The sequence below is a fragment of the Megalobrama amblycephala genome, linkage group LG6 (genome assembly GCF_018812025.1).
Source record: "Megalobrama amblycephala isolate DHTTF-2021 linkage group LG6, ASM1881202v1, whole genome shotgun sequence".
Classification (NCBI taxonomy): domain Eukaryota; kingdom Metazoa; phylum Chordata; class Actinopteri; order Cypriniformes; family Xenocyprididae; genus Megalobrama; species Megalobrama amblycephala.
Genome location: NC_063049.1, coordinates 39,615,124 through 39,759,302, shown reverse-complemented (window position 1 = coordinate 39,759,302; position 144,179 = coordinate 39,615,124). Strand labels below are relative to the sequence as shown.

General features: G+C 37.6%; 2 long non-coding RNA genes across 4 annotated transcripts; one reads left to right on the top strand and one right to left on the bottom strand.

Annotated features, from left to right (window-relative positions):
* Positions 1 to 44,927: 44,927 nt before the first annotated feature.
* Positions 44,928 to 100,742, bottom strand: LOC125270704. Of its 3 annotated transcripts, XR_007185426.1 has the most exons (6): positions 97,635 to 100,742; positions 84,386 to 84,601; positions 69,943 to 70,044; positions 55,293 to 55,404; positions 53,866 to 54,714; positions 44,928 to 45,565 (listed from the first exon to the last, which is right to left on the bottom strand). It is a non-coding gene; the product is annotated as an uncharacterized LOC125270704 (long non-coding RNA). The 3 variants fall into 3 exon arrangements; XR_007185424.1 differs by lacking the exon at positions 44,928 to 45,565 and having other exon boundaries at positions 52,799 to 54,714; XR_007185425.1 differs by lacking the exons at positions 44,928 to 45,565; positions 84,386 to 84,601 and having other exon boundaries at positions 52,799 to 54,714.
* A 344-nt stretch (positions 100,743 to 101,086) lies between these two features.
* LOC125270703 lies at positions 101,087 to 107,925 on the top strand. The gene is made up of 3 exons (XR_007185423.1): positions 101,087 to 101,543; positions 102,439 to 102,500; positions 102,575 to 107,925. It is a non-coding gene; the product is annotated as an uncharacterized LOC125270703 (long non-coding RNA).
* The last annotated feature ends 36,254 nt before the right edge of the window (positions 107,926 to 144,179 follow it).

Genomic DNA, 144,179 nt, shown 5'->3' with positions numbered 1-144,179 from the left:
TGTGCACCTCTTGAGGCCAGGGGAGTGAGGTTTATTTGCACAACTCTTACTAGATAGCCTCTGCAATCAAAAGTCAGAGAAGGATCTCAATACAAACTCAGTATACTTACCATAAAAGTTTTCTAAACCCAAATGATCTGAGCTATGCTATCCACATTACCTTTATATCCATATATTCAACAAGTGTCTCATTTATGTCAGTTTTTTAAGGAATTCGAAGGCAGGATTTCTAACTGAGAACCCAAAGTTCCCTGTGGTCAACATGGAATATGAAAAGAGCATAAATAGTATGGCAAATCTTATGTGGCTAAACAGAGAGAAAAGCAAAGGAGAAAAACTCTGTACAGATTGTGCTTTGACTGTATGTTGCCAACTTTGTCTTCTAAATTTTTCGCTTGAGTTGTCACAGGATTGAGGAGCTCAGGAGGTGCTTATTTGCACTAATTAGTCTTCGGTGGTAGCAGCCTCTCATCTGCCTGCCAGCAAAGCCCCAGCCCAGCCTGTCCAGGCGGATTTGCCTGACAGATGGTAAAATAGTCCCCATCTTCCAGGATATTAACTCATTTTGGCTGAGTATCCTGACAAAGGTGGAGCACCTAAGTGGCGTTCTTTGGCGCTCCTCTGAAGCACTGAATGGTGACCGGGTTAATCCCAACACTTCATCTCACGGCCTGCAACAAGTTGTCAGATCCCAGTCCCGGAGCGACAATGTCCTGTTAATGTATTTGCGGATTGGTGTTCTCTTTCCACTGAACGGCAGTGCTGGATTCCTAGGAAGAACACATCATAGAAGCACCTCGTTTCAAAAGCTGGCTTGGTGCAGTTGCTAGCGGTTTCTGTTGAATCACAGTAGCGGCTTAATTGTATAGCAGATCTGGACTGTGGAATATCACACCTAAATGAATGGAACATCATTCATCAGATGCATGCAGGGTCATGCTGAACGAAAGGAGTTTATGTTTACAATGTTCATAACATGCTGACCTTTACCAGACTCAGTGTGCAGATGGTACTGTCTGGGTGGGTGTGGGAGCCAGTTTTTCTTTTTCTTTCTTTCTTCCAACTACAGGAAAGTTTTAATCCAGGAGGAACTTTCTGAAAAGAGACAGGAAGGAATGTTAGTGATCCCATTGGACACTCTGTGCATATAATATTTGCATGCATGTATACAATTGCTGTGGCCGTTTCTGCTAGTAGATGCTGCAACTACACCATTATGCAGTCCAAGAGCCCCTTTCTCCTGCCTGCATTTCTGGTATATTAAAGAAAAAATGACCCTGAATGTTATTATTTATTTATTTATTGGTATAAAATAGGTAGTGTACTGATTGTTTTGATGATGACTGGTGGGTGACGTCATAAGAATGCACAAAAACTTGACTAATGACAATTCAGAGCTGTAATCTTAGAAAATATTTCATGCTTTTACTAAGCGTGAAATAAATAAATAAGCAACTGGCTAAACATCTGTACAGAGCCGTGCACATGCCATACAGAAAAAAAAGTATATTATAGCCACAAATAAAGAATTTGTTCCTGCGACTTACTAATAAGCCAGCACATCTTACTAATTTGTTCCCTAGTTTTACTAAATTGTGGCCACGTTGTAATAATTCATACCCTTGCTTTAGTTAAATCAAAATGAAGGAACAAATTAGTAGAACATGGCTATGATTTACGAAGATGAGGTAAGTAATTAACACGTCATGAGAATGAATTCTTAATTTGTGGCCACAGTTTAACTAAATATAGTGTCTGCTATATCGGTCTACTACATACTACAGTTGCAAGAAAAAGTATGTGAACCACTTGCAGAATCTGTGAAAATGTGCAAAATTTGAACAAAAGTAGAGAGATCATACAAAATGCATGTTATTTTTTATTTAGTACTGTCCTGAGTAAGATATTTTACATAAAAGATGTTTACATATAATCCATAAGACAAAAAAATAGCTGAATTTATTAAAATGACCCAGTTCAAAAGTTTGTGAACCATTGATTCTCAATACTGTGTGTGGTTACCTGATGATCCACGACTGTTTTTTTTTTTTTTTGTTTTGTGATGGTTGTTCATTAGTCTCTTGTTTATTCTGAGCAGTTAAAATGAGCTCTGTTCTTCAGAAAAATCCTCCAGGTCCCAAAAATTCTTCAGTTTTCCAGCATCTTTTGCATATTTGAACCTTTTACAACAGTGACTGAATGATTTTGAGATCCATCTTTTCACATGGAGGACAACTGAGGGACTCAAACACAACTATTAAAAAGGTTCAAACATTTACTGATGCTTCAGAAGGAAACACGATGCATTAAGAGTTGGGGGGTGAAAACTTTTGAACAGGATGAAGAATTTTTTGTCACAATTTTTCTTATTTCGCTTATTTCTTGAATTTTTATTTATTTATTTATTTATTTATTTTTTCATTTAGTACTGCCCTTCGGAAGCAACAGAAGATACTTGCATGTTTCCTGGACGACAAATTAAATACAATTTACCTTGATCTTCAAATTCCAAATGTTTTCACCCCGCATCTATTAATGCATCATGTTTTTTTTCTGGAGCATCAGTGAATGTTTGAACCTTTTCTAAAAGTTGTGTTTGAGTCCCTCAGTTGTCCTCAGTATGAAAAGACGGATCTCAAAATCATTCAGTCACTGCTGGAAAGGGTTCAAATATGCAAAAAAATGCTGGAAAACTGATGAATCTGCAGGACCTGGAGGATTTTTCTAAAGAGCAGAGCTCAGTTTAACTGCTCAGAATAAACAAGAGAGTCATGAACAACCATCACAAAACAAAAGAAAAAAACATTTGTAGATCATCCAGGTAACCACACACAGCATTGAGAATCAGTGTTTCACATACTTATGAATGGGGTTATTTTAATAAATTCAGCAATTTTTTTTTTGTCTTGTGGATTATATGTAAACATCTTTGATGTAAAATATCTTACTTAGGACAGTACTAAATAAAAAATAATATGCATTTTGTATTATCTCCCTTATTTTGTTAAAACTATTAACATTTTCACAGATTCTGCAAGTGTTTCACATACTTTTTCTTGCAACTATGAGTTACACTTTATTCTGATGGTCCACTTTAGACATTCTACTAACTATGAGTATCTTTGCAACTACATGTCAACTAACTCTCGGAGTATTAGTAGACTGTAGTAGACTGTTAATAGATTGTTAAGTTAGTGTTAGATTTTATGGTTAGGGTTAGTAGAATAAATTGACATGTAGTTGCAAAGTTACTTGTAGATAGTCTGTTGGGGGAGTATCAAAATAAAGTGTTAGCAGATATTAAACAGACAGTCTACTAATACTTAATGAGAGTTAGTTGGCATGTAGTTGCAAAGGTATTTATAGTTAGTAGAATGTCTAAAGTGGACCATCGAAATAAAGTGGCCCAACATGTTCTCCAACCAATACACCCATATAGGTCGTGGGTTCGATCCCAGGGAACACATATGCTCATAAAGTGTATATGCAATATAAACCAGTAAGGGTAGGTTTAGGGTTGGGGTAGGTGTAGTTGTTAATAAAAAAATGAGTTTTGCTAAATAGAAATAGGAGAAATGGTGGGTAAGGAACATTGTAAAAAGTCCATACATTGCATTTAAATAAACACGGATTTTGATTGGTAACAACAGTCATACGTCTTTTCATGACGACAGACGAAACGCGACTTTGTCATTATTTTTACACCAACTAGAGGGCGCATGACATTAAAACGTAAATATAGGTCGTAATAGGTGCTTGAAAAAAACGACCCTATAGGTTTGAAGGACAGTCTGCTATGGCCCTGTTTACACCAGTTATTAAGATGCATTTTGGTCGATCGGATCACAAGTGGATGAGAGAGACACATTCACGTTTACACCTGGTGTTTTAATCTCTTTTCTCCACTTTCAACCACTTCTGTCCTGATTTCTTTGAGGGGAATTTATTATTATTATTATGATTATTATTATTATTATTTAAGATCTTTCGATCTAATGGACAAAAAAAGCTTTTGCAATTTACATATGAACGCAACTGGAGACGATGGAAAAAGATATGGAGAGCAGCAGCTTTTGTTTCTGCTCCTACAGCTGCAATACCACGCTGAACGCTGTGAGTGTGTGTTAGAAATCAGGAATGGTGAGAAAACATTGTGCTTGGTAAGTTTTTCATCTTCAAACCAAACTTTGGTCTTCAGCCGACAAAGTTTAAACCCCGTCTGGCTAGTGCGCTTCTAATGCTTACGCATTAGTTCAGTAGGAGGAGCGTAGGTGGTCTTTTCAAACTGTTTGAATACATTCGACCGCATGAGCATTTCCACTACGAAAGCAATACGGTTGAATGCATTTTCGACTACCTCTGGAAGTGGTTGAAAGTGGATAAGTTCAAAGTGTTTAAGACCCCGTTTACACCAGTATACAGAGTCATCCACTTGTGATCCGTTTGACCAAAATACATCTTAATACCAGGTGTAAACAGGGCCTATGTGCTATTGTGTACTCTAAAAGTTGACAAAATCACTTAGCATTTATACACATTTAAAATTTATAGGCTTTTCTTTTTCTAAGAAAACCAGGGGGAAAAAGATGTCTCATCATGCACTAGATAGGTCTTTATCCATCAAAAGCCGTCTAGAACACAAATGTCCCAACCTTCTAAACTAAAGGGATATTTGGAAAAAAAGGGCAGTCTCATCCAGACTTCCAATAGAAAATATCAATACAGGAGAGAAAACAGGGTCTTAAAAAACGATAGTTTCAAAAACAAAATCACACATTTTTTTGCCATTCCAAGTCTAACTTTGATCTTTAGACAGACTCCCCATCTATCATCATCACAAACAGAACCATAAAACACAGTGTTCAGACTGAAGCAATGTCAGGATTCCAATATTGCTTTGGAAAAGACAACATGGGTTGTGAAATGTGCAAGCATAATGTGTTAATGGAATAAAAAAAGTTACTTTCTAAAAATAATCACACCCCAAAACACTTAAGTTCCCAACACATGACCGGCCTGCGCAAAGTTTGACCGCAATTACACAAAATTACTCTATTTTCTCTCTGTCCTCATAATTTCCAGTGAAGTTGTAATTCATCAGTTTGTGTCAGCATCAAACAGGTCGGCAGGAAAGAGGGTAACGCCTCGTTCTATTTTAAGAACAAAGTATTCCAGGTACACTTCCAAACTTTGCGGCAAACGTTTACCAAAAGTCCCGGCAGTGGACATCCGAGATCAAGTCACGGCAACTTCTGGGCTGAAGTCAAGCAGACGCTTCAGGGTAGATGCAGAAACTCTATAATCAAATTCAGCTTGAACAAAGGTGAATAGAGATTGGAATGTGAAGGGATAAAAATAAAGTTATATGTCCTTCCAACATTAATAATGTCATTGGATAGTGATTACTAAAATAAAAAATAAATTACCTGCTAGACGTGTAATAAGGTCACTAAACTGCCGAGCAAACATGACTCACCCAGCTGCGTGTGGGGTCTCCGTTTCTGGGATTCCATATGAACACTCGTTTACTTGTTCAAAGGATCCATTTTTACATCGTCCTAATGGCTGCTGAGAGGTCCGACTTGGAACCCATGCATTTTTTTTTTCTTCCAGCCCTTTTTTTTTTTTTTTTTTTTTGCTCTCTCCTTTGACACAGCTACAAAAATGACTTTAGCAAAATAAGTGTGCATGGAAGAAAACAATTATGATGCATAACTTCTCATTCAAACTATAACAAAAAACAAATCTCAAAAGAAGGAGCAACAAGCGATGGTACACATGCTTGTATTTCATGCCACAAAGAACAGCAACATTCCAATTCTGGCCATGGTTTTTCTAAAATAATGATATAAATCTCGGAGTACAGCTGCAGAGGAAGGAGGCAGGCAGTGATGGATGATGCTGGGGCAGTTTTACAGTTGAGGCTGGTTTCACACAAAAACAGAGCAAGGTTTTTCTCTATGGCAAACATCACTATTAATATTGCTCATGATCTGAAAAAAAAAAGTGTGCAATTTGTCATGCACTGTTTGTGTTACAGACATGAGTGATTCCTCAAATCAAGCGCTTGCTGTGGAGAGGTGTGCTGTTATTTTTCTAAGAGATCAGACTTATGATTTTCATCTGACGGACAATAAATTAGGTGAAAAACATCCCTTAGACTTGAAGTACATTAAATGTGGGGCCTCATATCTGGAGACCAAAATATATTTTTTTTCAGCAAGGACACATTAAATTGATCAAAAGTGACAGTAAAGACATTTTTTGTAATGTTACAAGATTTCTGTTTTCAAATAAGCTGCACAACTGTTTTCAACATTGATAATAATAAGAAATGCGTCTTGAGAACCAAATCAACACATTAGAATGATTTCTGAAAAACACTTAAGACTGGAGTAATGATGCTGAAAATTCAGCTTTGTCATCACAGGAATAAATTACATTTTAAAATATATTCAAATAGAAAACAATTAAAATTGTAATAATATTTCACAATTCTACTGTTTTTACAGTATTTTTTAATCAAATAAATGCACACTCCAAAAAATGCTGGGTTAAAAACAACCCAAGTTGGGTTGAAAATGGACAAACCCAGTGGTTGGGTTAAATGTTTGCCCAACCTGCTGGGTAGTTTTTGATTATTATTGTTGCCTCTAGTAATTTTGTGTCCGATTTTTAATTTCCAACCTATTTTTGGTTCTTTTTATACCAGCCATATAGTCATTTTTAAACAATAGTTGGGTAAATAAAACCCAACCACTGGGTTAAAACAACCCAATTGCTGGGTTTGTCCATTTTTAACCCAACTTGGGTTATCTTTAACTCAGCATTTTTTAAAGTGCAGCCTTTCTTTCAAAAATATTAAATGTAAACACTTTTTCTTTTCTTACATATACACAGTTTGTTAACGCTGCAATTATATTATCTCTTTTATTTGAAAGCAATATACAGTTCCAATTCACTAAACTTAAACTTACTGCAATAAACATCAAGGTGTTATTTTGCCTTGTCATGTCCAAATGAATTGACCTGCAATGCTTTCCCCCTGCTGCTCAAGGAACTGGAACTTCATTTAAAGCTGCCATTTGATTGGACTTGGTGCACGTGTTGCCAGCTCTGCTGCCACATCTCTCAGCCAGCTTTGGGAAATTTTGTCTTAGTCCAGCACAGGTGGTTCACATTTAGAAGTGAGGCTATATATAGCATGCGAAAACACAATCCAGGTGGTTTTTCCAGTGAACAAAGCAGCTAATGCAGAGCCATGCGGCTGCCCCCTCCTAGGGTTTGTTTAATGAACAGGATCTCTGGAGTATAGAGGAAAGATACAGAGCTGCCAGCTGGGCACAGACCGCTGATAATTCAAGTCTATTGGTCAGAAGCACAGAGGGCAGTAAATGACACCAATCAAGGCTTTTGGTTTCACTGTTGGGGAAGCTATTTTGAAACCGTACTTTCCCAAGCTACAAACCACTCATAATTTAAACTAGTTAAATTACAGTCATGTTGCCCTTTTAAAACAGTAGCTAGAATGAAGCTATTTAATGGGAACTATTAGATGACTATTTATTTCGCAATAAAAGCAGCATTTATCTAGCACAAAATAATGAGGCTCTCAAAAGGAGTGCCACCATTAAACATCATTTCAATAAATACCAAGTTCTGTCATGAAATTCTATATGGCACAGGCTGATGGGTCCTTAATGCAACTGATGATGGGTCCTTAACGAACTGATGTTATGGCACAAGATGATTAGTTCATGTCGCATTTGCAGCCAATGAGCTTGCTGCTCAACATTTAAATAGCTGGTTACATTGACAGTGCGCTGCAAACTGCTATAGTGAGAGTTCCTCTGAAACCTCCACCTTCCCCAGCTCCACCTGTATAGATATGCTATTTGTGCTGAAGCAGTATGTCTTACATGCTCACAGCAGCGTATCAATGTTCATATTGGCAGTAGCAAGTCTCTGTATCTGCTCTGCAGCAGCAGCAATAATCTACAAAAACAGCAATAATCAACACCAGCAGCAGATCTATTCCACCAAGACCAAATACATTAACAATATCATATCCATTACCATGCTAAAAAGTCTTCACAGGGTTGTCATGATAGAAATATATTGACACAAAACAGAACCAATAAAAGTATAGAGAACAGCGATTTAGATAACTGATTTTAGAGATGGACAGAAGCATTTAGCTAAATATTTTGCAACAAAAAAAAAGCCTAACTAAAAACAAAAAAAATAACTATAACGATAAAAATATAGTTCTAAAAATTGTTCTAGAGTCCACACCACAACTATAACGATAATGGCGCAGAAGAAATTTTTTTTCAGCTGATGAACGATAAAAACATTGTCAACCAATCAGAATCCATCGAGCTTTATAGAGCTTAATCATTTAAAGTGACAGATGACAAATCTGCAGAGTGCGCTTACAATAAACAGAATGCGCTGGAGTGGACGTTAATCGTTACAGTTATCTTTATCCACAAGTTTCCTATGCCCCATGAGGCCTTGCGTCAAAAGTGGGAGTGTCTTCAGGTTTGAAGTAAACAAGTGGGACGTGACACTCATTCATTCAACAGTTGACAGTCATTCAGGATTTACAATAAAACAATAAAGTTTTAACATGTTTTACAATAAAAAAATGTTTCAGTAACAGTAATTTATTAATTTGTGTCAGGAGTGCACATCAATCATGCTGAATCGAACTGATATTTATATTCACATAAAAAGAGAACACATACCTAATCAGTTGCACCTGCTTCCATTTATTTACGATCACAAGAATGCACAAAACAACTCCATTAAGGCTTACACATTTAGAAATATACTGATAAAATAGCATGTTTACGTCACTTTTCTGAGCATTTCTATTAATTTTCCTCATGCGATGATGGCGATCTGAGGAGGTTTGAACGATCTCTCTATCTCTCTATACTGTTATCATTTCAACCAGAGCAACAGAGGGAGCTCATGAGAAGAAAACAGCAGTTATGAGTTATACGAGTTAATCAGAGTGTGTGAATCTGTGAAAGATATGCATATGCATTTGTCCGGTAAAGGCACAGGAAGAGACAGATAAAACATTAAAGGTGCCATCAAACGTTTTTTTACAAGATGTAATATAAGTCTAAGGTGTCCCCTGAATGTGTCTGTGAAGTTTCAGCTCAAAATACCCCATAGATTTTTTTAAATTCATTTTTTTAACTGCCTATTTTGGGGCATAATTAGAAATGCGCCGATTCATGCTGCTGCCCCTTTAAATGCTCGCGCTCTCCGCCCCCCGGAGCTCGCGCTTGCCTTAAACATTGCATAAACAAAGTTTACACAGCTAATATAACCCTCAAATGGATCTTTACAAGATGTTCGTCATGCATACTGCATGTATGCGTCGGATCATGTGAGTATGGTATTTATTTGGATGTTTACATTTGATTCTGAATGAGTTTGAGGTTTTGCTCCGTGGCTAAAGCTAACATTACACACTGCTGGAGAGATTTATAAAGAATGAAGTTGTGTTTGTGAATTATACAGACTGCAAGTGTTTAAAAATGAAAATAACGATGGCTCTTGTCTCCGTGAATACAGTAAGAAACGATGGTAACTTTAACCACATTTAACAGTACATTAGCAACATGCTAACGAAACATTTAGAAAGAGAATTTACAAACATCACTAAAAATATCATGATATCATGGATCATGTCAGTTATTATCGCTCCATCTGCCATTTTTCGCTATTGTTCTTGCTTGCTCACCTAGTCTGATGATTCAGCTGTGCACAGATCCAGATGTTAATACTGGCTGCCCTTGTGTAATGCCTTGAACATGAGCTGGCATATGCAAATATTGGGGGCGTACATATTAATGATCCAGATTGTTACGTAACAGCCGGTGTTATGTTGAGATTCGCCTGTTCTTCGGAGGTCTTTTAAACAAATGAGATTTATATAAGGAGGAGGAAACAATGGAGTTTGAGACTCACTGTATGTCATTTCCATGTACTGAACTCTTGTTATTTAACTATGCCAATATAAATTTAATTTTTAATTCTAGGGCACCTTTAAACCAAATAAATACACGCTGTAACAAAATCTTTCATCTTTACAAAGTAAATAATGATCCAAAAAACAATAAGCCTCTTCGTTAATTAGCACACAAAATACAATTGGTATACTATTTACTATTGGTATACTTACATTTTTTTTTTTACAGTAGCGCCCCCCGGAAACAGGTGGATAGGTAACATTCTTGATGTGAACGGGCCTTAATGCTGAGTCTGTATATGTCTACTTCCATAGTATTCGAAAAACAGTATGTGAGCTGAGTTGTATGTCCGGATTCATAGTAAAACAGTAGGTGAAAAGAACCAGGAAGACCCACTACTTCCGGCAAGTGTATTTTTAACCGGTTGATATACAAGAATGAACTGACTAAAATAAATCCTCAACTGCTCCTCAATGCTTATTATGCATGCTGGTTGTTAGTTGGTTAAAAGTGAAAAGTATCAATAAAATACCAAGCCATACCAAAAGTATCATAAGAAACAATTTTACTTGGCCAATTTGAACTGGGCAACATTCTTAACTGCTGATGTTCTGGTGCTTATTGTTTTTTTGCTGAAATGCATATCTCATAGGGAATTACAATGTGAGTTATTGAGGCATGGCTCTTTTATGACATGCTCACAAAACAAGCCCAGGAATGCATTAATTTCTCTAGATTTACAAGTCAGGTGTCTTCAAGGTTATTGCGACATGCATATCTCTACAGCATCGACATCCCTCAAATATTTGAATAGTTCTGTTATTCCTGGGAACTGCAGCATGAGACAAACGCTCCCAGTGAAACATGTTTTGGATAATTTAGCCGGCTGCTGCCTTTGGTCTGAGGAGACATTTCGGCAATGCCACAGTGGCCACAGAGGCCGTTCTGTTGGCTGCTCACGAAGGAAGAGTCTTTGTGCCAGGCCACTCTGCCCACTTCCACCCTCCACCTCGTTCTTAAAACTAATCCTGCAGGCGGGCAGACGGATCTTTCTCCATCACAGTCTGCTGCGATCCTTCCCCCCACATTTCTAGGCTGGGCTAGTCTGACAGACACAGGGGTCTCTGAAAGGCACAAAGGAACTTTTTAGGAATCTCCTTTTTTTTTTTTTCTAGAGAATCTATGTCAGGATTTGATTTTATTGCAGGGTGCAGCCTTCCCCGTGCTGTCGTCTGGATTTCATGTCAACCACATGCCTGATCCACATCCAGACGTCTGAAAATACATCTCACATTTAGGGCACTGTTATTTTCCCTAAGCACTGTCCATGAAGGACAGATAGATTCTGGTTGAATTGCAGTTTTGCTAAATTATTGTCTTCATTCTGTGTACCTTTCCACCCTCTGTTTTACCTCTTAATATCATTCAGGTGTGCAGAAGTCTCAGATATTTACGGAAGAGGATTAGGGCCAAGCAATAATAAAAAAATAAAACCATCTAGAGATTAAAGTTGTGAAATTTCGAGAAAAAAGTCGAAATAAAATGTTGAGAATAAAGTCATTAAATTATGAGAAAAAAGTTGTTAAATTTCAAGAAAAAAGTCGAGATAAAATATTGAGAATAAAGTCATTAAATTTTGAGAAAAAACATGTTAAATTTCGAGAAAAAAGTCGAAATAAAATGTTGAGAATAAACTCATTAAATTACGAGAAAAAAACTCGTTAAATTTCAAGAAAAAAGTCGAGATAAAATATTGAGAATAAAGTCATTAAATTATGAGAAAAAAGTTGTTAAATTTCAAGAAAAAAGTCGAGATAAAATATTGAGAATAAAGTCATTACATTTTGAGAAAAAACATGTTAAATTTCGAGAAAAAAGTCGAAATAAAATGTTGAGAATAAAGTCATTAAGTTACAAGAAAAAAGTCATTAGATTATGAGAACAAATTCGTTAAATTATGAGAAAAAAAGTTGTTAAATTTTGAGAAAAAAAGTCGAGATAAAATGTTGAGAATAAAGTTATTAAATTACGAGAAAAAAGTCTTTAAATTATGAGAACAAATTCGTAATTTAACGAGTTTATTCTCAACATTTTATCTCAACTTTTTTCTTGAAATTTAACGGCATTTTTCTCCTAATTTAACGAATTTGTTCTCCTAATTTAACAACTTTTTTCTCATAATTTAACGAATTTGTTCTCCTAATTTAACAACTTTTTTCTCGTAATTTAAAGGTCCCGTTCTTCGTGAGTCGCCTATGGCCAGTTTGGACTACATCCCTCTACTTCCTTCTTTAATGACGTCCCTAAAACAGTTTTTTGACTAACCTCCGCCGACAGGAATTTGTCGCCATGTCATCGAAACGCTGTTATTTTCATCCTGCAGTCCAATCACCGGGTCTGATTCCGGCTCAAATTGATAGGGTAAAATTAAAGACATGTTTACAATAACACTGAGCGCATGCATCTCCACGTTATGGTAAGAGGCGTGACCTTTCCGGGCAAGGAGCGCTAAGCTGCTGTCGAATCACAACACAGGAACCGCTGGCACAATCAGAACTCGTTACGTATTTCTGAAGGAGGGACTTCATAGAACAAGGAAGTCATCAGCCCGTTTTTATGACAGTGGAAACAGCGGTATACAGATAAGTAAATTATGTGAAAAATACTGTGTTTTTTTACACGCGAAACATGAACACATGTTATATTGCACACTATAAACACAATCAAAGCTTCAAAAAACCACGAAAAACGGGACCTTTAAATTAGTTTATTCTCAACATTTTATCTCAACCTTTTTCTCGAAATTTAACAAGTTTATTCTCAACATTTTATTTCGACTTTTTTCTCGAAATTTAACGAGTTTTTTCTCGAAATTTAACAACTTTAATCTCGAGATGGTTTTATTTTTTTATTATTGCTTGGCCCTAATACTCTTCCGTAGATATTAAAGGAGCAGTTCACCCCAAAATTTAAATTCTGTCATTATTTACCCACCCTCATGTTGCAAATCTGTATGCTGTTATCTTTCTCTGTAGAATTTTTAAATAATCTTCAGATTGACAAATAGGACTAAAAAGCATGGTAAAAAACAAACAAACAAACAAACAAACAAACAAAAAAACATAAAAGCAGTCTATACAACTTGTGTGTACTACATTCCAAGCCTTCTGAAGGGCAGCCTAGACACTGGACAGTACAACCCAACAGGTTTAAAACATCCCAAGTTGGGTTGATAATGGACAAACAGCGTTTGGGTTAAATGTTTGCTGGGCAGTTTTATTTAACTTTTTATCCAACCTATTTTGGGTTCATTGTAATCCAGCCATTTAATAATTTTTAAACAATAGCAGAGTTAAATAAAACTGATCAGCAGGTTGGTCAAACATTTAACCCAACCGCTGGGTCAAAACTAGTGATCGACCGATGTATCGGTTTACCGATATTTTTCCCGATATTTAAGCATTTTTCCATAATCGGGTATCGGTTTTGTAATATCGGATTCGCCGATTTATGGCGCCATCTTGTGGCCGTTTTGAGAATTCCGCCATTGCATCCCGGGCGTCTGAGGAGATCAGTCAACAACTCAGTGCAAAGGTAAAGTATATGTTCTACTTGGTTTGCTTTAATTAATCAACTTTATTTAACATAACAGACATGCACAAATGAGATCTGAGACATTAATTCCTGATATAGTTAATTTATGCAGCTTGTTTCTAAACAGTTGAGACGAACTCATTGAGTCACATAGTGTAATTCGTCAGGTCCTGCCCCAATAAAGACGTAACTTTACATGAATTAAATAAAACAGACATGAATGAGTGCATGTTGAAAATAAAAGCGCTGAATTTAATTCTCTATCTGTTGTATTTGCTCACCATTAGTCTAGAACATGCAACGTCAACTGGCGGCCCGCGGGCCAAATCCGGCCCGCCAGAGATTTCCATCCGGCCCCCAGAATAATACTGAATTCAGGAATAGCCTTGTAAGAGGAAAAAGTTTAGGGCTGGTCCGAATACCATTTTTTGATGAACATCGACTATTCGAAGCTTCGGAGAGAGGGGCTGAACATATTTTTCTCTCTAATAAAGGCAGGAATCTGTGTCTGTATATCCGTTTGCATTTTTATTATTTTGAGAACCGTTCATCCAATCGACTTCACAGGGGAGTGCAGTGTCGCATTTGGTGCAATATAGATGGACACGCGAGACGCGACACATTCAGATTTAATAAACTTTTAGTAAACTACAGTTAGAGCAGCGCGAGCGGGAAGCGGCGCACCTCACGCGGGCAGGGCTTATGCTCCGAGAACGGACACTGCACTAGTGATATAAAACGCACACACACAGGTCTGTTAAATTAAGCAATACTTTTAAGGTAGTCTAATAATTTTCTGACTAACAATTTGACACAGAAATTTAAACAAAGAAAAACGAAATTAAGTTAAATTAAAACGAGATTAATTTAGATTGATAATAACGGGTAAAAATGCTAATACATTTTGTCTATTATTCTATTTTCCACAATGTCAAAGCAACAAAACACAAGCTCAGACATGCACAAACTCCGCTGTTCTGCGCTCTAGCCAGAGAACACTCCCGTTGCTGGAACACGCGTCGGTTCTATTTCTAGCATGCACGCGTTTTCTGCGTGGCTCGAGCGCGCCTGAGACGCGTGTCTCAGTGTGCAAACTCCAACCTGTTAAATATGGGAGCCGAAATAAAAACGGACACGCCACGCAGCTGAGTCGCTCACGCAGCCAGTGTGTCGCCGGCCTTATTCAAGGGGGAATGAGAACCGTTTTTTATTTTTAATCTAACGAAACAAAAAGCCTTCTGAAAAGTAGCTTGTGCCATAGCCTGCCTTCAGTCAAGAATGACGATAAACGCGTTCTCTCATTGAACATCTTTTATTGTTTCACGTGCTCATTTTTTCACAAATGTCAAAATTTTCCTTGCCTGGGATTTGCGCACAATTGCGTGACAGTGATGGACAGCTTGAAAGCCTCACAAATATGAAGCCTAAAATATCGCTATCGCCCCCTGGTGGCTTGCTGCAGTACAGGTAATATGTAAAAAATAACATAAATTTGGAATTAGAATTAGTATATCAAATAATAACATACAGTATTAGGATACAATTCGAATTTTATTTTATATTACGAGTATCTGGCCCTTACAGAGTCTGCAGTGAAAAATTCTGGCCCTTGGACAAATATAGTTGATGACCCCTGGTCTAGAAGAAAAAGTTCGTTCATATTGCTTAGCAACTGACGGATGATCAGGAGGCTTAAGCACGGCCACTGAATGAAACTTTTGACAAGATTATCTTGTTTAAACACCCTAGATTATATTATCATTTACTACATAACAATTATTTCGCTAATACACATATAAATATAGCCTACCGCTTTGTGGAAATTAATTATTTATTATCTCCATGCGCGATCGCAGTTGATAAAGTTATAGTCAAACAGCACTTTGTCAGTTGGCATTTCATGATTTAACGTTAGATTAAATTTAGATCATAAAATGCCAACTGACAAGTAAGGAGGGAGTGATTTGTTATAAATAAAATGGTTTGTTCAGCTCATTTGTGTTGTAATAATTGTCAAAAACAGAAGTATAACAGTAAATAAATATCGGTTCTGCATATCGGTTATCGGGTAAATAAACATGCAAATAATCGGTATCGGTTATAAAAAATCAATATCGGTCGATCACTAGTCAAAACAACCCAAACACAAGCATTTTTTTTTTTAGAGAGTGTGTATATATATATATATATATATATATATATATATATATATATATATATATATATATATATATATATATATATATATATATAATTGTAATTGTGTGTGTGTGTGTGTGTGTGTGTTGGCAATGAGTTTCATGTGAAAGCATTACTTATCCACACTCTCTTTCTCCCTCATAACCGTTCTGCAGGTGCCAGATGTTCAGGGTCGGAAGGCTAAGCTAGTCAGGCCTGGTTGGGATGAAAAGTAGCGAATGAAATACAGGTGGACACCTTAAGCTCTGTTAGTCATGCACAGCGAGACTGTTAAGCACTTCTTTTAAGTCATATTGCTTCTAAAACGAAAGTCCTGCTGGCTAGGTGATGATCAATGTGGATCTGTCAAAGTTGTGCCCATTCAATCACTGAATAGTTTTTCAGCTGTCTGTCAACTTATATGATCCAGTTCTAAAACAAGGTGTGCATTTTAAAGGCATCATAGATCCTCATTCCTGTTTGTGGTTTAGGCAGACAAAGAGCCCTCAAATGGATGAGTATGTGGACTGATGCAGTTTTTTTTAAAAGCTTCTTACTAATTTGCCACAATTAAAGTACACTAAAGTGTCTGTCACCTTCCTTTCAGAGACAGCAAACGTCCAGACAGCCAGAACAGCCAGACTCTTTTGTGATTCGCCCCACAGATTAAAATAACTGGGTGTTCACAACTTTACTGGAAACAAATAATTCAAGTATCCATGAACAATGCCAAAGCTTTAATTGGAACACATTGTCCGCAGTTGAGAACTTTGTAACAAAGGAGCTGTCTGCATTTCTGAGTCTGATGCTTTGCAGGATGAATCTCATGAATTTCACTTCGACAAAGGCACAAAAAGACAATATTACAAAACATTTGACAGTTAGACGCTTCTATGGTGCGTCTTTCCATTCTCAATGTTCTACATGACCTAGATTTCTGGAAAACTGAAACAAAAGTAGGGAAATGTTGTCAGATCTTGTAGAAATCACGGCACTTTTTGCAGTTAACGATTAAAAGGAAACTACTTGGATCTGACAAATCAATAAGGTAAGTTTTTGTTTTACTCTCAGAGTATGTCTGTTGTCAAATGTTTCCTGTCTTCAGTGGTTTTCAGCTTAGATTCAGTCAGTCGTTAACTGACAACTCAATCTCTTGTGAGATGATTCTTGTAAGACAAGGATGAGGAATGAGAGGACATGACAGACCATTTGCATTAAATTATCCTTTTGCACCAAAATGGATTCAATGCTTGGCCAGAGGATCTGCAAACTTAAAGCAATATGAAACACTATAAAGTCAATCAAAAAAATCACAGCCAATCAGAAGAGCGTATGGACGGGATCTCTCTTCAAGCCACTGCCTTCGCAATGAAATAGATATGTAAATAATGTAATTATTACATACTGGATAACTTTAACATTATTAATAACTTTAACATTATTTAAAATGATAAAACTGCAAGCACAATAAACCTCACAAAAATCGAAAATGGGCTACTTTATCATAGACTGGACAGTTCACGCAGAGCGCATGTGAACCGGCCATCTTTTCCACTTTACTATTTCCCACACGAAATAAACATGAATGAACATCTGAAGGTATGTTGAAAGATACAGTTCAACTTACCGAAATCTGTATCATGTCACATGTAATTGATAAAACCGCGGAAAGGCATCAATAAAACAGCTTGTAAAAATGTCACATTTACCGTCACATTTACCTCAGAACGTTCAATGACCAAAGTTGCCAACAAAATGAACTTGAAGAGTGGAGCATTTTGCTAAATATATGCACTAGGCTGTATAAGCTGTTGCATATTCATTGTATTTGTAGGCTACCAAAGACTATAAATATAGACTTTGGCTACTTTTCCTTCTTTGAGGAAATTTGCCATGTACTGTACCTGATAGGCCCCAAATTAATTAATATTGAATCTAAGGTGATCAAATCGAAATCAAATCCAATTGTGAAATTTGTATCAATTTGTATCTGTTCCAGACAGACAGATTTGTTTGGAAGATATTGAAATATATCATGAAGCATTATCTGCCGCACTGCATGATATCCGAGTCCAAAACAGTTTTTATTAAATAAATCATTAAGTATTAGAAAAATAAATTTCCACATGACTTCACTAAAATTGAATATGCATTTGTATTTGCTTGTCATAAAAAAATATGTTTACATTATATAGGGCCAGATTTACCAACAGTTTGCACTAGCACAAACCCTCTTTTGGCGTTAAAATAACTACTGTCTGGGTTTACTATAGACACGCAGTGCAAAAATAGCAGTGAAAAGGCATGGACTGAGTTGTTTTTGCGGCTGACCTTATTGCATATGCGTTTGTAGGAGTTTCCCTTTCAGACGCAAAATTTGTGGGAGGAGAGTATTTAAATGAATCACGCAATGCGATTTCCTAATGTTTGCATCGATCAATTTACTGGTATTTGTGCCAATGTTTAATGCCCCCAAAAAAGCATGTCTTAAAGGGATAGTTCACCCAAAAATGAAAATTTGATGTTTATCTGTTTACCCCCAGTGCATCCAAGATGTAGGTTACTTTTATTCTTCAGTAGAATACAAATGATGATTTTTAACTCTAACCGCTGCCGTCTGTCAGTCAAATAATGGGAGTGAATGGGAACTTGGATCAATAAGAGTCGAAAAACCTTGCATAGACAAATCCAAATTAAACCCTGCGGCTCGTGACGACACATTGATGTCCTAAGACATGAAATGATCGGTTTGTGCGAGAAACCGAACAGTATTTATATCATTTTTTACCTCTAAAACACCTCTATGTCCAACTGCGTTCAGCACTCGCTTAGTGAGGTCTGATCGCGCTCTGACAACGGCAGTGATGTCTCGCGCATATACTTCAATGAGTGCTAGACATCACTGCTGCTGTCAGAGCGCAATCAGACCTCACTAAGTGAGTGCTGAACGCAGTTGGACATAGTGGTGTTTTAGAGGTAAAAAATGATATAAATACTGTTCGGTTTCTCGCACAAACCGATCATTTCGTGTCTTAGGACATCAATGTGTTGTCACGAGCCGCAGGGTTTAATTTGGATTTGTCTATGCAAGGTTTTTCGACTCTTACTGATCCAAGTTTCCATTCACTCCCATTATTTGACTGACAGACGGCAGCGGTTAGAGTTAAAAATCATAAATTGTGTTCTACTGAAGAAACAAAGTTCTCATCCAAACATCTTGGATGTCCTGGGGGTAAGCAGATAAACATCAAATTTTCATTTTTGGGTGAACTATCTCTTTAACCCATTTTGCGATATGGCTGCAAATGTTGCTGCTAGGAGGAGACAATATTTTCCAATTGTATTAATTTCTTTGGAATGCCAGAGGAAGACATTATCCGTATATGAAATGTAACAAGTGTTGACCCACACCTGATGAGCATCAGCTCTGCTTATTTGCGACCCAACACTAATTTGCACTGCTCTTGGTAGATTGCATTGATCATAATGTAAATGATTTGACTGCTTTAATTTGCACGTCAGCAGTAGATCACGCGCAAAACTTGCCACTCCCATCTGTGCATTTGTGAAATTGCGCTCTCACGCTAATTTGCTTAATCTTTGAGAGCAAGTTGGCCCCCTGGTGTTTCAGAGGCCCTACGCACAAGTGATGGGAAGTTCGGATCATTTTACTGACTCGGAACTTTAAGTCTCGTTCAGCAAAGTGAACAAATCTTTTTTCAAGTCATTTTTTTTCATTTAGTTCATTTCAGCAGAATATAATTGAAATGTTACATGTTAATAGCCAAATTTCCTAACACATCAACTTACGCAAACGTTGATCACAGAAAAAAAATAAAATAAAAAAAATAATGCAGCCAATGCCAAATTATAACAAACAGAAATTATTAATTATTTTCTTAGCTGGGTCTTCAGGCTATGCACTCTGTTGCGTAGTTTGCTTATAGGTAGGACTGGCTCTGCCACATGCACTGTCTCTGGGATATGTGAACAAATCGAGGATGTCACAGGAACATGACCTTTTGTTAGTCCTGTTTATTGGACATCTGTTCCCCCAGCAGGACAGAGGGAGACAACCTAAGGAGATCTGTTCCACCTGGAGAAAGCTATCTGTCAGCATTCCCATTCATCACAATAGCAGTTGTCATCTTTGATGGAGGATGTCATGACAATACTGCTGACCAAAAGCCTTCAAATAATCCCGAGCTGTGATGTGAAGGGCAGAAGGTAAGAGCAAATATAAATCCACTGCATGCATTTAATGACATTAAATGAAATCAAAATGTAAAGTTTTCTGACTTATAATCCATTTCTACCAGAAAGACTCAGAGGGCAAGTGAACATTTGCTTGGTATTTATTTTATAATGAATTAAAGGTGCCGAAGAACATGTTTTTAAAAGATGTAATATAACTCTAAGGTGTCCCCTGAATGCGTCTGTGAAGTTTCAGCTCAAAATACCCCATCATTTTTTTAATTAATTTTTTTAACTGCCTATTTTGGGGCATCATTATAAATGCACCGATTCAGGGTGTGCGGCCCCTTTAAATCTCATGCTCCACGCCCCAAGAGCTCATGCTTGCCTTAAACAACATAAAAAAAAGTTCGCACAGCTAATATAACCCTCAAAATGGATCTTCGTCATGCAACATGTTTAATCGCGTAAGTATGGTATTTATTTAGATGTTTTCATTTGATTCTGAATGAGTTTGAGGCTTACACCCCAACTGTTACGTAACAGTCGGTGTTATGTTGAGATTCGCCTGTTCTTCTGAGGTCTTTTAAACAAATGAGATTTATATTAGAAGGAGGAAACAATGGAGTTTGAGACTCACTGTATGTCATTTCCATGTACTGAACTCTTGTTATTTAACTATATCAAGGTAAATTACATTTTTGAATCTAGGGCACCTTTAACAGATGGTAGTGAGCAACAATGATTCATATTTAGTTGTTTAAGTGTTTTGGCGTAGGCCCAGTCATTTTTCAGAATCCTGGGGGAATGCAGATTCGGCTAATCCTGCCTGAAGTTGAAGGCGGGGGCGGAGCCTAGACCCGATGGATGGACAGGGCCAACCTGGTGGTGGTGGGGAGGATGGAGGGGAACGTCAGGGTCATCAACTGCGAATGTGAAACAGAGAGTTCAGTGCTTATATACTCCAGGTGTAAGGCAGTGATTGGCCAGACCAGCATCTATGAGTATGAATAAATGACGTGGCATTGGAGTCTTCCTGGTAGAACCTACGCTAAGCTTTCATGTCTGTTTGCTTATGCATGATTGTGTACTTCTAGACATTGACAAATTTCAGTTTCAGCACATTTACACATCTAAAATATATACTCTTTCTCTTCAGAGAAAATTAACCAAACTTATTTAGTGTCCCAAGATATTGATGAACGGATACTACAAAAGATGTTCAAAACAAATATATTTCATTCTCTTCATGTCATGATCTTACTATCAAAATTACTTTGAGTTCATCTAAAGAATGAACAGTCTTGTTCTCAGGCACAACTGACTCCACGACAGCCAGCTTAAGAAAAGGTGAAGGTCTACATCAGTGATCCAGAGAGAGAAAAAGGCAAATCTGGTAAGCCATTGCAGAGCGGCTCATAAGAACCCCAGGCATTTATTGCATCTGACAGTAATGATGTTGACACTGTCAGTGCCTGGTGGCATGGCACCAACAAGAGCCAGCCCTTAGGGTGGTTTGGCTGGTCACCTTGCAAGTAGTCCAAAACCCTCTACTGTGTTTACATCCATTTCACTGCGCAGCATGTGTGGCCTTTGCGAAGCTTTGAGCCCACTACTCCACAATGAGCCACAGTCCTGCTGGAAATTAACGCGTCAGTCTGAAAATACCCAGCCCCGGTCGCCAACCTTTAATAAGGCTCTAACAGGTCTCACTCAGTGTGTCCTGGCCCAGCAGTGCTCTCTGACTGTGGCCGCTGCCTACGCTTTGCGGTGGATGGGCTGTCTGTATTTGGGATGAATCCTACGGCTCATTATCGGCTCTCACTTCATGCAGGTGAAGCTTTGCACAGAGCCAACCAACACTAACCAACAGCAAAAAGTCATTTGCCTGTCCACACCAAAAGCAAAAATGGGGAACTATGCAACACAGCCAATTAGAACATATACTATATACACACACTACTGTTCAAAAGTTGAATGATGGGGGGTTGGTATGATTTTTTAAATATTTTTTCGAAAGTCTCTTATGCTCACATATTTGTTTGATCAAAAATACAGTAAAATATTTTATAATATATAGAAAAATTGCTAGTTTAATGGTAACACTTTACAATAAGGTTCATTTGTTAACTACATTAGTTAACATCAACTAATAATGAACTGCATTTCTACAGCATTTATTAATCTTTGTTAATGTTAATTTCAACATTTACTAATACATTATTAAAATCTTGTTATCATTAGTTAATGCACTGTGAACTAACATGAACAAATACTGAACTGTATTTTCATTAACTAATGTTAATGAAGATTTGTAAATACATTGTTCATGGTTAGTTCGTGTTAGTTAATACAATAACTAATGTTTAACTAATGAACCTTATTGTAAAGTGTTACCGGTTCATTTGTTAACATTAGTTAATGTATTAACTAACATGAACTAACCATGAGCAATACATTTGTTACTGTATTTGTTACTCTTTGTTAATATTAGTTAATTAAAATACAGCAGTTCGTTGTTTGTTCATATTAGTTCACAGTGCATTAACTAATGTTAACAAATACTCTTGATTTTAATAATGTATTAAATGTTGAAATTAACATTAAGAAAGATTAATTAATGCTGTAGAAGTGCAGTTCATTATTAGTTCATGTTAACTAATGTTGTTAACTAATGAATCTTATTGTAAAGTGTTACCAGTTTAATATATTTTAAAATGTAATTTATTCCTGTGATGGCAACTCCAGATTTCTTAAGTCTTCAATGTCACATGATCCTTCAGAAATCATTTTAATATGCTGATTTGTTGATCAATAAACATTTTCGCTTCATAACATTAAGGTTCAACCACTGTAGTCACTTTGACTATTGTATCGATGCCTTTAATACCTTTCTGGACCTCAAAAGGTGCAATGAAGTTGCTACAAAGGTGTGGTTCAGATACCCTCGGATTTCATCAAAAATATCTTAATTTGTGTTCTGTTTGGGACAACATGAGGGTGAGTAGTTACTGAGAGAAATTTCATTTTTGGGTGAACTAACCCTTTAAGTTTCTTAGGTCTTGATATGTCTTGGACACTTTCTAGTGGTCAAACTTTGTGGAAAATGTTTATCGTTCATTTATTCTGCTGAACACGTGTGTGAACTTGAGGGATTTCATACATCCATGAAAAAATGATCTCAAGAACAATTTGTTAAAAATAATTGAACACTCTATGGGACGAATTATGAAATCACAGTTAGAAAAAAAATAATGACTTTATATTTTACATATATTTAAGGCTAAAACCATTTTCCAAAATAAATTTTCTACATCTGACCTTTGACCTTTTTTGTAGGGTTTCGTCATTTATAACTGACATTGTTCTATTAGGGTAAATATTTTTTTGACAAATCTGGCAATACTGCACACACATTCAAATGCATTTTCACTATCTGAAAAGTAGTGAAAAGGTCTTAGTGTGTCAAAAAAGCATTAAAAAGCTTTCTTAACATTCCATTTCAGCTTGTGCTAATATATTTCATATGGAACGCACATGTGCAAATGTCAAAAACACAAATTCAGATGCAACTTCACTGCCAGGAAAATAGTGAAACCATGTCTTAGTGTTTAAAAAAAACCAAACAAAACTTTAAAACAATCTTTAACATTGTTTCTTTCTTGGAATTCCAAATCAATGATTGTAGCACAAGAGAAAAGCTTTTTCAGTGTAGCCCACACTTTCCATACGTAACTCGATCTTGACCTGTTTATTCATCATTTTTGGAGTATCCCTGGTTGTCAGTGTAGTGAGGCCAACAGGCAGTGGCATCTTTCCTGATTGCTGGTTGAAGTATGGATCACATCTTGCATAGGATAATGTATCCAAATACCACAATCTATGACTTCAATTCTTCATCTCTGCCATCACTACCACTGCTTCCAGGGCCATCCCAAGCATAGGGCGGGGCCCAGTGCGAGGTAGCGGAAGTGGGCCCCCCGCAGTCCGTTCGCGATCGCATTCCGGAGGGGGATCCCTACTCAGTCCGTTCGCTATGGGGGCCCCCTCAAGCACAGGGCCCCGGTGCAATCGTACCGGTTGCACCGCCCTAAGGACGGCCCTGACTGCTTCTATCCTCGATCTTCATCTTCTTCCTTTCTTACTATGACCTTATTTTCTGATGCACTGCCGTCACTATCATCAATACTTTCTGAAAAAGGTTCAGCTTTCCCCCTCTTCTATAAAATGTATTAGCATAAACCTAAAACACAGGCAAAAAGGATATTATACTGTCTGCCAATAATGAACAATAGTGCAGCTATACAGAAAAAAAATCTATCCCCTAGTAGGACTTTTTCATTTATGCATAACACACAGATTTTTTTGGTATCCGAGTTATTGAATTTACAAAATGTGCATTAAAAAATGGCCAAAAACTTTAGAAAATACATTTGGGTGTACAAAGAATTAATTTATATGTATTTCCTAGTCTAAAATGAACTCACAATGGAGCCTTGACAGCATGTGACCGAACATGTGCTCATGTCTCCTTCAGGTCCTTGTTGCCAAAAATGTCAAGCACATGGCACATAGATTTGAGTTTTTTTGGGTTGAAGGGGATGTCATATGATAATACTAAAATGTAATTTTTTTTTTTTTTTCCGGTTGAATATCATTATTGTATTTTAAACACAATTTTCTCTGCGTCATTTATAAATGACAAGGCACCATAGAGGGTTAAATAGTTTTTCAGTATCTAATTCAGTGAAATGGCATATGTCCTGGTCCATTTCCCTGCTCTCTCCTTGTACTTTCCTGACAATTCCCCACTGTCAAATATTCTTGATCATTTTAATAAGTTCATACTTTTTAGATTTTTTTTTGTTGTTGCTATGAATATGCAGGTCTGAGTTTACCAGATTTCCTCTATGTCCTTGTGACAACTCATTCCCACATAAAGTGCGTAGGCATCCTTGAAGAGAACTTTTTGAACTTTTCGGGCCACCAATTGAAAGACATATATGTTGCTATAAAACAAGCCAAAATGTACAGAGGCAACGTGAACAAATCCTTCTAGACTTTTCATAGCCCTTTTAACTTTCAAATTCTTTCTTTTGCTTGTCTGATACACACCAGTCTCTCCTAGTCATACCACAATTGGACAATGGAATGCCTCACAAGTAGAGATACAAGGCTTGCTTTTCTGATCTGCACAAAACACACACGATCAAGTATTTAACCTTTGAGTTTAATTACTGGAGCCAAATTCTGCTGACTTAGGCAATCTGGGCTTTAACTACCGACGTCATTCGCTAACTGCCCCGGGCTGCAATACTCTATATTTAACAAGTGTCATAGAGGCCAACGCTCAGAGAGAGTGAGATATAGGAACATGTAGCGTCATGCAGAGGCACATTGTGGCTAGATGCTTATTGCACGTCTTTAGGACCGAGTTCTTTTGCCTCACAAACTTGCTGACTGAGCTCAAATCCCGGGAACTTTCGGGAGGTTTTTCAGGATCTCACTTTCAGGCGCATTGCATTCAGTGGTCTAAAAAATGATCATCTTAGGTGTTACAATTAATTTAGCAGACATATATTTTAAATGAGCAGGCAGGAAACATTTGCATAATAAATGAGATCGATTACACAGCCGTGACGCAGTCAGCTCGGTCCAGTTCCCGCTGTGAAATCGACCGTGTCCGGATCATCGAGCGTCTAGCCACGTGAATGGAGGGAAACGAGTTTGAGGCCACCTCCATTTCTCATGCCTCATGTTCAGATCCTTCTAAAGGTCTATTTGCTGAGCTGTTCAGCTTCCAGTAACTCTGCTAGTGTTGCTGGAGCTCCCAGAAGCGATACCTCATCGCGAGCCAACATGATTAATCGCAGCCTAATGAAGAGGCAGAGACTTCAGACGTAAACTGTAGGACGCCCCACTGGCAGTGCTCATTAAACCAGAGATGCTGATCAATGTGCCGGGGTGACTTTGTCTTGGCAGGGATGAATCTGAGTCACTGCTAAGTCGCTTTGCAGCGCAGCATGGGCGGAAGTGGTAGCGACGCGCTGATGTTTCTGATGGAGCCTTCTCAATTTTCCCTATGCTTTTCAAGTGCGCTTGACAGAACGTCTAGGCAACTGCTGTTTTCTTTAAGATAACAACTGTCAGAAGGGACTAATTAGTTTCCCTGCGTGCTGGTTTGGAAAAAAAGAATGAGCGTGGCTCTTTTGCTCCCTGAACTCTGAGCTTGTTTCCTGCTGAGCATTTCTCTATCACCACACCCGACTTGCTCCATCTCTGTTTCAAGGAGCAGTTCACCCACTAATGAAAATTCTTTCATCATTTACTCACCCTCATGTCATTCCAGCCCTCTATTATTTTCTTTTTTAACCATGCAATGCAAAAAGAAAAAGACAGACAAACACTGGGGTCAATTATTGCATTGGTTTAAGCCACAGTATTAAAATCATTTAGTGAGAGAAATCGCACCAAAATTTAATACGTTTGTTTTGACACACACCAAAACTTATTAATACTTAAAAATTAAAAAAAAAAAAAAAAAATCTTGCAGTGCAGCAAGACAAAATACACTTGATTTAAAAATAAAAATTTAAAATCTAAAAATGTCTTATGCAGCTTTGCTTCTTAAGTACATTTATCTTGTTGTAAGATTTTTGCTGGAAAATTAGACAAAAATTAGGAAAATTATGCAACAGCCAAAGGTGTCCATCTGAAAAATAAATATATCTTGGTTTATGTGCATTTCTTGATTATATCTGCTTTTATTTAAAGGGGTGTTTGATTATGATTTCACTTTTTTAACTTTAGTTAGTGTGTAATGTTGCTGTTAGAGCATAAACAACATCTACAACGCTCAAAGTTCAAAGAGGGAGATATTTTCTTTGCATTTAAAGGGACACACAAACAAAAACTGAGCGTTTTTGCTCACCCTCAATAAGTGACAAATTTAACATGCTATAAAAAAATTGATCTGTGGGGTATTTTGAGCTAAAACTTCACATACACACTCTGGGGACATCAGAGACTTATTTAACATTTTGTAAAAGTGGCATTATAAGCTTCCTCTTTTTTTCAGCACACATAAAAACTACAACTGCCCAAGTGTGTGTTTAATCAAGGTCTTTTTGTTTACCACTAGCACATGTTGATGACATTTTATTATTCTATAGAAACTTGCATCATAAGCCCTATTCGGACGGGATTAGTTTTACATGGGGATGTGGAGTAATGCAATTTTACGTCAGGATGTCTGTAATATTAATTGGCCAATTCGCACAGGACAAGACATCTCAGTAAAACTAGCAGAAGTGGGAGGGGTAACTCGATTTACGCACCGCCGTCACCTCCCTGAAGTCATGTGGGTATATGTAGCTTTCTCATACCATGTGCGCAAACCTGGTGCAAACACATATAATCTAAATATATAAACTATATATAACAGTTAGGTCCAGTCAAATGACTTATTAATTAAATTCTGATTGGATTGTGATGGTAATAGACACTTGGCTAAAGAAAGTTTTCTGTCACTGACAAGTGCTTTCGATCTTCTTTTTGCTCTGAATGGTATATAGAAAATACTTGAGGTTTGCCACAGACATGTCCCACCACCTACAACACAAATGAATGTTTCTTCAAGTGCTTCCATGCTTGAAAAATGCGCAGAAAACTACTTTTAAACAGGAAATGACGGAATTTTACCGTACATACTTACAGCGGGTCTATTCGGACGGGATTAGTATTACCTGAGGTAATTTTTCCAGACCTTTTTCCAGAAGGTAAAAGTCGCCGTAATCTTTGCTGACATTGTCCGTAATGATTACCGAGATGGCACATTCGGACGGGACTAAAATCACTGAGAAGCTCTGATAATAATTACTTTACCCCCACCTCCCCATGTAAAACTAATCCCGTCCGAATAGGGCTATAGACTACGATTCAATTGGTGTCATCGTACAGTCTACATGCTTGTCGTACCCAAGTTTATAAGATCCATGTCGTGCAGTGTGATTTGTAATGATCTTATAGCATTGCTAAAATCGTGCAATGTATCCCGGGCTCCAGTAAACACATCCAGAGGTCCTCAAAGTCAGTCCAGTAGTCTTTCTTGCATTTGATGTGGTCAATATTACATATTATATATGTACATACAGTGTGTACAGAAAGTACCCCCTTAAATTTTTCACTCTTTGTTATAATGCAGCCATTTGCTAAAATCATTTAAGTTCATTTTTTTTCCTCATTAATGTACACACAGCACCCCATATTGACAGAAAAACACAGAATTGTTGACATTTTTGCAGATTTATTAAAAAAGAAAAACTGAAATATCACATGGTCCTAAGTATTCAGACCCTTTGCTCAGTATTTAGTAGAAGCACCCTTTTGATCTAATACAGCCATGAGTCTTTTTGGGAAAGATGCAACAAGTTTTTCACACCTGGATTTGGGGATCCTCTGCCATTCCTCCTTGCAGATCCTCTCCAGTTCTGTCAGGTTGGATGGTAAACGTTGGTGATTCTCATTTGCTCTGACATGCACTGTGAGCTGTAAGGTCTTATATAGACAGGTGTGTGGCTTTCCTAATCAAGTCCAATCGGTATAATCAAACACAGCTGGACTCAAATGAAGGTGTAGAACCATCTCAAGGATGATCAGAAGAAATGAACAGCATCTGAGTTAAATATATGAGTGTCACAGCAAAGGGTCTGAATACTTAGGAACATGTGATATTTCAGTTTTTCTTTTTTAATAAATCTGCAAAAATGTCAACAATTCTGTGTTTTTCTGTCAATATGGGGTGCTGTGTGTACATTAACGAGGAAAAAAAAAAGAACTTAAATGATTTTAGCAAATGGCTGCAATATAACAAAGAGTGAAAAATGTAAGGGGGTCTGAATACTTTCCATATATATATATATATATATATATATATATATATATATATATATATATATATATATATATATATATATATATATATATATATATATATATATATATATATATATATATATATATATATATATATATATATATATATATATATATATATTAATGTTAATTTTCAATACACTACCATTTAAAAGAGTCAGTAAGATTTCTTTATTGTTTTGAAAGAAATCTCTTATGCTCACCAAGACTAAAAATAGAGTAAAATCTCGAAGAAATCACTGATGTGGTGCTCAAGAAACATTTATTATTATTATCAATGTTGCAAACAGCTTAATACTTTTATGGAAAGCATTATACAGTTTTTTTTTTTTTTTTCAGGATACTTTGATAAGTACAATGTTCAAAAGGAAAAAAAATGAATGGTAGTGTACAATAAACATTTGGGCCTGGTTTCACAGACAGGCATATTAATACAGGATTAGGTTCAAATGGGACATTTAAGTAACTTTTATAAATGTTCCTTAACAAAACAAACAAAAAAATATTACTGGTGTGCATCTTGAGACAAAACAAGTGAACGTTGCTATCAGTTAAAACAGCTCAAACATGCATTTTAGACTGGGACTATAGGCTTAAGCCTTGTCTGCGAAACTGGGGGTTGGAGTGTATAACTATAAATTAATTTTAGTCAATGTCTTATTATATATATATATATATATATATATATATATATATATATATATATATATATATATATATATATATATATATATATATATATATATATATATATATATATATATATATATAATTAACATTAACCTAGATAAATAAATTGTGTAAAAAGCATGTTGTGATTTATTTTTTAGTTACATCACACAGCTCTAGCTCACATAGACCATGAGAAAGCGTCTCAAAACGATCTGCAGCTCAGCATGGAGGAATCAGTGTGAATCTCCCACGCAGTCTGAATATTTGTCTTGACTGACTTGTTTAAAAAGAAGACTGCATGCGGATAAGCGGATGGCAGATGTCCACTCTCTGCATGATGGGAATGTAAAAACCACACCACTCCTTCACTCCAGTTCATCTCATCAGTGAGACAAGAGAACAGTAGCTTTGGTCACCGGTTATCACACAAGTCAAAACAGATAACCTCTAGCATAGAAGTTTATCAGCAATACACCTCTTGAAATGACAGAACATGACCTAATGTTGATTCAAACGCACAACAAAATAATCAGTCCTGACGACAGTGTCAACAAAACAACTCCTTCGCGCTGTTTATTTAGAGTTACCACCCTGATAATGGCCTGTCAGAGTCGTTATGCAAAATATGAGCATTGAAAGTATTTTAGAAATTAAACACAAGCTGCAGTATGTAGCGCTGAGAAGTCCGAGGCATGACTGTCTGTGTTTAATGACTGGGTTTTAGTGTGGTATTTGTGGGAATTATTAATCACAGTAACGAGAGGAAGGAATGTTAAGTGAAGTGAGGGTGGAGACAGATTAATCTCTTGTGGTTAATTGTGTTGACTTTTCTAAACACTTGCTGAAGTTTGACATGCAACCTGCACTTCCAAAAATGTAGCGCTCGCTCCAGCAAACTGTTTCCGAGTGAAAAATGAGGGGGTATTAGAACCCAATACATCACTGTGAAAGTTCACTGTAGAACTGTTGAGCGTCTCCGTCACTCAAACACCAGGTCAACACTATGTCAATGTTCTTATGAACATTGTGGAATTAGTCCCACGCAATATCATGCAACTCCAACTTATAACTGCTATTTCAACATGCAAATTTACCCAACTGACAAACACTGCAATGTCTATGGAACGAACACATATTCTAGCAATACCATACGGATGCTCAGTAGGGCTGCTCGATTATGGCAAAAATCATAATCACGCTTATCAATATTGAAATCACGATTATCTAACATGATTATTGGTGGGCGATATAATCAAAGTCTCATTTAAAAAGACTCATATTGTGAAATATCAGTGAAATTTCACAATTATCAAAAACTAGGTTAACTAATTTCCAAAACAATTACATAAAACAAGTAAACAATCAGCAGTAAGAACAAAGAAGATTTGGGAGTAATTTTTGGGAAGTAATTACAAACAAGACTGTTTGTGTACCAAAGTGGTATTCAGATAAGTCATAGCCTACAACAACAAAAGCAAAAAAAAAAAAAAAACACAACAAACAAACAAACAAACAAACAAAAACCGCATTAGATATTGATTATTCCTTATTAAAGCTACTTAGGTTATTCAGTCAAGGTCAGTAATTGATTTTCCTTTGTCATTTATTATTTATCATTAATGACAGACTGCAGCAGGTTTATTAGGATGCTGTCACTTTAAAGGGTTAGTTCACCCAAAAATGAAATTTCTGTCATTAAACACACACCCTATTAATATCACTACATATGACAACAGTTCAAATTGTTGAATAAAGTTATTTTTGTTTTGTTGTTGTTTTGTCTATTTTAAACATGTTATACCTTTCTGGACGTCAAAAGGTGCAATGACATTGCTGCCTATGTGTGGATCAGATACCCTCGGATTTCATCAAAAATATCTTAATTTGTGTTCCGAAGATGAACAAAGGTCTTACGGGTGTGGAACGACACGAGGGTGAGTAATTAATGACAGAAATTTCATTTTTGGGTGAACTAACCTTTCAAGAGCTAATGCACGGATGCAAAATGCAAAATGCAAAATGCAAAAAAAAAAAAATGTATTTAGTTATCACTTGCAGTACACTATGGGTTCAAGTGTACTTTAAGTGGTAACTAAATAATTTTTTTTAAATACAGAGATAGTATATTAAAAGCATATTTTAGTTCATATTTCATGGTGTCTCAAAATGAGTACACTTTGATGTTCTTAAGATTATCTTAATATACTAAAAATTCTTTTTTAGTACTTATTAAGTACAAAATTAGTGCACGCAAATAGAGCACTTTAAGTACATTATAGAAATGTACTTTTTTTCACCTGGGAATGCAAAGCTAAACACATTCGTTGTGTCAAAAAATCTCCCTGCCATGACATTTCTAGTTTCCTCAACTTTTCATTTTGAAGGATCACTGTTTGTCAAATAAGCCTGAATTTCAGCATGTTCAAGATAAACGATTTCACAACTTTATCAAATAATTAATGCAACCTGAAAGCAATGCTTTAACAAAGAGCTCCATTGCACATTCAGGATGATTAATTCCCAGCCATTTCATCTCCAAGGGTGTGTCTCGTACATTTCTGAGGATATTGCCTCCTAGTGCTAGTTTGTGTTTCCCTGGTTACCCAGTCTCCAAGGTAACAGGTGCTTAGAAATAGGCAAAATAAGAACCTCTCCTCTGCTGGAATGCAGCCTTGAGCAAGAGCAATTGTTGGCAAAAGAGCATTGTGGGGTTTGCATCCCAGGTTTTACAAGATGTGAAGAGAGGCTCTTCGCAAACATTGCGAATGACTTGCACTCTGGAAAAATAATGACAGATGAATGATGAATGTTTTCTTTTTTACTGCTTCAAGGCAAAAGCAAATGGATGGAACATTCAATGGTCACGCACACGCTGAAAAGTTTTGGGAGCGACCATTAATGCGGGTGTGAATCCTCTAAATTATCGTTCGGTATGTACAGAATACAGGAGTCACTCCCAAAATTGCATTGGTTGATACAGTGATAACCATAGCTACGCTTTGCCACCTCATGGCAGTAAACAATTTGTCTGCTTTTTTTTTTTTTTACAAGACCAGAGTAATATTTGTGATTAAGAGTGGTAGTTTAAAAAAAAAAATGAAAAAAAATAAAAATAAATAATCAATGTTTTAATTTCAAAAAAAAAAAATGGAACAAAAAAAAAAAAAAAAAATATTATTTCATGTTTAAACATTTAGCTAATGATTACAATAATAATCTGTATGATCATTTTTATTAATAATACATAATAACCTGGCAAATAAATATTGAATTTGCTTTACCTTATCCATTTGCCAAGTGGCAATTGTATTTAGCTGCAGCGTGTACATGGCTAGTGTGTTCACTGGTTGGATTGCATAACTATAAAATCTTTTGCCTGCATAATAAACAAAACTTGCATTGCATGTGTTGCTTTTGGTTAGAATAAGTTCTTGTTCTTACAAAACTTTATGACTATACACACTGGGAGCTGTGACATTTCATATATTTCAACACAAAGTTCATGTAAAATAGGAACTAGGTGTTTTCTGTAAAACTGTCTCTATGGGGTCTTCAGTAAACATGGCAAAACTAACATTCCAGTCATAACTGGACAGGGCTGAGGCTGTGTGGGAACACAACACTTTTATATAGCTAGGATCTATCATTTTTATAGCATCATTAATAAAAGTTCTTAGGAGGGCTATAAGGAAGAGGAATCTCAGGGATGTATGACTTGCATCAGAGAGGGGCAGAGCCTTATCTAGAAGTGTTCTGATTGGTGTAGGTGAGAATGAAGCTCATTGAGGAGCTCGAAAAGTGTGGCTGGATTCAGAATAGAACACTTGCATACTACATCCTACTATGTGGGCCATATAATAATACAGCTGAAATACTAAGAATAGTATGACAGTAAGCTATTCTGAATTTAGTCTCTGTTTTTGGGCCACCGTGATTTTGCCAAGTCAGACATGTTCCTGGATCAACATCTTTTGACAACATTGTCAAAATCATAGTCTTAATCTTATCCCTACCCCTAAACCTGACCCTATACCCATAACTTATCCCTAAATTCAGAGGAAAATTAGTAAATAAGAATGGTGTAGAAGCCCCTAACCCTTGTTGTAAGCCTAAACTTGGCATTAACTATAAACCTATCGCTCAAATCTAATTGGTTGATTGGAATGTTGTTCCAGGATCAACACAAATGTTGATCGAGTAACATGTTCTTGGTGAAATCACGTTCGCCCTGTTTTTGGAATTGACATGGTCACATGTTGGGAAGTATTGATGGGAAAAAAGTTTTTAAGCTGCACCACAATGCTAGGGTTGCCAGGGTGTTGCTATGTGGTTGCTGGGGCGTTGCTAGGCAATGATGTTATGAGTGGTTGGAAGCCTTTCATAGCCAAGAAGGCATGGAACAAGGAGTGAGAAAGCTTCCGGAGGAGCTATAAACGAGGATGCAGAGGTGTATCCTTAGCTGAAGTCTTTCTTGTCGAAAACTCTGACACATGTATAAATTCTACTCCCCCTGTCACTTTTGCAGTTTAAATAAACCATACATCTCACCTATTTCAACTGGGCATCTTGCTTTATTATTATATATTATGCATTTCTTAAATAACCAAACTTAAATTACATAAGGGCAGAGTGATCAAGAATTTTCCAATATACAAATAAGATTTCCTTCGATTCCTCCATCCTCATTTTCTTTCCTTGCATCCTTCCCTCGCATCCTAATTTGTGAGGAAAGGAAGCGAGGATGCACAAAATCCCCTGTCTGGTCCATTGCAGCTGATTTCAACCAAGACAGGAAGATGCAGTGACTGACATGTGAATCTATTCATCATTTATGTGCTGTTTATGGAGGATGGGGTTACCTGAAATTGATTACTCCACAAAAGACTAGCATAAAAAAATGATTAAAAAAGGAATGAATTCTCCACAAACAGTTTTGATGAAAATCATCATCATCATCATCAAAAAAAAAAAAAAAACTATACAGATTATGTGATCAGAAGCTCTGTCTGTCCAACAGTAATAAGTACAGATTATTTCACAGACATTACTTAAACAAAACAAAGTGGTCTGAGACATGTTCAAGCACAAACGAGTTACATGACAAAGTATTATACATATTAAACAGGGTTAGGATTTTGTTCAGAATTTTCCCACATCAAGTGTTTCTTGAAAGACACGACTAGAAGAGAGATGCTAAGATCAGAGAAATGAAATCTGGCAAGCCACTATGGAAAAAAGAGCACGCTGTTTCAAGTTCTTCACGGGATACAGAGGATATCGAGTGAGAAATGGAGGGAAAAGCACTGAGATTGTAAAAAAGAGCAAATGTTCTCTATATGACACATCTGGAGATTCCACGGGCCAAGTTCAATCTGCTCTACGCTGAGTTTTTGGCCCTAGTCAGGGTGTCTTACAGGGTGGGGCCATAATTTGCTTTGCTGTCCCCTTTGTCAAAGGAGATGGACTAAATTATCATCAAGTTTTATAGGAGAAACTATCCTCGCCTCACAACCAAACATAATAGCTGGTCGGAATCAAGTACAGCTGACCTCACTGTGGGGAACACGGTCCCTAGTGAAGTGTTTTTTGGAGACGGCTGGTTTGTGTTGGAAAAGAGGTGTCGTTGAACAACTGTAGGGGGTTCAGAACATTCTTCACCATGAAATGAATTATTGCAGATCACAGGCTTTGGATAGGCCTACGGTCAAAAGATTTCTTTTCCACTTTATTAAAAACTTCCTCGTTTAACTTGCTGAATCTTGTCATAATATTGCATAATATCCATTTCTGCCATACTGTATTATGGAGTTATATTTGGAGTCTGTGTTTGGATCAGTGCTGAATTTACTAATTAAAACTTAAAGGGATAGTTCGAATTAAAAGTCTACGATCATTTACTCACCCTCGTCATTGCAATTGCAAACCTATATGACTTCTCTTCTTCTCCAGAACACAAAAGGATATATTTAGTCACTCTTTTCCATACAATTGCAATGAATGTGGACTTCTTCTGAAGTCAATGGGATGGGTGAGGAGCAAACAAAATTGATGCTCTTATTCCTTGATAATCGTCATCGCCAGTGAGATGCTAACTGCATTGGCCAGGGCTGTGTTTCCCAAAAGCATTGTGAGCTAAGTTGATCATAGAGACCATTGGTGGCAATGGTTCTACAATCTACTCAGGCTTATGATGCTTTTGGGAAACTCAGCCCTGATCATTGAGATGAACTCAAGAATCATTTAGGCCCTCATTATACCTGATATTAATTCTAATATTAATGTTAATAATACACATTTCTGTTTACACCTTGTGTCTCATGTCTCCACTTTCAACCACTTCTGTCCTGATTTCTTTGAGGGGAGGGGCTATGTGTGTCAGATCTTTTGATCTAATGGATGAAATAAGCTCTAGCAATTTACATATGTACGTGAAAGGAGACGATGGAAAAAGCTTTTGTTTCTGCTCTGATAGCCGCAAGACCACGCCGAACGCTGTGAGTGTGTTAGAAATCAGGAATGGTGAGAGAACATTGTGCTTGGTACATTTTTCATCTTCAAACCAAACTTGGGGCTTCAACTGACATAGTTAAAACCCCATCTGGCTAGTGCGCTTCCCATAATGTTTATACATTAGGTCAGTAGGCGGAGAGTAGGCAGTCTTTTGTGGCTGTTCGAACACATTTGATCATGAACGTTTACTCTACAAAAGCAGTCCAGTCGATTGCGTTTTCGACTACCTCTGGAAGTGGTTAAAAGTGGACAAGCTCAAAACGTTTTAGACCCTGTTTACACCTGTATTTAGAGTGGTCCACTTGTGATCCAATCAACCAAAATGCATCTTAATACCAGGTGGAAACAGGTCCTTAGGTTCATGAACAAATAATTTATACTGGTTTTCTAAGATTTATTTCTTTATTACACAATAGTGTTTTTTTTCTAATAAATGCATCTGTTTAAGACTATTTAAATTTCTTAAACTTCAATTTCAGATGGCTTTAAATAACTAGTGCTAAGGTCATATGAAGTACTTTTATGATGCTTTTCAAGCTTAAAATACACCCAATCTTTTGCTACCATAAAAGTCATACAGGATTCAACCAGCATGACAACCATTTCTTAAAGGGTTAGTTCAACAAAAAATGAAAATTCTGTCATTAATTATTCAGCTTCATGTCGTTCCACACCCGTTAAGACCTTCGTTCATCTTCAGAACACAAATTAAGATATTTTTCATAAAATCAGATGGCTCAGTGAGGCCTCCATTGACAGCAAGACAATTAACACTTTCAATGCCCAGAAAGCCAGATGTATTTAAAACATGTGACTACAGTGGTTCAACCTTAATGTTATGAAGCGACTAGAATACTTTTTGTGCTCCAAAAAAAACAAAATAATGACTTTATTCAACAATATCTAGCAATGGGCGATTTCAAAACACTGCTTTATGATGCTTTGAAGCTTTATGAATCTTTTGTCTTGAATGTTTTGAAATCAGCCATCACTAGATATTGTTAAATAAAGTCATCACTTTGTTTTTTTGGTGCACAAAAAGTATTCTCGTCGCTTCATAACATTAAGGTTGAACCGCTGTAGTCACATGAACTGTTTTAAATAGTGGCTTTCTAGGCGTTTGAAAGTGTTAATTGTCTTGCTGGCAATGAAGGCCTCACTGAGCCATCAGATTTTATGAAAAATATCTTAATTTGTGTTCCGAAGATGAATTTTCATTTTTGGATGAACTAACCCTTTAAAGTCCTTAAAATTCCAATACAATTTACTATCATTATGTCTCTATGGTTACAGACATTACCTGTGAGCTAAAATAAGTGTCTGACATTGGTTACCTGTATATACAGACATTATTCCATCCAAAGGGAAAGTCACACCTGTTAGTAAATACGTTTGTCAGTCCCAAACACCGACTGTATGAACGTAGCCAACATGTGGGATTGTGAATCACAGCAGATTCTCTCCAAATGCGTGTTCACAGGCTCGCGTTCCCAGGTGACTGCAGGGAAACTGTACAAGGACGTTGGAATTCCATTAGAGCACAGCATTAGAACTTTTTTTCCCTTTTTCTAAGTAAACAAGTGACTTTGTCCTTGGTTAGATGTTTGTATATGTCGCTTAGAAACATGCTATTCAAAACAAAATGCTGTAATCTTTAGGGATGCAAAGCTTGTAGGTTAAAAAAACAGTCTGATAGCAGGAAATTAGAAATAGAAATGTTTACACAATGATGAGAGAGTGTACTTACAATGATAATGATCAACAGACATTCATTCAAAGTTACAGAAATACTGTATCTAATGTCTAACACCATATGATTACAAGTCTCAGAGCTGCTGTCAATGCCAACCAAGAATGTAAGTTATTAAAGTGATTGCATGCAGCCCTATGGACTTCGAGATAACACAAAAGCAAGCTCGTTTTCTTATATTAAAAGTTAGATGCAGAACTATTTTTAAAGCAGTAATGTTTTGCACACACGCATGCAGTTATGATTAATTAATAGTACCAGGCAAGGTTATAGTTAAGGGTCAGTTGGTTGCAACAAACTCCTTAAATTAAGAAAACTCTTAGTGACAATTCCCTTACAATTATGAGGAGTTTGTTGCAACCAGGCCCAGAATTTTATCGCTGGATATCTAAATGTCTTTAAGTTTTTACAGCTACAAGTGCTAAATCTGGTGTATGAAATCATGAAATACTATAGCTAAAGTGTGCAATTTATGTGCCAAATTGATTTGCAAAAATAATCACAGTTTTTAAACAGGTTTCTCAAACACAGATAATCCCGTCTCATAGTCACATCATTGCTTGAGTCAATATTGCTATCTTGGGCTGGTCTGTATACTTTTTTCAATAACCTATTATATCACATGCCAATAAATAGTGTTTTGTATGTAGATATTAGCTTAATACATACATACATGCCGTCATCTTGGATGTCAACAAGGACACCATTTTGAAAGGAACTGAATGGAGAAAATGACTGAATAAAGGCCAGTTCACACCAAGAACAATAACTCTAAAGATAACAATATTAGCATCTACACCAAAGCATGATAACGGTTTCTTTAATATAAGCACATGCTGCAGTTACATCATCTTCCACTTTAAAAGCTTGAGCTCTAAATCCAAGTAAAATTGAGTGGATTATGATTGGCTATCAGTGTTTTTATTGTTTATCGGCTGGAATTTTTTTTTTATTGTTCCCTTGTGTCGTTATCATAGTTCTGTCATGACAACTCAATGAGTGTTTGGCAAGGCAATGGATCTAACGATGTGAATATTATTTGGTCTTGGCAGAATAGATCTGCTTCTGCTGCAGAGCAAGTAAGGGACTTGCAATATACATGCATCAATAAATATACAACACGCTGCTGTGAGCAAGTAACACCGTGTCTACACTGGACGCTACCATTGTCACGTTGCATTGCGCCATGGCACAACGGCTAGAAACTGTCTACACTGGAGCAACCGTTGCAAATCCATTCGTCCTTCCTGTCAGAATTATTGCGAGTTTTACTGTCGGGGATTTGTTGTGTTGCATCGCATCTAGTGTGGACAGCATCACTGATTATAATGTGTTCTATGTCTTTTGTCATGTGTGTACACATGGTGTAAGACATACTGCTGCTGTACAAAATAGCATACATAAATTTCCTGTAGCAGGTGGAGCTGGGGAAGGAGGAGGGTTTCTGAAAGCGAACTGCACTGCTACAGCAAATGCTGACCAAGTATATGAAGGCTGAGTTGTACTTGGTGGTAGTTTTTCCAAGAGTACTGTCTTTGCTTGTACTGCTTTGTACCTTGTACAGCACTTTGGAACAATCTATATTGTGTTTAAATGTTTTTTTATAAATAAATGTCTTATCTTCCTTGACTACTTACTTATTTAAAAAAAAAAAAAAAGAGAAGAATTTTAACTGAAAAAGGAAAACAGGGCGGGACATATCAAACAGCTCCGCCCCTTTTTGAAAATTGTCATTAGCGTTTTGTTTATACCACAGCTCAGCCAGAGCCATTAAATTCGGTAAAAACTTTTCCTTCTAATCTCTAACCGCTTCTCCTAATACCCTCTATATAACTTTAAAATACAGCATTCTGTGCAAAATTCAAATGGGTCCAATACCTTTTCTGGTCTGAGCCGACTCGTGGTCCACGGATATAATCCGCTCTGTGCTCTCGTGTCTCTGGACCAGAGCAGACTGTGCTCGCGCTGCGGCGGTTCACATGACACTAACGTGAAAACGGACTTCATTTGCATCAATGGAAAGCATATTTACACTGTCTGAATCATTTCCTATCCCCTATATAGCGCACTAATGTGCCATTCACCATGTAGAAACTAGTAAATGTGTGAGCAAATGACCGTTTTCAGCCGCAGCTTCAGCATCTGTTTATAGTATAGGAGGGGGCGGGACTTCGGATTCTAGAGAGTATTTGATTGGACAGAGGATCTGACGAGAAGCTGAAGTGTTATGTGATGTCATGAAAATCTGTGATCCATTTTATCGGAAGTGAGAGACTGTATGTTTTGAATGCTTATATCTCCTAAATGTGAATTTTGTCATTGTTTTGGAACACACCAGCTTATTCATAACTCTAAGGCTAACGTATTCATACTAAAAGCTAAAAAAACTTAAAGGTGCCCTGGAACTTCTTTTTAAAAAATGTAATATAAGTCTAAGGTGTCCCCTGAATGTGTCTGTGAAGTTTCAGCTCAAAATACCCCATAGATTTTTTTTAATTCATTTTTTTAACTGCCTATTTTGGGACATCATTAACTACGCACCGATATATAGGTTGCGGCCCCTTTAATTCTCGTGCTCCCCTCCCCCGGAGCTTGCGCTTGCCTTGAACAGCATAAACATAGTTCACACAGCTAATATAACCCTCAAAATGGATCTTTACAAGATGTTCGTCATGCATGCTGCATGCATACATTGGATCATGTGAGTATAGTATTTATTTGGATGTATTACATTTGATTCTGAATGAGTTTGAGGCTATGCTGCGTGGCTAAAGCTAACATTACACACTGTTGGAGAGATTTATAAAGAATGAAGTTGTGTTTATGCATTAGACTGCAAGTGTTTAAAAATGAAAATAGCGATGGCTCTTGTCTCCGTGAATACAGTAAGAAACGATGGTAACTTTAACCACATTTAACAGTACATTAGCAACATGCTAACGAAACATTTAGAAAGACAATTCACAAATATCACTAAAAATATCATGATATCATGGATCATGTCAGTTATTATTGCTCCATCTGCCATTTTTCGCTATTGTTCTTGCTTGCTTACCTAGTCTGATGATTCAGCTGTGCACATCCAGACGTTCTGCCCTTGTGTAATGCCTTAACATGAGCTGGCATATGCAAATATTGGGGGCGTACACCCCGACTGTTACGTAACAGTCGGTGTTATGTTGAGATTCGCCTGTTCGTCGGAGGTCTTTTAAACAAATGAGATTTATATAAGAAGGAGGAAACAATGGAGTTTGAAACTCAGTGTATGTCTTTTTCATGTACTGAACTCTTGTTATTCAACTATGCCAAGGTAAATTCAATATTTAATTCTAGGGCACCTTTAAATTTTAATTTCAGGGGGACTTTAACAGTGACTATCGTAACAGACAAAATTGTGTAGTCAGAACCCGGCATAATGCTGCTTTGCGGATTGTGAAAACCACTATGCAAAAAAATCATTACTTGTCCTGAAACAAATAAACTAAGATAGGAGAAAGTATTTCAAAATAATAAAAAACAAATATAGACAAATCAAGTAGTTTTCTAATTAATTTATCTTATCAGTCCAAATCTGTACTGATTTGTGCATTATAAAGTATTATTTTTCTTTTCTTTTTTCTTTTTCCTCTGCCCAAAGGAAAACTTGCCTTCCCAGAATTATACTGGCAGTAGGGTCCAAAATCCTCATATTTCATATTAATATTCCTCCATTATTTTCCCTTTCCCATCCGTACAGTTTGTCTCTTCCTCGTTTCTTCCTCTGTTCACGACGGTGCACTCACGTCCTGCCCAACTTGAGCCGCGTTTAGCATTATGAGCAGTCAGTCGTAAACCTCTGGGTTCATCTGACAGCGAGCCACTATTTAGTTACATTTACTGACAGAGACTCTTATTGATCCATTTAATGTCTGGACGTCTGTCAAATTCTGAGCCAGGCTGGGCTGCACAGCTCCACGTCTCTCTGGTCATGTCACACCCCTCTTTCATATGTATATTTAGGTAAGTAATTAAATATATTGCAGGGTTGAGATGAAAGGGCCTAGAGTCGGTCCAAGCCAGCTCTTTTTGCATGAGAGCTCTGTGAATCTGGCACAGAGGACCGTGAAAGGAAGGGCTGGCCAATATTCGCTCTGCCGAAGGAATTTTTCCTTGTAGAAGGTGTAGCTGTCTCTTTTTTTTATTTTTCTATGAACTTAGTATGTAATACATGAAAGGGCCATGATGAATTAGGGAAAGTCTACCACACCACTCCCAAAAAGAACAGACGCCAGGTTTTTGCTTTCTTCCTTTTCTTTTTTGACAATCACTATAAATTTAAATCTTCTTGTAAAAGGAAAGTGCATCTCTCGGCCTCTGAGCATATTACACTGAACAATTACGAACCTCAGTGCTATTAAAAGAGCTGGGGGTTACAATTAATGAGCACAGTAGTAATAACTCAAAACATAATGAAAGTTATACTTTGATGAGGTGAGTGATCGGAGCTGGCCGAGTCAACAGTGAGTTACAAAGTGTGAGGTCTGGCAGCGATTCTGAGAGGAGGGGAAAATATGAGCTAGCATGTTTGCCATCCTGTATGGATTTTGAACAAATATGCTGTAATTGTTGATGTAAGCAGAGCATAAACAGAAAGAGGTATAGCCATAATAACCGGCCAAGAACGTTTGCTTATAAGCTTTGTCATAGTTTTCTCCACAGCTTGACTGCTGGAAATATCAGAAGCGAACCCTGCGAGCCAAAACGGCTCTTTCTGAATGCTAAATGCTGAAGAGGCACATTAGGGAAGTTCACATACGAATCGATTCACAGAACTCATTAAGCAGCTATTAAATGTAATTTCATATGTTGAAATAATGCTACGCTTGGATATAAAGGACATTTCAGCCCAAAATGAAAATTCTCTCATTAATTCATTTTCGGAACACAAATGAAGATCTTTTGGATGAAATCTGAGAGAATTAATCAAGAGATTGGAAAACTAATCCATATGAAGAGAGAGGTTCAGTCCAAATTTTCTGAAGAGACTCGATCGCTTTTTATGATGAACGGTTTTATGATGATTTAATTTAGGCTTTTACTCGCATGTAAACATTGATCAGCGAACATAAACAGAAGCTCAACCGAGCAACAGCGCGGTTGTGGGAGTGATTCCCTATGAACGCAAATAACAATAATGTGTATGTTAAATCAAATGTATAAAAATAGTAATATTTTATCAACTACATTTTCGGTTTTAAGTTGGGGCGAAGTACTTATTTATTCTTTTGAAGTGAGAATGGGAACCTGTGCAGTCTGAGGTGAAAATCTAAACCCAGAACAGTATGTGCAGTGAGATGAATGAGAGGGGTGTTTCTGTGAGTGCTTCCAAATCCCCTCTGGCTGAAGGCCACCTGTTCTGTTCTCCTCCACGTGTTGATGGAGGGATCCCTTGCACTGGATCCGCATGATACCACACAACTCGCTCCGTCTGCATTGCATTTGATTCGCAAGTTATTACAGTGCTCGCAAGGCAGCACTTTATTGATATTCCTCAGACATTAGGTCAGGGTTTTTTTACTGAACACTTAATGTTTTAAACTACAGTGATTAATACAGCCTGAAGCACTCGAAGTACAGACTAAACTCATCTTTGTTATGAGGTACTTGTTTTTGACTTTTTACTTATTTAAAATTAAGATTAAAGCTTGAAAATATACCATTAACTACCATAACCATGATTCAGGATGAAAAATGTCAAAGTTTAATACATAATACTCACATTAGTCAAAGTTTAATACTTGTGTGTCCACCAAAGCACTTTTAGCCAATGCCTAGCTGCGAGCGCTTCGGCAGCGCAGCATTTTTTTCAGCTGAGACGCTTTGCTTGCTATACGGAATATCCACGGAAGTGTTACTAGTATCTAATTTCACAGATAGTTTGTTTCTGTATTATTTCTATATAAAAATGTTGATACAATTTAAATTGTTTGCTCTGGCTCGTTTTAAATGATTTTGTTTGTTGTCATCTGTTGACGACGTCGGTGTTGTATTTGTCCCACCCCTCCTCCACTGTGATTGGACGGCTGGGTACAAAGTGACAGTGACAAACTGCATTTTATCAAAGTCCATTTAAGACAAGTCATTTCATTCGGTGGCCATCTTTCAGCCATTCAAGTGCAGCTGCTATCTCTTTGAATGGGGAAACATCAAATTCTTCAGAGCTGTTCGCTAAGCTTTCGATTAAATGTCATATTTGAAATCACAAATGAAATCTGACAACTGTCTCGAATAGAATCATGACAAAAAAAAAAAAAATGCATTTTTCAGGCTGGATGTGCATGTGCAGTCCTAAGTGCACGTCTGACTGTTTCTGTAGCGACCGGAGCTACTAACAGCAGCTGCAGTGACTTTATCAATCAGCGATTGGCTCTTATTTAGAAGGCGGGTCTTATTCCGCCATATTGCACTTTGCACTTTCTCACATTCATAATAATACGAGTGCACCGTCTTTCTATATATCAAGTCTTTGGTTTTACCCAAAGTTAAACACTCTTTAAATCTCAGCGACCAGTAAAAAATGGCAAAGCGCTTAGTGCTCAGCGTGAAATAGATGCTTAGCGCCTCGTCACGCTCCATTTACATGGGGCGTCTGTGCTTGATGGAGGGTGTGTCTGAAGCTTGGTTCTGATGTGACCATTATAGTGACAACAGCCCCACAATTCAGTTCAGAAATGCATGACGTCACCCATTCAAAGTAAATGAGAAGCATAAATGCTGACGCGTGAAAGCACCGTACCATGTTGGCATTTTAAAAACGCGCCACTCCCATTGAAAACAATAAGCCATGAGAGGATCGCTTAGATGTTTAAACCCCTAACCCCAAGTATGAGCAATAGTAGGGACGTTTGCCTCAATATCATAAAAAATAGCATATTGATTGAGTCTTTTTTTTACATGCATCCATTTAACCATCTATAGCCAGGTTTACTTTGCAAACCCAGGTGAAAAAAAGTACATTTCTATAATGTACTTAAAGTGCTTTATTTTTGTGCAGTAATTTTGTACTTAATATACCAAAAATTCTTCTTTAATACTTCTTAAGATGATCTTAAGAACATCTAAGTGTACTCAACTGTTCTATTTTGAGACACCATGAAATATGAACTAAAATGTGCTTTTAATATACTATCCTCTGTATTTTAAAAAAATGTATTTAGTCATATAGTAATTAATTAAACATTTAACAGCACATCTAACCCTAAAGCACAGTGATCTATGAATGCAATTAGTTCATGTCCATTTTCACTGTAAAATAAGCACAACCTCTCATGGCTTATTGTTTTTAAAAACGATGGCAACAGCAATATGAAAAGAAAAAAAACCCACCAATGTTCAATAAAACTAATATACAAGTATAAATATATAACGTACAAGTATAAAAAACACAGCTTTGTGGTCCTGGTCTTTTATCCACGTATAATTGAGGCTCCAGAGCCCATGCCACAACTCATAAAGCGAATGCTAAATCACTGACTCACCTGCCATAGAAACTGGTACAAATCCAGCGCTTTCCTGTTTGGTCTCCAAACCTGTTTTCCTTGGAGTGCCATTAATAGACTCATGGCTCGCAAAGAAGGATCCAGAAGACAGACTCTTTGTGCCAAACACGTTTAGATTTGATGAGGATCGAGCTAAGTGAAGTGTGTTAAAAGTTTCCCTCCAGGTGTTATTTAGCTTGATAAGAGGAGTCCAGCTTCACAACCTGCCAGGAAAAGTGGAAAGAAAAAAAAAAAAAAAAACTAACATCTAATAAAAAGAAGAACAAATCAGTAATGCAGTAAATGTGCTTCTCATTATGCAACAAGCATGTTTCATACAAAGAGAAGAAAAACAGTTTTAACTGGAAAGGACACCTGTTTTAAATCCCTGATTAAGGAAGCAGAAAGATCTGGAAATGTAGAAGGGATGGAACAGGCCTCAACCCCATCCTGCCCTTGTTTACTGCTGACGAATGCGATTTATCACAGCCACATTGCCAAAAAGCAGCAATATGACTAATGTGACCAGAGTGATAAATTGAGCAAATGAAAAGATCATAATCAACATCAAGCGCTCAAGAGAGCGCTTCTGTGCTCCCAACAGAATCTGCTCCCTTGCTGGTAAACCACAGATGCATGCAATCATACTCATCAAAACCAACACCAGTGATTTAGTTAAAGGATATTTCACTCAAAATTCTGACATTTACTCACTCTCATATTGTTGCAAACTCATATGCTGTTCTTTTTCCATACAACAACAGTTTATAGTGACCACCAGGATAGTGCATGATTCAGAATTTAATAAAAAATGTCTTTCAGATTACAAATGAATTCCTGAATTTTAACTTATGTAGCAAACAGGATTGAGAATTGCAATTTGAATGTGAATGTAAGGAATTCCAAATTGAAATCAATTGAAATTCAAAGAAATAGAAGTAATTTTAACTACAACCCGAATTCCGGAGAAGTTGGGACGTTTTTTAAATTTGAATAAAATGAAAACTAGAAGACTTTCAAATCACATGAGCCAATATTTTATTCACAATAGAGCATAGATAACATAAATGTTTAAACTGAGAAATTTTACAATTTTATGCACAAAATGATGCTCATTTCAAATTTGATGCCGGGGACAGGTCTCAAAATAGTTGGGACAGGGGCATGTTTACCATGATGTAGCATCTCCTCTTCTTTTCAAAACAGTTTGAAGACGTCTGGGCATCGAGGTTATGAGTTTCTGGAGTTTTGGTGTTGGAATTTGTACCCATTCTTGCCTGATATAGGTTTCCAGCTGCTGAAGAGTTTGTGGTTGTCTTTGACATATTTTTCTTTTAATGATGCACCAAATGTTCTCTTTAGGTGAAGGTAAGCCAATTCTGCTCCCAGACTCTTCTACGACAAAGCCATGCTGTTGTAATAGCTGCAGTATATGGTTTTGCATTGTCCTGCTGAAATAGACGTTGTCTAGAGGGGAGCATATGTTGCTCTAAAACCTTAATATACCTTTCAGCATTCATAGTGCCTTCCAAAACATGCAAGCAGCCCATATCGTATGCACTTATGCACTCCCATACCATCAGAGATGCTGGCTTTTGAACTGAACGCTGATAATACGCTGGAAGGTCTCTCTCCTCTTTAGCCCGGAGGACACGGCGTCCATGATTTCCAACAAGAATGTCAAATTTGGACTCGTCTGACCATAGAACACTTTTCCACTTTGAAACAGTCCATTTTAAATGAGCCTTGGCCCACAGGACACGACGGCGCTTCTGTACCATGTTCACATATGGCTTGCTTTTCGCATGATATAGCTTTAGTTGGCACCTGCAGATGGCACAGCAGATTGTGTTTAACGACAGTGGTTTCTGGAATTATTCCTGGGCCCATTTAGTAATATCATTGACACAATCATGCCGATGAGTGATGCGGTGTCGTCTGAGGGCCCGAAGACCACGAGCATCCAATAAAGGTCTTCAACCTTGTCCCTTACGCACAGAGATTTCTCCAGTTTTTCTGAATTTTTTGGTGATGTTATGCACTGTAGATGATGAGATTTGCAAAACCTTTGCAATTTGACGTCGAGTAACATTTTTTAAAAGTATTCCACAATCTTTTTAAGCACTCTTTCACAGACTGCCCATTTTACATCTGAGAGACTTCCCTTTTATAGCTAATCATGTTACAGACCTGATATCAGTTAACTTAATTAGTTGCTAGATGTTCTCCCAGCTGAATCATTTCAAAATGTCTTGCTTTTTCAGCCATTTGTTGTCCCCAAGCCAACTTTTTTGAGACCTGTAGTAGGCATCACATTTGAAATGAGCTCATTCAGTGGATAAAAGTTTAAAATATCTCTCTTTAAACATTTGCTATGCTATCTATGTTCTATTGTGAATAAAATATTGGCTCATGTGATTTGAAGGTCTTTTATGGTTTTCATTTTATTCAAATTTGAAAAGAAAAAAGAAAAAAAAAAGTCAACTTTTATGGAATTTGGGTTGTATATAAGCAAAGTTTGTCTAGGCAAACTTTGAATGTTGGTGTGGCCTTGTTTAAAAAAAAGTCTTTACATTTTAAGGTTTATAGGCCTTATGGATAGATATAGTAGATAGAGCGACAGATAGATAGATGATCAGAGACCAATGATAGACAGACAGACAAATACTATTCATTTACAAAACCACCAAGAGTTAAAGCCAGAGGCAGAATAAGGAAGCCAAATACATTTATGCATTTATTCTGCAAAGAGCAAAATGACCTACAGTTAATATCAGATTGCATTTCAACCGTTGCATTGATTATACATAGTCAGTATGCCTCATTGTTTGTGTTTGCAGCACAGTGTGTCGAAGATCAGATCAAACTTCAGTGAGGGGTCCAATAACTCTTATCTGCGTCTGTGCACAGCTTACATTACGGAAACAAAAACATTCCCCAACAGGATAAGATGATTTTGAATCTCAAATGGCCCTCGTTCAAAAGAGAAATGCGTTTCATGTGTTTCCTTTGAATGGCATCACATTAAACATTAAAAATGACATAAACTGAAGCACTTTAACTTTTGGCTGGCCCCAAAAGTGTCCCCACCTCTTGTTCTGATAATACAACACCACCCAGAGAAGTATTTTCACACTGCTTGACTTCAGTCAGGACGAGCAACTCCCTTCCTAATGGACTGGGAGTGACGGCACCCTGAGAAGCTCAGCACGATGCCGGGGCAGGATGTGGGCAGCTGTCAGACAAAAGCGTGAAGCGCATGGTAACCACGAACCCACAGCTTTCTCACCGATTGGGACCAGTCGAGAGTAGGATATCCCATTGAGAGTACTGTGTGTCACTGAGACCACCTTATGTTCAGTAGGAGGGCATGTCCGACGCCCTTCTAATAAAACCACACTGGTACTTTTTTGGAAGTTTGAGCCATGATTTTTCCACTGTGGAGCATTTGGTACACATCAAACAGCAGACCTAAAGATGCCTGTGAAAGATTGCTGAGGGGCTCAAACAAAATCAGAGTTTGAACAAACATTATCTAGAATAGTCCATGCATGAATTATATGTCATGTTTAACCACTATTAGAGCCAGTGGCAAATCCCCGAAGCACCGGCCGAGATGAAGCTGTTCTCGGCGGGTACACGAGCACTGAGCGGCTGCTGAAAATGTCTAAATGTCATGAGATTCACCCTGCACCATCATATTGTAGCCAATCTTTTTTTACTTTGGAAATGAGATGTAAAACAATGAAACACAAGTGACAATGTCTATCAGCAAGGGCCACGCTTTCATGAAAGTGAAGTTCACAAAAGCTCTACCAAGGCTGTTACAAAATAATATCTGAAGAGTTATCAAATGACCCTGACAGGAATGTAAAAGAGAGAAGGTTAATGGAATGGCAGCAAGTTTTTTAGAAAGCCATCTTACGGCTGAAAAGCCACTATACGGGTAAGATGAAAGAACGAGGTGAAGACACGGTGTCATTAGCAAACGGCACATCTTTTTTCCCTCCTTGTATTGATTTAATCTTTACATATACACAGCTGTTGTCAAGGAATTTGGGCGACACAAAACATGTGAGCTGATGTATGACAGGCATGGGCCCACCCTGTTAGAAGCATACGGTAAGATGGTGTGGGGTAAATGGATTATCGTCGCTGGCTCTCCGATTTCAGACATTGCCAGCAGACAGAGAAAGCACTGAAATATTCATATTCCCTGAGTCCTCAGCATGGCACCTTAACTAACACGTTCAAATGACCATCTGGAGTCAGACATCACAAAAAGAGAGTAGGCTTTAAAGGAACAGTTAGTTCTTCCATGAAACTCAAACGGACAGTGATTTATACTGTCAAGCTATAAGGAGAAAACATAAGGCACCATAAAAGTATCATGTATATGATGTAGATGCCAGTCAAATTACACTATTGTGTGAGGAACAGACAGAAATTTAGGTTATTGTTGAGTGATAATCTTCCCTTAATCTTCTTGTTGAAGCATTTGTGTTTCATACAAAAAAAGAAAATAATTTTTTATTTGGCTTACTCGCCATTTTTATGGACAATAAAGAGACAAAAGGAAATAATATGCAGAAATGGGGGAAAAATTATCAGGAAACGTAGGCACATTGCCTGGATGAGCACATCTGCCAACAATATTGTCATATTTCTGATTTATTGAAATCAAAATTGACTTCTCTAATGCTCATTCTTGGTCTTATTGAGCCAGTGTTTATATATATACATATATATATATATATAGTTGTCAGTTATTGTAATAAAGCTATATTAATAATAAAATGAAAAAAAAAAAAAAAAAACATACAAAGAGTAAAATTTTAAATTTAAATAATGACATAGACTGTGGTGGCCCGCCATAGTCTATTCTATCCACCAGTTTCATAATGAACTGAAAATATTTAAAAACTTCTCATAATTATATTTAATTTAACAATAATATTTAATTTTAAAATGTATATATATACACACATATATATATACACACACACACACACACACACACACACACACACACACACACACACGACAAAAGCACAGAAATTTACTAAAACAAGAATGAAAATGAAAGCTGAATATATAAAAATAATAGGAAATTCAAAAAAAACTATAATAGTTTAAATACTACTAAAATAACACTTTATTGTGCAAAATGTATCACACAGATCATCAGGTTAATCTAAATAAAAATAAAAAATAAAAACGGCCTTTAAAACAACTTTCTATCCGACTGGTGTCATATTGTGCTGTCACTCTCATACTTATTCAGCTCATTTCTAACCACTTGACTCCATTCTGGTATCTTTTCATCTAATCAATTCCTGATGGATAAATGCAAGTCGCACCCTACATTTTTTCACATTAAAATCCAGTTTCATACTCGAAAATATGTCCAAATATGGAAATAACAACATTTAATCAACTTTAAGACCGATTTAAACGTTGTCAATCATTGGCAAATGATGAAAGATGTCATGTTTACCGACAAACCTTTTGGCAAATTTGGCAAATTGATTTGCTGCTTCAATTACTGTATAATATTAGGCCTTTCCCAGTTCATCTGAAAGTCACAGCGGTTTGCCATGTTTTCCAGACTCATATCTAGGAGGAGGGCAAGGTGTTTTCTCTAGGACAATCAGTCTTTTGAAGCTGTGGAGAAACAAAGCATGAGTTTGCATAGTTAAAGAAAGCCAAACACCAAAACAAACCCCGACTCAAGTATCCAGGCCAGACAAATTGTACACAAAGTGAGCGAGATGAGGCAGGCGCTGAATGTCACATTCAGCACTTGAAACGCATACTGTTTATTTAACATTTGCACTAGAGTCTTTTGTATGCCGCTTCACAATGTTTGTTAACCCAAGAGCTTGGCTGTGGCAGTGTAACAGCTGAGAACAGCCAACATTTCCTGGAAAGGGGATGAAGTGACATGATGTCGAACCTCTTGTAATCTCACATTTGTTATGATGGCTTCGGATGAAACCATCTTGATCTGACAGGAAGTCTATACTTTCAGTCGGTAAATGGAGCTGTTAAAAATCTCCCCTTCGTTCCATCCAAAAAACTTTCACCATCTCATGAGTAAATATAACAAAGAAGAAATGCTAAGTTCCATAATCACTCTGACAACATGGAAAACAAACAGGGGTTCTTCATTGCAAGATTGGGAAAATTTGGGCTTTTTTAACGTGTTTAACAGTTTATGCCTTTTATGTAAAAAACAGGCTGAAGATAGTCATCTTTCTATCTCAGAACATCCTAGCAACTACCCACAACACCCTAGAAAACCGCATTGCAACACCCTAGCAACCACCCATAACACCATAATAATCACAAAGCAACACCCTAGAAAACTGCTAGCAACTTGAAGGCTTTTAAAACTCAAATTCAAATATGAATGTCTTAGAATTTCATCTTATTTTAATTATACATCATTTCATTCAAATTGTAATTCTACACCCTTAAAAAGCTCTCAATTTAATTATTATTTGCACACAATCCTGGTTTATGCATTCCCTGGAATACCTCTGGAATCAAAACGTTGATGCTGGCATTGCTAGAACCAAGCTCTACTGATTGAGTTACTGAATTACAGTCTAATGTTAGCCAACCCAAACAGACATTTCCTGATTTCTTTTGCAAAATTGTCCATATCACTTTATAACAACTGCAACTCTGTACGAAAGGGTCGAGTCATTATCACAGGGAGAGTTTGGTTGTATGGTTTCCTTTTACTTATTTGCTAGAAGGTAAAACCAAACAAAACAAATTGTTGACCCTTTGATAAAATCCAACAAAATAGTCCAAATAACGAAAGTCCATGAATAGGCTCTTTGGCAGTAACACACCAGTCCCTAAAAAGTAATGATAAAGATAATACTCAAGTCTTCTTTTTCTGCCTTGGTGCAGGCAACAAACCGAAATCCCAGATGAAAAAGAAAAGAAAAAAAAAAGTCCCCAAAAGAGAAAAAGTATAATCTGCTGATCCAAGGCCCCACAAAAACACAGCTTATCCTCCAGCTGAGAAAAAAAGTCCTCAGAATATAATCAGAAAAAACATGTATCCCCGACTAGAGAGTGCACCTATAAAAGTCTAATGCACCATATCTCTATTTTCAGAGATCATTTTGGACCATTGCTTTGGAGTTAAAGGTGCTATAGAGGATGTTTTCGACAACTTTTTGAAATGAGCGCATGCGTAAGAACAACCCCCCTGCTTCACAGCTCATTTTGAGGGAACGCCTCCCAAAACTCGTGCACGAGTATTGGAACACGAGTGTTTGTTTACCACCGGCATTCGCTGTGTCGTGTTAGTGGATTCATTATGTCAGACTCACCGCAGGTAACTCATAATCTGCAGTTGTTACTCCTGACAAAAACACTGCATGCGGCGCCTGTGGAAAGTTACTGGAGCGCGTACATCTCTCACAAGGAACGTCATGGCACTGATTGACAAGCCAGAGGGCCAATCCGCGCACGTCTCTCACAAGGAACGTAATGGCGGTGACTGACAAGCCAGACGGCCAATAGTTTATGCGATGATCACGCAAACGATTGGCGGATGTTTTTAAGGCCCTACCTCGTGCACAGATGATGTATATTGATATTATTCCTTTCAGTGCACCTAATAAATAGTCTTTTATCAGTTAGTAAAGGCAGTTTCAAGTAATATTGCAAAAATGTATAAAACAAAACATCCTCTATAGCACCTTTAAGGTAGCAAAAGCAGGTCACCTCACCACAACACAACACAACACAACACAACACAACACAACACAACACAACACAACACAACACAACACAACACAACACAACACACACATACCTCTTCAAAATGGCAGCCCTTCCCTTCTTATGGGCTAGACCATCATAATAAAAGTCCTCAGCGGCCAACAAAATTCCCCCTACTTCCCTCTCAAAAGAGACGCATATGCAAATGTTCAAAATCATACATGCAGATAAAAAGATAAAAAATGAACTTTTAGGAATGGCTCATATACATATTCAATGACTTTTCTTTTTTTTAAAATCTTTATCCTTAGTGAACATCATGCAGGCTTTACAGTGTAACAACTGAAATAGTATAAGACGAAACAAAGAAATTGAGCATTTAGATGCCTACAGAATTTTTTTGTGTAACAGACGTAGGCCTGTGCATGTAAACCTCACTCCCCTGATCTCAAGAGGCGCTCTAGCGACTGATGCTTGGATCAGGCGGTGTGAACTGGAGGGGCAACATTTGCATGCAGAATAAAATTGAGATGCCTGCACTTTGACAAACATGGCTATGCCAATGTGCAGCTTCAGAACAGTGAAGATTTTTTTTATTGAATGTAGACTATATACAAGATTCTGAAATACTCAAAGCTATATTAAAATTACATATATATCAGAAATACTAATTTAACTCATTTAAATAAAATTTGAATTTCCAGAGTCATGTTGCATACAACGTCAGTCTAAGAACCACTAATCTAAAACTTTTTAAGAACATGCACTGCATCCTTACCCGGCATTCTGTTCCAAGGCAGTGCAAGAAGCCATCCAAATGTCAGCCCCCGGCCTGGGATTCCACCCTGACCATGCCTTTCCATTCCAGGCAAGTTCAGCATTTGGAAAAGGAAGACTCTCTCTATTTTCTCTCCTCCCGCCAGATGTGCTGTCATTGCTGTCCAAATGTTGCTTGTCTCAAGGCCCTGCTTATTATAAAAAGTCATGTAAATCAGAGTGGTACAGATGGAGAAGAGGAAAAAAAAAAACGAATTCATGTCCAGTTGTGCTTCTGCTCAAATCTTGATAAGCTCTGCCGGTTTTAGGGGTCTTTCAGTTTGGGCCTGTTCCGGTGGAAGTAGGTTGCTGCAGCTGACATCTATATACTGTAGCAAAAAACAAGCATCTTACTTCTTGCCACCCCACACATCTGAACAATATACATGCAAGACAGGGCTAGATAGGATTGCTCCATTATTGCTGTGCCCATCATTCACCAGTCTCCTTTTAATGCTCTCCTGAGGCCCATATTTTGCTAGCAAGCTATAGGGAGAAAGGCAAGAAAACCAGTGCATCTGTTGGAGGTTTAGGACTCTAAGCAGACGGTATTGTTTGGGATGAACCCTCTCTTGATTTATGCTTGTTCTTCTCTTGGCTGCATCCAGGCCCTCTGATCCCCAGAATGCTTCGGTTTCTTCTCAGAGTCACTGGACACTTCATGGCTCTGACTAATCTAATTTCTAACGCCATGACTCTGACTCCTCTTTGAAGGCCCGGGAACTGAATTGGACGCTTCTTTTCAATGGGCCGAACCTTTCCAGATGGGATCCTCTGGCCGGGGTTACAGTTCACAGGTCTGTAGGTAGGACTGTCCAAACAATATCAAGATCACAGGCAACAATGCATTTCATTAATATAATACCAAAACTAATTTTTCTTGTGGGAATTCGGCTAAGCAGGTGCATTTTCTCTCACACATGGGAGTAAGGAACATGTTAAATGCTTTTTTATTTACAACATCCTGAAATGTTGAGGAATTGGGAACATGCCATGGTTTTATATATATATCACATGCTACACTTCGACAAGAGAAAGATTAATGCACATTTGGAGAGAATTCAAGTAATTTGTTCTGGAAGGAAGGTTATATATTTATTTAAATGTGAGGCATGTCATATCTGCTCCACAAATAAATTTGCCCGGACTAGGCCAGACACTGATTCAACAAATGGCCTGAGTTTGGAGCAGGACTATCTGAATGTCCAATCAATGGAGTTTTTTTTTTTGTGAAACCTGTTTGGAAACAGGCATTGCTTTACATGTAGTGACCCAGAAATTTCATACTAACGTGCTTTCATAATGCATTTTTTTAATTTGTAAAACTTGGAAATGCCAAAACTCAGGCTGGAGCTGATACAAGCAAATTCATAAAAGGCTGTAACCTACCATGATCAGGACGCGAAGCATCCAGAATGTAATAGCGGCCCCTGTTTTCATTTTCAGGCCATAGTCCCACCACCACACAGCGGTATAATCTCATGGTCGATAGCTCTGACCGCTGTAAGACACACAGTGGAAAGTCATCCAAACCAAACTTGAAAGAAAACACCATTCCTAAATTGATCTGAGGAGTAATATGTCCTCTTAAAATAAACGTTTGGGGAAATAACCTTTTCTTATCCCCCTTTTGTTCTGCCAAACATTATTGGCTCTGTTGCTTGTTTCTTTCTTATTCTCTCGTTCACTCACTCTCATCGGTTTGACCCTCACTAGTGGGCTCCCGCTGGGATACACCGTGGTGACGTCACTGTGTGAAGCAGAGAACACTCTGCATGCAACAGGAAGTCACTCCCAGGATTCCAGGCCACAGTCAGGCCAGCACGTGATGTCAGCCTCTGACATCTCGGAGCATTACAAAGCACTGACTTGTCTTTGGGAAAAGAACAGAGGTGTGGGTAGGGCTTGCTTTGTTAACCTTCTCTTGAACTCAACTCCAGTGACTCAATACTCAGTCCTATCAAAGCAGCGGGTAGCTGACCAATACCATATCATAGTGTCAGTTTTGAAAGGCCTTGGTCTGAGATGGTTCAGCCCTGAAATATATATAAAAAGAAGTACACCACAATCATACATGTTTCAGATGGTATAATATAAGCCAGTGTTTCTCAACTCCAGTCCTCGGGACCCACTGCTCTGCACATTTTGTATGTATCCCTTATTTAACACACCTGATTTAGATCATCAGCTCATTAGGAGAGTCTGCATGAACTGAATTGAGTGTGTCATATAAGAGAGACATACAAAATGTGCAGAGCAGTGGGTCCAGAGGACTGGAGTTGAGAACCACTGATATAAGCCTATATAAAAGTCAATTTCACAGTCTAAATTTTGTATTAAAGGAATAGTTCACCCAAAAAAATTGTCATCATTTATTCACCTTCATTCGGTTATGAATTTATGGTTAAACCTTACAGGTCATGTTAAACATAATCAAGCTGCTCTTTTCCAGCTGACAAAAGTGGATGGTGATTTAAGGCTCTTTCACATGAAGAACGATAAGTGTAATGATGACTATGAAGGTTTAATATGGAGAATATGGAGATGGATATGGAGGTTCACACCACAGCTATAATGATAATGACATGGAGGAACGATATCTTTGGAATCACTTTCAGACTGATTTCTTTCTTTCTGTGGAAATGCTAATGGAGTTAATGAGGACCAGTGCTGTTAAACTCAAAATCGACAAAAAAGCACCATAAACATTAGGGCTAGGTAAAAATATTGATTCATCAATGCATTGCAATTATTTGTTTCTCAATTCAATATTGATTCATCAAATCCTATGAATCGATGCAGCCCACCGGCCAGTGGCGGCGCTGTGGGCAACACTCTAGTGAAAGCGTTCAGCGTTGTACAAGACGCGCTTTACCAAAACAGCAAGATGGCAGACAGCAGCTGCACTCCGTTCAAGCCTGCACCACCAACGTTAAAAGCCGACGTTTGGGCTCATTTTGGATTCCACTGTAAGCCGGGAACAAATGAAGAGGTGGATAAAACCAAAGTGGTCTGTAAGCACTGCCACACCGTTCTTAAATATTGTAACAACACAACTAACTTGCGCAACCACCTAGCTCGACACCATGCAGATCTAATGCAACAAAAACAATCCAGCGTGGCTAAGCCGGATGATTCTAAACAGACACAACTCGACAAAGCCTTTCACTGCAAATTTCCTTCAGGCTCCGTTCATGCACAGAAGATAACAGGATCCGTGGCCGTCTACATCTGTAAAGACTTATGCCCATATAGTGTTGTTGAAAACGTGGGCTTTAAATACATTTTTTTATGAGCATGCACATTTTGTGCTTCTGTTTACATTTCTTTTATAACTTGAATGTATAGGAAAAAAGAAATATACTTACTTACAGTTACATGCACTTTAGAGGTGTTAATAAAGCACCTGTTTGTTACAGTTGTGGTTTGTATTCAACACATGTACAATATTGTACAGTTTGTTCTGCTAAATAAACCATGACAGGAAACATGCTGGGGTCAATTTGTTCTTAAACATTGGTAATACTGCACACATTATTTAAAAATATACTCAGGTACTTAATTACTTGTGTATTTACTTATTATTGAATCGATATCGAAGCTAATAAATCAGTATCGAATCGAATCGAAATCGAATCGAATCGAAGCCTCAAGAATCGAAATCGAATCGAATTGTGAAATTCCTAACAATACCCAGCCCTAATAAACATGGTCCATATGATTGCGCTATGTTCTTGTGAAACCATGCAATAGCACTGTGTGAAGAACAGACTCAAATCTTGACATCTTGACATCCACGGTAGCTTATCAGGTTAAATGTCAACACGATTAGTCAGCTGGCAGCCATATTTGATTTGAGAGCCACAGTGAAATGATTTTTCAACTACTTCCTTTTGCTACTGAAATGGATGGAACTGAAATAAATACTTTGAATGTTGCGATCCTCTCGGACTTATGATAGCAACCTGAGTCGTAACAAAGCACTGTTCGCCAGAGGAGAACTGGCCCCCCCCGACTAAGCCTGGTTTCTCCCAAGGTTTTTTTCCCCATTTTAACACCTATTTACCACTTGTTTGCCACCTGATGTCACCTGTTGGAGTTTGGGTTCCTTGCCGCTGTCGCCTTTGGCTTGCTTAGTTGGGGACACTTGACATTTGACTTGGCATTTGATAATTCAACAGTGCTTTGATCTGCCTGCATTGACACTATTCTTTAAGAGCTGCTGTGCAGCCAAAATAATGTACCAGTTATCAATGTAAAGCTGCTTTGACACAATCTACATTGTAAAAAGCGCTATATAAATAAAGGTGACTTGACTTGGCTACCAAAATTTTATTTTGCACCAGCACTATAGTCAGCACAAACTAGTCTGGGCCAGCATGCAAATTCAAGATGGACTAAGCTGGTCTTTTTCTGTAGAAACAGGTCTTTGGCATGTTTTTGACAAAATTATATACCAAGAGATTACCTTTGATTTATAGTCCTAGACAGATGCAATTTCAGTAGGTTTAGTTGTTTGTTCCAAAAATTTCTAAGCTCACCATCTTGACTGATTTGAACAAAATGGCAGGAAGGATTAAAAATCAAATTCGGAACAAATTCTTGGCTACACTTTGCTTTCACGATGCATCATAGTAATCAAGACTGACTCTTGACTTACATGGATTAAGTTTTGGGGATTATCAGTGCATTCTGAAACACCACCACCCATCTGAAAATGGGTGTTAACTACACAAATACAACCTCAACAGTTCAAAGCCAGAACACATGGTTCCTTTATTTCTTCTCTTTTTTTCCCATTGACTTTCTCAGCTTCTCCATTTCTCTGTTCAGTTAAGTGGCCTTCCTAACCAGATGTCCATTCAGTGTCTCAGGCCAAATCATATGTGTCAGGCGAACAACAGAAAGTGTGTGCTCCAAATGTCCTCGAAGGATAACCATTGTGCTGCTGGAATGCATAAACCAAACACACCCCTGTGACACTCTGAGTTCAGCTCCCTGTCTTTATATTAGACGAATCCTGTCTGTGACCCTGGCGAAATCCATTTGACACCGGTGGGAATGCCTCCATGACTTTTTCCGACTCCCGTCCCCACGCTATACAGACAGAGAAGAGGTTTAAAACACTCTAAAATTAGAATATCTGAATTGTCATTGTCTGAAAGGAAGAGTTAAGTCTTGTTTTCTGCCCACTTATTCAGAGAAAATACAACATTACTCTCTGGTGTGTGAGCCAGTATTGCAATTTGTTTTTCCACGTGAAAGTTCACCCAAAAATGAAAATTGTCATTATTTACTCACCCTCTGTCACGACCGTCAGTGAGAGTGCCCGAATTAGCCACTTGAGGGCACTCCATCCTGGACTGTTTTCACCCCAAGGACTACATATCCCATCACGCACTCCCCGGACTCATTATCTCATTATCATTGCACTCACCTGTTTGGCATCATTTCATTAGTGTTGTGTATTTATACTGAGGTGTTTCTGTCTGTGTTTGTGGTTCGTTGTTAATGTCACCCCAGATATTTGTTTCCAGGTTTTCTTGTTCGCTGGTTTTGTTTCTAGTTTTTTGTTGGACTGCTGTTTTTGGATTTTGACCCCTGCTTGTTAACTGGATTACGCTTTTGGATTTTCCCTAAATAAACCCCTATCGCTGCACTTGGATCTACCTGTTTGCTTTGTGTTCTCCCGTGACAGAACGAACCACCAGATAATAGATCCAGCAGCATGGAGTTCCGGATCCCTTTCCCGGTCCACAGTAAGGAGCGGATGGCTCAACTTCGGGCATTGAGGGCCCTAAGGCAAGACGGATGGGAGGTAGGCTGCTTTGCCAAGGTCTTTTGGGCGATGGCGGTGGGGCTGAGTTACAATGATGCGGCTTTGAAAGACCTTTTTAATTGCTGCCTTGATGAGCCGTTGCCCCAATGCGAGATGGAGGGGCTACGGAGTGTAGACTTCTGGAGATTTGCCGCTTATCTCAGCCGTCGGAGAAAACGGGCTTCACAGAGTCATCCTCATACGGGCACGGAGGCCGTCACCAGTGTAAACGCTCCAGTCGGTGAGTCCACTTCAGAGCCCGCTCCAGTCGGTGAGTCCACTTCAGAGCCCGCTCCAGTCAGTGAGTCCACTCCAGAGTCCGCTCCGCCCAGTGAGTCCACTCCAGAGCCCGCTCCAGCCAGTGAGTCCACTCCAGAGCCCAATCCAGCCAGTGAGCCCGCTCCAGAGCCCGCTCTAGCCAGTGAGTCCAGTCTGGGTGAGCCACCGCCTCACCCTCGTAAGCGGAGGAGAAGGAGGAAGAGGGCTTCCTCCGATCTGCAAGACCCTCCGACCATAGAGACTGCTCTGGCTTCACCGAAGCGCCTTACCCTGCCGGCGCCACCAGAGCAGCCCGGGCCCGCTGCCGTCCCCACCGGAGCAGCCCGGGCCCGCTGCCGTCCCCACCGGAGCAGCCCGGGCCCGCTGCCGTCCCCACCGGAGCAGCCCGGGCCCGCTGCCGTCCCCACCGGAGCAGCCCGGGCCCGCTGCCGTCCCAGAGCAGCCCGAGCCCGCTGCCCTCCCAGAGCAGCCCGAGCCCGCTGCCCTCCCAGAGCTGCCCGCTCTCCCTGATACGGCCATCGAGCTGCCCGCTCTCCCTGATACGACCACGGAGCACCCTTGGCCTGCCCTGCCACCGTCCAGATCTTCTGTCCTGCCGCTGTCATCCAAGCCTTCTGCCCTTCTGCTGTCATCCAAGCCTTCTGTCCTGCCACCGCCGCCCAGACCTTCTGTCCTGCCACCGCCGCCGAGACCCTCTGTTCTGCCGCCGTCATCCAAGCCTTTTGCCCTGCCGCCACGGCCCGGGCCGTCTGAACCACTGGAACCAGCCTGGGCGGTTCCTCCAGCGCCACCCTGGCAATCAGTCAGGACTCCAAACCTGCCAGTGGTCGCCTGGTTAGATCCTCCAGCACCGCCCTGGTGTCCAGTAGGACACCCAGGATCTGACCCGCCTACCCTCCCCCTGATCCTCCTCCTGTCCACCTCCCTCCTGAGTTGCTGGTGTTTTTTTTTTTTTTTTTTTTTTCTGGTGGAGCGTCTGGTAGCCGCTCCTTTGAGGGAGGGTAATGTCACGACCGTCAGTGAGAGTGCCCGAATTAGCCACTTGAGGGCACTCCATCCTGGACTGTTTTCACCCCAAGGACTATATATCCCATCACGCACTCCCCGGACTCATTATCTCATTATCATTGCACTCACCTGTTTGGCATAATTTCATTAGTGTTGTGTATTTATACTGAGGTGTTTCTGTCTGTGTTTGTGGTTCGTTGTTAATGTCACCCCAGATGTTTGTTCCCAGGTTTTCTTGTTCGCTGGTTTTGTTTCTAGTTTTTTGTTGGACTGCTGTTTTTGGATTTTGACCCCTGCTTGTTAACTGGATTACACTTTTGGATTTGCCCTAAATAAACCCCTATCGCTGCACTTGGATCTACCTGTTTGCTTTGTGTTCTCCCGTGACACCCTCATGTTGTTTCAAACTTGTAGGACTTTCTTGCTCCTGTAGAACACATACAAATTTTGAATACACTAGTGGCTTTTAAGCTTCAAATAGGATCCACCATAAAACTATCATAAAAGTGGTCCATACAACTAAAGCACTATTTCCAAAGTTTTTTGAAGCTAAATGGTAGCTTTAATTGAGTAATAGACCAAAATGTGACCTTTGTAATTGCTCATAGCTGAACTTGAACCAAATTAGTTTGATTCATGAACAAATTGTTCAGATTGATTCATTCATTGATTCAACCGATTCAATGAAAGAACCCAAAAGAATGAACGATTCCGCCTTTTAAATAAATGCATAAATATCAAGACATATAAAACAATGTTTTTTGTCAGGAAAAAATAAATAAATAAAATTAAAATTAGCCTTGTTGAATAAAAGTGCAGCCTTGCTCTATATATATATTGCACTTAAAAATTGCAGTTAAAAATATTTTAAATATAAAAAAGATTTTAATAAAATTAACACTTTTATTCAACAAGGCTGCATTGAATTGATAAAGTGACAGTGAAGTCATTTATAACGTTAAAAAAAAAATTCTATTTCAAATAAATTGAACTGTCTTTTCATCAAAGAATCCTGAAATTTCTAAAGCAGCATCATGACACTGACACTTCTTTACAGTTAGTGTTCATCGTGCTACATTGTGTCATAGTTGTGTATAAGACACTGTGTCCTATTTTCAACCAGGGTGAGCTTTTATGTGTCGAGCTAAAGGACCATCCCCTTTTAAGGCCCTGAATGACTTCCATGTGTGCTGTGTACCATGACAACATATGCATTGCCTGCAAGAGCACTTTGAAGTAAAGTTTCAATAGATGGAACTTGAACTTGAACCAGAAGAGCAGCTTGACATTTGGCTTTTTCAACTTTACCATTATTCTGACACATTTAGTCACAAAAACACACACAAGTGTAAAATATATTAGTTACCAATCAACATTGGAAACACATATTTAAAGATGCATGGACACGGTTAATCGTTGTTATGGGCTATGGGCTTTTTCTGAAATTGAACGATATTGAAATCAGCTAAAGAAATTAGTCTCCAAATGTATTGCATATATTTCCCAAAGATCTACATTATTAAATTATTATTTTGAACCGATATTAATATTACAGTATTTAGTGGGAAACAACTTGTGTAGTTAGCATAGTCAACCGGAAACTCAAGTTCTGTTCTTTGTTCTTTGCAAGTTTTTTTTCCTCTCTTGTGGCTTTTTGTTTGCTTCAAAGAGTCATTGATTATCTGTCAGTTTACAGGACCAGCACTAAGCATTAAGAAGATGTACTGAGGCTTGATTCACTGGAAGAGGCCTGACTGATAAGCTCATGACTTCAGATCAGTGTGTTCCCTCTTAATGTCTGTAGGGACTGAATTAGATTTTTATATATATACTTAGTACCTAAGATCAGTCAGCTTAGCTTCAGTATATCCCTCTTTTCACAGATTAGAGTAAAGGTACGGTCACACCAGACGTTAGGAATACAGAATTACTTCAGATCCAATAACGAATAGAGCTTATAGGAATAACAATTAATCATGGAACAAATAATCATGAAAGCAACAAGTAGTGTTGTGTAATGTCAAAGACCTTGTGGCCCTGGAATTGCATCACTGTTTATTTGCTCTATTTTTCAATACCCTGTTGAAAAAAACCAACATGCTGGTTAGGTATGTTTTGAAGCATGGCAGCTGGTTTGAGCTGGTTTATGCTGGTTCTTAGTTGGTCCTGAGCTGGTTATAAGCTGGAGCTAGTTGCTTTGGACCAGCTTATGACCAGCTGGACCAGCTTAAACCAGCTCATTCCGCATGAAAGAACTGCTGGTGATCCGGTCTCTGTCGTGGCTAAGAAGATTCAGGCACTGCTGAAATTTGAGTGATGGATGGCAACTGAAGAGGTTGCTGTCTTTGAGATATTGAGATCTATTTAAAGAGGAGACACATTTGAGATCACTGGGGTCTTTGTTCATGGCTCATAAGACTTAATGAGCTTTTAGTTGCTCCTAACTTTCCTTTAAAGTAAAGATGGATACAAATGAGTCAATAGCTGACATATAAGCAAAGAGCAATAATTAATTTCAAGATTTCTTACTTTTGATCGCAGACCCTGGTATCCTGACAAACCTGAGCACAGGTTTGCACACGCCTTTGTTCGTGACCACTCTTTAAGCCAGTTGGCCCGCTTTAGTCCAAGGTATTTGGCGGGCCAAAAACCTCTGGCCGTTGGCCCTGAGGAGGCCCGATCAAGCCCCAGAAGTGACAGTGGAAACAAGACTGGCCCTAGCACGTCTCTTTTGAATCTTCAGAAGAGACCCATTTTGGAGATCAATGGGGTCTTTTCAGGTCTTAGGGCCAGATTTACTAAATAGGACAAATTAGCGTGAGAGCGCAATTCCAAAAGAGCAACGGGAGTGGAAAGTTCTGCACGTAATCTACTGACGACATGCAAATTAAAGAACATAGATGGTGCCAGATCATTTCCATAATGACCAATGCAATCTACCAAGAGCAGCACAAATTAGCATCTGGTTTAAGACATGCTTTTTTGGGGTGGTAAATGATGTCGCGAATACCAGTAAATTGACTAGTGCAAACCTTAGTAAATCACCTAGCATGATTCATTTAGATACTCTCCTCCCATAAATTTTTGCGTCTGAAAGGGAAACTCCAACAAATTCATATGCAATAAGGTCAGCTGCAAAAATACCTGTGTCCATGCCTTTTCAGCGCTGATTTTTCACTGCGTGTCTTGAGTAAATCCTGACAATAGTTTTTTAACACCAAAAGAGGGTTTGCGCTGGCGCAAGCTGTTAGTAAATGCTAGTTCATGTCTTGTTTATGTTGTCTTATGTTATTCATGCTTTCAGTTGTTTCGTTAGTGTTGTCCAGATGTTTCTTCTTAAATTTATTTGGAGAAATAAAATAAACAGTAGCTGCATACTGTAAAAGTAGCCTATAGAGTTATAAAATGAATGTGAAAAGCATAACTTAGGTTACTTGGTCTTGAAATAATTTCATGAGAAGCGTTGAATTCATATTGAGATCTTTGACATCTGAACACAGTTTGAAACATTTAGATCTGCTTTAAAACTCTAGAGAAGACACATTTGAGATCACTTGTTTGTTTTTGCTTTGTTTTTTTCTCAGAGGAAACATCTGGGAAGCAGGAGACTTAAAAATCGCATTGCTTGTTCAGGGATTATGAGACTTAAGGTGGGTGCACACTGCGATTTTGGCCACAATTTGGTCATCTGAGACAAATTTTGAGAATCCTAAAAGATTCCTATAATCCTAGGCAAAAATCTGTAGTCTTTTATCACTAGTTTGACATGTTCACCGACAGCCGATTAATGACCGTTGCAATCAGATGTGTCAGAAGACACATTTGAGGAAACATCTGAGAAGCAGGAGACTTAAAACTTTGTCTTAGATGTTTCTCCTAAAATTCCTTTGAATATAAAAAATACACAAATGAGTCAATAACTGCGCACAGAGCTGTAAAATAAATGAGCATTCAGATTCTAAAGATAATTTTGCTGTGTAATTATAGAGAGTGTTACATCAAGTTAAACGGTAACACTTTACTTGAAGGGGTGTGCATAAGACTGACATGACACCTTCATAATCTTGACATGACACGTGTCATGAATATGAAGGAGGTTTTATGAATGTTTATGACAACTGTCATTAAGTGTCATTCACTCAATTATGTCATTTTTAATGCAAAGATGACATTGTTTGAGATGTCCGAGTTATGACAACTTGACATAAACCAATACATCATAACCTGTCAGTGTCTTTGTCATGACAACTTGACATTATTTAGCTTTATGGGTTAACATTACATTAAACTGTCATGTCGCTAGTTTTGACATTGGCTGTCATGAGGCCATTATAATAGTGTCATAAATATGTAGTCAAGTACAGTGGTACAAATTGAACTTGTCATTAAAATGTCATTAAGTGACAATACTCTGACAAATAATTTTATAACAGCGTCATGACTATTTTTCATTTCATGTTTTTTTTTTTTTTTTTTTTTTTTTAAGTTTCCTCCAACAGAAGGTCAGATAATAGACAATTTCAAATTTCGTAAAAAAGATGACACTGTTATAAAATAATGGTAACACTTTATTTTAGGGTCTTTTAACTAGTTGCTTATTACTATTACCATTCATATGGCTAAAATATTGGCTATTTATAAAGCAGATATTAATGCCTTATTATGCATGACCTTATTCTAGATTCTTAATCCTACCCAATACCTAAACCTAACAATTAACTATAATAAGCAGTAAATTAAGAGTTTATTGAGGGAAAAGTCATAGTTAATCATTTATATATGTGTTCCCTATACTGAAATGTTACCAAAATAATGTAATGTAATGTTAACCCATAAAGCTAATTAAGTTTGATAATTAATCTGCTATGTCATGTTTATGACAGGTTATGATGTTTTGCTAATGTCACGTTGTCATGACAAAGACACTGACAGGTTATGATGTATTGGTTTATGTCAAGTTGTCGTAACAAAGACATCTCAAACAATGTCATCTTTGCATTAAAAATTACATAATTGAGCGAATGACACTTAATGACAGTTGTCATAAACATGCATAAAACCTCCTTCATATTCATGACACGTGTCATGTCAAGATTATGAAGGTGTCATGTCAGTCTTATGCACACCCCTTCAAGTAAAGTGTTACCAGTTAAACTTTTTTAAAAAGACACCATCACCAAAAAATAGAAATTATAGAAATCAAACAATAATTTGGACCACTTCAAATTTTTACTGTAACCTACTAACTTCATGTTGGTGTTGTCTGCTGTACAAATGAACAATCCATCCAGATAGTGGACATGTGCCTATCTATTAAGAAGCAAATCAATTCCCTGAACAGAGGAACTTTTCTTTGGCCCTAAAAAGGTTTAGAACACTTAAACGTAACCGGAAACGTGTGACACCACGTCCACTGACACCTCAAGTGCCGGATATCTGTTTGATTAAGTTACTCCACAAATAGAAGGTCAGCTAAGAATAGAAACTCTCACGTTAGAAAGGTTCAGGTTAACCTTTCTAAAATTTTAATGGACTTATCACTTTGCGTGACATTCTATATTCATGCTTCCTTTAACGAACAGTTGAACTGCACGCACGCAAATAGACACGACACACAAACCCATGCAGTCAATTCATGTGCCTTGCATTTCTAAACAATGAAGTATTGTTAATTATTTTTACTGCACACCTGTTAATCTAATCACTTATATCACAATGTGATTTGACGTCTTATTTTAAACTTTTTAAACTTAGGAGTTGAAAACCAGCTCCTACAGTTTAGCAATTCATAAAATTCAGCTTTGCCATCACAGGAATACATAACTTAAATGATTGTATGTAGGAGAAACTGGCTGTAAGATGGGATGGAGATTGTAAATAAGTGAGAGTTTTAAATAGGCATCAGCTGAGGATTGGTTTGGCACTAAATACTGGGAATGGCTGTGTCCATGTTGCTCGGCCGCCCGCAGTGGGAAGAGATCCTGGTGTGTGTTTGGCTGAGTCAGGCTTTCAGCTCAAAGACGCAGGGTTACGAGCTCAGGTGTGGCCCATTACCCTCCATCTGGAGGCCATAACATTGTGCTCTTGTCCCAGCAGGGGCGGGGCACTGAGGCCCAAATGCTTAAAGCTTAAATTAGCGTGAGGACGGTATACTGCAGGTCCTCTCATGATCCTGTCACCAATTAGGCAACCAGAATTTTATACTCTCCTCAGTCTGTGTGTAACCATTTCTGCTTTTTAACAGCCCTTATGAAGCTAAATTTGCTCCTGGTATGATTACTCAGCCCACGGGACTCTGAATCCTGACGAGCATTTGGTTATAGTGCGATGTTGACTGTAAGAGTCTTTTTGCTCACACTGCAGTCTGAAAGCTGATTGACAGTGTAGTCAATATTCAGTTTATCTGTACTGGTTGCTTTGCTACACAATGCTAAGAGACTCAGACATACAATTATTAGCCGTTACAGGTGGAAGAGAGGATGGCAATATTGCCTTTTTTCCTCGAGTATATGATGACATCTCGCCCACAGTGATGAAGGTGCATGAAAGAAGCATTTTACACATTCGCGTATATACGGTGTTAAAAAGTGCTGACTCGTAAAACAAACCCAGACAGGATATTTAACAAAAGTAAAGTCATTTTCACTCATTGTAAGCTCAACAAGTGAACTAATCAGCCACAAGTCTCTTATGCTCATCAAGCATGTTTTTTTTTTTTTTTCAAAAATACAGGAAAAATATTGTGAAATATAATTACAATTTAAAACAATGTTAAAATTAAACAAAATTAAAATTTCCATTTTAATTTGCTTTCAAATATAATTTATTTCTGTGGTGTAAAGCTGAATTTTCATCAGCCATTACTCCAGTCTTCAGTGTCACATGATCCTTCAGAAATCATTCTAATATGCTGATTTGATACAGTTATTATCAATGCTGGAAACAGTTGTGCTGCTTAATATTTTTATTTATTTATTTATTTTTATTTTTTGGAACCTGTGATACTTTTTTCAGGATTCACTGATGAATAAAAAGTTAAAAAGTTGATAAAAAAAAAAAAAAAAAAAAAAAAAAAAAAAAAAAGAACAGCATTTATTCAAAATGGAAATCTTTTCTAATATAAGTGTTTACTATTCATTTGACACATTCTTGCTGAATAAAATTATTATTTTCTTTCAAAAAAAGAAAGAAAGAAAAAAAATTACTGACCCCAAACTTTTGAAAGGTAGAGTATATTTGATATTATTTCTATTTTAAATAAATGCTGTTCTTTTTTAAACTTTTTAATTCATCAACGAATCCTGAAAAAGTATCACAGATTATAAAAAGCATATATTAAGCAGCACAACTGTTTTCAACATTAATAATAAATCAGCATATTAGAATGATTTCTGAAGGATCATGTGACACTGGAGACTGGAGTAATGATGCTGAAAATTCAGCTTTGCATCACAAAAAAAAAAAAGAAAAAAAAAGTTTATTAAAATAGAAAACCATTATTCTAAATTGTAATAATATTTAACAATATTACTGTTTTTTTTTCAGTATTTCGATAATATCAGAGACTTCTTTCAAAAACATTAAAGATAGCTATGTGTACAGTATTATTTACACTTTTTTTTTTTTTTTTTTTACATCTATTATTTATGTTTTCTAGCCTTAGAATGCATGTTAACTAAGAAACAACTGATTAGTAATGATTATATATTTTAGCCCTAGTAACTGATGAAGGAACATGTGTTTTTGATCATATTGCTGATGCTGTCATTTTTATAAAAACAACAAGTTACTCAAGGTACGATACAGTGAATTTCTTCCAACACCCCCATCCTCTAATCTAAATCACTGTAATACACGACCTCTCGTGGCTTATTGCTTTGTTAAAGAAAATTGTACATTTAAAGAAACATGAGGCTTTTTGTGCACACATTGAGCTTTTTTAATTTTGGATTTTGGACTTTAAATCTTGTGTTTCTTTTCTTGTGTATATTATTCATAATTTACCCATTTTTTAATCAACAAACCAGACTTCTTCTTTATTAAATAACCATACTCACAATGATTGAAGGGAACTGTTAACTTGGATAAAGTATTTCTGAACAGTTATGTAAACTAACAGCCTCCAAGGCTGAAAATAGAACGAGGGTGAAATTCAGGATTCTGGGAAACAGTTACACTGGTTGAAATCTAACCAGGCATAAATATGCTTAAGAGGCATCAGGTTTCCAAACCTGTCCATTGTTGCTTAAGTTGCCGATGCCCCAGTGCACACGTTCACACCCACACGCAAGTGTCATTCTGTTCCGACTTCTTTTTCAGGTGAGTGCACGAGAGCTATGATGTTAGTCTAGACAAAATGTACCAGGTGGAAATACTTCAGGCGGCTCTAACTCCGAGACACATCTAGCCTCCTCCCTGCCGCAGCCTTTTTGTAATCAAACCTTAAATTCCTTTGAGTTGACTAAAAAAACTTGGCAAAATGCATTCCACTTAAACCAGTGTTCCACAAACAGTATTCCTGAGCCAATATGCCAGACATCATCACCTGCTGGATGTCCAACACAGCTGTGCCGTACATACTGACATAGCATGCAACGGTATCCTGCTGTTTAAAGAGGTCATAATCATACAATTTTCATATAATATATCATTTTTCCATATAATATAGTTTTATGATCATTTCCCACCCTCTCGCTGACCCTTATAATTAAACTAGCATATTCAGTACTCAATGTAAATGCCTTTTTTTGCATGTGCAATGAATTTCTGTGCTTCCCTGCTCTTATTCCCAAGCTTAAGGTCAAGGAAAATTTGATTCCTCAAAACATGACCTCTTTAAGTCAAGTGTTATCTTTGTAATTGCTTAGGATTGGAGGAATACATGTTTTTAGAGAATGACACATGGTCAAAACATGAATAGTCTGTTCCAATCACCTGATAGGGTCTTGAGAAGTGGATTTCGTGGGTTTCACGTATTCGGCCAAAATGGATTCAAAATGTATAGAGCATGAATGTGCATGCTCTGTACAAAGGGCACTGCAAACAAAAGAGAACAAGTGTACATCAATACAAAACACGACAGAAAAAGACATGGATGAATACAAAGTTTACTATGATATTAACTATGATATATATATATATATATATATATATATATATATATATATATATATATATATATATATATATATATATATATATATATATATATATATATATATATATATATACACACACACACACAACCCAAATACCAAATACCCTTTTTTTTTGAATAAAATGAAAAATAAAAGACTTTCAAATCACATGAGCCAATATTTTATTCACAATGGATAACATAGCATCCACTAAATGAGCTCATTTCAAATTTGATCAGGTTTCAAATAAGTTGGCACGGTGGCAACAAATGGCTGAAAAAGCAAGAAACTGGAAGAACATCTAGCAGCTACTTAAATTAATTGATATCAGGTCTGTAACATGATTAGCTATAAAAGGGATGTCTTAGAGAGGCAGAAGTCTGAGAAGTAAAGATGGGCAGAGGCTCTCCAATCTGCGAAAGAGTGCATAAAAAGATTGTGGAATACTTTAAAAACAATGTTCCTCAACGTCAAATTGCAAAGGCTTTGCAAATCTCATCATCTACAGTGCATAACATCATCAAAAGATTCAGAGAAACTGGAGAAATCTCTGTGCGTAAGGGACAAGGCCGAAGACCTTTATTGGATGCCCGTGGTCTTTGAGCCCTCAGACAACACCGCATCACTCATCGGCATGATTGTGTCAATGGCATTACTAAATGGGCCCAGGAATACTTCCAGAAACCACTCTCAGTAAACACAATCCGCCGTGCCATCTGCAGATGCCAAAGCTCTATCATGCAGAAAGGAAGCCATATGTGAACATGGTTCAGAACATGGTCGTGTCCTGTGGGCCAAGGCTCATTTAAAATGGACTGTTTCAAAGGGGAAAAGTGTTCTATGGTCAGACGAGTCCAAATTTGACATTCTTGCTGGAAATCACGGATGCCGTGTCCTCCGGACTAAAGAGGAGGGGGACCTTCCAGCGTATTATCAGCGTTCAGTTCAAAAGCCAGCATCTCTGATGGTATGGGGTGCATAAGTGCATACGGTATGGGAAGTTTGCATGTTTTAGAAGGCACTATGAATGATAAAAGGTGTATAAAGGTTTCCAGACAACGTCTGTTTCAGGGAAGGCCTTGTGTATTTCAGCAGGACAAAGCAAAATCACATACTGCAGTTATTACAACAGCATGGCTTCATCATAGAAGAGTCTCGGTGCTGAATTGGCCTGCCTGCAGTCCAGATCTTTCACCTATAGAAAAATTTGGCGCATCATTAAACGAAAAAAATACGGCAAAGACGACCACAAACTCTTAAGCAGCTGGAAACTTATATCAGGCAAAAATGGGACCAAATTCCAACACCAAAACTCCAGAAACTGAATTGTTTTTTCATGCTTGCAAAATCATGGAAATACATGTATTGAATATACATGGTTCTTGACACTCACTGGACACTTTATTAGGTACACCTGTTCAACTCCCCGTCAACGCAAATATCTAATCAGCCAATCACATGGCAGCAATGAGCAAATTGTGTTAAATGAAGTAAGCTTACAAGTACAGTATATAGTATTTGAAGCCATTTACAGTAGCTATATTCCCTACTGAGTATGTAGGGAGAAATAAACACAACATAGAAACCCTATAAAAACCAACAAAGACGGTGGCAGTAAAAGTTGACAGAGTTGTGGGTTATTTCAACTATCGGTTGTGCCACGAGAAAGCAGAGCCTAATTTCATCTCTATGATAAATTCCAGACAGAAAGCTGTAGTGTTTGTGCTGTGCCTGTTCACCCAGGACAGTGTTTTAAACGTATTACATAACACCCTGACGGTGCTTTATAATAAATGTCAACCCATATTCAATGAATAGAGCTATTATTCAGAAAAAAAGTGTTTTGCATTTTAGCACCCTGGATTCCTAACTGTCTGGTGCACTGTTGTTTTTCTCAATCCCCTTTTAAATGAGTGACAGAAAAAGGCTTTCATGTATGCCACACCTTGTTAAATTCTCCAGAACCCAAATATTTTAAAAGCAGACTCCAGGTCCATACATGACTTAACATGTAATTTATAGGACCAGTGGCACTTGAATGCTACCCCACGTCAGTGTGGTGGCGTTGGTGGCTGACAGCACAAGGGTATGTGCCAGGCCTGAACACAGCATGAGGAAAAGAGAGCTGCGGCGTGCACACGCTCTCTCAGTCGCAGGGATTACACGCGAAGACGCCACTGCTCTGGAATAATGACACAGTGGCAAAGGAGTCTGCCAGCCCTGTGGTCGCACAAAACGTAGTGATATAAATATCCGGGGTGATGATTACCCCAATGTGCTGGCCTATAAATAGAGTTTGATGATAAGGGAAGAGGCAGACCAGTAGGGATGCACTCTTACGAGGACCATATTATCAGAGTAGACACAAAGGCAGTCTAAAATAGCTAAAAACTGATCTGAAAGGCACCTTGAAATTAACTTCTCAGACTCTGTTCCAATATGTAGTGAGCTGCCTATAGAGGGAGCATTTTAAGTGCTTTCCTGACATTATGGCTATAAAGGTACAGCATCATTTTGGTGTTGTGGTTTATAACTATATAGTAGTACAATATGCAATATAATAAACTATATACAATGGAGTTCAGAGAAGAAAAAAAAATCTACCCAAGATGGTGGACGAAATAAACTATATATATATATATGCATTAGCTACAAACATGATGACGGCATGCACAAAGAGTGCTATTAGGATGACACATTCATACACATTGTTAATGATCTTCCATACATGTATGGTAACATTTATTTAACTTACTAGGGTTTGGAACAGAGCTTCTGTATCAGTTAATATTACTGCCTAAAGGGCTAAAAAGAGAGAAATATGTCATGGCCCAGTGCATTGATTTTGTCAGACTAAAATCACTTGTCAAGTTGTCTAGGTGCAATGGTGCGTTCTGTACAACTTGGAAAATGCGAATTTTCAGATTTTCTTACTTGGAAAAGTGTTATAGAATGGCACTTTGACATCCAAATTGTAAAATTTATAACTCAGCACCTAGCTAAGATGTATGATAAATTCACTGTTAAGAAAAAAAATCATACATCACAATATAATGAAACCTATTTAGCAAACATATTTCGAGAAAGGGATGTAAAACTGCAAATCATTCCCTCTGTTGGCAATCATGCACCTGAAAAACAAATATTAGCATTGCCTATGTGCCGCAGTTTGGTTGGTAGGAGATTTCTTTGTTGACGATCAACAATTCAGAGCTCTTGAAGTGATGACATATTTTTGTAGGCCAACCCAGAATTTACCATCAGCCTGGTTCCCTCAACAAAAACACAATAGGATTTTTTCCATTGGCTTTTTTTTTTCTTCCAAAAAATAAGGTCTGAGACCAACAAAAGTTTATGATTCTTCCAAGTTTCCTTCATCATGACAATCTTTACAAATGAACAGAATCTTTATCAATTTTGAAGCCTAAATATAAACAACAAAGGTAAAAAGTTGGAATAGTTTGCAAGAGCACAATTACTGTATTTCTATCATGACAACTCTCGGGAGATTTTTAGCATGGTAATGGATATGACAGTGTTATATATATATATTTATATAACAGTTCTTTCTGGTTCTCGAATCTGATTGGCTGAGAGCCATGCAATATTCTAGTGATAACAGCACTCCTACCTTTGGCAGCCGAGCAAATCCGCTGTAGTTTTTACAAATACTACACTTGTTGTACCACGAACTGTAGTTTTAAGAGTTTTTTTAGATGAGAATGTAGTTGTTTAGACCTGGAATATGTGACTCTCATCTATTCATAGCGCCTATTTTACAATTTGTTTAGACATTTTCGGAGATGCTAGCTCCAGGTCGTCAGCAGCTGTTCAGTGCTCATGTACCCTCTGAGAACATGGCAGATCTATACAGGTGGAGCTGGGGAAGGTGGAGGTATCAGAGGAACTCTGAAAGCGTACTGTAAACTGCTATAGTGAATGCTAACCAGCCATTTAAATGTTGAGCAGCAAGCTCATTGGCTGCAGATGCGACATGAACCAATCAGCTTGTGCCAAGTAGTTAACACTGTGAATATCATCAGTTTGGGTTAAGGACCCATCAGCCTGCGCCATCTAGAGTTTCATGAGAGAACTTTGCATAAACACAACCTCGGGATGATGGAACTGGAAGTGCTAAAATTCTAAATCGTTTCTGGGTTTGGGCCTAACAAAAATACACATACAAAAACATTGGTTTCTTATAGGCCTAATATTCCTAACATCCAGCAATGGACTGCATTCACAGCATGATTCGACGTGAGAGATTTAAAATAGAAATATCTCACCCGTGACCTTGAAATAATTGCAGCACAATTATTACTTCCGAACTTGTAAGTATGAACTTCCCAGGAGGCAGCAATACAGCAAAGTTAATGGATAGAGAAAATTGTGTAACGAGGCAACAGGTCAATCCATGCTGAGACTGAACCTGGAAGTCAGTACTTTTTCAGAAAATACAATCCTGGCTCCTTTGCACATAAGCTACACACCACTGATTAAGGAAACCACACACTCTGTGACATACACTCCAGCTGCCATATTTTGGTCATGGCAAAATCTATCTTTAGCATTGTTTGTTAAAATAAGGCCAATGTGTTGAAGTGCTGCTTATTTTATTTTGTCCTCAACTCGTCCCCTCAAGGCTGTTGATTTTAACGGCACATAGTTTAGCACTAGAGTAAGGTCACAGGACAGAATTCCAGTAAAAGCGGAGACTGAAAAGAGAAAAAAGGCTCAGCTGGATAATGCGTAGAGGATTCACGACGGTAAGTCGCAGAGATCCGTGTTGGAAGAAAACAGAGGTTCGCTGAATCAAGAATGATGTAACTGAGATAATATGAACAAAGAGAATAAGTGACTCATATTTTTGAGAATTTATCAAAAAAGATCATCCACAAACAGCTGCAGTAAAACTGATGTTTATGGTTTGAAGGACTATGTAGCCTTAAAGGAACAGGTCACCCAAAACTGAAAATTCTGCTATTATGTACTTGCACTCATGTTCCAAACCTCAGAAACTTTCTTTCATCTCTGGAACATAGAAGCAGAAATTTTTAAATTTTTATTTGTTGTTTTCCATGCAATTGGGATGAATGGTTTTCAAGCTTCAGAATAAAAAGCACCAAAAAATGTACAAACAAGTAATCTATATAACTCATGGACCATATTTCAAGTCTTCTGAAGTCATGTACAGTCAAAATTGACATTGTTATTCATATAAAATCTACTACAGCACTCAATTCAGTGAGTTATAACAGTGTCAGTCCAGTATATGAACGAGTCATACAGAACAGTTGTGAACTGATTCATTTAAAAGATCTAACTCAAAATAATAGTTCATTCACAAATCATACAATTGAACTTTATCAATTGAATAAGGTTGATGTTAAGTTTTTCAGTAAATAATGACTTTAAAAATTGAAAATTCTGTCTGTTCCTCATACAAACCTATTGCATGATTTCAGAAAACTTGGAATATAGTGCACAAGTCATATGGGCTATATTTATGATACTGTGATGGTGCAAAAATAGCCCAAAAATAGCCCAATGCAATTTTCTCCATTGGGCGGCCGAATTCTCCACTGAATTTGTACGTTTGGGGGGTGTTTTGGGGGTGTTGGGGAGCCTAAATTGTATGTACGGGATGGAAATCAACCCACAGGAAAAAAAAGAAAAGAAAAAAAAAAAAAACGTAAAAGTTGCCGGATTCGCGGGACAACCGTGGACTTGGCAACACTGATGATGGTTTTGTTTTCTTTATGAAGCTTGAAAGCTTTGGTCTTCTTTCACTGCAATTACATGGAATAGAGTATGGGAAAATATTTTATTTTTTCTTTCTTTCTTTTTTTCCCATTTATGCTCTACAGAAATCATATGTTTTGGAACATCACAAGGGTGAATAAATGATGACAAATATTCATTTTGAGTAAACTTTTCCTATAAACTATATGAAGGCCTATTGCGAAATTTCAACATGATTCATTGAAATTAAGACTCAAACTGATCTGAAAGCAATTGTTGAAACTAGTCTGGACATTTTCCCATCATAAAGTTATTTTCCTCAGCCTAGCCAGCCAGTCGTTCAGCCTGACATGATGCAACCTGCATTATTATTACTTTGCATCACTATGTTACTGAAACGCATGCCATAAATTTGGCATTAACGAGATTGGTACGGTCCATAAATAAATATATGGATAACGGTTGGACTGAGAAGTTTCCTGGAGAGCAGATGTGGAGCGACAGATGCTATGTGGCTCTTTTAGCACACTACATGTTCAGCCAGTAAAATATGTGCCCGCTGAAAACACTCCATAGTAAATCATCTCCTGAGAAGCTAAAATACATTTATTTAATAAAGAGAGCTCATGGTACATTAGAGCGATTGTATGCAATGGCCATAAATCATCCAACGTGGCCCTTTGTAGCTCATAACCTATTTCAGGAGGTATGACATCACAGCGTTTCCATTTACTGCATAAGCTGAGCAATAAACTGCAGGCAATAAAGTAACACAGAATGCAACTTCTTGTAGAACAAATCCTTGAGCTGCCACAAAAATGAATGTATCATGCAAAATCCTCAAAATGAAGCTTTCAGAGCTGATTTGGCAATCCTACTGTTTTACTGAAAATGCTGAGGAATATAATTATGACTTTCAAGATGAATGAGTTCTGCATTTCCCCAGAAAATTATTGTGAAGTGCTGTTTCATCCCAGTTTCCTGTATGAATCCCCTGGTAAGTTCTTAAATTTTTGATGACTGTGCTAATGATGGGTAGGTGGGTGGACGCTGGAGGCAGGTCTGCTCTTTGCAGAACACTGTGCACTATTTCATCATTAGAGACCTTTGTTCTTAGAGGATAAGGTCATGTTAAGAGGATTAGTCTGCTATGTCTGCTTTGTCTATTACCGATACATACCATACTGTACTCAATATTGAGTGTACAGTTTTATGCATTCAGGCTCTGGATCCTAAGTCTTATATAGCAAAACTGAACACTAAATATTGAGTACAGTAAGGTATGTATCGGTAATAGACATATGTGGTGGAATGGGAGAGTCGCAGTATGTTCCTAAGTCTTGTCAACTGCATTTTATTAATAAACCTTTTGTAAATAAAATGTATTATTACAATACAACTTCAGATAATGCATGCAGAATCAAGCTATGGCCAGTTTTCATATGAAAACATAGTCATTGAAACAAACACAAATACTGTATATCAAACTAAATATATGACCAGTCAAAAGTTTGGACAAAATATACTTATTCTTTAGTATCCGATCCAACTTTATCAAATGAATAGGACTATAAGCAATTTCTATTTGTTATTTCAAACTAATTTCAAGCATTTAGGCATAAACATTTAGATATAAAATATATTTAAAATTATGGGAAAGTCCAAACTTGACTGGATATACAAGTGCGTCTTACATTCACTTACAATGATTGACAATGAACTGAGAACAGACAGGAACTTAATGACTACTAAACGGAAACAGCTGACAACACTTAACAATTAGAAACCATGGTGATTAATGAGAACTAATACAGACAAGACAGAAGGTGAACTAATCAGAACATACACGTGACATAACGCCCCCTCGGAAAGGCGCATCCTCGCGCCATGACAAACAGTACATGATGAAGGAAGAAGGTATAGGCTTCGGTGGAGGGCGTGGAGCTGGTGACGGATGGACAGGAGCCCGGAGGAGTTGGCCACAGCCACCATGGTGGTGTCGATGGTGGGAGGAGCCAGGGTGGAGTCCTGACCGCAGGTGCAGACGGAACCCTGGGACTGATCAACAGAGGCGGAACTATGGTGAGTGGAGGAACCGGCGGAACATTGCGGCTGACGAACCTGGCGCTGAGCTGCTGGCTCGCAGGACCAAGGTGGTGACGATGACTCGGATGACCGGGGTGACGCTGGAGTGAACGAGGACAACGGGGAGGTTGTGGGGAGGTTGTAGGGAGGTGGGGAGGTTGTAGGGAGGTGGGGAGGTTGTAGGGAGGGAGGTGGGGAGGTTGTAGGGAGGGAGGGAGGTGGGGAGGTTGTAGGGAGGTGGGGAGGTTGTAGGGAGGTGGGGAGGTTGTAGGGAGGGAGGGAGGTAGGGAGGGAGGGAGGGAGGGAGGGAGGGAGGGAGGGAGGGAGGGGGGAGTAGGAGGGGGGGAGGTTGTAGGGAGGGGGGAGGTTGTAGGGAGGGGGGAGGTTGTAGGGAGGGGGGGAGGTTGTAGGGAGGTGGGGAGGTTGTAGGGAGGGGGGGAGGTTGTAGGGAGGGGGGAGGTTGTAGGGAGGGGGGAGGTTGTAGGGAGGGAGGGAGGGAGGGAGGGAGAGAGTAGCCCGATGACGGTGTAGGGATGCAGGGTGCAGCCCGATGACGGTGTAGGGATGCAGGGTGCAGGCGTAGCTGAAACCCCGGAAGTCCGTGTCGGAAGCTGGCCGTCGACCGCTGGAGGCCAACTTGGAGCCCAGCAGAGTCTACGGGCAGACAGGCTGAGGCGGCGATGAGGGAGCAGTGGGCTGAGGTGATGGTGACGGGCTGACAGGTCGAGGGGAAGACATGGGCCTTGAGGACCGAAGTGGAAGTGGGGACTCTGCCTCAAACCGAGCTGGTGGAGGTGATAGTGTTTACTAGTGTGAAATAGTAAGTAATAGTAGTAAACACAGAAATAGTGTTTACTAGTGTGGCGAGCAGGGCGGGCGAGAGCCGTGAGGGAATGGCCTTGAGTCTCTCACGGAGGAGCTCCAAGAGCATAAAAGGAGGAGCGATGACAGTGAAGGACAAGAGACCGGAACCGGCCTCTCGCCGTTCCCTCACGGCTCTCGCCCGCCCTGGTTGCCACAACTAGTGATATACATAAGAGCGTCTTTCATTCAACAACACTCATTACACCAAAAACAATGACAGACAATGAACTGAGAACAGACAGGAACTTAAATACACAGATAATGACTACTAAATGGAAACAGCTGACAAGACTTAACTAATTATAAACCACAGTGATTAATGAGAACTAATACAGACAAGACAAAAGGTGAACTAATCAGAACATACACATGACAGAGTGTACATCATAAAACCAATATCATGAAAACAATTATTAAATGTAACACTTGAGGAACCTTCTGAAATTACATTTTTTTATTTTTGGCCTCTACGCAGCGCCTTATTACTTTGCTTTTTGCTGTATTACATCTTTCCTTCTAAGATGAACAGATTGGGTGTCGCATCGCTGGCATTCTCGGCAGGTTTTATAACTCTTTGGACACCTGAGACTGAAATTTCAATGGACCATTACGTCTCTACAGGGCTAAAAGCAGTATTAATCTGATAATTATCTCACCGAATTGCGTAGCTGTTCATGACACAGATATCTAAATCAACAGCGAACGCCCTTGGGAAAGGTGAACGGCACCCTGATTGGTGACGCCAGCACTTGGCTTTCACAGTTGCGGACTAAGAACGTACTGGCAGGAATTCAGTGTTCCTTTCATCTCTCCGTGTGTAATTTGCCAATTCCTTACACATGGAATAACAAGCCATGTCATCCGCCTGGCGGTCTATGCATACGGACAGGAAAGCCCAGAGACGGCTGCTGCAGATACAGAGACTCATCTCAGTCCGATCTGAGTGACCTATAGCGAAGGACCCAGATAAAACACCCAGACTGCAGACAAATTTCTAAATGCAACACAAGCACAACAGCAGCTCTGATAAAACCATTATTCTGAACTTTGGTGTCCTCTTGACCTGTCATGATTAAAATAAAAAAATATGGTCAAATAAAAGCCCCATAAAAGCAGTCCATACTACTTGTGCGCTACATTCCAAGTCTTAAGGTATATGAAAGCTTTGTGTCAGAAACAGACAGAAATTTAAGTCATTCAAATGGTTGAATTGTTTCTCAATCAGTGCTATTGTACACCATTGATGCCAATCAGCATTGGTTCTTATGTGTTTTATGAAGCCAATGGCATTTGGTTTATATTTCATCTAAGAGCTACTGTAACTTGAAAACAACTTGAAACAAAATGAAGGCGAGTAAATAATGGCAGAATTTCCATTCCTTCCTTTTTTGTTTTTTCTTAATCTCTTGGTCAGATGCAAATTTTATTGCTCAGAGGTTACTCTTTCATCTTAGATTTCTTAGGACACTTAGGAGTTTTAAAAATATACTCAAGTATCATTTTAGCCTCAAAGGAGAAATTAAAATAAAAACAAATGAGATAATGGCTGTTATACAGTAAAAGTATTGTAAGATTAGCATGGACAGTGTAGCTCAGATAATTTACTTTTGGCAAAATCACTGAGAAATATTGAGTTCATATTGACTTGCATTTTGGTGGTGTGCCACATATTGAGACATTGTTGAGATCTCTTCTGTAACACAAGAGGAGACTTGAAAGCAGGAAATCAATCTTCATTTGCTCTCTCAGACAATCAATTTAGAAAGAGATCTCATTTGTCTCATTTTTCTTTCCTATGGGAGAATGTGCTCTGGCAGGCATACGATGTGAAATGTTCACAAGTTTAACATGTTGACTTTGATGAATTTGAGTGGAGTGGAAATGTTAACTGAGCTTGTTGGTTTGGGTTCTCGGGTCAGGAAAACATCCAAATAAGAGAAGAAAAATGAATGTGAGATGGACTGAGAGGGGGCTAGAGACCGAGATTAGCACTCTTTTTTATCCCAGCACCGGTAAAGCAGGCTCATAATGCGTGGTTAATCAGAATCCCAAATATCCTGGGATAATGGCTAAGCAAATCGTTCCCAGGCACGCCTGCTCAGTTTAGGGAAGACAGGGATCCGAGGGGTAAATAATCCGATTTTGCTTCTTTTATCTTCGTGATGGAGTGGAAAGACGGAGGCCTTTGAGATGCCATGTCTTTTTGTCACGACCTTTTGTACGTACTATGCAGCCTGCAGACTCGGCTTTAGATGCATCCTGCTTCCAAGAGTTTACTGGCAGAGCCGTAGAGCCTCAAATAAGCCCGCTGCTTACATGTCCTACCCCTGTTTTCCATTTTCTCCCATTTTCCCCAATGTTTATATGGGGCTGGACTGTTCTGGATCAGATATTGTGGACAGTTCTCCAGTTTTGATGCAGAAGCTCAGAAGCAAGCATATTTTATCTTATTTAACAATGTCAAAGATAAAGAAAAGAATATTTGTCAAGTTCAGGATCCTACCTCAGCTTGGTTCAGAATACTCTTCTACTTTATGTTGTATGTGTGTGTTTTCACTGTCTTCAACTTTAAGCCTCTGCCAGATCGCTCCACAAAGGCAAATTGTTTATCTGGAATGTTGTGGAGCGTATGTTCAGACGCACTCATTGTTCGTTTTTCTCTGTGTTGACATGTGCTGGGATATAAAGTGGCATAGTTCATTCTGTGCCCTAAATATCTCTAGGAATACCAATTTACTCAGAGCGAGGCACCTGAGTTTCCCAGACATACAGGTATGTGATGCTATTTGGGCGAACAGTGTGAGAAAAGCCTTATAAATCACATGAGAAGCATAGCTCTCACAGCACATTGACTGTCTTCATTGATGTGATAAATATCGCTCTGGGCTAAGTTATTGTGAGTTATTGTGGAATTCAAGACAAACCAAAGCACCAGTTTCAAGAATCCATTGTCAGGTCATCTGTCATCATCTGAAAGAGATCTATTGTTTTTAAAACTTAACTTTATATTTATTCAACAGTTCATTACAGTCATCTAATTTTAATGGCCAAGAGTCCTGGTTTGTATCACTCTGCTTGTCTATCATTGGAGTTCCAGACCAGGCTGTCAATCTGTGTAATAGTGGTGGGGATTTTTAAATGATTCCTTCTGCAGGTTACATTGACACATCAGTAGAGGGTGACATGTAACTGTCTTTATCAGCAAGTCATTAGGGCTTTTCACGCTTGAAATAGTTAACCGTGGGTCATTCTAAACCGCGGGAAAATGGAATCCTGGTTTATCTTGCTTTACGTTTCACACTGCTTATAATTCACCCACACTCTAAAAACTAATTCAGGGGACCTTTAGTCATTACTTAAATATAAAACATTGTTGTGAAATAAAAAAATCAAGTTCTGAAATGCTGTTAGACTTTTTACTTGTAATTGTTATTTTATTGAGCTTGGATGACACACAAATTATGCCTATTGATTCAACATACTATCATGACTTGTCAAAGTTTAACATTTTCAGTTAATCAAAAATGTATTTAATTTTAAGTTATGTTAATGTAAAATACAATCTGATGACGTGTTAACGTGTTTCATTATTTTGAGTTGTATATGAACACTTCTTTTAATTTAGACGAACTTAAGTGAAACTGGGCTAGGATTTATATTTCCCATCATGATTTGCCCATGGCACTTGAAAGGGAGAGTAAATGCTAAAATTAAGTGTTATATAATGTTTTTTGCTCAAGGTTAATGGTAAGGGAGATTTAGCAGTAATTAGTGTTTTGTTATGCTAATTTAGAAGAGTTTCTGTTAATGTGGTTTTTTGGGGATTTACCATCATGGTGACAAGCGGTGCTTTGTAAGTTCATGTTACTAAGAAATGTGTTGTGTCCAAAAAGCGTCTTCACCTTACTTAAAACATTATGTTGGATCAACTTAAATAGTTGCATTCATGTTGACAATTATTAAGTTCATGTTACTTAGAAATGTGTTTTTATTGTGGCAAAAAAAATGTCTTCACCTTACTTAAAACATTATGTTGGATCAACTCAAAATATTGCTTTGAATTAATGTAATTCTCCCAGTTGGCATAAGTTAAAAATTCTAGTGGAAAATGTTAACATATTTTTTTTGTTGTTGTTGTTGAACCAATGTTTTATTTTTTAGAGTGCAGGGCTATCAATTAATTCCAAATAAACTGACGTTTCACAGTGTACATTTCTAAACCCTGGGTTAACGTACTTATTTGCATATTTGCTGTGTCAGTGTCATTGATTGGATAAACGCAGCACACAACCTGTTTACATAGTACAATTGGCAATACGAGGTTATGCTAGAGCTATCAAGTTTATACTGAATGGACATTTCGGACTATAAACAATAACCCGGGGTTAAGTGTGAAAAGCCCTATTGACTGATTTGATTTTTTCAAGAACACTGGTTCATTCAGGAACCAACACTCTAAAAATTATGGGTTAAAAACAGATCAAGTTGGGTTGAAAATGGACAAACCCAGTGATTGGGTTAAATGTTTGCCCAACGTGCTGGGCAGTTTTATTTAACCCAACTATTGTTTAAAAATTACTATATGGCTGGCTTAAAATGAACCCAAAATAGGTTGGAAATTAAAAATCAGACACATAATAATTACTACAGGCAACAATAATAAAAGGTGAACATTTATTAATAAGCAATTTCATAAATGTTTATTGTTTAGCCTAATCACTATTCATTAAACTTGATACATTTTCATTTATTAAACATTAATAAATGTTAATTTCCAACATACTTCATACAGTTTATTTTAAGCAAGCAATACATTAATTGTTAAACAATAGTTAAGTTAAATAAAACTACCCAACCACTGGGTTTGTTCATTTTCAACCAACATTTTTTTGGCCATTTTTCATGACCATCTTTATGAGCGAGTAATTTATTTATTTACTCAAACAGTTTGCTCAAAAACACCAATTAATTTAGGATCGAAACATGAGTGAGTCACTGAATCATTGAACCAATTTGTTCAAAAACACAGATTCATTCAGGAGCGTAACATATACCTAAACACCACACTAGCAATCATGACGGCTACATGGACGTTCAGTGCCTGTGACCATGAATCCACTAAACCTTCAGGCTCTCCAAGTAGTTTGGTTTGTTATTTTGTCAGCTAATGCACTGTATTATAATACAGCGCATTATAAATGTATTGAATTAATTGCATTCTTCTTATTGTGATAACATGCCCTACACAAAAAGTAAAGATGATTTAGATGCAGCACTACCTTTTATAAGTTTGGGGTCAGTAAGATTTTTTAATGATTTTAAAATAACTCTCTTATGCTGACCCAGGCTGCATTTAAATATATAAAATAATACATAACATGGATATATATTTAATAATAAAATTTCACCCCTCTTTATTTTGCCTTTTCGGAAGCTCTATATTACATGCTTACATGAATGAACGGACGAATAAGCCGACATCAGTATTGCGTGTCTTCGATTTTGTGCCAACTGCCAAATGAAAGCATGAAATGGGGTCTAATACTCACCATGACCCCAATCTGAGTTTCCGAGGACAGAGTTTCAGTTTCTTCTCACACCCTGCATCTCTGCGCTGGTAAATGCAGTTTGCTGCCTGCTGCTCCATTGACCTTATGACCTTCTGAGTCATAAGGCATTCCAGCTGCTACTGGCTTCCATTTCAGTGCCCTGTGGACCTCATCTCCATTTACACCTGCTACAACCCACTGCATCTGCGGACTTCTCTGTTTACACACATACACACGCTACATGTAGAAGCAGACACATACAAACACATACAAACACACACAGGCTTTGAAATTGTCGCGGTTTCCAGAATTGTTTCTTCAACTGTAGGGCCCTATAATTTCCGCGATCACAGAATCGCGGACGGAATCGCGGAATCCATTCATAAAAATGGAATTTACATTCATACATTCATTACATTCATAATTCCGCATTCATAAAAACGCGGAATGTCACAGAATTTGTCAAATTTTTTATGAATTAATTAAAAGCAGGTCAGTACACGTAAATTAAATCGCGATATAGACTAGTGACTGTGAATATTAAACCGCAAAAAAAATATTTAAACATGAATCCTGCATGCCTGTGTGACTCTGAAGCGCAGTTTCATTTACCTCACACCGCCTCACACACAATCGCGCGAGCGCACGCACACTGAAGCACATGCGACGCTCGCGGTGTTTTCGTCCTCTGTCGCCTCACTATATGAACGCACAAATTCATCTCCAGAGCTGCTCTGAAAGTCACTTCATCAGCATTTAACCGCTTTATTTGAGAAAACTACCGTCATAAACACAGAGAAACTCAAAGCTCTAGGCAAACCGTCAAAATAAAAGTTCGATTTAACTTGACAGAAACATATTACTGTTGTACAGTAGAATTTAGATAAATTGATTTAACAATAAATTATTAAAATATATTTTAAACAATAATCTCAGTGTTTCTTCCATGTTTTAATTTTAACAGTAAAGCTCTGTTGTGCAGCACATTGTTTGACAATGTATGCCACTTTATAACTTTTCTTCTTCTGAAGAAAAAAAATCATAAAAATATATATTTTAATTAATTAATATTGTTGTTTTTAAGAATTCAATTAATTAGACATGCTTTTTTATTATTAAAATGGAATTTAACCATTAAAATGGAATCCAGAAAAGAACAGAATTTGGTAAAACTAAAATTTGAGGGAAAGAATAAAACGTAGGGCCCTAAAAATGTTTTTTTTTTTTTTTTTTTTTTTTTTTTTTTAAACTTTTATTAAATTGTTGGTAAATTGGACAAGATTCATTATTTCAATAAATTAGACATGATTTTTGATTACTGAAATTTAATTTAACTATTAAAATGGAGTCAAAAAATAAATAAAACGGAAAAAAACGGAATCCAGAAAAATTAAAACAGAAAAAAACGGAATTTGGGAAAAAATAAAACAGATTTTATAGGGCCCTACAATTGGTTTAGCACTTAAATTAGCTAAAAAGCATTTAATTGAATTGAATTCCCATTGTGAATTGCCCCCATATGCTGTAACAACATGCTCGGCACAAAAGGTCAAGAAGCGTTAGATGTACTACACTAACATTCAACAGTTTGGGGTCAGTAAGATTTTCCAAAGGTTTTGAAAGAAGTCTCTTAGCTCACCAAGGCTGCATGTATTTGATCAACAATACAGTAACAGTAATATTGTGAAATATTGAACATTTTTTTCAAATTTCAGCAGCCATTGCAGTCTGCAGGCACATGATCCTTCAGAATTCACTATAATATGCTGATTTGGTGAAGCATTTATTATTATCAATGATGAAAACAGTGATGTCGCTATTTTTGTGGATTTTTTTCCTTCAAGATTCTTTGATGAATAGAAAGTTCAATAGAATCGCTTTTTTCTAAATTTTGGTCAATTTTATGTATCGTTGCCAAATAAAAGTAATGAAATGGAATAAATAATGGTGGAAATGTTCAAGAGGATTTTGTTAGTGTTAGGTGAATCATGTTTTATTTTTATTTTTTTCCCCCCTCTTTTTTTTAAACAAGATCTCAAAGTTAGTGAATGTGCATGAACAATAAATTTATCTCAGTTTATTGAAAAATTATTCCTGATATGTTCAGTATAATGTTTTAAAATAAGCAGAATGACATGTGAAATGAAAATGGTTTTGCCCTGTTATTTGCTCAATACATGGAGTGCCATTGGGGACTACAACAATTTGTCAGTGCTCTCCAACCTCTATGACATCCGCAAATTTTCTAGTCAATTGATTTTAGAGTAATAACACATTTGGCCCAAAATGCACTAGGTAAATTCCTTCTTACACATGATGAATGTGTTTCCTATTAAATGCGAGTCAAACGCCAAGCAAAAAGCATACAGATGATTCAAATAAACCCGGTGTTGGTTCCAAGATGATATTTAATGTCCTTTGGCAGGGGCAGGGAAGAAATATGATTATATTGTAATAGAATGTCTGATTCACAGACCCCAACAAAACAGAGAAAGGTTCTGTGTGAGAACGCAGAAGAAAGAGTTTAGGGGTCTTCCAGAAAGCCTTGGGGAAGCTGAATAACCCGTCAGACACACCTCACGCTGTGTGACATTAATGTCCCAGAAACCTCGGATAAGTGAGAACAAAACACAGGCAGAACCGTTGACCTGGGAACGTAGCAAATGATAAATGAATCAACAACCACAAATGTCCAAATGCATCATTGTATCGGTCCCTGAGTGGGACAAATTCTGTGTTTTGGCTTCGCATGAGTCGCATTATTTCTTTTGATGGATAATGTGGACCTGGCCTGTCAATGATGTCACTCATGTTGACAGCGATTACCCCACTCAAAAGTCGGTGTTTCCCAAAACCATAGATCCAACAAACGTTCGCAAACGGCATCACAAAGTTCTCGAGCTGTGGTTAGAAGCATAGTTTCTTGTCTGTATGACACGAGGACTTAATAAATCCTTACCTTCAGCAAAATAAGCAAGCTGAAATTCAGTACAATCTATATGTTTCATTTCGAATGAATACACAAATGTCATTTACGTCTTTTAGTTTGTCAAGAGCATCTTTTGAAGAGTGCGTACGTGCTCTAGTATGCAACGAGCCTATGATTGAATCTGGAAATAAAGCAAAATAACTGAGAAAATGAGGAATTAGTCCTCAGATGTCATGTAATTTATGGCAAGATTTCAAATGGATTCATTAAAAGAAGTTACTCCACCATCATTGACCAACGTAGTTAAACCAAAAATTTGCGACCATAAGGTTTCGGGAAACATTCGTGACTCGCTAGTTGATGTCTTCAACGATGCATTGTACTATGGGTACTATGGTAGTGAAGCAGCAAAATCTTTTCTTTTCCAAATAACTCACATGCAAACATGCAAGAAAACAGAACTGAGAGCACCAATATAACAGCTTTCAAAAGACATGACCTGACAAACAACATGGAAACACAAAGGCTATATATACACAAACAAGCTAACAAGACACACCTGTGGATGTAAACAAGGGGAATCAATGAAACAAAAGGACTACAAAGGGACTACAAAACTAGACACAGGAAACAGGAAATACTAGAAATACAACATAAAAGTCCAATCAAAAGGGTAACGTAACAGAAGGTAAATAATTAGAAGAATAACAAAGTGCTGTAAACAGTAAAACTATTTGCACTACAAGCAAGCGTGTTTATGATTATGATAATAACTTGAAATAAGTATAAAGCAGCATAACGGACTGTTTTTGTACAGCTAAATAAAAGTTACATTGCACATTCAAGATAGAAATGTGTTAAAAATAGAGAAGACAGAAAAGAAAAATCATATATATATATATATATATATATATATATATATATATATATATAGATATATATATATATATATATATATATATATATATATATATATATATATAGTATATATATACATACATATACATACATATACATATACATATATATATATACATAGATAGATAGATAGATAGATAGATAGATAGATAGATAGATAGATAGATAGATAGATAGATAGATAGATAGATAGATAGATAGATAGATAGATAGATAGATAGATAGATAGATAGATAGATAGATAGATAGATAGATAGATAGATAGATAGATAGATAGATAGATAGATAGATAGATAGATAGATAGATAGATAGATAGATAGATAGATAGATAGATAGATAGATAGATAGATAGATAGATAGATATATAGATAGATAGTAAATCACATTAGAAATAGAATTACACCACAATGTAGAAAATACAATAAAAAAAAATAAATAAATAAAAAACAAGAATAAGACAATGTATGTAAATTGAAAAAGATACCAAAGATTGCAAAGTTAGAGATATCAAACATTTCTCATCAAATTATCATTACCAAATAAAATGAGCTATACAATCCACATTAGTTGTATAGCTCTCTAATCTTACTTTGTCAACAGTTGTCTCATTTTTGCATATTTTCATTTTGCCAAAAGGATTTTTAGGAGAACAAAGTTAATACTTAAATTAAAGTGAGATCTCTTTAAATCTCCCGAACTATGAGAGTACAATATCCTCAGAGCAATTACATTTTCCTCTGTGTGGTCACTCCACCTTACTTATCGGGGCAAATGAATCTTTGGGCTGAGGGAAGAAGGGAGGGAAGGGGAGAAGATGACGTGTTTTTTGATCATCCTACACACCCGTACAATTTAAAGTCACATGTGGGCCGTTTGCTCTGATCCATAGAGCGGGACCAATGCGGTTTCCTTCCTCTTACTGGAAAGGTCATGCACAGGTGCACTTCCTTTGTCTCATTGAAATAACAAGTGAATAATAACTGTTCAATACAGTCAGGGATGAATCACTGCTCATGTAGGTTGAAAAAAATAATAATAATAAAAGATAATTGCTGCCATTTCCGTTATACAGAAACAAGCTTAGCAAAAGGGTTATTATAGTTAACTAAAACTGAAACTAAAACCATACAAAAAAGTTGTTACTTGAAATAAAAGAAATGTTTACTGAAATAGAATAAAACATAAAAAGTATTTTATTTCAGCTACTTGTCAAGACAACATTTTTCATTTAAACTTGATGCACTGAAGTTATGGAAGCTTGTTTCTGCCACAGAATTAAAAACTGCAACTTTTTATCTCACAATTGTGTTATAATGTCAGAATTGAAAGATAAAAATTAGCAATTCTGACTTTTTTTTTCTCGTAATTGCATATTTGTTGCAATAGCCAACAATACATTGTTTGGGTCAAAATTATCGATTTTTCTTTTATGCCAAAATTCATTAGGATATTAAGTAAAGATCATGTTCCAAGATATTTTGTAAATTTCCTACCCTAAATATATAAAATATTTATTTTTGTGAGTGGATATGCATTGCTAAGGACTTCATTTGGACAACTTTAAGGCAATTTTCTCAATATTTTTATTTATTTATTTATTTATTTGCAAATAAATAATAATAATAATAATAATAATAGACTTCCTAAAAGTCTCCATTTAATCTCATTGATTACTAGAAGAAACATTTGAGATATTAAAGAGAATTCAAATTGAGTCAGGTTCTGGCCATGCAATGCTGCTTTCTTCACATCTCATCTCTGCAGCAGCAGCCACAGCGTCACGGAGGACCGTGGATCTGCTGTTGAAAATGGATGTGAAAACAGAGCGTAACCTTTCATCTTCACACAGGCTTAATAAGAGCATCGAAGGCATGTTTACAATAACAAATCCACAATGCTGGGTTCAGTGCAAGGTCACAGCATCACACAGACCACAGTTAGAGGAGCTTTACGGTTTCCTAGTGTTCCCTGAGAATATGAGACAAGAAACAGGCGAGCGAGAGAGACAGAGAGGCAGAGACAGATCCAAAGTCAGCTTGAGATAGGCTCTCCTCAGACCGCAAAGTGCTGGAAAGAGATAACTGTCTCTACTCTGTCTGTTTAGCAACACAGATCAGCAGTTCACTGAGTTCAAATATCATGGATGGAATGCATAAAGTTAATTAGCATGTACTTTTAAGTGTCTGAAACCAGAGCTGTAATACCATATACCGTATTGTTCCGAATATAAGGCAACATATTTTTTTTTTTAGAAATACATCTGAAAAAATGGGGTCTAGACTTTTACATGTCAATAATACACCTGCAACAACAGGCCATATACACAAAAAAAAGTGTGCCAAGAAATACGGTGGTGTGTCAGAGTTTAATGTTAGAAGATTGCGAGCACAAAAAAATGCTAACAGTCAAAGAAAAGCTTACAGTCTAAGAGCCGTGTGACTGTCATGTTTGGTTAAAAAAGGTAAGACAGTACCCAGATTTTAAAACTACAATACGATCTTCTTATAATAAGTCATCTCATAATCAGGGTTGTCTTATATTCGGAACAATACATTGAGAAATGGCCATTAGAAAAGGCCAAATGTCTGCTTCAATGTCAAAATGACTGAGATATGGCCAATCAAATCAAAGAAAGCGGACCATACTGTTCACATAAGACGAGTGTGAATTCAAACGTTATGCTTTTAGTTTCAATATTGAAAGAGAGCATGATAAGATGCAAGCAGCTAAACATTTAATATTTGACAACTGTTTTATGATAGAAATGTTAAACGACCCACGGTAAAATCCAGTGATGCAAACTATTGAACTTTATCAAGTTTTGGTTAGGGTTAGGGTTAATTGAAAATATGGTATGTTCATGATTCATGCATAACTAAATATGACGAGACAAGAAACGGTTTGTGTTTTCAACAGACATATGAATAAGATTGCATGTTTGCATATATTTAAATAAAATATAATTTGACCTGCAAATATAATCTACAATTAGACCTGGAACTCCTACACTCTAAAAAATGCTGGGTTGATTCAACTCATGTTGGTGTCAAATATGGACAAACCCAACCGTTGGTTTAAAAAATTTTATTAAATTTTAAACCCAATGGTTGGGTTTCCCTTTCATGGGAACTGTCGACGCTACGTCATATGACGTTATGGGTTCCCATAACGTCATATGACGTAGCGTCTCGTTCCCTTATTCAGGGAACCAGGGTTACACAAGTAACCCGAGACGTTCTCCATACTTGACCCAAACAAGACTTGAAACAACCCAGCATTTTTTAAAGTGTTCATTCTTATTTATTTTTCTTTAACCCTTTTAATCCTTTAAATTATTTAATTCCTTTAAAAGCTGCAGTCTGTAACTTATTTTTGGTTAAAAATACAAGTACATAACCAGCCAGTGTTCAGGGTTTCTGCGGGAAACTCGAGCATGCAGCCATTCGTCTTTGCATCATTATGTCACATCTGTTTACATAAAGAGGATTCCCAGGTAGTTGGCTATATCACGTGAGGATGCTGCAGGTGACGGAATTATAGCCTTTTCTCACAGCAGCTGGAATAATTAAACATATCATTTTGTGTCACGGAATGCTCTGAGACTTTAGTAAGATCCAATTGCAGTTTTATTGGGAAATCCAACATCAACGTCGTATGCCAGGTAAAGGGTCAAAATACTTGCAAAATCCAGCAAATACAGAAAACAAGGAACCAGGGAGAGTGCTCAGAAATGCAGGGTAACAACAACAAAAACTCAATGACAAATGACAGAAACAACCAGATATAAATAGGCGGAAACTAACAAGATGACTGAAAACAGCTGAAAGCAATCATGGCTGATAAGTCCGGGCAGTGGGTTATGGGAAATGTAGTCTGTGATAGTGGCAATAGTCCAGGGTTGAGTGCCCTCTGGTGGCTATCAAGCAGGTGATCATGGCAATTTTGATGGCCGATTGTATGGTATGATAAATGAACAATTAGAGATTAGACTGTACAGGAATATAGCCTACGCAATGCTGATGTTGTTAACAATAACAATTTGAGAACAAAGTATAACAATAATAATCATTTGCATGGTTTGATGTGATTTGAGCTAAGCGATTGTTAGATTTAATCACCATTGGTAGCGCAATTTATTGTAATGTTTCGAATCAGTGGTTCGAATTGTGCATCAAACTGCCAAAGTCACGTGAACTATTGAAATTTCGAAACACTTATGACGTAACGAAGCCTCGTTTACTGAAATCACGTGACTTTGGCGCTCCGAACCACTGATTCGAAACAATAGATTCGTAAAGCTTCAAAGCTTCATGAAGCAGTGTTTTGAAATCGCCCATCACTAGATATTGTTGAATAAAGTCGATATTTTATTTTCTTTGGCTCACAAAAACAGAGGTCTCAATGAGCCATCGGATTTCATCAAAAATAACTTAATTTGTGTTCTGAAGATGAACGAAGGTCTTACGGGTGTGGAACGACATGAGGGTGAGTAATAAATGACAGAATTTTCATTTTTAGGTCAACTAACCCTTTAAAGTGGACCATCAAAATAAAGTGTAACCAAACTTCAAGCTGACGTCCTCGTGTAAACTAACTCTCAAGCCCATGCTGAACAATGGCTAACTTTAGCATTTTATTTCCATCCTGCTAATTTTCTTGCCATTGTGTAAATAATCAAGTTATAATTAAAAAAAGGTTTATGTGTCTGAGCTTGACCAGGGTATATTTCCGAATGTCTCGTGTGCTCTTTTATAGAAACACTTCCTTAAACATATTCATTTTTCTTTACATTTTAGCATGTGAGAGTGAGTGAGCTACTATCAAGTGCACGCCATCTGCAGATGGCCACAAATTGTGGGAGAACCATGACCATTACATCACTGGGTATGAAGTTACCCTTTAATTGCTTTTACCGCTAAACAAGCAAACTATACTGTACATACATATCTCTGTGTCTCTGCTTCTGTACCCCTCCACAGAGCTGTGAAAGAAGATGTCTGTTTGGGTTCCACAAATGGGTTGCTCCTATGACTCGACCCCTATGGAGGTAAATGAACACCTCTGAGTTGCTAGAGAAGGGCTCCGGGAGAGATCGCTTCCAATCACGTCCCGCATCACCCGCATGGCTCCTGAGATTCGTCTCGGGGTGAAATTAAATGGCCGGTGTCATAAAGCCACCAAACAATGGAGCCATTCAGCCACTGGAGTTTCCTTCAAGCAAATGCAAACACGATACTTCTGATTCAGCACTTTCGCCTCAATGTGCTCCATTCTTGCTCTTCTCCCACTGCGGTCGCCTCCTCAAAAGAGTAAATCACCTTCCATCACGCTCAAACACGGCCATTGTGTCGTATTTTACTAGTGATGGTGCTGCTAAAACATTTTAAAACAGAGGAATGGGGGAGCTTGAAAAGCTGAAACTGATTTAAAAGGCCAGCTACAAACAGCTAAAATATTGTCAATAACATTTTTGTGCAAATGAACAGTGCACAGATTTTTTAATTTATAGGCTAGCTTAATGTTATCTGAAGAGCAGTATGCAATGTACTGCATCTTTGAGAAATTATTACTTTGATTCAGCAAGGATGCATTCAATAGTCCAAAAGCGACAGTAAAGACATTTATAATGTTGCAAACGATTTCTATTACATATAAATAAATGCATATAAATTACATATACATTTTTTTTCATAAAAAAAAATGCATCACGGTTTCCACAACAATAATAAGCAGCAAATATTCACTGTTTTCAACATTGATAATCATGAGAGATATTTCGAGCACGTAATAAGCATATTAGAATGATTTCTGAAGGATCCTGTGACACTAAAGACTGGAGCAATGATGCTGAAAATTCAGCTTTCTATTCAGTTAGAAAATGTAGCTTTGGTACAGGACTACATTTAAAGAACATTTCATTTAAAAAGATGTTAAAAATTCGATCCCACATCCGATCCTAAATCCAACTATCCATCCTAAAATTAATACATATGGCTCCAGAGGGTTAATAAAGTCCTTCCGAAGTGAAGTGATGGGTTTTTGTAAGAAAAATACCCATATGTATAACTTTATAAACTATAATCATTAGCTTCTGGTAACTAATGGCCGTTTGCATGTTCACAAGAGAGTCGAGTTCCGGTGGAAGGGCGACTTCTGACCCGACATAGGACATATGACGAAGGCGTAGCATAAGCTCAGGTAAGAACTGACAAACGCGGAAGCGCTGGTCATGAATTATAAGTCTAAAACGAGAAGTTTGAAAGAAAAATGTTGACATAAGAGAATATATAAGAGAAGATATAAGAGAAGAGGAGCTACGTCATACCTCGGGTCACCCTTCCACCGGAGCTCAACTTTCTTGTGAACCTGTGGACGCCCACTAGTTTATAAAGTTATAAATATGGATATGGATATTTTTGGGCATCACTTTGCTTCAGAAGGCCTTTATTAACCCCCTTGAGCCAGTTTCAGTTTCAGTTTAATTTATTTATATAGCACATTTAATATCGATAGAGTCGACCAAAGTGCTGCACAGAGAAATAAAATTATACTATTATCAAAAAATAAAACAATCACAAAGGGTATACAACACTAAAAACACACACTGAATACAGTAGTTACTCGAGTCCATAAGCCTTTTTAAAAAGATGTGTCTTAAGTAGAGATTTAAAAACCGATACAGAAGTGGCTGATCTCAAGCTAAAAGGCAAGTTATTCCACAACTGGGGTGCAGCCACCAAAAATGCACGATCCCCCTTAAGCTTTAAGCGCGTTTTGGGTACTGACAGCAACAGTCTGTTTGATGACCTTAAAGGCCTATTGGTCTGGTGGTAGGACAAAAGATCTAAAAGGTAGTTTGGAGCCAAGCCATTCAGGGACTTATAAACAAATAATAATACCTTGAACTGGATTCTATACTCAATGGGGAGCCAGTGCAAACTAGCCAAAACAGGCAAAATATGTTCCCTCTTCCTTGTCCCCATTAAAAATCTAGCCGCAGCATTTTGAACCAGCTGTAGGCGAGACAAACACGATTGAGTGACCCCCAAATATAGTGAGTTGCAGTAATCCAGTCTTGATGAAATGAATGCGTGGATAACTGTTTCTAAGTCCCTGAATGAAAGAAAAGATTTTATTTTGGCAATCATCCGGAGCTGGAAAAATGCTGATTTGACAACTGAGTTTATTTGTTTGTCAAACTTGAGGGCTGGGTCAAAAATAACTCCCAAATTTCTTGCATAGGTACCTACAATATTAGTTATAGGACCTAAAGTTTGAGAGAGGATATTGGCTGAGTCCGGGCGTCCAAAAACACTTCAGTCTTTGAATCATTTAACTGAAGAAAGTTTTCTGCCATCCAGCCTTTAACTTCACTCAAGCACTCAAATAATGACTGGGGAGATGTATTATCATCAGGCTTAACTGGAAGATAAAGTTGTACGTCATCTGCGTAACAGTGATATGGAATCTGATACTTACGAAAAATATTGGTTAATGGAAGGAGATAGAGAGAAAACAAAACAGGGCCTAAAACAGAGCCCTGTGGAACACCACATGTAAATGCAGCAGAGGAGGAAGTTAAGTTTTCAATTTCTACAGAAAAAGTTCTTTCCCTGAGATAGGACGTAAACCAGTTTAAAGCTGTTCCCCTGATGCCAACATACTGCTCAAGACGTTTTAATAAAATAGAGTGATCAATAGTGTCGAAGGCTGCACTTAGATCCAAGAGAACCAAAACGACACATTTTCCGGAATCAACAGCCAATAAAAGGTCATTTAACACTTTCAAGAGAGCTGATTCTGTGCTATGCTTGCCTCTGAACCCTGACTGAAACCTATCTAATATTTCATTGTTTTTTAAAAAGGAAGAGAGTTGATGAAAAACAACCTTCTCCAATACCTTCGAAAGAAAAGGAAGCTTAGAAATAGGACGATAATTAGTTAAAACCAGTGAATCTAGGGAAGCCTTTTTAAGCACAGGCTGTATCACTGCATGTTTAAAACATGATGGAACATAGCCATTAGTAAGACAACTATTAATTATAGACTGGATACACGGGCCAATAATGTCCAATACTTTCACTATACAAAATGAGGGAATAGGATCTGAAGAGCAAGATGCCGGTTTCATATGGTGAATAATGTCTATTAAATAGGATAAAGACACAGGCTCAAAGCTAGTTAAAGTAGCTACGTTGCAGTGATCAGAAAAAGATGCATTTCCAGAATTTGAAATGTTAGAGCGAATATTTTGGATCTTTGTTATAAAAAACTCTAAGAAATCATTGCAAACTGCAGGAGATGCCACAGGAAATGTGGGAGTAGCAGGATTTAGAGCCTTGTTAATAGTACTAAATAAGATTTTAGGTCTACCAGCATTGCTAGAAATCAGATTGGAAAAATATGAAGATCTAGCAATCTTAACGGATTGTTGATAGGATTTCAAACAGTCTCTCCAAATTTCATAAGATACTTGCAATTTATTTTGTTTCCATTTTCTCTCTGCCTGCCTGCATTTTTGTCTTAATGCTTTAGTTTCACTATTTAGCCAAGGCTGGTTTCTCAATTTTGGGTATTTCAATTTGGAAGGAGCAATAGAATCCAAAATATGAACACAGGTGGAGTTAAAATAGGAGGTTAACTCTTCAAGGCCCATATCAGAAGAAAATAATTCAAAAGAAATAGCAAATTGAGAAGAGGCAAAGGCATCGGAGAATCGTATGGGTGCATCAGAGTTAAGAGAACGGATATAGTAACTAGGAGATGATTGTTTCACAGGATGAGACAAAACAGTATTAAAAAGTATTGGCTTGTGGTCAGAGAAGCAACAATCTTCAATCTGAACAATTTGTAACGGAAATCCAAAGGACAATATCAAGTCGAGCGTATGGCCTTTTTCATGTGTAGCACCTAACACAGACTGAGAAAGGTTAAAAGAATCAATGCTTTGTAAAAATTCGGACACTAATGGCTTGCAACACACATGGATATTAAAATCACCAAGAATCAAGAGTCTGTCAGCATTAGGCACAACTGTAGCCAGAAAATCAGAGAATTCCTTCAAGAAAAGCTTATTATAGTTGGGGGGTCTATAAATAAGTGCACAAAAAATAGGGTACATCAAGTCCATCCGACACAACTGCACCTCAAAGCTAGTAAAGCACTCCACAGGTAAAATCCGGCAATTAAATTGCTTCTTAAAAATTGTGGCTACCCCCAGTCCTCGGTGAGCTAAGAAAGTTACAGTCACAGGGAGATGTTTCAATAAGTGGGTCTAATTCTCCAATATTGAGCCAAGTCTCCGTCATAAAAATGAAGTCTAATTCATGAGATACGAAAAAATCATTGATTATAAAAGATTTGTTAATTAATGATCGTGTATTGATTAAAGCCATCTTTACCGTCACCAAGTCCGAAGGCTGGCTTTGCATCGTCTGATCAAACGATCTAGTCTTTGATAGTGAAAGGCGATCCACGGTTCTCAGGTTACAAGCATTTACTCCTCTCCCGGCGGTGCGTGGTTTCCTCGATTCCCAGCTGGCGAGAGGACTCGGCGAGTTCGGGAAAACCGGAATGAGCCATGACTCCCTAGGGTGAAGAATACGCCGAAGGGAAGGCCGCGCATTGAAACTGATGGCACTTAGAAGACTCCGTAATCCACAAACTTTTGGACTTCAGGGCATTACCAGAGCTCATCCTCAGTCGAACTGCCACTCCACCACGCTTGCCTCGCTTTTTATAACGCTTCTTTTTATTAAAAACACAGTCAGGTAGGCAACAAACATCCATCCGCAACATCGACTTAGGAGGAAGATTAAAAAACCTCCCTTCACCCGAGTTACAGGTGCATAAATTAGCCATTGAGTCGTGAATATCCAGTAGAGTTTGTCGATCATAAATAAGAACTGCAGTAACTTGCTGTAACAGCAAACAAGGCAACAGACCGAGGAGACAAACAACGGGCAACATAAACAGAGAGAGACGGCTCGCCGTGCAACACGCTGGCGCCATCTTGCCTCACCTCAGCCATATGAATTACTTTTATGATGGATGGATTGTGTTTGGCTGAAAGAAGAAAGTCATTTACACCTAGGATGGCTTGAGGGTGAGTAAATTATGAGAATTATTATAACCCTTTAAGTAATGTCCAGTTATCATTTTTGAAGTAAAACAGATTTTTGGCCATTATTATTTCAGTTCTGTGCAAACAAAGTCATTGAGTTTTGTCAGGTCAGTCAAATAATCAAATTAAAAGACAATCATAAAATGAATGGGAATAATATTAGGATAGGTTTCTCTAGGTATATTAGATCTTCTTAGTCTAAAGTAATTTTGTATGCAAAGACTGGTATACAAAAATTCACAAGTATAACAAGTCCAATTGAGGACACTGTTGGAATGTGGAACTGATTTAGCCAGTTGTTCACCTGGCGCTGATCTATGTGAATTTGGAAATAATGAAAGATTCTTCACAACAAGATCACACCTTCTAACAGCTGACAGATTTACCTCCCTAGGTTTGCAAACGTGCATTTCTATAAGACATTTGTTCACTGAAAAGTCTGCCAAGCACTTTGATAGATAACTCACCCGTACAAGCAGTAAACCATATGAGTGGTTGGGAAAAAAGGCTTGTATTGTGTTGCAATTCTTTCAGCTAAGATATATTACTGCACTGGATAGAACATTACTTGCTTAATATATTTCAGCCAGGCAACCTCATAATTCTATCCCAGTGCACTAGTTTGTGACTACAGTGGTTCAACCTTAATGTTTTGAAGCGATGAGAATACTTCTTGTGCGCAAAAACAAAACAAAAATAATGATTTTATTCAACAATTTTTCCTCTTCCCTGTCAGTCTCCTACACAGTCGGCGCAGTGAACGCAGTGCAGAGCTTCCGTGTTTACGTCTGAATTATTATTATTATAACAAATTGACCTTAAATTGAAATCGAACACACCTTTACATTCTTCAACATTTCCACAAGAGTATACAGGTTTGATGTGTATTCTATACACAGGTGTGGAAAACATCTGTATCTAACATCTAACATCTATGATCTGGGTCTATAAACAGATGGTTTTCTTGTACAGATTTGGCCAGATGTCTATCATATGTGTGTCATGTACTTGCAAATAGAGCAACCTGATTTCCAGCCTCTCTCTGTTGAGTCTCCAGACCATAGCTCCTACTTTTTTTTTTCCCTCACCAGGAAATGGATGTAGCATGTGCTGAAGATTGGCATTGCTGTCCTCAGTCACTTGCTCTACTGTCATCCAGAGAACGTGAGGCTGCAGGTCCTTATGAAGAAATAAATAAAGACTCTTGCTCCCTGAACTCTTCATCCACAAATAACTTGTAAACAGGATTTATTTCAAACTAAACATATCCCTGAGGAGCTTTGCTTCTGGATACAGCGAATTGTCTCTGTGGCCAGACAGGAAACTTTTGAAGCTTTGGGGAAAGTCCACGGCTATGGCTAACTGACAGTGATTGACTCCATGCTATAATCCTCCGAGTTCTAAAAGAAGAACTGAACAACATGCAATTCCCATTTCTGGACCAAATTTTGGAGTTTAAGTTTCCTTAAAAACACACTGAACGTCCCACAATTTGAAAATCAGAGGCCGAAGTTGAGGATCACTACAGCGTGTCAGCTGGACGGGCAGACCTACAGATTTTCAGTGCCAAGTGATCGGTTCCAGCATCTGAACCCTACAATTACGTGTCATTCTGCACTTAGAAGCACAGTCTGTTTATTTGCACACTTATCAAACCGTCGCATACCACGGAAAGGTCATTCAGATCTTTAATTAGGGATGCTGCTTTTGTCCAAACAACTAATTGATGCGAATCCACTTGTGTAAACAAGACGTCTGCTTATCATACATATCGTGTTACCATTCATTTGCTGGTTACTTTGCAAAAATAGCCTTGGGAAGTTCAGCCAAATGTATGTCAAAAATAAAAATCATATGGGTCACTACTTCCACATGACTTTATTTTTAGAAAATATTTCCAAAAATAAACACAAATAAAGTAATGGATAAGTTTATTAAAAAGAATCCCAGTTCAGACCAATTAACTCATGACCCAGTTTGAATAGATTCATTGCAAAGAACAGACTCAAAATAACATTCATTAACTTACAAATCAGACTTCTTGGTTTATGAGCAAGTTTTATTCTACAACTCGAATTCCAGAAATGTTGGGACGTTGAATAAAATGAAAACTAAAAGACATGAGCCAATATTTTATTCACAATAGAACACAGATAACATAACAAATGTTTAAATGGAGAAATTTTACACTAAATGAGCTCATTTCAAATTTGATGCCTGCTACAGGTCTCCAAAAAGGTGGCACAGGGGCAACAAATGGATTAAAAAGCAAGAAATTTTGAAAAGATTCAGCTGGGAGAACATCTAGCAACTAATTAAGTTAATTGATATCAGGTCTGTAACATGATTAGCTATAAAAGGGATGTCTTAGAGAGGCAGAGTCGCTCAGAAGTAAAGATGGACAGAGCTGTGAAAGAGTGCGTAAAAAGATAGTGAAATACTTTAAAAACAATGTTCCGTCAAATTGCAAAGGCTTTGCAAATCTCATCATCTACAGTGCATAACATCATCAAAAGATTCAGAGAAACTGGAGAAATCTCTGTGCGTAAGGGACAAGGCCGAAGACCTTTATTTGTTGCCCTCAGACAATACTGCATCACTCATAGGCATGATTGTGTCAATGACATTACTAAATGGGCCCAGGAATAATTCCAGAAACCACTGTCGGTAAGCATTTATGTTATCTATGTTCTATTGTGAATACAATTTTGGCTCATGTGATTTTAAAGTCTTTTAGTTTTCATTTTATTCAAATTTTAAAAACGCCCCAACATTTCCGGAATTCGGGTTGTACCTGAGAGAATTATAGCCTTTGAAATATTTTAGGGCAGAGCATATTTAGGAAAGTGTACATTCATTAAACAATATCCATGACTTTTCCAGGCATGGAAAACACAATTTTGAAATTCCCTGATATTGATATTTACTTGTTGGAAGCTTGAATATAGTATGTAGGAAAGAAGTAAACATTGTCAGGGCATTGATGGTGTAATCAATTTTAGGCCAAATCAAAAACATTAATGAAGTGCACATCCCACTTATTCCTTTTTGTGTTTTTCAGGTTTATAAAACAAAGCACCGGCCAAGCCTTTATGATTAAAGTGGGGTCGATCCTGCACCTGTCCATGTCCTGGTCTGATCTTTGACCTGACCTTTGACCCTGCGGTGTGCCGTCTACAACCTTACGGTATTATCTTGCAGCAAATGTTGTGGAAGCACAACACAGTCCCGCTTTGTCTATTGTGTGGGTGTGCTTTTCCTTGAAAATGGTTTTGAACTGTTTAACTCTAAGGTACAAAGCCAGTATTCATTGCAGTTACCTGACCACAACATCCTTGTAATGATAGAACAATTAAACAAGTGGATTTTGGTCACATTCCACATTCCATCCTTGAAATCAACGAAAAGAACATTTTTCATCTTCCTGCCTCACTATTTCTATATAAATCATTTTGGGATGAAATGTTACAGTGGAGACACTATATAAAGAAGAACTTTATCCAAGAACCTTCACAGAACCTTGGAGATAATTGTCCAAAATGTAATTCCCAAAAATTCCTGACTAAATAGACATTTATAGCAGGGAGTGCCTATGCGAGTACCCACTTCCTCGTCTTGTAAATGTCAGGTTAATCCATTTCCTGTTTCTGCTCACTTTTACAGGGGTTATTAAAATATTATTAGGCCTGTCCATAAAATAAACTCAAGAGAAAAAAAAATAAATAAATCTGGATTCCACCCCCACCCCCCGCCCATTAATCATTTGCGTGCTGTTCAACAGAGGCACAAAACAATGAGGACAAAAGGACAGACAGAAAAATCTTAACATAAAACTTTTTTTCACACAAGAGAAAACCTCTTCCGGAAGCTCAAACGTGCTGCGCAACACACGAGAATGAACCTCATTGGTTATGCGGCAAGTCTGAGCTTCCGGAAGAGGTTTGGTCTTGTGCGTTATTCAGGTTAGGTTGTCTGATCAATGTTTACATGGGAGTAAAAGCTTAAATTAAATCTGTTCATCATAAGAAAATGTCAAAATGTCTTCAGAAAATGTGGACTAACTGACATCATTCTTTCATCAGAAATATCTTAATTTGTGTTCTGAAGATGAACGAAAGTCTTGTGGGTGTGGAACGACATGAGGGTGAGTAATGACAGAATTTTCATTTTGGGGTGAACTAACCCTTTAAAGCTTTTTGTTTTTTTCTGTTTTTCCAGTGTTTTGAATAAATAACAGAGGAATGGTCGCTGCTCATCACTGATCACCTCTAAAGCAGATGAGCAAAGCGTGCGAGGCTCACAATTAGCCATGGCTGCCCTCACTGCCCCGTGCGTGCGTGACAATCCTACATGTGTATCCCTACAGTATGTGCTTTTTTCTCTCGTTCTCATTATGTTTTTATTATGCCTAAGGAGGTTTCTTCTACATTCGCAGAAAAGTTTCTTGACCCGAGGATTTAATTACATTAGTTCCTTCACTCTCAAATTACAGGGTCGTGCCACGTCACATTGCATAATCTCAAGATTTTGTCTTGAGAGTCGCTTGCATGCAACAGGCCGCAGTGAACTCATTGATTGTTTACATGCACAGATTTTCACTGATTAAATTCAGTCTGATTGCAGATTCTAAATGTTCTGTTTATACGTACCTTAAACACTCCAGTCGGGTAAAAAAAACGTATGTTTACATGCACATTACATGCGAGTGGAATTAAACAGCAAAGCGTTCTGTAATCATCCCGCATTAACTCCACTTTGTGTTTTCCATTTCATGCCAATTCGAATTTTGGGTAAAATAATATTTAATATTTAACATAATAATTATTGTAACAGTTTTGTATTAAAACTGTACAGTAATGAATGAATTATAATTAATTGATTATAAGCAACAATTCTTCCACCAATTTTTTTTTTATTTTTTTTGTCCCACTAATCATCACAGCGTATTATTGATTTGAATTCTACACAAAGGATACATTTGGCCAAAACACACTCTTATGATGCAATTAAATCACACTGTCTATGTTTTGGAACAGCCACAAAAGCACACCTATGATGCCTTAAAATGCTGCCTACGGAAGCAGCTCACTAAATTTATTTGCATGGTATTTACTTCTCAGCACAGGTGTTTTTGGCAAAATTAGGCAGCTGAGAAAACACAGACGGTGGCAACTGGTCATTTAAAATGCTAGCATGATTACGTTCCCTATCTGCACCTGGAGTTCACCCTGCAGTCATTGGCTGCGTCTGAAAGCTAAAGCAGCTGACTTGTTGCCTCGCTGCCCTAACAGGCAATAACTTTGCATTTGCGCACCAAGGTACCTCATGAAACTGATTTCAGACAGAGATGTGCTGCGTCCCAATTCGCCTACTTATACTATGCCCTAAAAGTATGTTTTTGTGAAAAAAAACAACAAAAAAACATACTTTTGAGTGTGTAGCAAAAGAGTAGGCAAGCTTTGGGACATACTAATTCATCATAACAGCGTTTTTAACGGACAGCTCTGTCGCTATGTGCATCCTGTCATCGTTTAAACAGCCCTATCAATCATCTTGTCACAGTTAAAATACTCCACATTCAATTTAATTTAATTTCCTACCGTTTCAGAGAGAAATGTAGTAACACGTTGATCTGCCAGTCGTGGGTCTTTCATGCGGTGAACTCTCTTCATGCATTTGCAATTTGCATAATGATGCATTTAAAAGTTAACGATCAAACATATCTTTACAACAGTTAACAATGCTGTTGCAGATGAAAGATAATGTGGATAACATTGAATAAATAGCTTTTCGTCAGGTTAAATACTGTTTATTAATCACTCAAACCCCTTTATCTAAACCTCTTAACCGTCAGACTCACACATATGCCATGTTTGTAGTTTTTTAGCACATTTTATTAGTGTTTGAAGTTATCAAATCCTCATCCAACGAGCAATGGCTTGTGGGAAATATTAGCTGTTAGAGTGTGCACAGATCTGTACTTCGGATTTTAACCGGAATACTCATTTCAACATACTACAATTTGGGACACACTAATTCTAATTTCGAATACTATTTAGGACAAATAGTATGGGAATTGGGACGCATTATTGGGAGATACAAGGGTCCCTGGCTCTATCATTTGAAAAAGCATAATGGCCAACTTGGATTATGTGTGCCTTAATAACCAATCACATTTCAGCCTTGACGTCAATGAATTTCATTCAGAGTTGTGCTACAGTCAGTCACTGTTTGCAGATACCATAGAAATTAACAAGAAGTGCCATAAACTGAATCCTAGCTGTTGAGCAATTTTCCAAGACTTCTCTTAAGTGTAAACTCTAAAAATAGATAAATCCAAAATGAATGTTTAAGAGCAAATATGTAGACGATTGGCCAGTAGGCTGTTGATTCATTAAATGATAAGCCGTTTTCCCACAAAAGCAGTTTATTCAGTGTAGTGAAACCTCTTCTCCCTTGACATCCATTAAAAAAAGGCCTCTGGTCAACTTCCTTGCGTACTGCAGCATTATGCTATTTTTTGCTAACCTAGAAGTCTTGCTTTAAAGGTAGGGTAGGTCATTTTCAGAGAGGCTAGCAATAGCGAGCTAGCCTACCAAAGCCTCCTCTCCAAAGCCACGCCTCCTCCAAAACACATGAACGCACACAGCAGGGAGCAAACAAAAGCGTCACAAGAGACGGCATTAAACTACCTCATGTCTCAAAGCACATAACATTACAATAATAATGAATGTAAACAACATAAAGAGCATTGACCTGTACCACCTGACTGCTGCAGATTAATTTCGCCGTTGATTGTGTTGCCATTGAAATGTGTAAATTTGAGTCACGAACCACTCTGAGTATAACGTCACCAGTTTCCATTTCTTCCAAATTACAGTAGTTATTGCGTGAACATAGCATAAGCTTATTTTGGTTGAGGAGGAACTGTAAAAGGCGGCTGCTGTTTCAGTTACTGTCTGTCTAACTGTGCATATCACAAAAAGTGCTGATAATGTGTGACGTCTGCGTGAGGATATATGGAAATACATACGTTGACAGGCAGGTAGAACATTGTATTGTTGCACTCGGACCGAATGCAATGATTGGACAAACACGTTATCGTCCTAAGCCTTCCATAGACGTTATACACTGTATACATATAAATGCAGTTAGACCACTTGACTTAGTGATTTCTATCAGGATGTGAAGAGACTTTCAACCAGCATAACAAAAAATGTTTTTGAACCAAATCACCTACGCTGCCTTTAAAACGGCTTTGCTAAAGGTTACAGGCAGGTAAGTTTGATCAAGGTTGGAGCTAAACTCTGCAGGACAGAGTTGAGAACCCCTGACCTAAAAGATTCTATATATGAAGTGCCTGACAGAACCCTATATAGAACCTTTTCTTCTAAGAATGTGTGACATTTTTCCTAAGGTATTTAAGAAGAAACAGCAGAGACAAAATTGATAGCTAAATGAATATCTCATAAAATGAAAGCTGTGAAATGACCATCGTTAGGCACAAACTTTTTCCTCTGGGTGCGTTGTGACGTGTCAACAGAGGGAGTAATGCTCTTTAAAAAGCTATAAAGAGCTTTGGGGGTTGGAAAGTAGAAAGGGAGGTCAAGGGTTTTCCTCCAACCCACTATGACGCTACACTGCAGGGAAGGTACCTCACGTGTACACAGGGTATCCCATGCGTGCGACAATATGCAACTTCAATAAATCAGTATGACTTTAAAAAATTTTCCACTTGCAGTAGCTGCAGAGAGTGTTGAAACGTGAGCAATTATGTAGGTCAGCGACATTAACGCAAGTTTGTGCTGAGCTGTTAAATCAATTTAGCAGCAACCTCTACCAATGAACTCGTTATTTTCAAGAGAACTCAAAAGACTCACAGTGAAGAGGCCTATTACACTAAACCCTCTGGACATTGTGATCATAACAAAACTCTGGTACCTTCAGAAAATACCTTCAGTCACAACCTGTCAGCGTCTTCTCCGCCCAATGAACTCACTTGACTTGAAACGCACAAAATAAACATTAGTGACGTTACAGCTGTGTGGGCACTGTTGATGATATACAAAAGATTCTGTTCAAATATGAGACTTAAGAGAGATTTGCAGACTTTTGACAAAGTAAAAAAGGAAAAGGCAAAGCTATGCAGAACTGCACTTGTCAAACAACACCTGCAGCCTGCACCTCGCATGTTTGCACACGTACTGCAGAAAAGTCAGGACTCAGCAAACATTTAGTAAACACAAATAGGCAGTTCTAGTTGTGCTAATCTATCGAAAAGACTCACTAATCCATTAGAAAGGATGCAAACAGTTTCTTAACGTTTCCACAGAGATTTACAGATTGTTTTTTATTGTTTTCATATGCAGTACCATTGGGGTCTCTACACTGTTTTAATGTTTTTGAAAGAAGGCTCTATTACTCACCAAGGCAAATCAAAAACACAGCACTATTGTGAAATATGATTACCATTTAAAACAACTGTTTTCTATTATAGTATATTTTTAAAATGTAATTTATTCCTGGGATGGCAAAGCTATTTCTGTAATTCAGCATCATTACTCCAGTCTTCACATGAAATTAAATATATGTGTCACATGAAATTAATATAATATGCTAATTTGCTGCTCAATAAACATTTCTTATTATTATTATCAATTTTGAAAGCAGTTCTATAGTGACAACTCTCATAAGATTTTTAGCATGGTAATGGATATGACAATGTTAATGTAGTTGGTCTTGGTGGACTAGATCTGCTATGCTGCTGCTGCTGAATTACTGCTGCTGTAGATTATTGCTGCTGCTGCAGAGCAAGTACAGGAAGTTGCTATTGCCAATACATACCCAAGACATGCTGCTGCTGCTGCTGCTGCATAAATAGCACATAAATTACCCTCAGCAGATCTATACAGGTGGAGCTTGGGAAGGTGAAGGGTTTCAGAGGAACTATAAAAGTGTGCTGCAAACTACTATAGTGAACGCTAACCAGCCATTTATCCCTCTACTGCACACATGTTGATGGCACATGAAAAAAAAAAAATATTCCACATCATATTTTGGTTCATTTGGGAACATTTTATTGATTTAAAAAAAAAAAAAAAAAAAAAAAAAAAAAATTGCCTCAGGGCAATGTTGTGTGACAATGGAACAGAGTCATAGAGAAAATTATCAAAATCATTTTTTTTTTTTTTTTAAATTCAAGAAATCATTAAGTAAAAAGGGAAAAACACTTGAAAGACATTGATATATTGAATTTGATGCATGCATAGGTCTGTATCATGTAGTGTGCTATGCCATATAATGTACTTCATCAATAAGATTTAATTCCGTACGAAACTTCAAAAAGCAGTTCTTCTCTGCTGTGACATAGTGGTGTATGTTACAATTTTTGGGTGTTCCTGCACACCCAGGAACCCTACATCTTCCCTTCTTATAATACATTGTTGCCAATGTGAGGTATTGTCTAAAACATCCTCGAAATGTACCCCTTATTGCACAACGTTGCCCTGAGGCAACGAAAAGAAAAACTCAATTTCTGAACATGCAAAATAAAATAAAAAATCATAAAACCTGACAAAAGGCTTCTCTACACCTTCATACACACACACATATTTTTTATGTACAGTTCATGTCGTTTTAAATAAGATTACTAAAGCAAATAATATTGCCGCCTTCTCACACCATGTGCTCCTGTGACCATGTGTCAGAAAAGGACGTCCCACCTTTAAAGGTGGTACAGAGGATGTTTTGTTTTATACATTTTTGCAATATTACTTGAAACTGTCTTTACTAACTGATGAAAGACTATTTATTAGGTGCACTGAAAGTAATAATATTAATATACATCATCTGTGCACGAGGTAGGGCCTTAAAAACATCAGCCAATCGTTTACGCGATCATCGCGTAAACGATTGGCCCTCTGGCTTGTCAATCACTGCCATTGTGAGAGACGTGCGCGGATTGGCCCTCTGGCTTGTCAATCACTGCCATGACGTTCCTTGTGAGAGACGCGCGGCTGTGCGCTCTAGTAACTTTCCACACTCCGCATGCAATGTTTTTGTCAGGAGACAGGAGTAACAACTGCAGATTATGAGTTACCTGTGGTGAGTCCGACATAATGAATCCACGGCTTTAGGTCACGCACACACTTAACGATTGTAAGGCCGATTATGAATGTAAATTCATACTTATGACTGATCGCGCTCAAACGCGTCCAGTCAGAGCCAGTTGCGTTCAGTCTGCGATTACAGTCGGTGTTCAAATTCCTTGTGAAAGTATATAAATCTGCTTCAGGAGCAGGAAACAATCGCTGTATGTAGAGCACAGTCTTAGAATGTTTTAGCTAGTCGTTAAATGTGTGCCCGGCTTAATAACACAGCGAATGCCAGTGGTAAACAAACACTGAAGGAGGGGGGTTGTTTTTCCGCATGCGCTCATTTCAAAAACTCAGTCGACGAAAACATCCCCTGTACCACCTTTAAATGGTGCTTGATATTGACTCCAACACCTTACTGAACTGTTCTTTGGTACTTTCTCGACCTTTCTAATTGGTTGTAATCATTAAAAGGAAAAATTTACTAAACATAGGGCTAAAGAAAACTTTCCGTTGCCTGAGGGCAACGCTGTGCTGTAGAGGGTTAAATGTTGAGCAGCAAGCTCATTGGCTGCAAATGCAACATGAACTAATCAGCTTGTGCCAAGTAGTTAGAACTGTGAATACCATCGGTTTGCGTTAAGGACCCATCAGCCTGCGCCATCTAGAGTTTCATGACAGAAGTTAGCATTTTTGCTGCATCATATTTTTGTGGAAACTGTGATGCAGTTTTTTCATGATTCTTTGATGAATATAAAGTAAAAAAAAAAAAACAGCTTTACTGTCTTTTTGATCAATTTAATGCAACCTTGCTTAAAATACTAACTTGCTTATACGACAGATTTTCTCAGGTATTAAAGAACGACCAAAACAGCATTTCAGATGCTGTGCAACGAGACCTTTCCACTGGTTGGTCCAGTTATGCCATGCCATTGCAAAGTCGCATTACTTTTTTGATGCGCATCAAAGAATTTATTCGGTAAAAGTGTTTCAATTGTTGTTTATGCACATGTTTTCGTATCACATAAAAAATGTATCCTACTCATTTGAGTGCATACATTTTTTTTTTTTATGCACATTTTTCGAATTTATGCGCATCTTGCCGTTTCCATCCAGCATTTTTTATGCAATATTCCAAAATGCACATAAAAATAGTGAGATGCAAACATTTTTGGTTTAATGCATGTTTATATCCAATTTTTATAAAATTAAATATAAAAAGAAACTATATTAATATATTTTCTTATATTAAAGAAAAAATGTCAGTGTTAAACTGCTACTTCACTTTATGTGTATTGAGAAGGTCTCACAGACCTTAAACAATACATGAGGGTTAAACTGCTCAGTTTGATGTATTACACAGGTATGCATCAGCCCCGAAGGGTAAACGATACGTTTTATGTCACCAAACACATAAGCCGGCCATAAATTCTCCAGGCGTACGTGACAAATGTGGTTTCTGATTTCTGGCACGTAATGCAATATTGTTTTAGTGGGATCTCAGCTCTTACAGGTGAGGCGGCACGCAGCCCCGCACGAGTGATGAGACTAGGCATCCAGCCAAGCTTTATCTGGCAGAAAATGGAAGCCTGACACATGCCGATAGCGTGTTACAGGACAAGACTGACGTCTGCAACAACACGCTCATCAGCACCTTGAGGTGTATAAATGTGAACCTCTCAATCTCCCTCTTAGTTTGAAGGCATGTAGATCACAGTTTACAACATCCAGCAGTGAAACGTGCAACTAATGCAAATGGGTGAAGTATTGAACTTATGTCATTCATGGCAGTGTCAGCGTATTCTTACACTCTTTAGAAGAGATGTTACTTTGAATACTTGACTTTTTTAAATGATCTTGATCTAGTATTAGGTTTGTTTGTATGCATGTACCTTTTTCCACCTAATGCTGGAGTGTCAAAGCATTCTTCAAGCAAAAAGAGCTGGATGTAAAATGTTTGAATAATATCAATCCACAAATCTGATGATGTGATGCAGCCTGGAATAAAAAATCTCAGCATGTGCATTCATTTGTCCAGAGGACATCTGGCCCCCCAACTGAGCCTCGTTTCTCCATTTTGGTCACCTGATGGAGTTTGGTTTCCTTGCCACTGTCGCCTTTGGCATGCTTAGTTGGGGTTTGAAACTAACTATTCAGTAATATTAGGAACATGTTGTACTTGGTGAAATCAGGTTCTGCAGCTTCTTTATAGCTGAATTGTTTTTGTTTCATAATTGATGAATTTTGAACATCAACGCTGTTGAACTGAACTGAATCAACAGTGAGCTGAATAATGACACTATTGTCTTTATACGTCATTGATTCTGTTAGCTGCTTTGAAACAATCTTGTTGTGTTCATGCATGAAATATATTGAGACTACCATTTTGAAGTGTTGTGTAATGATGTAATGTGTATGAGAACAGGAGTGAAAGAGAAAAACAAGATGGATGAAGTTCGTTACTTTATGTGTTTCTTTGCTTACTAACTCTTGAAAGATACCACAAATCTGTATTGCATAAATCGCTATATAGATAAAGGTGACTTGGCATGACTAGTAACAAATTGTTCAGCTCTCAAGTTAATAGAAATGTGAGCCATGAATAAGGGAAATAAAATACTAATTGTGAGACAAAACGCTTCAGGTTGTTCAAACTATCTGAAAACTCTTCGTCAGCACTCGTTTCTAATGGCATTCTAGCTCCACCCAGTTCAGTTCTTTACTCGGGGAAGCCCTTTCATAGCTGTGGTAGGTGGCATGATAAAGAATCATCTGAGCCATAAACTATCATTTATGATACCCTTCACAGAAACCTGAGCTCTAAAAACTCATAAAGTTTCAAAATTTCCCCTGAAGACAAGCATATCTGCAAAGAGGATGGAAGAGCAGTCAAAGCAGTTGCAAAAACTGAGGAGGGCAAAGTTACCTGTCTCCACTGAACTCTAGGGAATATTGCCTGCAAGCAAAATATGACTCGCTGGAGACAATCTACCATTCTTACACTGATACTGGAGAACTGTGATATTCCTGCTGCTATGGGATAATGCCTTTATGTAAGGCACATGAAACCCTCAGTTTGTGACAAATATTCATTTTCAAAGTTTGTGTAGTAGTATTTATCATTAGAAGGTGGCTTTGGATAAAAGTGTCTGCTAAACGAATAAATGAAAAGAAAAAACTACATTATGATGCAAAGTATGAAACAAAAGGTCTGGCTCAGATATTTCTGAAAATGCAGTCTTTGCAAAACATACAAACAATAATAATGATTAAAAAAAAAAATTGTCCACACCAACAGTATTTTAGCAAATACAACAACTTTAAAGTTGGCATGAAACGGTAATTGTGATTGCCTTTTTTCCTCTAATGTGACATATATCCGAGCGATGTACATTACTTTTTTTGTTAAAAATTATGAGGGCACATAAATGAATGAATAAAAAATAATAATAAAGGTATGCATTGATTGATTATAAAACAACTGCAATGTTTTCAGTTGTATCATCATTAAAAATCGTTAATTTTGATTTCATAGTGGTTGGTGTCTGTGATATTGTGATACTGTGATATTGGCTGGTCCAGCTCATGCATCTGATATAACTTGTGATTGGCTCTTTTAATTGTAAGGTGGGACTTCCATTTCCACATCTGCCATATTGAGCTTTGCAATGACCAGAAACACAGGCTCATGTGGAGAAGTTTTGCATTATGCTGCGTTCCAAAGTTTGGTGATCTCTAACCTAAGAATTTGAATCACATGAAGACAAATGGTCAATAGAAGATGGATACATCACAGCAAAAACTCTAAGTTGAACGCAAACTAAGGGTACGTTTACACAACAATGATGTACTAAAAATGGTTGAATGCAAACTTTAAAGCTGCAAGTTTGCAGCATTGCAGGAAAGTGAAGTAGATTGCATATTTTTATATGATGAATTTATGTAAAAAAAAAAAAAAATGAGCAAGACTTCAAATTAAGTATCCAAAAATGTTGCATGTTCAAAGTCTAGTGTGATCACCTCTAGTCCCTTAGTGTGACTGCAGTTGCCAAATTAAACTATTTCCACTATCCATATTCACTACTCAAGTCATGTACAGTAATGCTAAATGCTCAACTAAAACCATTTCATAATAAGATCAGTAAAACCACATCATCATACACAGCAACTAATCTTGTAACAATCTATAGCAAAAACATATAAAGCTCTCACTGACTAGAAACAGGTCTTTCTGCATTTTCTTAGAAATCAGAAGTTTTTTTAGCAGAAGAAACAATCTGTATGTCAGCACTTTACCACACACAAGAAATCCCACTTGACAGCACAAAAACACAGCGAGTAGGGTTATATCGATGAAATATGAGAAACGTGACAAAGTGTCAAAGAGATCCGAACACTGAGATATTAGCATATAGTGCCGAGGGGCATGATGTACGTGTCTCCTCTCAGCGACCTGATGGGCCTGCGGCCTCCTCATTGGACGGTATAAATAGAAATGCCTGTGGTATATGGGCTATTTCTTTTTGCTTTAGCTGTCATGCATAACCACTTTATAGCTCAAGAACATACCTGGCCTATCGCAGCTGCTAATAGTATTGTAAACATCTGCCTGGCAAGAGAATGAAGGACATTGTTGTGCTTGTCTTTCATTCTGTTTTTGTTCAACGACTATCTCTCTTCTCAGAGGAAAAGAGATAACTATGAGTTTAGTCACCATGAGAGTTAAAAGTAGAACCAGCATGTTGAGAAATGATAATGACCCACCTGCTGGTATTGCTGTTTCTTGAAGTTGGCTACCTTATGTTGTGCTAATCTTTTATGGCATCTTCAAGTGATCATCCTACAGTCCAGTGCAGATCTGTCAAATCCACTATCGGCAGCTGTGGAGAAAGGATCTCTGTGTATTTTGGCCTCCTGTTTTAAGTTTTTCTTCTCTTTTTAATGCAGCTCATTAATCCTTTGGTGTAGAATCTGATGACAAACATCCACTTTATCATTGCACATTTATAATAGATGGCAAATGGATGAAGTTGTTAGCATTCACAAGTTTTTCAAATATTTGAATCAAATACACATGGCAGGTGAAATCAGAGGGATGGACATGCTCAATCTAGAGAGCATTTGATTTTCCAAAAATCTGTTTAGATGAATCATCAATACTTTTAGTTTATAATAATAATAACAATATGGTAGGGTTATAACTTAGCATATATGCTAAGCTAGCAGGTTAATCAGTAAAAATCATGCTAATACTCCCGGCTAATTGACTTAAAGGTGCAATATGTAAGATGTATGTCCGCTAGAGGTTGCTAAAGGCCTATTCAAAACAAAGGTGTAGCTTGATGATGCTAAGTTTGAGCGCAGAATCTTGGGACATGTGGTCTTCACATCACAGCCAGTGGAAACAATTGGGATAGGACTCGGGAAGAAATCATGTTCATGGATGTGATTATTAACGTTATTGTAGTATGAAGCAGAGCAGGAGCAAGTGTTGTGGGAGCTGAACGAGGAGCTGGACTTTTATTATGACACAGTCGCCGGCGCTGCTTCCACTTTTCTGGTCATGAGTATGAGATAACGCAGCGCTGTTTATCATATTAGATACATTTCAGTGTGTGTTGAAAATGATGTTATAACTCTGTGCGTTTGCTCGGCGGCTGCTGTGAGACACTGTTACACACTGCAGTAAGATAGATCGATTTTAAAATATCTTATTAAATGCTGAATGGCTTGTGTTGATAAATGGCATGAAATTAATTTTAAAACGTATTGTATGATGGAGAAAATTCTGTATTACTGTTACTAAAAATAAAGCTGCATCTGATTATGCTATGTTAGTTACTTGACAAAGTGTTTTTCTCTGAGGCATGATAAAGCATGGTACTCGCAAATAAAGAAAATTAGATTTAAACAATAAGACCAAACGTGTTGAGATATATAACAATAATTAGTTTTCTGTCTATAAACGTAACCAAACAGTTGTTCCCTTGTCTATTAAAATGTAATATATCAAAGCATCTTTGGTGTTTCCATGTTTTCTACAATATGGAAACACCAACAATAACATATAACACATATATGTGTTGTTTTAAATATAAAAAAATATATATATATATATAAAAAAATATATATATATATATATATATATATATATATATATATATATATATTTTTTTTTTTTTTTTTTTTTTTTTTTTTTTTTTCAAACACAGCTATATACATATTGAGTGCTGCATTAAACAATTTCGTAAGGGAAAAAAATGAGATAATAATTCAACTACATAGCGGATTCCAAGTGATCAATGGCTTAGGACGTTCCAATTCAGCCCATTGCAAAGGTTCCGCTGGTAGTGGGAACTCAGGCAAAGTAAGCAATGACATGTATCCGAGTCAACGAGAAATTAGCGAGGGAAGGGCATGAAAAAACTGGAAGCTTAGCTTGAAGCTAAATAAAAACAAAATACTGTGAAATGTATTGTTAGTGTCCTAGTCAAGATCTGATTGGCTGTTGATGTTGCAAAGTATCATGGGAATGTACTGTTTGGGTCTCATCCTCTTTTAGAAGTGTAGGGCATTTTTATGGGTTTTGGTTGTGTCGCATGTGTTAAGTATAAACTTGCTCTGTGTACTGTATACTTCAGAATAAAAGCTCCCTTTCTAAAATAACTTGTCATCCATGAAGCACACACACACACACACACACACACACACACACACACACACACACACACACACACACACACACACAGGACTTTGCTAGAGAGCCCGCTATAATTTTAAAGCCATATCTTGCTTTGCACCTGGTTAGTTGTAGTGCTGTTAAGGAACTCATTGAGTTTTCCTTGTGATTTAAATAAAGTGAGTCTGTGGCATGTTTGACATGTCTGCTTAAAAGCACAAGAAGGATTTATTTTATCAGAGTGCAGTGGCATATGATATGGAGAACTGTTGTTGAAATGGGAAGCTGGTGTTTTATAAATACTTTCAAGATGCTGAAAGATTATTGAAATTGGCTTCTGACTGGAGTACACACACTTTTGACTGGTTGCAGTCAACAGCGGCTAGTTTTATTATTATTTTCATGTGACGCCGCTGTAACTCATGAGATGAGTGTGTGTGTGTGTGTGTGTGTGTGTGTGTCTGTGTAATTTGCTATATAAACACCCAAGAAAAACTATGTTTCCACTGAGATTTTGTAATGAAATGCATCTCGCATGACTGATTTGGATGACTGAAGGGGTCACAGAGCACAACTGCCACAACAGGGATGCACAGGACCACTTTTCACTCTGAAATCTTTCTGCGCTTGAGAGAGCAAAACGTGATGGTGTAACCCAGGCGTGATACACGTGATCCTGTTGATTGATGGCTCATTTTCCCAATCCCACACAACACAATCAGTCAGACAGCAATTCCAAACATATTCTCTCCCTGTGCGTTCGTTTGCCCACACTGCCATGACTTCATCGCAGCCTCGGGACAGTTGACGTCAGGGTCACATCCTGCCACCAGTTGCTTCTCACCCTTCGCCACGCGATGGTAGGCCTGACCCGGGTCCCGCTCCCCGGTTCGCAGACGGAAATGGCCAAAGATAGTAGATGCAATGGGGAACTGGGTGATGGAAAGCTGTTGGAGAAATGGATTCAAATTCCCTCCCAAACCACCGAACAGATGGACATCTGGAGTTACGCAAATGCACTGCATTGCCCTGGGAACTTGGCCTCCTGCCTAAAGAGCTGTTTCTAAAAGAGCCAGAGGGGACATCAGGCCTGCTCTGCAGCCTGGGGAAAGGGGATCACTGGGCCATAGGTCTTTCAGCTCCTCATAAAGTCACCCTGGGAGACCTGGCCGTGCTGTCCAAACACAGTGGCCAAACACAGTTTGCTTGTGCTGTTCTCAGATCTGGATACACAGAGTTCAAACACCCACCCAGGATGAAGCATGCTTGACATTGTATGAGAGAGAGAGAGAGAGAGAGAGAGAGACTGTCAAAGCATACAAATATGACTGCTGGTTTTCCCAAATGTCACTGAAGTGTCTTAAAGGTCTCATATCACAAGGAATCACAATTTACTTCAGTTCATAGTGCTATTAAAACAATGCTATTATTTCCAGTGTTGGGGAAAGTTACTTTTAAAAGTAATGTATTACAATATTGTCTTACTCCCCAAAAAGTAACTAATTGCATTACTTATACTTTTTATGGAAAGTAAAGCGTTACATTACTTTTGTGTTACTTTTTCTCACCTGGGCTTGGCTTACTTGTGTTTTTTTAATAACAAAAGTTCTATTTTTGGCAAATGTAATGCATTACTTTACTAGATTACTATAAAGTAATCTGATTACGTAACTCACGTTATTTTTTACCCCAAAAATTTTATTTCCTCTACAGTGAAAAAAAGCATTCATTGAAACGAATGTGCTAAAATGGCTCATTCTGAACTTTTATAACTCTCTGACATCAAACAGATGAATGTATTTGACCACACAAAGTTATGACAGCGCACATTTAAAATACACGTAAACCAATCCATTCTGTCTGCAGATTCACAGTGAGGTGACAGCTAGAGGTTGGATGGATAATATTATTACTAACACCAGAACAACAAATGAAAGTGGAAATTCAACATCTGATGTTTATTTTTAACAATATTCCTTATCATTTCAATCTTTTGGAGAGCGCATGATGATGGAAAAATTATATTTCACTGTTTTTGTGTTTGCTTGCAAAACCTTTGCACTCCTCTGAGAAACTTTGTGTTTGCTCACAAAACTTTATGTTCTCTTGCAATGGTTTTGCGTCAAGCCGAGAAAAGTTTATCTGGTGAATCTGAAAGTTTGTAAGCAAATGCAAAAGTTTCTCGGGGGTACACAGTCGAATGCAAAAGTTTTGACCTTCCATCTCATATTTTTTTTCCATTTAAAATGTCCCTTCAGGGGCTTCATACATTATAATCTTAATAGTTTGAGCAGCTGATTTTAGTGCAGACTGTTTTGTGGTATTTTTTTCTAGATCTTATTTCACATTGGAACACGGAAAGTCTTAAAGACACCGTAGGACAAAATAGGTCATCAAACATATCTAATGAAAGAAAGAAATTAAATACCATTTTCTGCTGTACCTATAAAAACTCTGCTATGATTTTCCAACCTCATCTCAAGTGAAATAATTAACATTTACTTGTCGGTTGGAGGACTTTACTGACACTTGTGTCTTCTTGGTAACCAAAGTACTTTTGATGCCACAAATAATGAACCGTTTTTGTAAAGACACACACAGAACACAATACATGTTGAAATCTATTCAAAAAGGGCAGGAAGTTATAATAAAATATGAGAAAAAGATTAAGTCTAAAAATATGAACCTGGGACATTAATGTCTTTGGTGGTGCTTGTGCCTCCAAACCACCAGTTAGGCTACCGAAACAAAATGTACAAACTCCACTAATAACTAAACTTGGGAAATGAATATTCCATCGCTCTTCCAGAGAACTGGAACAAGTCTTTGTGTATTGACTGAAAGAAAGGGACAGCTGTAGATTTATGATAGTGAGCTGTTGCGCTGTCTACATAGGCTGCTACCTTCTTAGGTAGTAGCCAAACTTAAATGAAACCTCATAAATCATCAATTTGAAGTGCACTAATTACGTGCCTCATACAAATAGCACCCTTACTTGATTCACAATAGAGTTTTGTTAGCATGTTGCTAAGCTAAATATGCAATACTTTAATAAGCATAAAAATATGCAAATTTTAGGTTTAAAAAAATCAATGTTTTATTAGATTGCAACTGTTTTTATAATAATTTATTATCACTGTCAGCTCATTGCAATGCATTATGGGATTGCCCTTTCAACAATGTATAAATGCAATCCTTAAACAATATTCACTATTCCTATGATGCCTGAAAATGCTGCCTATGTAGTCAGCTCACTAGGTTTTGGAACAGAGCCCAAACCCTTCAGTAAAGAGCACTGTTTTGGACCTCTCTTCCACACTTCTTCTGTCATTGATTTAATTTTGGGTTTTCTCACATGCAACTTGTCACGAACCAGCTCTCTGTGAAACTTTGATAAACTGCAGAGACTTAAATCTCCACGATGCTAACTAAAATGCCTGTCATGGGAAGCCAAAGTCATAAAGAGATTAGACAGATGTAGCACTCCAGTCTGTCTATTAATCTCACAGATGCAGAGCTGGAGTTCATGTGATGGACTTTGCACATATTCACTAAGGCCACCTTTAATGCAATGTCTGGGGTTTCATGACTAATTTGTCAGCAGTCTTGGACTAAAGTAGAACCAAATGCTGCAGCCAATCAAAACACTCCTGATGCATTTCCCAAACACATGCGGAGGAAGTGTGCGCTGCGCTCTGAGCCGAGATATACGCTGGTTGCGTGGCTGGTGATGGCGTGTTGATGCTTGTTGCCTGGCGACTATCGAATATCTCAATCAGGCCAGTGTAAACTTGATTGACCTGAGGAGGCAAACACAACCTCCCTGAACCTGGTCTCATATAAACAAACTCCAAACTTAAAGCCACGGTCACACTCTGAAACTCCACTCCAAGAGGCCACTGCGGTCTGCGGTCTGAGACACTCCAAGCCTGTAAATATTTACCGTTTCTTGTTAAAGTTTAGACCGGTGTTTTGGTAACTACTTGGAGTCTTATTGCGTGTGATTGTATTGGATATGTTTGCTTTACAATGTTTCTCTCTCTATGTAATTATGATTGGTGCCAGTTGAGAAGGAGATGTGTGGCAGGAATGCTTCTGCTCTAGTAAGGCCCTTGTAAGGTTTTTGCTTTTATTCAATGTCTGAGAGCATGTGCTGTAAATCAAAACTGACCGTATTTACCTATTAATGCATGTTCCTGGTCCACGATTCATCTATGTAATTTATTCAAAAAACTTCATTTTCAGTTGATGTTACACTTTTCACTATCTTATAAATTCCTTATGGATAAAATCAGGTCTAGCCAAAGACTATAGAATAACACAAGACGAGTCTCTCAAATAGTTTTGAATGGGAGAAAGTGCAACGGCCAATTTGGTGGAATAAGTTCCGCCTTCAAAATAAGAACCAATCAGCAGCCATTCGAAGCTCCGGTTCCTATAGAAACAGTCAGACGCGTGCTTCCTATAGAGACGCGCACTTACGACTTACTTAGCTTGATCCAGTCTGAAAAAAATACAGTTTTTTTCATGATTCGAGTATTTAGAAACAAAATTTATGTGACAGTTGTTGTCAGATTTCATTGGTGATTTCAAATATGAAGTTTAATGGAAAGCTTGGCAAACAGCTTTGGAGAATTTGATGCTTCCCCATTCAAAGGAATAGGAGCTGCACTTGCATGCCCAAGAGACGTTTCTAAGATTGCCGCCGAGTGAAGGGACTTTGGTCTAGCTTACATTTATATAACTGAATACCTTGTTTATGTGTCAGATACACTACCGTTTAAAAGTTTGGGGTCAGTGCTATTTTTAATGTTTATGAAATAAGTCTCTTACTTACCAAGGCAGCAATTATTTGATAAAAAATACAAAATGGTTGTCTATTTTTGGTATATATTAAAATGTAATTTGATGCAAAGCTGAATTTTCAGAATCATTACTCCAGTCTTCAGTGTCACATGATCCTTCAGAAATCATTCTAATATGCTGATTTGCTGTTGTTAATGTTTCTTTGATGAATAGAAAGTTCAAAAGAACAGAATTTATTTGAAATAGAATTTATGCAAAAGTCTTTACTGTCACTTCAATTTAATACGTTTTTGCTGAATAAAAATATAAATTTTTCTTGAAAAAAAAGTTTTTTTAAAAGGTAGTGTACATTGGATGCAGTGTTTCACATTGCATCACATCAAAGTCAGCAGAAAGGGAAAAATAATATTTTACATTTTGAATATTGAAATATTCATACTACATATTTGTCATGTTTTTTCAGAGTACACTGCTTCTTTTTGAATTGCCATCAATGGGAAACAAGCTTTTTGTCCATATAATGGTGTAGCTTTGGAAACTGCCGACATCAACTAGACCATGATTTGATGGGAAGGCTATGTTCCAGATTTCCTGGTGAACATTAAATGTTTATGAGTTACTCCAAATCTAAGGCTTAACCTTTTGCCCAACATATATTAAACATTTTTAAAGCACAAACACAAGTAAGAAAATTAATTTTTATCTTAAGTCCTACATAAGGTGGAGAGTTGAAACTCATTCTCTGTAGGTCGGTGATAAATGTATTTGGGTACACCTAAGAGTTCAAATAAGTCATAATCCAAGTCTGTGAGATTTGTGTGCTTGCATAGAGCTATCATTAATAACGGCCTAAGAAAACAACGCTTGTGCACATACACACACTGCTTATCTATAGTCTGTGACTGTGACGTCATTGTCTGCCACTATAAAAATACTTGAAGGAACCTGCCCAGAATTCTTCACATTTTTAGCACAAATGCAGTCCTAGACAGCAGAACTGAATGTACTCAACACTGATGAATTTTGGCATGCATTACATACCATTGACAGTCTACAGGTGAGGTGTAACATTTTAAAATACTCATCCAGACTTGCAAAGAATACCAAGGTAACTGGGTGTTGTTATTATTAAATACTAGATTGATCCATCCATCCATCCATCCATCCATCCCCAATTCAACTTCCTGTGGGGTGTGGCCAATTTAACTCTAATTCACAGTCATGAAATCAAAGAGAGCCAATTCCTTAATTCTGAATTTTTCCCAACCTTGATGCCTTAAAATGACTTTAGTACCAAGCATTTACCGAAAGGAAGAAAAACCATAACCACGGAACCGTGATAAAAATCAAACCGTGGCAAATTTGAATCATTACATCCCAGGTTTCCAAGGTGTTTTTCTGCGCAATCCCTGTCTGATCGCTCTCGCAGGCCACTTTGGGAGTGAGAGAATTCATTTTATGATATATAAGTGTTTGCACTTTGCCGGGTCAAGCGAATTACCTGGTATTTTCCCCCTCATGTACCCAAAGGACTTTACAACCTCTGTGCCAAGAAAGACGAATATGTCAAGTATGAATTTCAAAGACGTCAAGAGGGGAAAATGTTTACAGATTTTAATTAATGTTTCTCATAATTTATTTACAAACTCCATAAATAAGCACAAAGTGTCCGCTGGAGGGTCACAGTGAGTTTGTCACGCTGACGGATGATCACACAGGACTTCATAAATACAGACGAGCGCTTGTGTCATTAGGAAACAGTGCCATTGGGAAAGCAGCCCGGGATACACTTAAAGGTCTCTGAGATTTACACACGTGTCATCCAGACGGGTGGAGAGAGGAGACATGATGAGAGACGTGAAATGGGAATGAGAAAAAAGTTGAGTAGCCCCATCTCTGGCACATAGAATGACTGCCGTCTTTCTTTTTTCTTTTATTCCCTTCCATCTTTCACTCTTCTAAATGGGCATTAAAACACATGATTAAGAGCAACAAATCAACTGAAAGTCATTTTCATTTTTATTGACAGCAATCATTGGCAATTTGATGCTTGTGTGTCTAGCGATGTGCAACAAGCACATGTATAACTTTACTGACGGGACTGAAGATCCATCTGATGTGAGATACCATGGAAGATGGAAGAAATTCATGTTACGGAGATGTCATATATGTCATATATGTCATATATATATATATATATATGCATGTAAAACTATTTGAAAATTGACATTACCCAGCAAGTTTGATTCATCAATTAATAAACTTTTATTTTTATACATTTAGGCCTGGTTCCACAGAGAGGGCTTATTAAATGATTACTTCCCCCGAAAATGAAATTTCTGTCATTAATTACTCACCCCCATGTCGTTCCACACCGTAAGTTCTTTGTTCATCTTCAGAACAATAATTAAAATATTTTTGATGAAATCCGAGAGGTATATGACTCATCCAGACAGCAATTTAACAGACATTTTCAAGGTCCAGAAAGGTACTAAAGACATTGTTAAAACAGTTGACGTGACTGCAGTGGTTCAACCTTAATGTTATGAAGCGATGAGAATACTTTTTGTATGCAAAAACAAAACAAAAATAATGACTTCAACCATCTCTTCTCTTCTCTGTCATTATCCTTACACAGGTGATGCAGTAAGCACAGTAAAGGCTTCCATGTTTACATCCAAATTCCAGCTCAGTATTGGCCAAAGCTGATCACTTGAGCACCACAACAAATGCATGTGATGCTGATGCAGGAGTCGGCCAATGAGTCTGAACGTTCTGACGTAGAACCTGGATGCGCTGGACATAAACAACGTATCAGAATGACATGGGAAAAAAAGATATTGTTGAATAGAGTCGTTATTTTTGTTTTGTTTTTTCACACAAAAAGTATTCTCGTCGCTTCATAAAATTAAGGTTGAACCACTGCAGTCACGTCAACTTTTTCATCAGTGTCTTTAGTACCTTTCTGAACCTTGAAAATGTTGATTATATTGCGGTCTATGGACAATATACCTCTCGGATTCCATCAAAAACATCTTAATTTGTGTTCTGAAGATGAACGAAGGTCTTACGGGTTTGGAACGACATGAGGGTGAGTAATTAATGACAGAATTGTCATTTTTGGGTGAACCAACCCTTTAAGCCAGGATTAGGCCTCAGTTCAGTTAAGACATTTCAGTAGCTTTCATGAACATGCCTTAAAAAAACATCACTGGTGTGCATCTTGTGACAAAACAATGGCACTGACATATTTTAAGATATGTTGGTGCATATTATTTTCAGTTAAAACAGCTCAAACATGCATTTTAGTCTGGGACTAGGCTTAAGCTAAAGTTAAAACTATAGGCCTATTAACACAGAAAGGTGTGTTTATATTGAAACTAATGCCAATGACTTTATTTATTCATTATTATTATTATTTAAATATGTATGGCGCAGCACTATGCCACAAAAAGTGATGCAAGACTTTACTGTGTGTTTTTCCTCTCTCTCAGTCTTGTTATATTTAGAACCTAACTGGCTAATTGACAGTTCACTATCATTAAAAAAATGTTAATTGCAGATAAATAACCATAATAGGATGCTAAAACGTTGTAAGCAATCAAATGTGTTATGAATACAGTCTCTATGACTTCCAGAAATCCACTTTGTGGTGTCAGACTGAGTTGAGGCTCAAATTAGGTTTTAGAATTACCAAGACGATCCTGTACTGATCTTCAAACATGTTTCCTCCCCTCAGAAAACACGTGAGGTGCTATACATCGTGAATGCAGGCGTCATCAAAGCTTGCATGTGACCGGTCAGACGTAAAGGGAATGACCGTTTTGTGCCCTGCAGTAGTTCTTCTCATGCTTCTCACACCCCTTTCCAAAAGCCAGTGCCGGGACAGGGAAAATAACTACAATTAAAGAGACAGGCGTGCACGTTGTGACACATTACACAACACTAAACATCACTGTAGGCAATGGGGAGCAGATATATGGTTAATTGTCAAACAACAAAGGCATTCGACTGTGTCATTATATCCCTAAACACAACTTAGTCACGAAGCGGCGTGTAATTACCAGGTCTAATTATTTCTGACTGTAACATGACTCTGATCTCTGTGCGAGAGATCAGAGGTGTGGAGAGTGGTGAAAATTGAAATCGGAGATGATTCTTTGGAATATGAACTCGAGTCAGAGAGATGTCAAAATTTGCGCTGCATTTTCCACTTGGTGAATCTGGCACACGGAGCGTTCCCTCATTCGAAATTTGAGAATTCCTCATGGGAATTTTGCAAAAGCAAATTCTCCACTGATATTCTTCCATAAGCAGTGCCACCTCAGATGTTGTAAGGTAAAATGGTCTGTCATGAAATCCTCGCTGACAGAAAGGACGTGGCATGAAGAATAAAATGAAAAATTAAAGGTGGTCACACTTCTTCATTTATATCTATGAGTATAGACAATAAATCTGGGTATTATGTGAAGCAAGTCACTTCACTCTAAGGCCATCTTAGCTGCCACGATCACCGTCTGCTCCTGTCACTTCCCGGACTACATTCCCCATAATCCTCTCTGACTATCACCTGCACTCACTCCACCAATCACTACACTAATCACCACACCCAGCTGCAGCTCATTACCAGGACTGTCACACACACCACCTCACCGCGAAGTCTTGTTTACCCAGTGTAGCATTTCCGAGCGTTTATACCCTGTCAGGGGTGCGTTTCCCAAAGCGAACTATGGTCGTAAGTTCCGTCGTTACCAATAGAGTTCAATGGGACTTACGACCATAGTTCACCAACGATGCTTTCGGGAAACGCACCCCAGATCGTCTGTTACTGAACCTGTTGTCTACCGTCTATGATCCTGTGCTGCCTGTCCTGACCTTTGCCTTGTCTACTGTTCTGTGAATGACATCTGCCAGCCCTGATCTACTGCCTGTACCCTGACTACGATTCCGCCTGTCCCTTGCTGTTCTTGTTTGCTCCTGATTGACCCTGCCTGTACGACTACGCTCACTTTTAATAAACGCTGCATTTGGATCCCCTGCCTGAGTCTCCCTGCGTAACAGAAGCAAAGTTTTAGCAGATATTTTCGATTTAGTTATTTAAGCATGAATGAGGAAAGACTCAAACTGTCAAGATTACATTTCTTTGACGTCAATGTAAACGTTAATGCAGTGATGCAATCTGACAACAGTGTTATATTTTAAATTATTTATTAATATTTTAATATTTAGTTTTCATTTCAATTTTACTTTTAGTCACTTTATGTGATTTTTCCACTTCAAATATTTCTATTAGGGCTGTCAGAAGATTAACATTTTTAATTGCGATTAATCACATCCTTTTTTTTGCTTATCATGCTTATCGTGAAATGAAGCATACATCATTTATCTTGTTTATCACAATTATTTTATCATCATTTGCTATATCCAGCAAAGTAAACTATCAAATTAAAGGATGATTCTCACAAAACTGTATTTTTTGCAAAAAAAAAAATAAAAATAATAATAAATAAAATAAATAAATAAATTAAGGTACATTTTCATGTCTTTCCAAAAAAGACTACTTGGAGACTCAAAAAGAACACCTAATAACTAAATGATAATTCATTTAAATGATAATACATTCAAAAAAAAAAAAAACCTTACAGAACAAAACTTCAGAATTCAGTGTACAGTTTGCATACAGTGCAACAGCAAGAAGCTTGTTTAGAGCTTTTTAGAGCTTATTTATGCTTTAGACATGTCAAGTTGTGATACTGAACAGGACCACATGGAGATATAAAAATAATAAATAAATAAACCAACCGCCATGACCTGACTGCATTATGTATATGCCTACTACAGTACACAGATCCATTCAGAATTACTAAACACTGCAACATATTATACATAACAAGATAAAAATATCCTGAATGTGTATTTTATTTTAGTTCAGCTTTATTTTAATTAGCAAAAACAAGTTTTAATAGTTAACATTAACAACACTGCAACAATGGAATAATAATTTTTGCTTCTTTGCTTCAAATCATGCTAAAAAGCTGTCATTTCAGGCTGCTCAAGCAAATGTGTGTTCTAGAGTAAAAACAAAAGCGATGCATTTCTGTTCAAAGCTGGCTAAAAAAAAACATTTCTCAGTTTATGCATTCCATGGAATTTGAACGCATGACATTGGCGATGTTAGCGCTATGCTTTGCTGTTTGAACTACAGCAATGCTATGCCCTAAATGAGGGGCTCCCAATGTTCAAATGAAACCGTCATCTGATTGCAATTAGAGAGAAATAAAATGAGCAACAGGGCACTGACTGACACTAGGGAAACCCCGGAGTGAAGACAGGCAACAATCAAAAACAGAGAAGGATAAGAGGAAGATAAGGCAGGAAAGCCCCTGAGGTCATGGGTAAGCCCAACAGCTTGGCAGCAACATCTATTGATTGTGGCATCCAACCCTGGATGATCCTGACCAGATCACTCCCACTGACGAAGATCATTGTCTCATGCTGTAATTAAAGCAATACGGAGGCTTGATTCATACACACAGAGACCTGGTTTTCCATTGTGTTGATCTCTAGAAAAGAACAAATCACACATGAGATCTCGTTCACTCTTAAAAATAAAGGTTCAAAATAGGAGTTTTTACAGCACTTCCAGAGAATAAACATTTGGGGTTCTCCACAGAATCTTTCAGTGAACAGTTGTTAAAATAACCATTTTTCAATAATCTAAAGAACCCTTTTTCTACTATCCAGAACCTTTTGTGCAGTGGGAAGAGTCCATGGATGTTAAAGGAGACCTCTAATGCCCCTTTTACAAGATGTAATATAAGTCTCTGGTGTCCCCAGAATGTGTCTGTGAAGTTTCAGCTCAAAATACCCCACAGATCATTTATTATAGCTTGTCAAATTTGCCCTTATTTGAGTGTGAGCAAAAACACACAGTTTTTGTGTATGTCCCCTTAAAATGCAAATTAGCTGCTGCTCCCAGCCTCCTTTCCAGAAGAGGGCGGAGCTTTAACAGCTCGTGCTTCGGTTGCTCAACAACAACAAAGCTGGAGAATCTCACGCAGCCAAAATGAGGATTGACAGTAACGGTGTTCAGCCTTACATTGTTCAAACCGGAGTCGACACTGATGGAGAGACTCAGGAAAAAGTTACAACTTTTAGAATGAAACTGGATGTTATAAATGGATAAATTTATGTAGTTGCTGTGGAGTTGATTCAACTCATCAACTAGTGTGTGCCGTCATGTTAATATTTTGTGCAAATCCAGCATTGAATTGACTCTCATTTGTGAAGCAGTCCGGTAGAAAAATGACGGCATGATAACAACACTCTACTACAACAACTCTTCCTCTTCTCTAAAGCAGCCCAACATGGCCTCACCCCCGTTGTTACATGTTTAGGCAGGGATTATGTAAATTTTGGGGTTTGTGATGTTCGTTGTAGTCCCTACCAGCCGTTTGTTGAAGTCCTTAAAAATTAATTTCTGTAAAATATCTCCCTTTGCATTTGAACTTTGAGCATTGTAACTTTGCAGATGTTGTTTATGCTCAAACAGCAACATTACACACTAACAAAAGTTAAAAAAATTAAATCATAATCAAGGACCCCTTTAAAGATTCTTTGTGGAACCATAGACGCCAATAAAAAACCTTTATTTTCAAGAGTGTATGTATATATCAGTTGTTTCCCAGGGTCAGCAATTAGATTGCATGAAGAGGAATTGGAGACTGATGCTTCTCAGACATTTCTCCTTAAAAGACCATAATTATCTCATATGTGTGAGTTTCAGAAGAGATCTCAACACATAGGCCTATATGATATCTCAAACTGTTCTCAGATTTGCAAGGAAACTAAAGTCTATGATCAAAACTCAGAGATGTCAACATGAACTCATCAAAAATGTTTCAAGACCAAACAATCTGAGCTGCTATCCACATTCAATTTATAGCTATGAACTCTTACTGCATGTCAACAATGGTCTCATTTATATTGATTATAATGTCTCCTGAGGAACTGTAGGAGACAAAAATCACTAGTTTAATGAAACTCACATGAGGAGCATTATTTGCAAGACACACGGAGTTGCTGCCTATGTAGAGCATTGCAAATCACTTAAGAGGTTACATTTGAGTTAGGATGCTGCCCATGTAGGAAAAAGACATCAAGCTCACTCGGTTTGGAAAAGAGCCATTCTGTGTATTGAGAAAGCATTATCCACAGGCTGTAGATTCAGTCTTCTCTACTAATGCAATTATTCAGTGTTAGCAGTGCTTTGAAAGGAAACCTTTCCTCACCAGCCACACACTGACGGCCACAGGAACGAAGAATCACCAGTAAATTTATGAGCTCCAGTTGAACTGTTCATCTGGCCATTTTTCTCATTAATCAGCAAAAATATCTTATTCGCATTGAGAAAAGAAATCTACATGAAATGTTCTTGCTGGAAGAATCATACTTGCTGCTACAGACTAACTTAATGGAAAAAGGTGCAAATAACAGGTTCTTTTGATGACAAGTGGTTAGATGGCGCTTTCTACTAATAGGGAACACTTAGATGTACCGTAACATTTTTAAAGCATGAGAATATTGGATTAAAACAGTTTGCGGACAGTAAGATTGTTTAATGTTTTTGAAAGAAGCCTCTTATGCTCAACAAGGCTGCATTTATTTGAACAATTAATATTTTTCTCATTGGTCCTAAGGACAGTTTAATTTAGGCTAAATATGCAACCCAGTTGCTTGCATCGCTGTTACCCATTCTGGCACATTTTAGGAAAATATTATATATTTATACTTGTATTAACATGTTTTGTTTATATAGAACAAGGGTTTAAATGGTATCTAGACAAAGAAAAATAGCAAACAATCATAAAATAAAATCTAAAATTCAATGATCAACAGGTTAAACTTCTCTTCACTTACCATTTGGGACAAAATGGGGGAAAAAAATGGAAAAATCCATTAGACTTACATTCAAAGAGGGACCAGAGTATAATATAATGATAAGACTTTAGGGCAGGCCAATAAGCAGGCATGTGATCAGCTTAAGACAAAAAAGAAGGAAAACCTGACCATGTTTAGAAAATCTTAGCAAATTTGGCAAGAAAGAAAGGAAGAAAGAAAGTGAAAGAGAATATTGTTGCGACATCGGTAATTAAGATTAAGTACCTCTCATTATGAAACTGGAGTGGGCATAAAAAGCTGTGCATGTTTTCACATGCTTCACAAGAATACATATCAGGGTGGCTTTTTATTTAAAGTAACGCTTCAGGCCCAGAGCTTTAATGAGCTCTGTAATCTCGAAATCAAACACTGTCATCACTGCTAACGCCAAACTGCACACATATGTTCTCTTTGTTACTCGCAAAGCCTCCTCTGACATTTCTGCTAATGTTTTTGTCACAGATTCCTTTGAATGTGATGGAAGAGATGAGGCCACCGACCGTTTCAGAGAATACAGCAGGTATAAATTTTAATTATGGATGAAGTCATATTGCGTAGTCCAATAAAACACTGTGACATTTCACTAGTGTTATAGCATCATTTTATTTATGATACAATTTGTCCTATACAAAAAATAGAAGAGAAAAAGTAGTGTTGTTAAATCAAGTTGGATGAATCAAAGGGCGCTTTGAGACACTTTTAGCGAGTTTGTTTGACATCACAGCTTGGTTCGTTCAGTTAGTCGGTTTTCCGCTTGAAAAAGTGATCCCAGCTAACAATGTTTGGTTTCTAGAATGGAACATTAGTTTAGGCCATAAAAGAAATAAATCCCAAAAATGACCATTAGAAAATGCTCTGTGTAATTCTTAACAGATTGTCGCACAAAAAAATGTCTGCAACATTCTGGGAACGATAACATCATACATATATATATATATATATATATATATATATATATATATATATATATATATATATATATATATATATTAGGGCTGTCAATAGATTCATTTTTTAAATCGCGATTAATCGCATGCTTATCGTGAAATTAAGCAAACACCATTTATCTTGTTTAGCACGTCCATTTTGCCATTATTGCCTATATCCAGCAAAGTAAACCATCAGACTGAAGTACAAAACTGTATTTTTCAGCTTTTTTCAAAATAAATTTAGATGTCTTTCCAAAAAAGGACACCAAATAACCAAACGATATGATTTCATATAATTCATACATTTATGTAGGCTACACCAAAGCACCCATTAAAAAAAAAAAAAAAAAACAACTTTCATAATTCACAGTGTATAGTATGTGCAACAGCAAAGAGCTTGTTTACATTTTAGATATGTCAAGTTACTGAACAGGACCACATGGAGATGCCAAAAAAAACCTAAACCAACCACCTTGACCTGCATATATACTAAAGTGCACAGCAACATACACAGGACAAATCTAAAAGTTATCCTGAATGTGTGTGAAAACAACGTGAATGCACTGAAATGTGTCTGTGCATAAATACAAATGGCAATCAGTGTGTCGAGAGCGCTCATACATGATTTGTTTGTACATCAATATAACGGACTCACGTGTGCTTCTGTACGTCACCGCAATCGTCTTTACTTTGATTGCAATCCTCATCCATCAAAACTTTCATAGCAAGAAGCTGGTTTGCTTTATCCAGCCGAGAAACAAAGTTTTCTTATCATCTGGCCATACAGCGGTGGGATGTTTCGATGTTCCGTTCAGACAGGACCAGCGCGATGCGGAAGGGCTCGCGCTCTTCAGATACAATGACACAATATGACATTTTTTCGTGTTAAATGCATCAAATTATTTTAACGTGTTAAGGATTTTGAATTAATCACATGCGTTAACGCGTTAATGTTGACAGCCCACTGTTCGTCTCCAAGCAACACACAGTGGTGTTTCATTTTTGAATCCGAAATCGAGTGAACCAATTATTCAATGGACCATTCATAAGGACAGCCCTTTCACTCCTGAATGTATGAGCCATTTGAACGAATTGAATGAATTAATTAATGAAACATTAAGACATTTACCACCACCTACTGGCAGTTTTAGTTTCTTATTTATAGTGTATTTTAATAAATAAAAAAAAATCTTATTTCCATATTAATTAAAAAATAAAAATAAAACATTAACGGTATAGTTCATTATACCGTTATACCATTAAAATGAAAAATTCAGTCAACATTTACTCACCCTCATGGTCCAAAAATTTGCGCAATAAATTCTATCTTGAATAAAATAAAATATTTCTTGCTGCTAGCTGCAAGCTACTTTTTGTAATGTCTATTGATGTTTTACACAATAATGACTTTAAATGATCTTTTAGGGGTAAATTTGATGTGCGATTAATTAGATTAATTAATTGTCACATCATTTTTAATTGTTTGACAGCCCTATATATAAATATATTAGATCTAAAAGTACAATGTGAAAAGTGACCTGTAGGGTTAGGGGTGTGTAATCAAACTCATTCAGACCAAGTTATTGGACCAAGAGTGAAAACAGTCAAACATACATGCACACACACATAGAGACATCATCAGAATCCAGAGTTTCCATTTAAATGTGTTTCTCTGTGCGTGCTGCTATCTAAGCACTTAATCTATAGGGGAGACAGCTAAAGACAGAGGGTGTACACAAGCCCTCAGCCATTATAGAGAATGGGTGGCTGAGAGCTCCGAGCCCAGAGCAGATTATAACCAAGCCTGTACAGGTGATGAAACCTGAGAGGCTTTTTTTCTAAATTCAGGTTGAGGTGCTTCTTCCCCCGATTTGACGAGATGAGACCCGACAGAGCGCTTTGAACGCACGCCTTTGTTTTTAGGGGAGCTGCTGTTGCTGAAGTGTGACCCGAGGCAGTGGAGCTGATGGGCCTGCATCAGGGCTCGGTTACGGGAGCCTCGTTTTTACTGTCTCTTTCTGTGGTCTCACTCTGCAACGATGGAGGATAACTTTTCCATCAGACACCCAGACACATATCTCAGTATATCTATGAGTTACTCGGTTTGAAAAGATTTTGTAAAGTGGACCATTAGTTTGTAACTCAGTCCATGAAGATGAATGTCTGGTTTCATGTGATAAATTAGGCTTTATTCAAACAGACTGTGAGTTTACACATTTTTAATGATTAATCGGAGAGTGTCTGCTGTGGCACCAGTATTTATGATTAGGCAAAATCAGTGGCTAGCTATTATTACCTCCTTTTTCTCGTCTCTATTTTAAAAGAGATGAGTTACTCGGTTTGAAAAGATTTTATAAAGTGGACCATTAGTTTGTAACTCAGTCCATGAAGGTGAATGTCTGGTTTCATGTGATAAATTAGGCTTTATACACAGACCATGAGTTTACACATTTTTAATGATTAATCGGAGAGTGTCTGCAGTGGCACCAGTATTTATGATTAGGCAAAATCAGTGTAGTTATTTATTACCTCCTTTTCATCTTCCCTCTATGTTAAAAGAGCAGTTGACTCAAAAATGAAAATTATGTTATTATTCACTACAGATGCACCGAAATTTCAGCTACTGAAAATTTTCAGTTGAAATAGCTATTTTCAGTTTCAGGCCGAAATGACTTTAGAGGGCCAAAATCAGTGACCAAAACAGATGTTTAATTAGCGCTTCTCCAATGCCAAATTTTTATTATTTCGTACACACAACGTGGATATTCTACAACAGTTAAACATGTCTGCTGTGTGGATACTACCTCTGGACTTACAATATTATTTTCTCTATTTTAATTGGTAGGCTAATGATATGGTTTCTTGAATCTAAACTCTTTGTTATTTTCTGTTGATGCACAGCTTGAACAAAACTTTGTTACTTTTAATGTGAAGCAAAGTATCAACTTTAAAATTCTGTCAATTTTATTATGAATTTCAAACAACAAATGCCGTTTTGGGGCTCTTTCATACAGCGTGACTGATTACTAGCCATCTCATTTCAAGTAGCAGCACGGATCAAGCGCACGTGAACGGATCATCTTATCTCCTCTTTACTACAGCACGAAATAAACATGGATGAACATCAGAAGGTATTTTTAAAGAATTATTACAACTTACTAAATTGATCCTGTCTCATGTAATCACTCAGTCAGTGTTTCAACCGGGAAAGACGTCAATAAAACAACTTGTAGGCTTAAAGCCTCGTTTCAGGCCGGGTTTACACTGCACGCGTGTGCGGCGCGTTACGGCTGTGACGCGGCTACCGGAGCTGATACGCGGCCACTCTAGTCAATGCTCGTGCGTTTGAGAAGCGTCCCAGAAGGGGCTCGCCGCGCCGCGTCGCTAAAGATAGGCGCCTCGTCTATTTTTGACGGACGCCGCGTCCAAGACGCGCAGCTCAAATACAAAATAAAGTCAAAATAATCACACTGAGTAAACTCCCGCTCATATTTCACTTCACTACGATGCCAGAAACTGACGACAAGAGATTCGAAGTTGAAAAACTTGAAATTTCTTTGTTTTTGTTGTCCATAACTGGAATATTAAGTGTAAAATTATTATTAACTTCATCTGTATGGCTACAGCAAAATAAATTATGGTATAGCAATAAACACAATTAAACCGGACAATATATAACAATTTAGCCATTAAAAACATGAAAAAAATCAACGAAAACAACGTTGGACAGGCAAATCTGGTCTCGCGAATCCAGCCGCTTCGCTTCTGAAATGCTTCTGGTGTGAGTTGACACCGCTCAGAGGACGGAACAAAACCTTGCCGGAGCCGTAACGAGCCGCACACGCGTGCAGTGTAAACGAGGCCTTACACTGCATGCGTGTGCGGCGTGTTACGGCTGCGACGCGGCTACCGGAGCTGATTCGCGGCCACTCTAGTCAATGCTCGTGTTTACAGCAGCCGCGCCGCGGTGCGTTTGAGAAGCGTCCCAGAAGCGGCTCGCTGCTCCGCTTCGCTAAAGATAGGCGCCTCGCCTATTTTTGACGGACGCGTCCAAGACGCGCAGCTCAAATACAAAATAAAGTCAAAATAATCACCCTGAGTAAACTCCCGCTCATATTTCACATCACTAGGAGGCCAGAAACTGACGACAAGAGATTCGGAGTTGAATTTTTTTTTTTTTTTGTTCTTGTTGTCCATAACTGGACTTTTTAGTGTATTAACTTCATCTGTGGGCTACAGCAAAATAAAGTATGGCATATCAATAAACACAATAAAACCGGGCAAAATATAACCATTTAGCCACTAAAAACATGAAAAACGTCAGACAAATCTCGTGGTCTGGGGAATCCAGCCGCTTCGCTTCTGAAATGCTTCTGGTGTGAGTTGACACCGCTCAGAAGATGGAACAAAACCTTGCCGGAGCCGTAACGCAACGCACACGCGTGCAGTGTAATGAGGCTTTAGCCTTGTTTCACCTCAACCTGAAACCTTGCCAGCTCCGGAAAATGTTTGTAACGAGCCGCAGACGTGTGCAGTGTAAACAAGGCTTTAAGGCCCCGGTATACTTCAACGAAGTTCTTTTTCGTTCTTCGTTTAGGGGTAAAACGAAGTTCGAAATGCGTGACCAGCGATATACTGTAAACGAACATCTGACGCCGCCCACACTGCTGAGAGCGACGTTTAGATGAATATGTAAATATGTGTCGTGCACTTTCTTCTCAGTAACAAAATAAACACAACAAAAATGAGTCCCACAGGCTCCGACTTGGTCAGACGTCGTCCAGCCTGCACCTTCAGTTTCACCTGGCTCCCCCCGTCTCCTCCTTCGTTCTGTCACACCGCCTCCGTCTCAGTCTTCAGGTTCCCGGACTCCACCTCAGATGCTCGTCGTCCCGGCTCTATCTCGGTCTCCAGATCCATGGCAATCCAGCTCCACCTGGATTTCCATCGTTGGTGGCGTCTCCATCAGCCGTCCCCAGGGTGGCGCCTCTCAACTCTCCACTATGGCGTCTCCCGTCCTCGACTCCACCCTGGGGCCTTATCGTGGTTGGTCTCTGGACCAACATCTGGCTCCTCCTGCTCCAGGCTTCTCCTTGGCTCCTCCCACCCTCCACTCCCCCTTGGACTATTTTCGTTTTCTGTGGACTTCTGTTTAGTTCCTATGCCCTTCGCCCTCCTCCAGAGCCCCTGCCCCCCTCCTCAGTTGGACTGAGGATATGTTACATGTCTTGTTTCTGTGACCTAGTTTTCCCCAGTCTGTTTCATTAGTTCATTTGATTCACTGTCTAGTTCATCATCTCATCACCTCATTAAATTCCCTTTGTTGGTCACATGTATTTAAACCCAGTGTTCTCCTTCACTCCTTGTCCGTTCTCGTTTCCGTTAACATTATGTATGTTATGTACGTATGTTATGCTGTCTCTACCCTGTTGGAATCTCCTGTGTTTGATTAAAGACCTACTCGTACACTCATCTTCATCTTCGCCGTGCGTTTATATACAACAACTGTAACACGTATATCCTACTTAACGTTACTACCTCAAAGCTGTAGCTAATGTCCATTAACTCATGAGTCAGCTAGAAAAAGAACATTTTCCTAAATATATATTCACTGTTTTACATGTTTGTTATATTTTTACTTGATGTCTTCATTAATGTATGTTGAATAAATCTTGAAAACAAGTTATTACAGATTATTGTTTTCAGCTTCTCAAATCAGATAAAATACAACTATCATAAATTTATAAAATTTATAAAATTTATAAAAGGTGTTTATTGGGTTTATACTGGTTTTGAACATTACATTTTTTATTTAAAAATGAGCTATAATTTAGCACAAATACTGTATGCACAGTGCCATTTTTATGCTTTTTATGATGAAGATTGTTGCCATACAACCTGTTTTCTGTTCACCTGCCTCTCTTTCCCTAAATCCTTCCACTTGGGAACTGTTCGGATGTGTTGTTTTCATATGAGTCCACAGTGGGCTATTCATCCGAGGTTATATTCCAGCCAAATTCAACTTGACTCTTTACTATTGCTCTGGGTCCTATCACAATCTTGATCTCCCAACATCTCTTTTCCTAAAGTCCCTTTATATCACAGGTTGTCTGTTACTTGGCTGCATTCAATCAGAGCTGATGACGGCTCCGGAGCTCAAGACAGCTCTTTTCACCGGGGTCGGGTGTATCTAATAAAAGTCAGCTCTATAGAGCTTTTATCGGCGGGTTTTGGTTATGCTGATCGCTAGATCCCAGGTTAATCTCTCTCAGAGAGTCAGTGACATTTTTAAAGCTGCTCTCCCCAAAAGCCCCTTTCTCTCAGAGATTGTTTTACACCATTTGACATTTCCGCAGTGTTTGAAATGCTCCACATATCAGGTGGGGATGTAAGAGCCTCTCTATCCGTGCTTCACCTCTCCTAGCAAATACATCTTTGGAGAACCTGAGCTGATTTCCCTCTTATGATGTAGAGTGACTTCCGGGGACAATCCTCGGTTTTTGTGGCCTGTGCCTGACTCGAGCTGTACTTGGAAATGTCCCAGTTTTTCAAAAGCCTGGAAAGTGAAATAACTGATAATGCATTTGATAATACACGTTTTCCTACCGTCGCAAACATATAACGAATCCTGTCAATGTGTGGGACGGGGCTTGTCTCCAGTGACTTTCTATGATTTTTAAAGCATTTCTAAGGATGATTTTTAGAAGGCAGCTGTCTGACTAGAGAGTGATATCTAAGCAATTTGCTAAGCGATAATGATAAAGTTATGTTCTAAAATCATTGTAAATATAAAAGAATTGCAGAGTCCACAGATTTTCCTGAGGGGTTTTATAATGGGATTTTGCAATTTATGAGTAAAATAAGTTCTGTTGTAAATATACACTGTAAAAATTTTTTTAAAAAAAACAGCGTTTGGGTTGTTGTAACCCAGCAGTTGGGTTAAATGTTTGCCCAACATGCTGGGCAGTTTTATTTAACCCAACTATTGTTTAAAAATGACTATGTGGCTGGCTTAAAATGAACCCAAAATAGGTTGGAAATTAACAATCAGGCACATAATTACTAGAGGCAACAATAATAATCATTTATTAAACATATTAATAAATGTTGATTTTCAACATAATTTGGGTTCATTTTAGGCAAGCAATACAGTCATTTTAAACAATAGTTAAATAAAACTACTCAGCAGGTTGGGCAAACCCAAATGCTGGGTTATAACTACCCAAATGCTGGGTTTGTCCATTTTCAAGCCAACTTGTGTTGTTTTTAACCCAGCATTTTTTTAGAGTGTAACTTGACGATACTTGAACATTTTGCTCTACAACATAAATTCATTCACTTCCTTAACCGTTTTAGTCATATCCGACTCTTGGTGATTCTATTGGCCATCTCCCGCCATACGCGAGAGACTGTCCATGAATTTTCTAGGTGATGATTTTTCCAGGGTAGGTGGCCAGGTCTTTTCCCATCCCTTCCCATTACATGGCTTGGGACTCATACATGCACACATTCACACCTATGGACAATTTAGCATCTCCAATTCACCTATACTGCATGTTTTTGAATTGTGGGGGAAGCCAAAGCACCCTCAGGAAACCCACACAGACACAGGAAGAACATGGAAACTCAACGCGTTATTTATTTATTCAAAAAGAAAAATAACAGCTTTAAAATTTACGTTTTCAATATGGAAAGGCCTCATGGCTCAGATGGGACTCAGCGCTACTCACTGAGCTACTGTGCCGCCCATACAATGTTAATTACACATATTGAAAATGTTATTTTTTAAGCTGTTTTTTTTTTTTTTTTTAAACATGAAAAAAAAGAAACTGGCTGAACAGAAGTGTGAAACTGAAAATTAATCAACTTACCTCTGTGTCTGTGATCTCCTTGAGTTTACTGAGGCTTTTAGCTGTCCGTCAAGCTGCTATACAAACAGAATACAGCATTATATATGAATATTTATGTTTTTGATATTATTGTTTGTCTCATAGCCAACTCTCTGATTAAGGAAATTAGATAAAGTAACCTCTGACCAGTCATCAGAAGACACACTGCGAGTCACGACAGATGTTTTCATTAGTGGACGGTTTGATTGAAATCGTTCACGTTACTTACGTCAGCGATTATCATACTTGCAGTTTGATTTAAACCATATATTATGTTGCAGCTCCTAATAAAGTTGCTGGCAACTAGTATCATTTTATTAATGCTCTAAAGCCAATTCTTGTCATTAATTTTGGACCCTGTTCATTTATGACCAGATTTCTTATCATGACAACCTTGATGTAAACAGATGACTCATTGCAGCCCTTCACTTTTTTTCTTTTGAGATTTTCATTTCTTTTATCCAGTGGGTGTGTGATAGCCACCTACAGTCCTTTAGCCTTCATCTGCCAACAGCAGCTATTAAGACCGATGAGTCATTCATAGATTTAACATTATTTAGGTTTGACCTTCTGTGTGTGTCTGATGTCACACATCTGATCATCTTTGACAGATAATTATATGTCCCCTGACCCACCACCCCTGTTCTTCTCATTTGCACATCTGTTCCTCAAGCTGCTAAATTCTCAATACACATTCGCTCTCTGCTACGGAAGTGTTCATCACCCCTTTCCCTCCCTTAATTGCTCTTGTTTTGCACACCATGGCCCCCTTGGTGAAGCAATAGTTCATTCTCCCTTGTACATCTGTATACTTTAAATGATGAATGACAATAAAGTGAACCTTGTACTTTGTTTCGTTAGTATGTACAAACAGGGCTGAAGACACCACACTTGAGAAAAAATTAGAAAAAAAAGTGCTATATTAGGTGGCCTTAACTACTATTTACATCAAAACATAAGTACAATGTACTTATTATGTTCATATTGTATTGCAAAACACTTGTGCTGCTATTGAGGTGGATACGGGTAAGGTTAGGGACAGGTTTGGTGCATTGTAGCAAATGATTCATTTAAATGTACATAGTAGTTAAACGGTAAATTCACCCAAAACTGAAAATTTTGTCATTAATTACTCACCCTCATGTTGTTCCACACCTGTAAGACCTAAGATGTAAGATCTAGCGATGGGTGATTTCAAAACACTGCTTCATGAAGCTTCGAAGCTTCACGAATCTTTTGTTTCGTATCAATGGTTCAAATGTATCAAACTGCCAAAGTCACGTGATTTCAGTAAACGAGGCTTCGCTATTTTGCTATTAAATTTCAGTGGTTCACCACTGGGGGGCGTGAATTTGGCAGTTTGATTCGAAACAAAAGATTCGTAAAGCTTCGAAGCTTCATGAAGCAGTGTTTTGAAATTGCCCATCACTAGATATTGTTGAATAAAGTCGTTATTTTGTTCGTTTTTTTGGCGCACAAAAAGTGTTCTCGTCACTTCATAACATTAAGGTTGAACCACTGTAGTCTTACGGGTGTGGAACGGCATGATGGTGAGTAATAATGACAGCTCACCCAAAAATGAAAATTCTAACAGGGCCACCTAATATAAAGTGGGACCAAAGTGATTGTATAAAACAAAAATATATAGCATTTAATGAACATTAAAGGCAAAATTTGTGTGAAAAGATGTTTTTAAACCTGGTTAGGGGGCTTTTACCCCAAATGCAGTATGAAACTGGAAATTATAAAGTATTGTTTCATGAAATATGTGATGAATTCATGAATGCTAATTAGTTCATATTGTACAAAAATTTAATATGTTTGATTAAATTCTTAGAATCAACATTTTGCCTTTGCACGCTATGACCTCATTGATCAGATGAGGTCAGTTATTGCTCTTCATTCTTTTGCCAAAAAATAAAATTGTTCAAAAATCAATGTTCAATTTAAAAAGGAAGGATGTATTTTGTTGTTGTTTTTTTTGTTTTTTTTTTGTTTTTTTGTTTTTTAAGTTATGTTGGGACAGGGAAAAAAATTCTTAAACAATAAATAATATATATATATATTTCTCTGAAAATTAGAAAATGATAAGAATAAAAAGAAAATGAAAAAGGCATACAGTGTGCAAAAGTCTTAGGCATATTAGTATTTTCACAATAAATAAATAAAAAATAGGGGATTTAAGCCTGTTATTTATATCTTTTGCTGTAGTGTGTCAGAAGAAAATATCAGTTTACATTTCTGAATATTCCTTTTCCCATTAATTTTAATAATCCAGTGAGATTTTTGTATGCATGTATGTATTTAACTGGCTTAAAACCTTTTTTTTTTTTTTGCACAGTACTGTATACTATATAAGAAATAAGATAAATAATATATTCCTGACCTCCAAGTCATAGGTCAGTAATAGAGGGACAAAATAATATACAGTGATAATAATTTAAGGCTGGCAGGCCAGATGTTGTCTCATCCGTAATGGATTTCTCTTCTTTTTCCACTAATGTCTTTTAATGGAATGCATCAGTCAAACTCAACTTCAATGTTTTCAGCAGACTTAGTAAATGTCAGTATCATTTAGTAAAGTTATGACTGTGAGCTTCAGTTCATCCAGCCAACAGGTTTGCGGAGAAGTTTTCTTGTAATGATCTTTTTTTATGAGTGTAATTTCATCCTCAGCACTAAACAGCAACTTGGTGCTTAACTACTGTGGATATCAGATACATTTTCACACAGATCCTCCTTTTCACATGGCTCTGTTTACACTGATGCACTGAAGACAATCCGCATGTGACATAGCAGAGACATTTTATGGGTTTTGGCTTCAAGTTTTACAACAACAGCAACTAAAAGGATACTACAATCTATTTCTGTCAAAAAAATAATGACAAACTTCTGTGTGGCACAAACAACAAAGTACAGACAAAAAAATGGCTACAGGTGGATCAATAGGCCAAGTACAAACTGCAAAGTTTTAGAAGTGAACAGAATTCAAATACACACGTGAAACTCGTACGTTATGGTTCCGTGGGTGTACAGAAGGAATCGCTCCACATTAGTTCCTGCTTACTTTTTCAGCAGCCTTGGTTCCGGGAGTTTTTTCCCCCCATAGGGATTTTTAAAAGTCTTCGTTAAAGCTTAATGAGCCATGAACCAAACCAGCCAGCTACGAGGTCAATCACACTCACAAATCGGACCCAAAGGCAAAGTTAAAAGAGTGTGTACTTAATGGCTTTAATGGCACCTTTAAAAAGACAGAGAAATTTAAAACTATTGATGTTGATTATATATGTAGAAACAACATATTTTGCATGTAATATGCATGTACAGTACTGTGCAAAAGTCTTAGGCACGTCAGTATTTTCACCCCCCAAAAAAGGTTTTAAGCCAGTTATTTATATCTTTTGATGTAGTGTGTCAATAGGAAATATCCGTTCACATTTCCAAACATTCATTTTGCCATTAATTGTAATAATCCAGTGAGGTTTTTGAATACACAATAAGACTGATAACAGCCAGTGCTCCACATGGAGATCAGAGCTCACCATCATCAAATCCGTCTGTGATTACATGAAGAAACAGATGAAACTGAGACAAACTAAATCCAGAAGAACTGTGGCCGTGTCTCCAAGAGATTTTAAGAAACCTGCCTCCAAAGCTACTTGAAAAATGATGCCCAAGTATACCTGGACAAGAGCTGTTTTAAATGCAAAGGGTAGTCACACAAAATATTGTTTTGATTTAGTTAATATTAGTTAATTGATAAATAAAATCTATTTATAACAGTATTTTTTAAAAACATCCTCACTTTACAGCATTTTTACACAAGTGCCTAAAACTCTTCACAGTACTGTATCTTTGCAGGAAGGTTTCTTCAAGCATCTTAGAGACACGGCCACAGTTCTCCTGGATTTAGTTTGTCTCAGTTTCATCTGTTTTTCTCATGTAATCACAGACGGATTCGATGATGGTGAGATCAGATCACCGGCTGTTGTCAGACTCCTTGTGTATTCAAAAATCTCACTGGATTATTACAATTAATGGCAAAATGAATGTTTGGAAATGTGAACGGATATTTCCTATTGACACACTACAGCAAAAGATATAAATAACTGGCTTAAAACCTTTTTGGGGGTGTGAAAATACTGACGTGCCTAAGACTTTTGCACAGTACTGTATAATGTATAAAATATTTAAGCAGTTTGAGAGTATAGGGAAACTTACTAGATTATGTCATTCATAGAGCTTCATAAAAGTGGGAAGGCGCTAAAAAGTTATTTGGTGCAATTTACTTGTTTCCATTCTCTGACTGGTGGAGATTTCTCAGCAGAATCCTGGGTAATGTAGTTTCTCACCAGAATTATCGCTGTTAAACATGATTATTTAAAAAATAAGTTGAAATAATGCAGGCTGATGCCTTCAACGAAAGCATATACCTGCCTCTAGTTTGGTTGAATCGCACTAGTTAAAAACCAAAGAGCGTCTCTTCATCAGCTCTACCTGCATTATAATATTCATATATGTTCTCGACACAGTTAGCCTACTAGACAGCGCTGGGACATCCAGAGAGAGCACGTTTGAATTTGCCGCATCATTAATACGAATGTAGCATGTAATTTAGCAGCGGGAATGACAGCTACATTCGTATAGTGTTTGTGTGTCTCGACAGTTACAAATAAAGCCACAATAAGCTCATGGAGTGAACTTGTCAATCATTTTGATGGGTGATGTGGAGAAAACTCTGACCAATAAGAGGACAGTTGTACTTGCATGTGCCTTGCATAAACACGTGGTACACTTTGAAATGTTATCTTGTGAAAGGGAACGGAACCAAGAAGAAAATGCAACATTGTAACAAATTAAGTCTCTGTTTCAGAACAAAACAAACGATCCATAGGTGTAATAACACCCCTAGTAGGTCTGTCTTTAAAGGTTTATAAGTTATTGTACAAAATAAATTCCCTTATGGATAAAATTAAAGAAATGTTTACCTCCAGACCCAACTGTGGCACTCTGTTGGGAACCGGAGATTTACTACCGGCAGTTTTTAGTAAAGTTCTGTTGCCCAAAGCACTGTGTTTTGTTTACGCTCTTCATGCTCCCTTACCATTATATATATATATACAGTACAGTCCAAACGTTTGGAACCACTAAGATTTTTAATGTTTTTAAAGGAAGTTTCGTCTGCTCACCAAGGCTACATTTATTTAATTAAAAATACAGTAAAAAACAGTAATATTGTGAAATATTATTACAATTTAAAATAACTGTGTACTATTTAAATATATTTGACAAAGTAATTTATTCCTGTGATGCAAAGCTGAATTTTCAGCATCGTTACTCCAGTCTTCAGTGTCACATGATCCTTCAGAAATCATTCTAATATGCTGATTTGCTGCTCAATAAACATTTATGATTATTTTCAATGTTGAAAACAGTTGTGTACTTTATTTTTTCAGGATTCCTTGATGAATAGAAAGTTCAAAAGAACAGCATTTATCTGAAATACAAAGCTTCTGTAGCATTATACACTACCGTTCAAAAGTTTGGGGTCAGTAAGAATTTTTATTTTTATTTTTTTTTAAAGAAATTAAAGAAATGAATACTTTTATTCTGCAAGGATGCATTAAATCAATCAAAAGTGGCAGTAAAGACATTTATAATGTTACAAAAGATTAGATTTCAGATAAACACTGTTCTTTTGAACTTTCTATTCATCAAATAATCCTGAAAAAAAATATTGTACACAAATATTTTGTACAATTGTACACATTAAATGTTTCTTGAGCAGCAGATAAGCATATTAGAATGATTTCTGAAGGACCATGTGACACTGAAGACTGGAGTAATGATGCTGAAAATTCAGCTTTGCCATCACAGGAATAAATTACTTTGTGAAATATATTCAAATAGAAAACAGTTATTTGAAATTGTAATAATATTTCACAATATTATTGTTTTTACTGTATTTTTAATTAAATAAATGTAGCCTTGGTGAGCAGACGAAACTTCTTTTAAAAACATTAAAAATCTTAGTGGTTCCAAACTTTTGGACTGTACTGTATATATATATATATATATATATATATATATATATATATTTAAATAGGTTAGTTATACATCATAAGACTAGTAAGAGAATCTACAGCAGAGACAGACAAGTCTCAATATATGTATAATGAGTCAAGACACTTACCTCTGTTTCTGTGGTTTTCTAGCACTTCAAAAAATCTGTCAGTGTCGAAGAGATAGTGACGTCACTCCATTAACCAATATTTGTTTGGTTTGGTTCTGCACACACTAAATCATAAATGTGCATAACAAACACATTCACGCACACACACACTTTGGGTCTAAATATAGTGTTTTTTAGTAATTTTGTATTTATTTTAATCAATATTTCACAGTACTGAAAGAATTACATTCATAATCAACATATCTGTTGTTTCATTTGCAATCTTTAATATATTTTTTCACCAAGCTTGTTGC